Source organism: Coregonus clupeaformis, chromosome 15 (assembly GCF_020615455.1).
Source record: "Coregonus clupeaformis isolate EN_2021a chromosome 15, ASM2061545v1, whole genome shotgun sequence".
NCBI classification, from domain to species: Eukaryota; Metazoa; Chordata; class Actinopteri; order Salmoniformes; family Salmonidae; genus Coregonus; species Coregonus clupeaformis.
In genome coordinates, this window is record NC_059206.1 from 11,086,060 (window position 1) to 11,230,238 (window position 144,179).

At 40.9% G+C, this 144,179-nt stretch overlaps 2 protein-coding genes and 1 pseudogene across 2 annotated transcripts; 2 read left to right on the top strand and 1 right to left on the bottom strand.

Moving 5' to 3' along the window:
- Positions 1–10,030: 10,030 nt before the first annotated feature.
- il11ra (interleukin 11 receptor, alpha) lies at positions 10,031–76,717 on the top strand. The gene is made up of 6 exons (XM_045225350.1): positions 10,031–10,042; positions 59,004–59,148; positions 59,398–59,481; positions 73,800–73,899; positions 74,023–74,101; positions 75,132–76,717. The coding sequence occupies exons 1-6, from the start codon at positions 10,031–10,033 to the stop codon at positions 75,330–75,332; spliced, it is 621 nt and encodes a 206-aa protein (XP_045081285.1). The 3' UTR covers positions 75,333–76,717.
- Positions 76,718–107,746: 31,029 nt separating this feature from the next.
- LOC121583144 lies at positions 107,747–108,997 on the bottom strand (annotated as a pseudogene).
- Positions 108,998–129,282: 20,285 nt separating this feature from the next.
- On the top strand, positions 129,283–134,866 carry si:busm1-57f23.1 (uncharacterized protein LOC368621 homolog). Its single transcript, XM_041899348.2, has 5 exons — positions 129,283–129,398; positions 129,666–129,803; positions 133,149–133,300; positions 133,588–133,692; positions 134,539–134,866. Exons 2-5 carry the CDS (start codon positions 129,701–129,703, stop codon positions 134,617–134,619), a joined length of 441 nt encoding a protein of 146 aa, XP_041755282.1. The 5' UTR covers positions 129,283–129,398; positions 129,666–129,700; the 3' UTR covers positions 134,620–134,866.
- The last annotated feature ends 9,313 nt before the right edge of the window (positions 134,867–144,179 follow it).

Below are 144,179 nucleotides of genomic sequence, written 5' to 3' on the forward strand. Positions count from 1 at the left end.
ATTATATTATATTAGTCAGTTCCTACACTATCCTACCCACTAATTATATTATATTATATTAGTCAGTTCCTACACTGTCCTACCCACTAATTATATTATATTAGTCAGTTCCTATGCTATCCTACCCACTAATTATATTATATTATATTAGTCAGTTCCTACACTATCCTACCCACGAATTATATTATATTAGTCAGTTCCTACACTATCCTACCCACTAATTATATTATAGTAGTCTGTTCCTACACTATGCTACCCACTAATTATATTATATTAGTCAGTTCCTACACTATCCTACCCACTAATAATATTATATTAGTCAGTCTCCTACACTGTCCTACTCACTAATTATATTATATTAGTCGGTTCATACTATCTTACCCACTAATTATATTATATTAGTCAGTTCCTACACTGTCCTACCCACTAATTATATTATATTAGTCGGTTCTACACTATCTACCCACTAATTATATTATATTAGTCAGTTCTATACTATCCTACCCACTAATTATTTATTATATTATATTAGTCAGTTCTACACTATCCTACCCACTAATTATATTATATTAGTCAGTTCCTACACTATCCTACCCACTAATTATATTATATTAGTCAGTTCCTACACTATCCTGCCCACTAATTATATTATATTATATTAGTCAGTTCCTAACTATCCTACCCACTAATTATATTATAGTAGTCTGTTTTCTACACTATCCTACCCACTAATTACAGTGGGGAAAAAAAGTATTTAGTCAGCCACCATTGTGCAAGTTCTCTCATTTAAAAAGATGAGAGAGGCCTGTAATTCTCATCATAGGTACACGTCAACTATGACAGACAAATTGAGAAAAAAAATCCAGAAAATCCCATTGTAGGATTTTAATGAATTTATTTGCAAATTGTAATGGTGGAAAATAAGTATTTGGTCACCTACAAACAAAGCAAGATTTCTGGCTCTCACAGACCTGTAACTTCTTCTTTAAGAGGCTACTCTGTCCTCCATCGTTACCTGTATTAATGGCACCTGTTTGAACTTGTTATCAGTATAAAAGACACCTGTCCACAACCTCAAACAGTCACACTCCAAACTCCACAATGGCCAAGACCAAAGAGCTGTCAAAGGACACCAAAAACAAAATTGTAGACCTGCACCAGGCTGGGAAGACTGAATCTGCAATAGGTGGCAGCTTGGTTTGAAGAAATCAACTGTAGGAGCAATTATTAGGAAATGGAAGACATACAAGACCACTGATAATCTCCTCTCGATCTGGGGCTCCACGCAAGATCTCACCCCGTGGGGTCAAAATGATCACAAGAACGGTGAGCAAAATCCCAGAACCACACGGGGGACCTAGTGAATGACCTGCAGAGAGCTGGGACCAAAGTAACAAAGCCTACCATCAGTAACACACTACGCCGCCAGGGACTCAAATCCTGCAGTGAGAGACGTGTCCCCCTGCTTAAGCCAGTACATGTCCAGGCCCGTCTGAAGTGCATTTGGATGATCCAGAAGAGGATTGGGAGAATGTCATATGGTCAGATGAAACCAAAATATAACTTTTTGGTAAAAACTCAACTCGTCATGTTTGGAGGACAAAGAATGCTGAGTTGCATCCAAAGAACACCATACCTACTGTGAAGCATGGGGTTGGAAACATCATGCTTTGGGGCTGTTTTTTCTGCAAAGGGACCAGGATGACTGATCCGTGTAAAGGAAAGAATGAATGGGGCCATGTATCGTGAGATTTTGAGTGAAAACCCTCCTTCCATCAGCAAGGGCATTGAAGATGAAACGTGGCTGGGTCTTTCAGCATGACAATGATCCCAAACACACCGCCCGGGCAATGAAGGAGTGGCTTCGGAAGAAGCATTTCAAGGTCCTGGATGTGGCTCTAGCCAGTCTCCAGATCTCAACCCCATAGAAAATCTTTGGAGGGAGTTGAAAGTCTGTGTTGCCCAGCGACAGCCCCGAAACATCACTGCTCTAGAGGAGATCTGCATGGAGGAATGGGCCAAAATACCAGCAACAATGTGTGAAAACCTTGTGAAGACTTACAGAAAACGTTTGACCTGTGTCATTGCCAACAAAGGGTATATAACAAAGTATTGAGAAACTTTTGTTATTGACCAAATACTTATTTTCCACCATCATATGCCAATAAATTCATAAAAAATCCTACAATGTGATTTTCTGGAATTTTTTTTCTCATTTTGTCTGTCATAGTTGACGTGTACCTATGATGAAAATTACAGGCCTCTCTCATCTTTTTAAGTGGGAGAACTTGCACAATTGGTGGCTGACTAAATACTTTTTTTCCCCACTGTATATTATATTAGTCAGTTCCTACACTATCCTACCCACTAATAATATTATATTAGTCAGTTCCTACACTATCCTACCCACTAATTATATTATATTATATTAGTCAGTTCCTATACTATCCTACCCACTAATTTTATTATATTAGTCGTTCTACACTATCCTACCCACTAATTATATTACATGAGTCAGTTTCTACACTATCCTACCCACTAATTATATTATATTAGTATGTTTCTATACTATCCTACCCACTAATTATATTATATTAGTCAGTTCCTACACTGTCCTACTCACTAATTATATTATATTAGTCAGTTCCTACACTATCCTACCCACTAATTATATTATATTATATTAGTCAGTTCCTATACTATCCTACCCACTAATTATATTATATTATATTAGTCGTTCCTACACTATCCTACCCACTAATTATATTATATTATATGTCGTTCCTACACTATCCTACCCACTAATTATATTATATTATATTAGTCGGTTCTATACTATCCTACCCACTAATTATATTATATTAGTCAGTTCCTACACTATCCTACCCACTAATTATAATACATTAGTCGGTTCTATACTATCCTACCACTAATTATGTTATATTATATTAGTCAGTTCCTATACTATCCTACCCACTAATTATATTATATTATATTAGTCAGTTCCTACACTATCCTACCCACTAATTATATTACATTAGTCAGTTCCTATACTATCCTACCCACTAATTATATTATATTAGTCAGTTCTACACTGTCCTACTCCTAATTATATTATATTAGTCAGTTCTACACTATCCTACCACTAATTATATTATATTAGTCGGTTCCTACACTATCCTTACCCACTAATTTATATTATATTAGTCAGTTTCTACACTATCCTACCCACTAATTATATTATATTATATTATATTAGTCAGTTCCTACACTATCCTACCCACTAATTATATTATATTATATTATATTAGTCGGTTCCTACACTATCCTACCACTAATTATAGTTATATTATATTAGTCAGTTCCTACACTATCCTACCACTAATTATATTATATTATATTAGTCAGTTCCTATACTATCCTACCCACTAATTATATTATATTAGTCAGTATCCTACACTATCCTACCACTAATTATATTACATTAGTCGGTTCCTATACTATCCTACCACTAATTATATTATATTATATTAGTCGGTTCTATACTATCCTACCCACTAATTATATTATATTATATTAGTCAGTTCTACACTATCCTACCTATACATTAGTCGGTTCTATACTAGCCCACTAATTATATTATATTAGTCGGTTCTACACTGTCCTACTCACTATTATATTATATTAGTCAGTTCCTACACTATCCTACCCACTAATTATATTATATTAGTCGGTTCCTACACTATCCTACCCACTAATTATATTATATTAGTCAGTTCTACACTATCCTACCCACTAATTATATTATATTATATTAGTCAGTTCCTACACTATCCTACCCACTAATTATATTATATTATTTATATTAGTCAGTTCACACTATCCTACCCCTAATTATATTATATTAGTCGGTTCCTATACTATCCTACCCACTAATTATATTATATTAGTCAGTTCTACACTATCCTACCCACTAATTATATTATATTAGTCAGTTCCTCCACTATCCTACCCACTAATTATATTATATTAGTCAGTTCCTACACTATCCTACCCACTAAGTTATATTATATTAGTCGGTTCCTACACTATCCTACCCACTAATTATATTATATTAGTCAGTTCCTACACTGTCCTACCCACTAATTATATTATATTAGTCAGTTCCATACTATCCTACCACTAATTATATTATATTATATTAGTCAGTTCCTACACTATCCTACCACTAATTATATTATATTAGTCAGTTCCTACACTATCCTACCCACTAATTTATATTATATTAGTCAGTTCTACACTATCCTCCCCACTAATTTATTATATTAGTCGGTTCCTATACTATCCTACCACTAATTATATTATATTATATTAGTCAGTTCCTACACTATCCTACCCACTAATTATATTATATTAGTCAGTTCTACACTATCCTACCCACTAATTATATTATATTATATTAGTCAGTTCCTACACTATCCTACCCACTAATTATATTATATTAGTCAGTTCCCACACTATCCTACCCACTAATTATAATATATTAGTCAGTTCCTACACTGTCTTACCCACTAATTATAGTATTATATTAGTCAGTTCCTACACTATCCTCCACTAATTTATATTATATTAGTCAGTTCTACACTATCCTACCACTAATTATATTATATTAGTCAGTTCCTACACTATCCTACCCACTAATTATATTATATTATATTGAGTCAGTTCTGCACTATCCCTACCCACTAATTATATTATCTTATATTAGTCAGTTCCTACACTATCCTACCCACTAATTATATTATATTAGTCAGTTCCTACACTATCCTACCCACTAATTATATTATATTAGTCAGTTCCTACACTATCCTACCCACCTAATTATAGTTATATTATATTAGTCAGTTCCCTAAACTATCCTACCCACTAATTATATTATATTATATTAGTCAGTTCTACACTATCCTGCCCACTAATTATATTATATTAGTCGGTTCCTACACTATCCTACCCACTAATTATTTATATTATATTAGTCAGTTCCTACACTTTATCCTACCCACTAATTATATTATATTAGTCGGTTCCTACACTATCCTACCCACTAATTATATTATATTATATTAGTCAGTTCTCACTGTCTTACCCACTAATTCTGTTATATTAGTCGGTTCCTACACTATCCTACCCTAATTTATATTATATTAGTGTCGGTTCTACACTATCCCACCCACTAATTATATTATATTAGTCAGTTTCTACACTATCCACCCACTAATTATATTATATTATATTAGTCGGTTCTACACTATCCACCCACTATTAATTATATTATATTAGTCAGTTGCCCTACACTATCCTACCACTAATTATATTTATTAGTCAGTTCCTACACTTAACTACCCCACTAATTATATTATATTAATCGGTTCTACACTATCCTACCCACTAATTATATTATATTATATTAGTCGGTTCACACTATCCTACCCACTAATTATATTATATTATATTAGTCGGTTCCTCACTATCCTACCCACTTTATATTATATTAGTCGGTCTTACACTACTCCTACCCACTAATTATATTATATTATATTAGTCAGTTCTACACTATCCTACCCACTAATTATATTATATTAGTCAGTTCCTACACTATCCTACCCACTAATTATATTATATTATATTAGTCAGTTCCTACACTATCCTACCCACTAATTATATTATATTAGTCGGTTCCTGCACTGTCCCCTCCACTAATTATATTATATTAGTCAGTTCCTCACTATCTACCACTAATTATATTATATTAGTCAGTTCCTACACTGTCCTACCCACTAATTATATTATATTATATTAGTCGGTTCCTACACTATCCTACCCACTGATTATATTATAGTAGTCTTCCTACACTATCCTACCCACTAATAATATTATATTAGTCAGTTCCTATTTATCCTACCCACTAATTATATTATATTATATTAGTCGGTTCTATACTATCCTACCCACTAATTATATTATATTATATTAGTCAGTTCCTACACTGTCCTACCCACTAATTATATTATATTAGTCAGTTCCTACACTATCCTACCCACTAATTATATTATATTATATTAGTCGGTTCTATACTATCCTACCCACTAATAATATTATATTAATCGGTTCTATGCTATCCTACCCACTAATTATATTATATTATATTAGTCAGTTCCTACACTGTCCTACCACTAATTATATTATATTATATTAGTCAGTTCCTATACTATCCTACCCACTAATTATGTTATATTATATTAGTCGGTTCTACACTGTCCTACCACTAATTATATTATATTATATTAGTCAGTTCCTATACTATCCTACCCACTAATTATATTATATTAGTGTTCTTATACTATCCTACCCACTAATAATATTATATTAGTCAGTTCCTATACTATCCTACCCACTAATTATATTATATTATATTAGTCAGTTCCTACACTGTCCTACCCACTAATTATATTATATTATATTAGTCAGTTCCTATACTATCCTACCCACTAATTATATTATATTAGTCTGTTCCTATACTATCCTACCCACTAATTATATTATATTAGTCAGTTCCTACACTATCCTACCCACTAATTATATTATATTAAGTAGTCTGTTCCTACACTATCCTACCCACTAATTATATTATATTAGTCGTTCTACACTATCCTACCCACTAATTATATTATATTAGTCAGTTCCTACACTGTCCTACCCACTGATTATATTATAGTAGTCAGTTCCTACACTATCCTACCCACTAATTATATTATATTATATTAGTCAGTTCCTATACTATCCTACCCACTATAATATTATATTAGTCAGTTCTATGCTATCCTACCCACTAATTATATTATATTATATTAGTCAGTTCCTACACTGTCCTACCCACTAATTATATTATATTATATTAGTCAGTTCCTATACTATCCTACCACTAATTATATTATATTATATTAGTCAGTTCCTACACTGTCCTACCCACTAATTATATTATATTATATTAGTCAGTTCCTACACTGTCCTACCCACTAATTATATTATATTATATTAGTCAGTTCCTATACTATCCTACCCACTAATTATATTATATTAGTCAGTTCCTATACTATCCTACCCACTAATAATATTATATTAGTCAGTTCCTATACTATCCTACCCACTAATTATATTATATTATATTAGTCAGTTCCTACACTGTCCTACCCACTAATTATATTATATTATATTAGTCAGTTCCTATACTATCCTACCCACTAATTATATTATATTAGTCAGTTCCTATACTATCCTACCCACTAATTATATTATATTAGTCAGTTCCTACACTATCCTACCCACTAATTATATTATATTAAGTAGTCTGTTTCTACACTATCCTACCCACTAATTATATTATATTAGTCAGTTCCTACATTAGAGTTCCTACACTGTCCTACCCACTGATTATATTATAGTAGTCAGTTCCTACACTGTCCTACCCACTAATTATATTATATTATATTAGTCAGTTCCTACACTATCCTACCCACTAATTATATTATATTATATTAGTCAGTTCCTACACTATCCTACCCACTAATTATATTATATTAGTCAGTTCCTACACTGTCCTACCCACTAATTATATTATATTATATTAGTCAGTTCTACACTATCCTACCCACTAATTATATTATATTAGTCAGTTCCTACACTATCCTACCCACTAATTATATTATATTAGTCAGTTCTATACTATCCTACCCACTAATTATATTACATTAGTCAGTTCTACACTATCCTACCCACTAATTATATTATATTAGTCGGTTCCTACACTATCCTACCACTAATTATATTATATTAGTCAGTTCTACACTATCCTACCCACTAATTATATTATATTAGTCAGTTCCTACACTATCCTACCCACTAATTATATTATATTAGTCGGTTCCTACACTGTCCTACCCACTAATTATAATACATTAGTCCGTTCCTACACTATCCTACCACTAATTATGTTATATTATATTATATTATATTATATTATATTAGTCAGATCCTACACTATCCTACCCACTAATTATATTATATTATATTAGTTGTTCCTATGCTATCCTACCCACTAATTATATTATATTATATTAGTCAGTTCCTACACTATCCTACCCACTAATTATATTATATTAGTCAGTTCCTACACTGTCCTACCCACTAATTATAATACATTAGTCAGTTCCTACACTATCCTACCCACTAATTATATTATATTATATTATATTATATTATATTATATTATATTATATTATATTATATTAGTCAGTTCCTACACTATCCTACCCACTAATTATATTATATTATATTAGTCAGTTCCTACACTGTCCTACCCACTAATTATATTATATTAGTCAGTTCCTATGCTATCCTACCCACTAATTATATTTTATATTATATTAGTCAGTTCCTACACTATCCTACCCACAGATTATATTATATTAGTCAGTTCCTACACTATCCTACCCACTAAATTATATTATAGTAGTCTGTTCCTACACTATGCTACCCACTAATTATATTATATTAGTCAGTTCCTACACTATCCTACCCACTAATAATATTATATTAGTCAGTTCCTACACTGTCCTACTCACTAATTATATTATATTAGTCAGTTCTATACTATCTTACCCACTAATTATATTATATTAGTCAGTTCCTACACTGTCCTAACCACTAATTATATTATATTAGTCAGTTTCTACACTATCCTACCCACTAATTATATTATATTAGTCGGTTCCTATACTATCCTACCACTAATTATATTATATTATATTAGTCAGTTCCTACACTATCCTACCCACTAATTATATTATATTAGTCAGTTCTACACTATCCTACCCACTAATTATATTATATTAGTCAGTTCCTACACTATCCTACCCACTAATTATATTATATTATATTAGTCAGTTCCTACACTATCCTACCCACTAATTATATTATAGTAGTCTGTTCCTACACTATCCTACCCACTAATTACAGTGGGGAAAAAAGTATTTAGTCAGCCACCAATTGTGCAAGTTCTCTCATTTAAAAAGATGAGAGGCCTGTAATTCTCATCATAGGTACACGTCAACTATGACAGACAAATTGAGAAAAAAATCCAGAAAATCCCATTGTAGGATTTTTAATGAATTTATTTGCAAATTATGGTGGAAAATAAGTATTTGGTCACCTACAAACAAGCAAGATTTCTGGCTCTCACAGACCTGTAACTTCTTCTTTAAGAGGCTACTCTGTCCTCCACTCGTTACCTGTATTAATGGCACCTGTTTGAACTTGTTATCAGTATAAAGACACCTGTCCACAACCTCAAACAGTCACACTCCAAAACTCCACAATGGCCAAGACCAAAGAGCTGTCAAAGGACACCAAAAACAAAATTGTAGACCTGCCAGGCTGGGAAGACTGAATCTGCAATAGGTAAGCAGCTTGGTTTGAAGAAATCAACTGTGGGAGCAATTATTAGGAAATGGAAGACATACAAGACCACTGATAATCTCCCTCGATCTGGGGCTCACGCAAGATCTCACCCCGTGGGAGTCAAAATGATCACAAGAACGGTGAGCAAAATCCCCAGAACCACGGGGACCTAGTGAATGACCTGCAGAGAGCTGGGACCAAAGTAACAAAGCCTACCATCAGTAACACACTACGCCGCCAGGGACTCAAATCCTGCAGTGAGAGACGTGTCCCTCCTGCTTAAGCCAGTACATGTCCAGGCCCGTCTGAAGTGCATTTGGATGATCCAGAAGAGGATTGGGAGAATGTCATATGGTCAGATGAAACCAAAATATAACTTTTTTGGTAAAAACTCAACTCGTCATGTTTGGAGGACAAAGAATGCTGAGTTGCATCCAAAGAACACCATACCTACTGTGAAGCATGGGGTTGGAAACATCATGCTTTGGGGCTGTTTTTCTGCAAAGGGACCAGGATGATGATCCGTGTAAGGGAAAGAATGAATGGGGCCATGTATCGTGAGATTTTTGAGTGAAACCCTCCTTCCATCAGCAAGGGCATTGAAGATGAAACGTGGCTGGGTCTTTCAGCATGACAATGATCCCAAACACACCGCCCGGGCAATGAAGGAGTGGCTTCGTAAGAAGCATTTCAAGGTCCTGGAGTGGCCTAGCCAGTCTCCAGATCTCAACCCCATAGAAAATCTTTGGAGGGAGTTGAAAGTCTGTGTTGCCCAGCGACAGCCCCAAAACATCACTGCTCTAGAGGAGATCTGCATGGAGGAATGGGCCAAAATACCAGCAACAATGTGTGAAAACCTTGTGAAGACTTACAGAAAACGTTTGACCTGTGTCATTGCCAACAAAGGGTATATAACAAAGTATTGAGAAACTTTTGTTATTGACCAAATACTTATTTTCCACCATCATATGCCAATAAATTCATTAAAAATCCTACAATGTGATTTTCTGGAATTTTTTTTCTCATTTTGTCTGTCATAGTTGACGTGTACCTATGATGAAAATTACAGGCCTCTCTCATCTTTTTTAAGTGGGAGAACTTGCACAATTGGTGGCTGACTAAATACTTTTCCCCACTGTATATTATATTAGTCAGTTCCTACACTGTCCTACCCACAATAATATTATATTAGTCAGTTCCTACACTATCCACCACTAATAATATTATATTAGTCAGTTCCTACACTATCCTACCCACTAATTATATTATATTATATTAGTCAGTTCCTACACTATCCTGCCCACTAATAATATTATATTAGTCGGTTCCTACACTATCCTACCCACTAATAATATTACATTAGTCAGTTCTACACTATCCTACCCACTAATTATATTATATTAGTGGTTCCTATACTATCCTACCCACTAATATTACATTAGTCGGTTCTACACTATCCTACCCACTAATTATATTATATTAGTCAGTTCCTACACTATCCTACCCACTAATTATATTATATTATATTAGTCAGTTCCTATACTATCCTACCCACTAATTATATTATAGTAGTCAGTTCCTACACTGTCCTACCCACTAATTATATTATATTATAGTAGTCAGTTCTATACTATCCTACCCACTAATTATATTATATTAAGTAGTCTGTTCCTACACTATCCTACCCACTAATTATATTATATTAGTCGGTTCTATACTATCCTACCCACTAATTATATTATATTAAGTAGTCTGTTCCTACACTGTCCTACCCACTAATTATATTATATTAATCAGTTCCTATACTATCCTACCCACTAATTATATTATATTAGTCAGTTCCTATACTATCCTACCCACTAATTATATTATATTAATCAGTTCCTATACTATCCTACCCACTAATTATATTATATTAGTCAGTTCCTATACTATCCTACCCACTAATTATATTATATTAAGTAGTCTGTTCCTACACTGTCCTACCCACTAATTATATTATATTAATCAGTTCCTACACTATCCTACCCACTAATTATATTATATTAGTCAGTTCCTATACTATCCTACCCACTAATTATATTATATTAATCAGTTCCTATACTATCCTACCCACTAATTATATTATAGTAGTCTGTTCCTACACTATCCTACCCACTAATTACAGTGGGGGAAAAAAGTATTTAGTCAGCCACCAATTGTGCAAGTTCTCTCATTTAAAAAGATGAGAGAGGCCTGTAATTCTCATCATAGGTACACGTCAACTATGACAGACAAATTGAGAAAAAAAAATCCAGAAAATCCCATTGTAGGATTTTTAATGAATTTATTTGCAAATTATGGTGGAAAATAAGTATTTGGTCACCTACAAACAAGCAAGATTTCTGGCTCTCACAGACCTGTAACTTCTTCTTTAAGAGGCTACTCTGTCCTCCACTGTTACCTGTATTAATGGCACCTGTTTGAACTTGTTATCAGTATAAAAGACACCTGTCCACAACCTCAAACAGTCACACTCCAAACTCCACAATGGCCAAGACCAAAGAGCTGTCAAAGGACACCAAAAACAAAATTGTGAGACCTGCACCAGGCTGGGAAGACTGAATCTGCAATAGGGTAAGCAGCTTGGTTTGAAGAAATCAACTGTGGGAGCAATTATTAGGAAATGGAAGACATACAAGACCACTGATAATCTCCCTCGATCTGGGGCTCCACGCAAGATCTCACCCCGTGGGGTCAAAATGATCACAAGAACGGTGAGCAAAAATCCCAGAACCACACGGGGGACCTAGTGAATGACCTGCAGAGAGCTGGGACCAAAGTAACAAAGCCTACCATCAGTAACACACTACGCCGCTAGGGACTCAAATCCTGCAGTGAGAGACGTGTCCCCCTGCTTAAGCCAGTACATGTCCAGGCCCGTCTGAAGTGCATTTGGATGATCCAGAAGAGGATTGGGAGAATGTCATATGGTCAGATGAAACCAAAATATAACTTTTTGGTAAAAACTCAACTCGTCATGTTTGGAGGACAAAGAATGCTGAGTTGCATCCAAAGAACACCATACCTACTGTGAAGCATGGGGTTGGAAACATCATGCTTTGGGGCTGTTTTTTCTGCAAAGGGACCAGGATGACTGATCCGTGTAAAGGAAAGAATGAATGGGGCCATGTATCGTGAGATTTTGAGTGAAACCCTCCTTCCATCAGCAAGGGCATTGAAGATGAAACGTGGCTGGGTCTTTTCAGCATGACAATGATCCCAAACACACCGCCCGGGCAATGAAGGAGTGGCTTCGTAGAAGCATTTCAAGGTCCTGGAGTGGCCTAGCCAGTCTCCAGATCTCAACCCCATAGAAAATCTTTGGAGGGAGTTGAAAGTCTGTGTTGCCCAGCGACAGCCCCAAAACATCACTGCTCTAGAGGAGATCTGCATGGAGGAATGGGCCAAAATACCAGCAACAATGTGTGAAAACCTTGTGAAGACTTACAGAAAACGTTTGACCTGTGTCATTGCCAACAAATGGTATATAACAAAGTATTGAGAAACTTTTGTTATTGACCAAATACTTATTTTCCACCATCATATGCCAATAAATTCATAAAAATCCTACAATGTGATTTTCTGGAATTTTTTTCTCATTTGTCTGTCATAGTTGACGTGTACCTATGATGAAAATTACAGGCCTCTCTCATCTTTTTAAAGTGGGAGAACTTGCACAATTGGTGGCTGACTAAATACTTTTTTTCCCACTGTATATTATATTAGTCAGTTCCTACACTGTCCTACCCACTAATAATATTATATTAGTCAGTTCCTACACTATCCTACCCACTAATAATATTATATTAGTCAGTTCCTACACTATCCTACCCACTAATTATATTATATTATATTAGTCAGTTCCTACACTATCCTACCCACTAATAATATTATATTAGTCAGTTCCTACACTATCCTACCCACTAATAATATTACATTAGTCAGTTCCTACACTATCCTACCCACTAATTATATTATATTAGTCAGTTCCTATACTATCCTACCCACTAATAATATTACATTAGTCAGTTCCTACACTATCCTACCCACTAATTATATTATATTAGTCAGTTCCTACACTATCCTACCCACTAATTATATTATATTATATTAGTCAGTTCCTATACTATCCTACCCACTAATTATATTATAGTAGTCAGTTCTACACTGTCCTACCCACTAATTATATTATATTATAGTAGTCAGTTCCTATACTATCCTACCCACTAATTGTATTATATTAAGTAGTCTGTTCCTACACTATCCTACCCACTAATTATATTATATTAGTCAGTTCCTATACTATCCTACCCACTAATTATATTATATTAAGTAGTCTGTTCCTACACTGTCCTACCCACACTAATTATATTATATTAATCAGTTCCTATACTATCCTACCCACTAATTTATATTATATTAGTCAGTTCCTATACTATCCTACCCACTAATTATATTATATTAATCAGTTCCTATACTATCCTACCCACTAATTATATTATATTAGTCAGTTCCTATACTATCCTACCCACTAATTATATTATATTAAGTAGTCTGTTCCTACACTGTCCTACCCACTAATTATATTATATTAATCAGTTCCTACACTATCCTACCCACTAATTATATTATATTAGTCAGTTCCTATACTATCCTACCCACTAATTATATTATATTAATCAGTTCCTATACTATCCTACCCACTAATTATATTATATTAAGTAGTCTGTTCCTACACTGTCCTACCCACTAATTATATTATATTAATCAGTTCCTATACTATCCTACCCACTAATTATATTATATTATATTATATTAGTCAGTTCCTACACTATCCTACCCACTAATTATATTATATTAGTCAGTTCCTACACTATCCTACCCACTAATTATATTATATTAATCAGTTCCTACACTGTCCTACCCACTAATTATATTATATTAATCAGTTCCTATACTATCCTACCCACTAATTATATTATATTATATTATATTAGTCAGTTCCTACACTATCCTACCCACTAATTATATTACATTAGTCAGTTCCTACACTATCCTACCCACTAATTATATTATATTATATTAGTCAGTTCCTACACTATCCTACCCACTAATTATATTATATTAGTCAGTTCCTACACTGTCCTACCCACTAATTATATTATATTAATCAGTTCCTATACTATCCTACCCACTAATTATATTATATTAGTCAGTTCCTACACTGTCCTACCCACTAATAATATTATATTATATTATATTAGTCAGTTCCTACACTATCCTACCCACTAATTATATTATATTAGTCAGTTCCTACACTATCCTACCCACTAATTATATTATATTATATTAGTCAGTTCCTACACTATCCTACCCATTAATTATATTATATTAGTCAGTTCCTACACTATCCTACCCACTAATTATATTATATTAGTCAGTTCCTACACTATCCTACCCACTAATTATATTATATTAGTCAGTTCCTACACTGTCCTACCCACTAATTATATTATATTAGTCAGTTCCTACACTATCCTACCCACTAATTATATTATATTATATTAGTCAGTTCCTATACTATCCTACCCACTAATTATATTATAGTAGTCAGTTCCTACACTATCCTACCCACTAATTATATTATATTATATTAGTCAGTTCCTACACTATCCTACCCACTAATAATATTATATTAGTCAGTTCCTATACTATCCTACCCACTAATTATATTATAGTAGTCTGTTCCTACACTATCCTACCCACTAATTATATTATATTAGTCAGTTCCTACACTATCCTACCCACTAATTATATTATAGTAGTCTGTTCCTACACTGTCCTACCACTAATTATATTATATTATATTAGTCAGTTCCTACACTATCCTACCCACTAATTATATTATATTATATTAGTCAGTTCCTACACTATCCTACCCACTAATTAAATTATAGTAGTCAGTTCCTATACTATCCTACCCACTAATAATATTATATTAGTCAGTTCCTATACTATCCTACCCACTAATTATATTATATTAGTCAGTTCCTATACTATTCTACCCACTGATTATATTATAGTAGTCAGTTCCTATACTGTCCTACCCACTAATTATATTATATTAGTCAGTTCCTACACTATCCTACCCACTAATAATATTATATTAGTCAGTTCCTATACTATTCTACCCACTGATTATATTATAGTAGTCAGTTCCTATACTGTCCTACCCACTAATTATATTATATTAGTCAGTTCCTACACTATCCTACCCACTAATAATATTATATTAGTCAGTTCCTACACTATCCTACCCACTAATTATATTATATTATATTAGTCAGTTCCTACACTATCCTACCCACTAATTATATTATATTATATTAGTCAGTTCCTACACTATCCTACCCACTAATTATATTATATTATATTAGTCAGTTCCTACACTGTCCTACCCACTAATAATATTATATTAGTCAGTTCCTACACTGTCCTACCCACTAATTATATTACATTAGTCAGTTCCTATACTATCCTACCCACTAATTATATTATATTAGTCAGTTCCTATACTATTCTACCCACTGATTATATTATAGTAGTCAGTTCCTACACTATCCTACCCACTAATTATATTATATTATATTAGTCAGTTCCTACACTATCCTACCCACTAATTATATTATATTAGTCAGTTCCTACACTATTCTACCCACTGATTATATTATAGTAGTCAGTTCCTACACTATCCTACCCACTAATTATATTATATTATATTAGTCAGTTCCTACACTATCCTACCCACTAATTATATTATATTAGTCAGTTCCTACACTATCCTACCCACTAATTATATTATATTAGTCAGTTCCTACACTGTCCTACCCACTAATAATATTATATTATATTATATTAGTCAGTTCCTACACTATCCTACCCACTAATTATATTATATTAGTCGTTCCTACACTATCCTACCGCACTAATAATATTATATTATATTATATTAGTCAGTTTCTATACTATCCTACCCACTAATTATATTATAGTAGTCAGTTCTACACTATCCTACCCACTAATTATATTATATTAGTCAGTTCCTACACTATCCTACCCACTAATAATATTATATTAGTCAGTTCCTATACTATCCTACCCACTAATTATATTATAGTAGTCTGATCCTACACTATCCTACCCACTAATTATATTATATTAGTCAGTTCCTACACTATCCTACCCACTAATTATATTATAGTAGTCTGTTCCTACACTGTCCTACCCACTAATTATATTATAGTAGTCAGTTCCTACACTGTCCTACCCACTAATTATATTATATTAGTCGGTTCCTACACTATCCTACCCACTAATTATATTATATTATATTAGTCGGTTCCTACACTATCCTACCCACTAATAATATTATATTAGTCGGTTCCTATACTATCCTACCCACTAATTATATTATAGTAGTCAGTTCCTACACTATCCTACCCACTAATTATATTATATTAGTCAGTTCTACACTATCCTCCCACTAATTAAATTATAGTAGTCAGTTCCTATACTATCCTACCCACTAATTATATTATAGTAGTCAGTTCCTACACTATCCTACCCACTAATTATATTATATTAGTCAGTTCCTACTATCCTACCCACTAATTAAATTATAGTAGTCAGTTCCTATACTATCCTACCCACTAATTATATTATAGTAGTCTAGTTCTACACTGTCCTACCCACTAATTATATTATAGTAGTCGTTCCTACACTGTCCTACCCACTAATTATATTATATTAGTCAGTTCCTACACTATCCTACCCACTAATTATATTATAGTAGTCAGTTCCTATACTATCCTACCCACTAATTATATTATAGTAGTCAGTTCCTACACTATCCTACCCACTAATTATATTATATTAGTCAGTTCCTACACTATCCTACCCACTAATTAAATTATAGTAGTCAGTTCCTACACTGTCCTACCCACTGATTATATTATATTATATTAGTCAATTCCTACACTATCCTACCCACTAATTATATTATATTATATTAGTCAGTTCCTACACTGTCCTACCCACTAATTATATTATATTAGTCAGTTCCTACACTATCCTACCCACTAATAATATTATTTTAGTCAGTTTTACACTATCCTACCCACTAATTATATTATATTATATTAGTCAGTTCCTACACTATCCTACCCACTAATTATATTATATTATATTAGTCAGTTCCTACACTATCCTACCCACTAATTATATTATATTAGTCAGTTCCTACACTATCCTACCCACTAATAATATTATATTAGTCAGTTCCTACACTGTCCTACCCACTAATTATATTATATTAGTCAGTTCCTATACTATCCTACCCACTAATAATATTATATTAGTCAGTTCCTACACTGTCCTACCCACTAATTATATTATATTAGTCAGTTCCTATACTATCCTACCCACTAATTATATTATATTAGTCAGTTCCTACACTATCCTACCCACTAATTATATTATATTATAGTAGTCTGTTCCTACACTGTCCTACCCACTAATTATATTATATTAGTCAGTTCCTACACTATCCTACCCACTAATTATATTACATTAGTCAGTTCCTACACTGTCCTACCCACTAATTATATTATATTAGTCGGTTCCACACTATCCTACCCACTAATAATATTATATTAGTCGGTTCCTACACTATCCTACCCACTAATTATATTATATTAGTCAGTTCCTATACTATCCTACCCACTAATTATATTATATTATATTATATTATATTATATTATATTAGTCAGTTCCTACACTATCCTACCCACTAATTATATTATATTAGTCGGTTCTATACTATCCTACCCACTAATTATATTATATTATATTATATTAGTCAGTTCCTACACTATCCTACCCACTAATTATATTATATTATATTATATTATATTATATTAGTCAGTTCCTACACTATCCTACCCACTAATTATATTATATTAGTCAGTTCCTATACTATCCTACCCACTAATTATATTATATTATATTATATTATATTAGTCAGTTCCTATACTATCCTACCCACTAATTATATTATATTATATTATATTATATTATATTATATTATATTAGTCAGTTCCTACACTATCCTACCCACTAATTATATTATATTAGTCAGTTCCTATACTATCCTACCCACTAATTATATTATATTATATTATATTATATTATATTAGTCAGTTCCTACACTATCCTACCCACTAATAATATTATATTAGTCAGTTCCTATACTATCCTACCCACTAATAATATTATATTAGTCAGTTCCTATGCTATCCTACCCACTAATTATATTATATTATATTAGTCAGTTCCTACACTGTCCTACCCACTAATTATATTATATTATATTAGTCAGTTCCTATACTATCCTACCCACTAATTATATTATATTATATTAGTCAGTTCCTACACTGTCCTACCCACTAATTATATTATATTATATTAGTCAGTTCCTACACTGTCCTACCCACTAATTATATTATATTATATTAGTCAGTTCCTATACTATCCTACCCACTAATTATATTATATTAGTCAGTTCCTATACTATCCTACCCACTAATAATATTATATTAGTCAGTTCCTATACTATCCTACCCACTAATTATATTATATTATATTAGTCAGTTCTACACTGTCCTACCCACTAATTATATTATATTATATTAGTCGTTCTATACTATCCTACCCACTAATTATATTATATTAGTCAGTTCCTATACTATCCTACCCACTAATTATATTATATTAGTCAGTTCCTACACTATCCTACCCACTAATTATATTATATTAAGTAGTCTGTTCCTACACTATCCTACCCACTAATTATATTATATTAGTCAGTTCCTACACTATCCTACCCACTAATTATATTATATTAGTCAGTTCCTACACTGTCCTACCCACTGATTATATTATAGTAGTCAGTTCCTACACTGTCCTACCCACTAATTATATTATATTATATTAGTCAGTTCCTACACTATCCTACCCACTAATTATATTATATTATATTAGTCAGTTCCTACACTATCCTACCCACTAATTATATTATATTAGTCAGTTCCTACACTGTCCTACCCACTAATTATATTATATTATATTAGTCAGTTCCTACACTATCCTACCCACTAATTATATTATATTAGTCAGTTCCTACACTATCCTACCCACTAATTATATTATATTAGTCAGTTCCTATACTATCCTACCCACTAATTATATTACATTAGTCAGTTCCTACACTATCCTACCCACTAATTATATTATATTAGTCAGTTCCTACACTATCCTACCCACTAATTATATTATATTAGTCAGTTCCTACACTATCCTACCCACTAATTATATTATATTAGTCAGTTCCTACACTATCCTACCCACTAATTATATTATATTAGTCAGTTCCTACACTGTCCTACCCACTAATTATAATACATTAGTCCGTTCCTACACTATCCTACCCACTAATTATATTATATTATATTATATTATATTATATTATATTAGTCAGATCCTACACTATCCTACCCACTAATTATATTATATTATATTAGTCAGTTCCTATGCTATCCTACCCACTAATTATATTATATTATATTAGTCAGTTCCTACACTATCCTACCCACTAATTATATTATATTAGTCAGTTCCTACACTGTCCTACCCACTAATTATAATACATTAGTCAGTTCCTACACTATCCTACCCACTAATTATATTATATTATATTATATTATATTATATTATATTATATTATATTAGTCAGTTCTACACTATCCTACCACTAATTATATTATATTATATTAGTCGGTTCTACACTGTCCTACCCACTAATTATATTATATTAGTCGGTTCCTATGCTATCCTACCCACTAATTATATTATATTATATTAGTCAGTTCCTACACTATCCTACCCACGAATTATATTATATTAGTCAGTTCCTACACTATCCTACCCACTAATTATATTATAGTAGTCTGTTCCTACACTATGCTACCCACTAATTATATTATATTAGTCAGTTCCTACACTATCCTACCCACTAATAATATTATATTAGTCAGTTCCTACACTGTCCTACTCACTAATTATATTATATTAGTCAGTTCCTATACTATCCTACCCACTAATTATATTATATTAGTCAGTTCCTACACTGTCCTACCCACTAATTATATTATATTAGTCAGTTCCTACACTATCCTACCCACTAATTATATTATATTAGTCAGTTCCTATACTATCCTACCCACTAATTATATTATATTATATTAGTCAGTTCCTACACTATCCTACCCACTAATTATATTATATTAGTCAGTTCCTACACTATCCTACCCACTAATTATATTATATTAGTCAGTTCCTACACTATCCTACCCACTAATTATATTATATTATATTAGTCAGTTCCTACACTATCCTACCCACTAATTATATTATAGTAGTCTGTTCCTACACTATCCTACCCACTAATTACAGTGGGGGAAAAAAGTATTTAGTCAGCCACCAATTGTGCAAGTTCTCTCATTTAAAAAGATGAGAGGCCTGTAATCATCATAGGTACACGTCAACTATGACAGACAAATTGAGAAAAAAATCCAGAAAATCCCATTGTAGGATTTTTAATGAATTTATTTGCAAATTATGGTGGAAAATAAGTATTTGGTCACCTACAAACAAGCAAGATTTCTGGCTCTCACAGACCTGTAACTTCTTCTTTAAGAGGCTACTCTGTCCTCCACTCGTTACCAGTATTAATGGCACCTGTTTGAACTTGTTATCAGTATAAAAGACACCTGTCCACAACCTCAAACAGTCACACTCCAAACTCCACAATGGCCAAGACCAAAGAGCTGTCAAAGGACACCAAAAACAAAATTGTAGACCTGCACCAGGCTGGGAAGACTGAATCTGCAATAGGTAAGCAGCTTGGTTTGAAGAAATCAACTGTGGGAGCAATTATTAGGAAATGGAAGACATACAAGACCACTGATAATCTCCCCTCGATCTGGGGCTCCACGCAAGATCTCACCCCGTGGGGTCAAAATGATCACAAGAACGGTGAGCAAAAATCCCAGAACCACACGGGGGACCTAGTGAATGACCTGCAGAGAGCTGGGACCAAAGTAACAAAGCCTACCATCAGTAACACACTACGCCGCCAGGGACTCAAATCCTGCAGTGAGACGTGTCCCCCTGCTTAAGCCAGTACATGTCCAGGCCCGTCTGAAGTGCATTTGGATGATCCAGAGAGGATTGGGAGAATGTCATATGGTCAGATGAAACCAAAATATAACTTTTTGGTAAAAACTCAACTCGTCATGTTTGGAGGACAAAGAATGCTGAGTTGCATCCAAAGAACACCATACCTACTGTGAAGCATGGGGTTGGAAACATCATGCTTTGGGGCTGTTTTTTCTGCAAAGGGACCAGGATGACTGATCCGTGTAAAAGGAAAGAATGAATGGGGCCATGTATCGTGAGATTTTGAGTGAAACCCTCCTTCCATCAGCAAGGGCATTGAAGATCAAACGTGGCTGGGTCTTTCAGCATGACAATGATCCCAAACACACCGCCCGGGCAATGAAGGAGTGGCTTCGTAAGAAGCATTTCAAGGTCCTGGAGTGGCCTAGCCAGTCTCCAGATCTCAACCCCATAGAAAATCTTTGGAGGGAGTTGAAAGTCTGTGTTGCCCAGCGACAGCCCCAAAACATCACTGCTCTAGAGGAGATCTGCATGGAGGAATGGGCCAAAATACCAGCAACAATGTGTGAAAACCTTGTGAAGACTTACAGAAAACGTTTGACCTGTGTCATTGCCAACAAAGGGTATATAACAAAGTATTGAGAAACTTTTGTTATTGACCAAATACTTATTTTCCACCATCATATGCCAATAAATTATAAAATCCTACAATGTGATTTTCTGGATTTTCTTCTCATTTTGTCTGTCATAGTTGACGTGTACCTATGATGAAAATTACAGGCCTCTCTCATCTTTTTAAGTGGGAGAACTTGCACAATTGGTGGCTGACTAAATACTTTTTTCCCCACTGTATATTATATTAGTCAGTTCCTACACTGTCCTACCCACTAATAATATTATATTAGTCAGTTCCTACACTATCCTACCCACTAATAATATTATATTAGTCAGTTCCTACACTATCCTACCCACTAATTATATTATATTATATTAGTCAGTTCCTACACTATCCTACCCACTAATAATATTATATTAGTCAGTTCCTACACTATCCTACCCACTAATAATATTACATTAGTCAGTTCCTACACTATCCTACCCACTAATTATATTATATTAGTCAGTTCATACTATCCTACCCACTAATAATATTACATTAGTCAGTTCCTACACTATCCTACCCACTAATTATATTATATTAGTCAGTTCCTACACTATCCTACCCACTAATTATATTATATTATATTAGTCAGTTCCTATACTATCCTACCCACTAATTATATTATAGTAGTCAGTTCCTACACTGTCCTACCCACTAATTATATTATATTATAGTAGTCAGTTCCTATACTATCCTACCCACTAATTATATTATATTAAGTAGTCTGTTCCTACACTATCCTACCCACTAATTATATTATATTAGTCAGTTCCTATACTATCCTACCCACTAATTATATTATATTAAGTAGTCTGTTCCTACACTGTCCTACCCACTAATTATATTATATTAATCAGTTCCTATACTATCCTACCCACTAATTATATTATATTAGTCAGTTCCTATACTATCCTACCCACTAATTATATTATATTAATCAGTTCCTATACTATCCTACCCACTAATTATATTATATTAGTCAGTTCCTATACTATCCTACCCACTAATTATATTATATTAAGTAGTCTGTTCCTACACTGTCCTACCCACTAATTATATTATATTAATCAGTTCCTACACTATCCTACCCACTAATTATATTATATTAGTCGGTTCTATACTATCCTACCCACTAATTATATTATATTAATCAGTTCCTATACTATCCTACCCACTAATTATATTATAGTAGTCTGTTCCTACACTATCCTACCCACTAATTACAGTGGGGGAAAAAAGTATTTAGTCAGCCACCAATTGTGCAAGTTCTCTCATTTAAAAAAGATGAGAGAGGCCTGTAATTCTCATCATAGGTACACGTCAACTATGACAGACAAATTGAGAAAAAAAATCCAGAAAATCCCATTGTAGGATTTTTAATGAATTTATTTGCAAATTATGGTGGAAAATAAGTATTTGGTCACCTACAAACAAGCAAGATTTCTGGCTCTCACAGACCTGTAACTTCTTCTTTAAGAGGCTACTCTGTCCTCCACTCGTTACCTGTATTAATGGCACCTGTTTGAACTTGTTATCAGTATAAAAGACACCTGTCCACAACCTCAAACAGTCACACTCCAAACTCCACAATGGCCAAGACCAAAGAGCTGTCAAAGGACACCAAAAAAACAAAATTGTAGACCTGCACCAGGCTGGGAAGACTGAATCTGCAATAGGTAAGCAGCTTGGTTTGAAGAAATCAACTGTGGGAGCAATTATTAGGAAATGGAAGACATACAAGACCACTGATAATCTCCCTCGATCTGGGGCTCCACGCAAGATCTCACCCCGTGGGGTCAAAATGATCACAAGAACGTGTGAGCAAAAATCCCAGAACCACACGGGGGACCTAGTGAATGACCTGCAGAGAGCTGGGACCAAAGTAACAAAGCCTACCATCAGTAACACATACGCCGCTAGGGACTCAAATCCTGCAGTGAGAGACGTGTCCCCCTGCTTAAGCCAGTACATGTCCAGGCCCGTCTGAAGTGCATTTGGATGATCCAGAAGAGGATTGGGAGAATGTCATATGGTCAGATGAAACCAAAATATAACTTTTTGGTAAAAACTCAACTCGTCATGTTTGGAGGACAAAGAATGCTGAGTTGCATCCAAAGAACACCATACCTACTGTGAAGCATGGGGTTGGAAACATCATGCTTTGGGGCTGTTTTTCTGCAAAGGGACCAGGATGACTGATCCGTGTAAAGGAAAGAATGAATGGGGCCATGTATCGTGAGATTTTGAGTGAAACCCTCCTTCCATCAGCAAGGGCATTGAAGATGAAACGTGGCTGGGTCTTTCAGCATGACAATGATCCCAAACACACCGCCCGGGCAATGAAGGAGTGGCTTCGTAAGAAGCATTTCAAGGTCCTGGAGTGGCCTAGCCAGTCTCCAGATCTCAACCCCATAGAAAATCTTTTGGAGGGAGTTGAAAGTCTGTGTTGCCCAGCGACAGCCCCAAAACATCACTGCTCTAGGAGGAGATCTGCATGGAGGAATGGGCCAAAATACCAGCAACAATGTGTGAAAACCTTGTGAAGACTTACAGAAAACGTTTGACCTGTGTCATAACAAAGGGTATATAACAAAGTATTGAGAAACTTTTTGTTATTGACCAAATACTTATTTTCCACCATCATATGCCAATAAATTCATAAAAATCCTACAATGTGATTTTCTGGAATTTTTTTCTCATTTGTCTGTCATAGTTGACGTGTACCTATGATGAAAATTACAGGCCTCTCTCATCTTTTTAAGTGGGAGAACTTGCACAATTGGTGGCTGACTAAATACTTTTTTTCCCCACTGTATATTATATTAGTCAGTTCCTACACTGTCCTACCCACTAATAATATTATATTAGTCAGTTCCTACACTATCCTACCCACTAATAATATTATATTAGTCAGTTCCTACACTATCCTACCCACTAATTATATTATATTATATTAGTCAGTTCCTACACTATCCTACCCACTAATAATATTATATTAGTCAGTTCCTACACTATCCTACCCACTAATAATATTACATTAGTCAGTTCCTACACTATCCTACCCACTAATTATATTATATTAGTCAGTTCCTATACTATCCTACCCACTAATAATATTACATTAGTCAGTTCCTACACTATCCTACCCACTAATTATATTATATTAGTCAGTTCCTACACTATCCTACCCACTAATTATATTATATTATATTAGTCAGTTCCTATACTATCCTACCCACTAATTATATTATAGTAGTCAGTTCCTACACTGTCCTACCCACTAATTATATTATATTATAGTAGTCAGTTTCTATACTATCCTACCCACTAATTATATTATATTAAGTAGTCTGTTCCTACACTATCCTACCCACTAATTATATTATATTAGTCAGTTCCTATACTATCCTACCCACTAATTATATTATATTAAGTAGTCTGTTCCTACACTGTCCTACCCACTAATTATATTATATTAATCAGTTCCTATACTATCCTACCCACTAATTATATTATATTAGTCAGTTCCTATACTATCCTACCCACTAATTATATTATATTAATCGGTTCCTATACTATCCTACCCACTAATTATATTATGTTAGTCAGTTTCTATACTATCCTACCCACTAATTATATTATATTGAGTAGTCTGTTCCTACACTGTCCTACCCACTAATTATATTATATTAATCAGTTCCTACACTATCCTACCCACTAATTATATTATATTAGTCAGTTCCTATACTATCCTACCCACTAATTATATTATATTAATCAGTTCTATACTATCCTACCCACTAATTATATTATATTAAGTAGTCTGTTCCTACACTGTCCTACCCACTAATTATATTATATTAATCAGTTCCTATACTATCCTACCCACTAATTATATTATATTATATTATATTAGTCAGTTCTACACTATCCTACCCACTAATTATATTATATTAGTCAGTTCCTACACTATCCTACCCACTAATTATATTATATTAATCAGTTCCTACACTGTCCTACCCACTAATTATATTATATTAATCAGTTCCTATACTATCCTACCCACTAATTATATTATATTATATTATATTAGTCAGTTCCTACACTATCCTACCCACTAATTATATTACATTAGTCAGTTCCTACACTATCCTACCCACTAATTATATTATATTATATTAGTCAGTTCCTACACTATCCTACCCACTAATTATATTATATTAGTCAGTTCCTACACTGTCCTACCCACTAATTATATTATATTAATCAGTTCCTATACTATCCTACCACTAATTATATTATATTAGTCAGTTCCTACACTGTCCTACCCACTAATTATATTATATTATATTATATTAGTCAGTTCCTACACTATCCTACCCACTAATTATATTATATTAGTCAGTTCCTACACTGTCCTACCCACTAATTATATTATATTATATTAGTCAGTTCCTACACTATCCTACCCATTAATTATATTATATTAGTCAGTTCCTACACTATCCTACCCACTAATTATATTATATTAGTCAGTTCCTACACTATCCTACCCACTAATTATATTATATTAGTCAGTTCCTACACTGTCCTACCCACTAATTATATTATATTAGTCAGTTCCTACACTATCCTACCCACTAATTATATTATATTATATTAGTCAGTTCCTATACTATCCTACCCACTAATTATATTATAGTAGTCAGTTCCTACACTATCCTACCCACTAATTATATTATATTATATTAGTCAGTTCCTACACTATCCTACCCACTAATAATATTATATTAGTCAGTTCCTATACTATCCTACCCACTAATTATATTATAGTAGTCTGTTCCTACACTATCCTACCCACTAATTATATTATATTAGTCAGTTCCTACACTATCCTACCCACTAATTATATTATAGTAGTCTGTTCCTACACTGTCCTACCCACTAATTATATTATATTATATTAGTCAGTTCCTACACTATCCTACCCACTAATTATATTATATTATATTAGTCAGTTCCTACACTATCCTACCCACTAATTAAATTATAGTAGTCAGTTCCTATACTATCCTACCCACTAATAATATTATATTAGTCAGTTCCTATACTATCCTACCCACTAATTATATTATATTAGTCAGTTCCTATACTATTCTACCCACTGATTATATTATAGTAGTCGGTTCCCTATACTGTCCTACCCACTAATTATATTATATTAGTCAGTTCCTACACTATCCTACCCCACTAATAATATTATATTAGTCAGTTCCTATACTATTCTACCCACTGATTATATTATAGTAGTCAGTTCCTATACTGTCCTACCCACTAATTATATTATATTAGTCAGTTCTACACTATCCTACCCACTAATAATATTATATTAGTCAGTTCCTACACTATCCTACCCACTAATTATATTATATTATATTAGTCAGTTCCTACACTGTCCTACCCACTAATTATATTATATTATATTATATTAGTCAGTTCCTACACTATCCTACCCACTAATTATATTATATTATATTAGTCAGTTCCTACACTGTCCTACCCACTAATATTATTCTATTAGTTAGTTCCTACACTGTCCTACTCACTAATTATATTATAGTAGTCAGTTCCTATACTATCCTACCCACTAATTATATTATATTAGTCAGTTCCTATACTATTCTACCCACTGATTATATTATAGTAGTCAGTTCCTACACTATCCTACCCACTAATTATATTATATTATATTAGTCAGTTCCTACACTATCCTACCCACTAATTATATTATATTAGTCGGTTCCTACACTATTCTACCCACTGATTATATTATAGTAGTCAGTTCCTACACTATCCTACCCACTAATTATATTATATTATATTAGTCAGTTCCTACACTATCCTACCCACTAATTTATATTATATTAGTCAGTTCCTACACTATCCTACCCACTAATTATATTATATTAGTCAGTTCCTACACTGTCCTACCCACTAATAATATTATATTATATTATATTAGTCAGTTCCTACACTATCCTACCCACTAATTATATTATATTAGTCAGTTCCTACACTATCCTACCCACTAATAATATTATATTATATTATATTAGTCAGTTCCTATACTATCCTACCCACTAATTATATTATAGTAGTCAGTTCCTACACTATCCTACCCACTAATTATATTATATTAGTCAGTTCCTACACTATCCTACCCACTAATAATATTATATTAGTCAGTTCCTATACTATCCTACCCACTAATTATATTATAGTAGTCTGATCCTACACTATCCTACCCACTAATTATATTATATTAGTCAGTTCCTACACTATCCTACCCACTAATTATATTATAGTAGTCTGTTCCTACACTGTCCTACCCACTAATTATATTATAGTAGTCAGTTCCTACACTGTCCTACCCACTAATTATATTATATTAGTCAGTTCCTACACTATCCTACCCACTAATTATATTATATTATATTAGTCAGTTCCTACACTATCCTACCCACTAATAATATTATATTAGTCAGTTCCTATACTATCCTACCCACTAATTATATTATAGTAGTCAGTTCCTACACTATCCTACCCACTAATTATATTATATTAGTCAGTTCCTACACTATCCTACCCACTAATTAAATTATAGTAGTCAGTTCCTATACTATCCTACCCACTAATTATATTATAGTAGTCAGTTCCTACACTATCCTACCCACTAATTATATTATATTAGTCAGTTCCTACACTATCCTACCCACTAATTAAATTATAGTAGTCAGTTCCTATACTATCCTACCCACTAATTATATTATAGTAGTCTGTTCCTACACTGTCCTACCCACTAATTATATTATAGTAGTCAGTTCCTACACTGTCCTACCCACTAATTATATTATATTAGTCAGTTCCTACACTATCCTACCCACTAATTATATTATAGTAGTCAGTTCCTATACTATCCTACCCACTAATTATATTATAGTAGTCAGTTCCTACACTATCCTACCCACTAATTATATTATATTAGTCAGTTCCTACACTATCCTACCCACTAATTAAATTATAGTAGTCAGTTCCTACACTGTCCTACCCACTGATTATATTATATTATATTAGTCAGTTCCTACACTATCCTACCCACTAATTATATTATATTATATTAGTCAGTTCCTACACTGTCCTACCCACTAATTATATTATATTAGTCAGTTCCTACACTATCCTACCCACTAATAATATTATTTTAGTCAGTTCTTACACTATCCTACCCACTAATTATATTATATTATATTAGTCAGTTCCTACACTATCCTACCCACTAATTATATTATATTATATTAGTCAGTTCCTACACTATCCTACCCACTAATTATATTATATTAGTCAGTTCCTACACTGTCCTACCCACTAATAATATTATATTAGTCAGTTCCTACACTGTCCTACCCACTAATTATATTATATTAGTCAGTTCTATACTATCCTACCCACTAATATATTATATTAGTCAGTTCCTACACTGTCCTACCCACTAATTATATTATATTAGTCAGTTCCTATACTATCCTACCCACTAATTATATTATATTAGTCGGTTCTACACTATCCTACCCACTAATTATATTATATTATAGTAGTCTGTTCCTACACTGTCCTACCCACTAATTATATTATATTAGTCAGTTCCTACACTATCCTACCCACTAATTATATTACATTAGTCAGTTCCTACACTGTCCTACCCACTAATTATATTATATTAGTCAGTTCCTACACTATCCTACCCACTAATAATATTATATTAGTCAGTTCCTACACTATCCTACCCACTAATTATATTATATTAGTCAGTTCCTATACTATCCTACCCACTAATTATTAGATTATTTTATTTATTATATTATATTATGTTAGTTCCTAACTATCCTACCCACTAATTATATTATATTACAGGTTCCTATACTATCCTACCACTAATTAAATTATATTATATTATATTAGTCAGTTCCTACACTATCCTACCCACTAATTATATTATATTATATTATATTATATTATATTAGTCAGTTCCTACACTATCCTACCCACTAATTATATTATATTAGTCAGTTCTATACTATCCTACCCACTAATTATATTATATTATATTATATTATAGAGTTCCTATACTATCCTACCCACTAATTATATTATATTATATTATATTATATATATTATATTATATTATATTAGTCAGTTCCTACACTATCCTACCCACTAATTATATTATATTAGTCAGTTCCTATACTATCCTACCCACTAATTATATTATATTATATTATATTATATTATATTAGTCAGTTCCTACACTATCCTACCCACTAATAATATTATATTAGTCAGTTCCTACACTATCCTACCCACTAATATTATATTATATTAGTCAGTTCCTATACTATCCTACCCACTAATTATATTATATTATATTATATTATATTATATTATATTATATTAGTCAGTTCCTACACTATCCTACCCACTAATTATATTATATTAGTCAGTTCCTACACTATCCTACCCACTAATTATATTATATTATATTAGTCAGTTCCTACACTATCCTACCCACTAATAATATTATATTAGTCAGTTCCTACACTATCCTACCCACTAATTATATTATATTAGTCAGTTCCTATACTATCCTACCCACTAATTATATTATATTATATTATATTATATTATATTAGTCAGTTCCTACACTATCCTACCCACTAATTATATTATATTATATTATATTATATTATATTATATTAGTCAGTTCCTATACTATCCTACCCACTAATTATATTATATTATATTATATTATATTAGTCTGTTCCTACACTATCCTACCCACTAATTATATTACATTAGTCAGTTCCTATACTATCCTACCCACTAATTATATTACATTAGTCAGTTCCTACACTGTCCTACCCACTAATTATATTATATTAGTCTGTTCCTATACTATCCTACCCACTAATTATATTATATTATATTAGTCAGTTCCTACACTGTCCTACCCACTAATTATATTATATTAGTCAGTTCCTACACTATCCTACCCACTAATTATATTATATTATATTAGTCAGTTCCTACACTGTCCTACCCACTAATTATATTATATTAGTCAGTTCCTACACTATCCTACCCACTAATTATATTATATTATATTAGTCAGTTCCTATACTATCCTACCCACTAATTATATTACATTAGTCAGTTCCTACACTATCCTACCCACTAATTATATTATATTAGTCTGTTCCTATACTATCCTACCCACTAATTATATTACATTAGTCAGTTCCTACACTATCCTACCCACTAATTATATTATATTAGTCTGTTCCTATACTATCCTACCCACTAATTATATTATATTATATTAGTCAGTTCCTACACTGTCCTACCCACTAATTATATTATATTAGTCAGTTCCTACACTATCCTACCCACTAATTATATTATATTAGTCAGTTCCTACACTATCCTACCCACTAATTATATTATATTATATTAGTCAGTTCCTATACTATCCTACCCACTAATAATATTATATTAGTCAGTTCCTACACTATCCTACCCACTAATTATATTATATTATATTAGTCAGTTCCTACACTGTCCTACCCAGTAATTATATTATATTAGTCAGTTCCTACACTATCCTACCCACTAATTATATTACATTAGTCAGTTCCTACACTATCCTACCCACTAATAATATTATATTAGTCAGTTCCTACACTATCCTACCCACTAATTATATTATATTAGTCAGTTCCTATACTATCCTACCCACTAATTATATTATATTATATTATATTATATTAGTCAGTTCCTACACTATCCTACCCACTAATTATATTATATTAGTCAGTTCCTATACTATCCTACCCACTAATTATATTATATTATATTATATTATATTAGTCAGTTCCTACACTATCCTACCCACTAATTATATTATATTATATTAGTCAGTTCCTACACTATCCTACCCACTAATTATATTATATTAGTCAGTTCCTATACTATCCTACCCACTAATTATATTATATTATATTATATTATATTAGTCAGTTCCTACACTATCCTACCCACTGATTATATTATAGTAGTCAGTTCCTACACTATCCTACCCACTAATTATATTATATTATATTAGTCAGTTCCTACACTATCCTACCCACTAATAATATTATATTAGTCAGTTCCTACACTGTCCTACCCACTGATTATATTATAGTAGTCAGTTCCTACACTATCCTACCCACTAATTATATTATATTATATTAGTCAGTTCCTATAATATCCTACCCACTAATTATATTATATTAGTCAGTTCCTATACTATCCTACCCACTAATTATATTATATTATATTAGTCAGTTCCTATGCTATCCTACCCACTAATTATATTATATTATATTAGTCAGTTCCTATACTATCCTACCCACTAATTATATTATATTAGTCAGTTCCTATGCTATCCTACCCACTAATTATATTATATTATATTAGTCAGTTCCTATACTATCCTACCCACTAATTATATTATATTAGTCAGTTCCTATGCTATCCTACCCACTAATTATATTATATTAGTCAGTTCCTATACTATCCTACCCACTAATTATATTATATTAGTCAGTTCCTATGCTATCCTACCCACTAATTATATTATATTATATTAGTCAGTTCCTACACTGTCCTACTCACTAATTATATTATATTAGTCAGTTCCTACACTGTCCTACCCACTAATTATATTATATTATATTAGTCAGTTCCTATACTATCCTACCCACTAATTATATTATATTAGTCAGTTCCTACACTATCCTACCCACTAATTATATTATATTAGTCAGTTCCTACACTATCCTACCCACTAATTATATTATATTAGTCAGTTCCTATACTATCCTACCCACTAATTATATTATATTAGTCAGTTCTATACTATCCTACCCACTAATTATATTATATTAGTCAGTTCCTACACTATCCTACCCACTAATTATATTATATTAGTCAGTTCCTATACTATCCTACCCACTAATTATATTATATTAGTCAGTTCCTATACTATCCTACCCACTAATTATATTATATTAGTCGGTTCCTATACTATCCTACCCACTAATTATATTATATTATATTAGTCGGTTCCTACACTGTCCTACTCACTAATTATATTATATTAGTCAGTTCCTACACTATCCTACCCACTAATTATATTATATTATATTAGTCAGTTCCTATACTATCCTACCCACTAATTATATTATATTAGTCAGTTCCTATGCTATCCTACCCACTAATTATATTATATTAGTCAGTTCCTATACTATCCTACCCACTAATTATATTATATTAGTCAGTTCCTATGCTATCCTACCCACTAATTATATTATATTATATTAGTCAGTTCCTACACTGTCCTACTCACTAATTATATTATATTAGTCAGTTCCTACACTATCCTACCCACTAATTATATTATATTATATTAGTCAGTTCCTACACTGTCCTACTCACTAATTATATTATATTAGTCAGTTCCTACACTGTCCTACCCACTAATTATATTATATTATATTAGTCAGTTCCTATACTATCCTACCCACTAATTATATTATATTAGTCAGTTCCTATACTATCCTACCCACTAATTATATTACATTAGTCAGTTCCTACACTGTCCTACCCACTAATTATATTATATTAGTCAGTTCCTACACTATCCTACCCACTAATATTATTATATTAGTCAGTTCCTACACTGTCCTGAGTTAGCTCCTGAGTGGCGCAGTGGTCTAAGGCACTGCATCGCAGTGCTAACTGTGCCACTAGAGATCCTGGTTCGAATCCAGGCTCTGTCGCAGCCGGCCGCGACCGGGGAGCTCATGGGCGCGCCTAATTGGCCCATCGTTGTCCAGGGTAGGGGAGGGAATGGCCGGCAGGGATGTAGCTCAGTTGATAGAGCATGGCGTTTGCAACGCCAGGGTTGTCGGTTCGATTCCCACGGGGGGCCAGTGTAAAAAAATATGTATTCACTAACTGTAAGTCGCTCTGGATAAGAGCGTCTGCTAAATGACTAAAATGTAAATGTAAAATGTCCTATCCACTAATTCTATTATTTTAGTCAGTTCCTACACTATCCTACCCACTAATTATATTATATTAGTCAGTTCCTATACTATCCTACCCACTAATTATATTATATTAGTCAGTTCCTACACTATCCTATCCACTAATTATATTATTTTAGTCAGTTCCTACACATTTACATTTGACATTTAAGTCATTTAGCAGACGCTCTTATCCAGAGCGACTTACAGGAGCAATTAGGGTTAAGTGCCTTGCTCAAGGGCACATTTACGTCATTTAGCAGACGCTCTAGTCAGAGCGACTCACAAATTGATGCATTCACCCTAGTAGCCAGTGGGATAACCACTTTACATTTTTTTTTGGTGGGGGTAGAAGGATTACTTATCCTATCCCAGGTATTCCTTAAAGAGGTGGGGTTTCAAATGTCTCCGGAAGGTGGTGAGCGACTCCGCTGTGTGTGTGGGGGGGTAGAAGGATTGCTTTATCCTATCCCAGGTATTCCTTAAAGAGGTGGGGTTTCAAATGTCTCCGGAAGGTGGTGAGCGACTCCGCTGTGTGTGTGTGGGGGTAGAAGGATTACTTTATCCTATCCCAGGTATTCCTTAAAGAGGTGGGGTTTCAAATGTCTCCGGAAGGTGGTGAGCGACTCGCTGTGTGTGTGGGGGGGGTAGGAAGGATTGCTTTATCCTATCCCAGGTATTCCTTAAAGAGGTGGGGTTTCAAATGTCTCCGGAAGGTGGTGAGTGACTCCGCTGTCCTGGCGTCGTGAGGGAGCTTGTTTCCACCATTGGGGTGCCAGAGCAGCGAACAGTTTTGACTGGGCTGAGCGGGAACTATGCTTCCGCAGAGGAAGGGAGCCAGCAGGCCAGAGGTGGATGAACGCAATGCCCTCGTTTTGGGTGTAGGGACTGATCAGAGCCCGAAGGTACAGAGGTGCCGTTCCCCTCGCTGCTCCAAAGGCAAGCACCATGGTCTTGTAACGGATGCGAGCTTCGACTGGAAGCCAGTGGAGTGTGCGGAGGAGGGGGTGACGTGAGAGAACTTGGGAAGGTTGAACACCAGACGGGCTGCGGCATTCTGGATGAGTTGTAGGGGTTTAATGGCACATGCAGGAGGCCAGCCAACAGCGAGTTGCAGTAATCCAGACGGGAGATGACAAGTGCCTGGATTAGGACCTGTGCCGCTTCCTGTGTGAGGCAGGGTCGTACTCTCCGAATGTTGTAGAGCATGAACCTGCAGGAGCGGGTCACCGCCTTGATGTTAGCGGAGAACGACAGGGTGTTGTCCAGGGTCACGCCAAGGCTCTTCGCACTCTGGGAGGAGGACACAACGGAGTTGTCAACCGTGATGGCGAGATCATGGAACGGGCAGTCCTTCCCGGGAGGAAGAGCAGCTCCGTCTTGCCAGGGTTCAGCTTGAGGTGGTGATCCGTCATCCATACTGATATGTCTGCCAGACATGCAGAGATGCGATTCGCCACCTGGTTATCCGGAAGGGGGAAAGGAGAAGATTAGTGTGTGTATCGTCAGCGTAGCAATGATAGGAGAGGCCGTGTGAGGATATGACAGAGCCAAGTGACTTGGTGTATAGGGAGAAAAGGAGAGGGCCTAGAACTGAGCCCTGGGGGACACCAGTGGTGAGAGCACGTGGTGCGGAGACAGCTTCTCGCCACGCCACTTGGTAGGAGCGACCGGTCAGGTAGGACGCAATCCAGGAGTGAGCCGCCGGAGATGCCCAGCTCGGAGAGGGTGGAGAGGAGGATCTGATGGTTCACAGTATCAAAGGCAGCAGACAGGTCTAGAAGGACAAGAGCAGAGGAGAGAGAGTTAGCTTTTAGCAGTGCGGAGAGCCTCCGTGACACAGAGAAGAGCAGTCTCAGTTGAATGACCAGTCCTGAAACCTGATTGGTTTGGATCAAGAAGGTCATTCTGAGAGAGATAGCAAGAGAGTTGGCTAAAGACGGCACGCTCAATAGTTTTGGAAAGAAAAGAAAGAAGGGATACTGGTCTGTAGTTGTTGACATCCAGTGGGGGTCAGTGTTGGTTTTTTTGAGAAGGGGAGCAACTCTCGCTCTCTTGAAGACGGAAGGGACATGGCCAGCGGTCAAGGATGAGTTGATCAGCGAGGTGAGGTAGGGGAGAAGGTCACGGAGATTGTCTGGAGAAGAGAGGAGGGGATGGGGTCAAGCGGGCAGGTTGTTGGGCGGCCTGCAGTCACAAGTCGCAGGATTTTATCTGGAGAGAGAGGGGAGAAAGAAGTCAAAGCATAGGGTAGGGCAGTGTGAGCAGGACCAGCAGTGTCATTAGACTTAACAAACGAGGATCGGATGTCGTCAACCTTCTTTTTCAAAGTGGTTGGAAGTCATCCACAGAGAGGAGGGGGGGGAGGGATTCAGGAGGGAGGAAAATGTGGCAAAGAGCTTCCTAGGGTTAGAGGCAGATGCTTGGAATTTAGAGTGGTAGAAGGTGGCCTTAGCAGCAGAAACAGATGAAGAAAATGTAGAGAGGAGGGAGTGAAAGATGCCAGGTCGGCAGGGAGTTTAGTTTTCTTCCATTTCCGCTCCGCTGCCCGGAGCTCTGTTCTGTGAGCTCGCAATGAGTCATCAAGCCACGGAGCTGGAGGGGAGGACCGAGCCGGCCGGGAGGATAGGGGACACAGAGAGTCAAAGGATGCAGAAAGGGGAGGAGAGGAGGGTTGAGGAGGCAGAATCAGGAGATTGGAGGGAGAAGGATTGAGCAGAGGGAAGAGATGATAGGGTGGAAGAGGAGAGAGTAGTGGGAGAGAGAGAGTGAAGGTTGCGGCGGCGCATTACCATCTGTGTAGGGGCAGAGTGAGTAGTGTGGGAGGAGAGCGAGAGAGAAAAGGAAACAAAGTAGTGGTTGGAGACATGGAGGGGGGGAGTTGCAGTGAGTTAGTAGAGGAGCAGCATCTAGTGAAGATGAGGTCAAGCGTATTGCCTGCCTTGTGAGTAGGGGGGACGGTGAGAGGGTGAGGTCAAAAGAGGAGAGGAGTGGAAAGAAGGAGGCAGAGAGAAATGAGTCAAATGTGGACATAGGGAGGTTGAAATCCCCAAAACTGTGAGGGGGTGAGCCATCCTCAGGAAAGGAACTTATCAAGGCGTCAAGCTCATTGATGAACTCTCCAAGGGAACCTGGAGGGCGATAGATGACAAGGATATTAAGCTTAAATGGGCTAGTGACTGTGACAGCATGGAATTCAAATGAGGAGATAGACAGATGGGTTAGGGGAACAATTGAGAATGTCCACTTGGGAGAGATGAGGATTCCTGTACCACCACCCCTCTGACCAGATGCTCTCGGGGTATGCGAGAACACATGGTCAGAGGAGGAGAGAGCAGTAGGAGTAGCAGTGTTTTCAGTGGTAATCCATGTTTCCGTCAGCGCCAGGAAGTCGAGGGACTGGAGGTTGGCATAGGCTGGGATGAAGTCAGCTTTGTTGGCAGCAGAATGGCAGTTCCAGAGGCTGCCTGAGACCTGGAACTCCAGGTGTGGGGTGCGTGCAGGGACCACCAGGTTAGAGAGGCAGCAGCCACGCGGTGTGGTGCGTTTGTGTAGCCTGTGCAGAGAGGAGAGAACAGGGATAGGCAGAGGCATAGTTGACAGGCTGTAGCAAATGGCTACAAAAATGCAGAGGAGATCGGAATGAAATGAGCTAAGCATCTGGGAGAGGAGAGAGCAGGGCCTCCCTCACCAAAACTTCTACCTCAGAAACTAAAATTGTTTCACTGAACCACCCGAACAAAAACTCTCCCAACTTCCACCTTTAGAAATCAGAATTGTTGTGAACCACAGCGGTTCAATGTTTAAAGGAATAGACTCAACCCACTTTATTCAGCTAGCTAACTATGACACCATAGCTAACTAGCATGATAGCATCCAATAACAATAACACACAGTTTAGCACCAACACTTGGTCACAACAAACCACCAATAGTGTGTTAACTAGCTAACTAGCATGCCAGCATCCAGTAACACACAGTTTAGCACCAACACTTGGTCACATCAAACCACCAATAGTGAGTTAACACACTAAACAGATCATTCGTGGTCTGTGTCAAGTTCCTTTCATGACGCAGCAATGATTAAACGTTGGCTAGCTAGGACAAGTATATTGTATTTAGCTACTACAGTACAGTTAGCTGGTCGTTGGGTAGCTAGCAATGGCCACTGTGTTGACTTTGTTTGGAGAACGGCTAGCTAGCTAGCTTCGTGCTACACCCGGCACACAATGGCTACTGTGTTGACTCTGACTCTGTTCGAAAACGGCTAGTTAGCTCGCTTCGTGCGCTACAGCCGGCACGGCCGAAGACACTGCCAACCTACAGTAACTACCCACAACAACCCACGATGCCTAGCTATGACGCCATAGCTAACTAGCATGCTAGCATCCATTAACACAGTTTAGCACCAATACTTGGTTACAACAAACTGCCAAGAGTGTGTTAACACACTAAACAGATAATTCATGTCCGTGTCTAGTTCCTTTCATAACGCATAACGCAGCAAAAATTAAACGTTGGCTAGCAGCACATTAACATTGGAAACAGCTCTCACCGTTGCTAAAGCGTTACCAGTAGCTACCCGCTGGCTAGCTAGCCTCGTGCTTCGATACTAACCTACAATAATTACCTACGGAAACCTACAATAACAACAATACTAACCTACAATAACTACAATACCTAACTACAACTAACTACCTACCTACGATCTAATACATGGTTTAAGCTTTACTCAACACCATATGAGAAGCTTACCTCCTGCTAGAGAAAAACACAACCTCTCCCGATGGCTCTCTCTGTTATATTATATTAGTCAGTTCCTACACTGTCCTACCCACTAATTATATTATATTAGTCAGTTCCTATACTATCCTACCCACTAATTATATTATATTAGTCAGTTCCTATACTGTCCTACCCACTAATTATATTATATTAGTCAGTTCCTACACTATCCTACCCACTAATTATATTTTATTTTATTAGTCAGTTCCTACACTATCCTACCCACTAATTATATTATATTAGTCAGTTCCTACACTATCCTACCCACTAATTATATTATATTAGTCAGTTCCTATACTGTCCTACCCACTAATTATATTATATTAGTCAGTTCCTACACTATCCTACCCACTAATTATATTTTATTTTATTAGTCAGTTCTAACACTATCCTACCCACTAATTATATTACATTAGTCAGTTCCTTAACTATCCTACCCACTAATTATATTACATTAGTCAGTTCCTACACTATCCTACCCACTAATTATATTATATTAGTCAGTTCCTACACTATCCTACCCACTAATTATATTATATTAGTCAGTTCCTACACTATCCTACCCACTGATTATATTACATTAGTCAGTTCCTATACTATCCTACCCACTAATTATATTATATTATATTAGTCAGTTCCTATACTATCCTACCCACTAATTATATTATATTAGTCAGTTCCTACACTGTCCTACCCACTGATTATATTATATTAGTCAGTTCCTATACTATCCTACCCACTGATTATATTACATTAGTCAGTTCCTATACTATCCTACCCACTAATTATATTATATTATATTAGTCGGTTCTATACTATCCTACCCACTAATTATAGTTATATAAGTCGGTTCCTACACTGTCCTATCCACTTAATTATATTATATTAGTCAGTTCTACACTATCCTACCCACTAATTATATTATATTAGTCAGTTCCTACACTATCCTACCCACTAATTATATTATATTAGTCAGTTCCTACACTATCCTACCCACTAATTATGTTATATAAGTCAGTTCCTACACTGTCCTATCCACTAATTATATTATATTAGTCAGTTCCTATACTATCCTACCCACTAATTATATTATATTAGTCAGTTCCTGCACTATCCTACCCACTAATTATATTATATTATATTAGTCAGTTCCTACACTGTCCTACCCACAAATTATATTATATTAGTCAGTTCCTACACTGTCCTACCCACTAATTATATTATATTAGTCAGTTCCTACACTATCCTACCCACTAATTATATTATATTAGTCAGTTCCTATACTATCCTACCCACTAATTATATTATATTATATTATATTATATTATATTATATTATATTAGTCAGTTCCTACACTATCCTACCCACTAATTATATTATATTAGTCAGTTCCTATACTATCCTACCCACTAATTATATTATATTATATTATGTATTTATATTATATTATATTATACTATATTATATTATATTATATTAGTCGTTCCTACACTATCCTAACCACTAATTAATATTATATTATATTAGTCAGTTCCTACACTATCCTACCCACTAATTATGTTATATAAGTCAGTTCCTACACTGTCCTATCCACTAATTATATTATATTAGTCAGTTCCTATACTATCCTACCCACTAATTATATTATATTAGTCAGTTCCTGCACTATCCTACCCACTAATTATATTATATTATATTAGTCAGTTCCTACACTGTCCTACCCACAAATTATATTATATTAGTCAGTTCCTATACTATCCTACCCACTAATTATATTATATTAGTCAGTTCCTGCACTATCCTACCCACTAATTATATTATATTATATTAGTCAGTTCCTACACTGTCCTACCCACTAATTATATTACATTAGTCAGTTCCTACACTGTCCTACCCACTAATTATATTATATTATATTAGTCAGTTCCTACACTATCCTACCCACTAATTATATTATATTAGTCAGTTCCTATACTATCCTACCCACTAATTATATTATATTAGTCAGTTCCTACACTATCCTACCCACTAATTATATTATATTAGTCAGTTCCTATACTATCCTACCCACTAATTATATTATATTAGTCAGTTCCTACACTATCCTACCCACTAATTATATCATATTATATTAGTCAGTTCCTACACTATCCTACCCACTAATTATATTATATTAGTCAGTTCCTACACTATCCTACCCACTAATTATATTATATTAGTCAGTTCCTATACTATCCTACCCACTAATTATATTATATTAGTCAGTTCCTACACTATCCTACCCACTAATTATATTATATTATATTAGTCAGTTCCTACACTATCCTACCCACTAATTATATTATATTAGTCAGTTCCTATACTATCCTACCCACTAATTATATTATATTAGTCAGTTCCTACACTATCCTACCCACTAATTATATTATATTAGTCAGTTCCTATACTATCCTACCCACTAATTATATTATATTAGTCTGTTCCTACACTATCCTACCCACTAATTATATCATATTATATTAGTCAGTTCCTACACTATCCTACTCCACTAATTATATTATATTAGTCAGTTCTATACTATCCTACCCACTAATTATATTATATTAGTCAGTTCCTACACTATCCTACCCACTAATTATATCATATTATATTAGTCAGTTCCTACACTATCCTACCCACTAATAATATTATATTAGTCAGTTCCTACACTATCCTACCACTAAATTATATTACATTAGTCGGTTCTACACTGTCCTACCCACTAATTACATTATATTATATTAGCTGTTCCTACACTATCCTACCCACTAATTATATTATATTAGTCGGTTCCTACACTATCCTACCCACTAATTATATTATATTATATTAGTCAGTTCCTACACTATCCTACCCACTAATTATATTATATTATATTAGTCAGTTCCTACACTGTCCTACCCACTAATTATATTATATTAGTCTGTTCCTACACTATCCTACCCACTAATTATATTATATTATATTAGTCAGTTCCTACACTATCCTACCCACTAATTATATTATATTATATTAGTCAGTTCCTACACTATCCTACCCACTAATTATATTACATTATATTAGTCAGTTCCTACACTATCCTACCCACTAATTATATTATATTAGTCAGTTTCCTACACTGTCCTACCCACTAATTATATTATATTAGTCAGTTCCTACACTATCCTACCCACTAATTATATTATATTAGTCGGTTCCTATACTATCCTACCCACTAATTATATTTATATTAGTCGGTTCTACACTATCCTACCCACTAATTATATTATATTAGTCAGTTCCTATACTATCCTACCCACTAATTATATTATATTAGTCAGTTCCTACACTATCCTACCCACTAATTATATCATTATTATATTAGTCAGTTCCTACACTATCCTGCACCACTAATTATATTATATTAGTCAGTTCCTATACTATCCTACCCACTAATTATATTATATTAGTCAGTTCCTACACTATCCTACCCACTAATTATATTATATTAGTCAGTTCTATACTATCCTACCCACTAATTATATTATATTAGTCAGTTCCTACACTATCCTACCCACTAATTATATTCATATTATATTAGTCAGTTCTACACTATCCTACCCACTAATTATATTATAAGTCAGTCTATACTATCCTACCCACTAATTATATTATATTAGTCAGTTCCTACACTATCCTACCCACTAATTATATCATATTATATTAGTCAGTTCCTACACTATCCTACCCACTAATTATATCATATTATATTAGTCAGTTCCTACACTATCCTACCCACTAATTATATTATATTACATTAGTCAGTTCCTACACTGTCCTACCCACTAATTATATTATATTATATTAGTCAGTTCCTACACTATCCTACCCACTAATTATATTATATTAGTCAGTTCCTACACTATCCTACCCACTAATTATATTATATTATATTAGTCAGTTCCTACACTATCCTACCCACTAATTATATTATAATATATTATATTAGTCAGTTCCTATACTATCCTACCCACTAATTATATTATATTAGTCTGTTCCTACACTATCCTACCCACTAATTATATTATATTAGTCGGTTCCTACACTATCAACCCACTAATTATATTATATTAGTCTGTTCCTACACTATCCTACCCACTAATTATATTATATTAGTCTGTTCCTACACTATCCTACCCACTAATTATATTATATTAGTCTGTTCCTACACTATCCTACCCACTAATTATATTATATTAGTCAGTTCCTACACTATCCTACCCACTAATTATATTATATTAATCTGTTCCTACACTATCCTACCCACTAATTATATTATATTAGTCTGTTCCTACACTGTCCTACCCACTAATTATATTATATTAGTCTGTTCCTATACTATCCTACCCACTAATTATATTATATTATATTAGTCAGTTCCTACACTGTCCTACCCACTAATTATATTATATTATATTAGTCAGTTCCTATGCTATCCTACCCACTAATAATATTATATTAGTCAGTTCCTACACTGTCCTACCCACTAATTATATTATATTAGTCTGTTCCTACACTATCCTACCCACTAATAATATTATATTAGTCAGTTCCTACACTGTCCTACCCACTAATTATATTATATTATATTAGTCAGTTCCTACACTGTCCTACCCACTAATTATATTATATTATATTAGTCAGTTCCTATACTATCCTACCCACTAATTATATTATATTAGTCAGTTCCTACACTGTCCTACTCACTAATTATATTACATTAGTCAGTTCCTATACTATCCTACCCACTAATTATATTATATTATATTAGTCAGTTCCTACACTATCCTACCCACTAATTATATTATATTATATTAGTCAGTTCCTACACTGTCCTACCCACTAATTATATTATATTAGTCAGTTCCTACACTATCCTACCCACTAATTATATTATATTAGTCAGTTCCTACACTATCCTACCCACTAATTATATTATATTAGTCAGTTTCCTACACTGTCCTACCCACTAATTATATTATATTATATTAGTCGTTTCCTATACTATCCTACCCACTAATTATATTATATTAGTCAGTTCCTACACTATCCTACCCACTAATTATATTATATTAGTCCGTTCTATACTATCCCTACCCACTAATTATTATATTATATTAGTCGTTCCTACACTATCCTACCCACTAATTATATTATATTAGTCAGTTCTACACTGTCCTACCCACTAATTATATTATATTATATTAGTCAGTTCTCCACTATCCACCCACTAATTATATTATATTATATTAGTCAGTTCCTACACTATCCTACCCACTAATTATATTATATTATATTAGTCTGTTCCTACACTATCCTACCCACTAATTATATTATATTAGTCAGTTCCTATACTATCCTACCCACTATATTATATTATATTATATTAGTCAGTTCCTATACTATCCTACCACTAAATTATATTATATTAGTCAGTTTCTACACTATCCTACCACTAATTATATTATATTATATTAGTCGGTTCCTACACTGTCCTACCCACTAATTATATTATATTATATTAGTCAGTTCTACACTATCCTCCTCCACTAATTATATTATATTATATTAGTCAGTTCTACACTATCTACCACTAATTATATTATATTAGTCGGTTCTATACTATCTACCCACTAATTATATTATATTAGTCAGTTCCTACACTATCCTACCCACTAATTATAGTTATATATATTAGTCAGTTCTACACTGTCCCTACCACTAATTATATTATATTAGTCAGTTCCTACACTATCCTACCCACTAATTATATTATATTATATTAGTTGTTCCTACACTATCCTACCCACTAATTATATTATATTATTTGTCAGTTCCTACACTATCCTACCCACTAATTATATTATATTAGTCGGTTCTACACTATCCTACCACTAATTATATTATATTAGTCGGTTCCTACTATCCTACCCACTAATTATATTATATTAGTCAGTTCCTACACTGTCCTACCCACTAATTATATTATATTATATTAGTCAGTTCCTATACTATCCTACCCACTAATTATATTATATTATATTAGTCAGTTCCTACACTATCCTACCCACTAATTATATTATATTAGTCAGTTCCTACACTGTCCTACCCACTAATTATATTATATTATATTAGTCAGTTCCTACACTGTCCTACCCACTAATTATATTATATTATATTAGTCAGTTCCTACACTATCCTACCCACTAATTATATTATATTAGTCGGTTCCTACACTGTCCTACCCACTAATTATATTATATTAATCAGTTCCTACACTATCCTACCACTAATTATATTATATTAGCGTTCTCTATCCTCCTACTAATTATATTATATTAGTCAGTTCCTACACTATCCTACCACTAATTATATTATATTAGTCAGTTCTACACTGTCCTACCACTATTATATTATATTATATTAGTCAGTTCTACACTATCCTACCACTAATTATATTATATTAGTCAGTTCTACACTATCCTACCCACTAATTATATTATATTAGTCGGTTCCTACACTATCCTACCCACTAACATTATATTATATTAGTCAGTTCCTACACTGTCCTACCCACTAATTATATTATATTAGTCAGTTCCTACACTGTCCTACCCACTAATTATATTATATTATATTATATTAGTCAGTTCCTACACTATCCTACCCACTAATTATATTATATTAGTCAGTTCCTATACTATCCTACCCACTAATTATATTATATTATATTAGTCAGTTCCTACACTGTCCTACCCACTAATTATATTATATTAGTCAGTTCCTACACTATCCTACCCACTAATTATATTATATTAGTCAGTTCCTACACTATCCTACCCACTAATATTATTATATTATATTAGTCAGTTCCTACACTATCCTACCCACTAATTATATTATATTAGTCAGTTCCTACACTATCCTACCCACTAATTATATTATATTAGTCAGTTCCTACACTATCCTACCCACTAATTATATTATATTAGTCGGTTCTACACTATCCTACCCACTAATTATATTATATTAGTCAGTTCCTACACTATCCTACCCACTAATATTATTATATTATATTAGTCAGTTCCTACACTGTCCTACCCACTAATTATATTATATTATATTAGTCTGTTCCTACACTGTCCTACCCACTAATTTATTATATTATATTATATTAGTCGGTTCCTACACTATCCTACCCACTAATTATATTATATTAGTCGGTCCTATACTATCCTACCCACTAATTATATTATATTATATTAGTCAGTTCCTACACTGTCCTACCCACTAATTATATTATATTAGTCAGTTCCTACACTATCCTACCCACTAATTATATTATATTAGTCAGTTTCCTACACTATCCCTACCCACTAATATTATTATATTATATTAGTCGGTTCCTACACTATCCTACCCACTAATTTATATTATATTAGTCGGTTCCTACACTATCCTAACCACTAATTATATTATATTAGTCGGTTCCTACACTATCCTACCCACTAATTATATTATATTAGTCAGTTCACTTCACTATCCTACTTATATATTATATTAGTCTTCCTACTATCCTACCACTAATTATATTATATTAGTCAGTTCTATACTATCCTACCCACTAATTATATTATATTAGTCAGTTCCTACACTATCCTACCCACTAATTATATTATATTATATTAGTCAGTTCCTATACTATCCTACCCACTAATTATATTATATTAGTCGGTTCTACACTATCCTACCCACTAAATTATATTATATTATATTATATTAGTCAGTTCCTACACTATCCTACCCACTAATTATATTATATTATAGTCAGTTCCTATACTATCCTACCCACTAATTATATTATATTATATTAGTCGGTTCCTACACTGTCCTACCACTAATTATATTATATTAGTCGGTTCCTACACTATCCTACCCCACTAATTATATTATATTGGTCAGTTCTACACTATCCTACCCACTAATATTATTATATTATATTAGTCAGTTTCTACACTATCCTACCCCTAATTATATTATATTAGTCGGTTCCTACACTATCCTGCCACTAATTTATATTATATTAGTCGGTTCTCCACTATCCTACCCACTAATTATATTATATTAGTCGGTTACACTATCCTACCCACTAATTATATTATATTAGTCGGTTCTACACTATCCTACCACTAATATATATTATATTAGTCAGTTCCTACACTGTCCTACCCACTAATTATTATATTATATTATATTAGTCAGTTCCTACACTGTCCTACCACTATTATATTATATTATATTAGTCAGTTCCTACACTATCCTACCCACTATTATTATATTATATTAGTCAGTTCCTACACTATCCTACCCACTAATTATATTATATTATATTAGTCGGTTCCTACACTGTCCTACCCACTAATTATATTATATTAGTCAGTTCCTACACTATCCTACCCACTAATTATATTATATTAGTCGGTTCCTACACTATCCTACCCACTAATTTTATATTATATTAGTCAGTTCCTCACTATCCTACCCACTAATATTATATTATATTAGTCGGTTCCTACACTATCCTACCCACTAATTATATTATATTAGTCGGTTCCTACACTATCCTACCCACTAATTATATTATATTAGTCAGTTCCTACACTATCCTACCCACTAATTATATTATATTAGTCAGTTCCTACACTATCCTACCCACTAATTATATTATATTAGTCAGTTCCTACACTGTCCTACCCACTAAATTATATTATATTAGTCAGTTCTACACTATCCTACCCACTAATTATATTATATTAGTCAGTTCCTACACTATCCTACCCACTAAATTATATTATATTAGTCAGTTCCTACACTGTCCTACCCACTAATTATATTATATTAGGTCGGTTCCTACACTATCCTACCCACTAATTATATTATATTGAGTCAGTTCCTACACTATCCTACCCACTGTTATTATTATATTATATTAGTCAGTTCCTATACTATCCTACCCACTAATTATATTATATTAGTCGGTTCTACACTATCTCTACCCACTATATTATATTATATTAGTCAGTTCCTACACTATCCTACCCACTAATTTTATATTATATTAGTCGGTTCCTACACTATCCTAACCACTAATATTATATTATATTAGTCAGTTCCTACACTATCCTACCCACTAATTATATTATATTATATTAGTCAGTTCCTACACTATCCTACCCACTAATTATATTATATTATATTAGTCAGTTCCTACACTGTCCTACCCACTAATTATATTATATTATATTAGTCAGTTCCTACACTATCCTACCCACTAATTATATTATATTAGTCAGTTCCTACACTATCCTACCCACTAATTATATTATATTAGTCAGTTCCTACACTGTCCTACCCACTAATTATATTATATTAGTCAGTTCCTACACTGTCCTACCCACTAATTATATTATATTAGTCAGTTCCTACACTATCCTACCCACTAATTATATTATATTATATTAGTCAGTTCCTATACTATCCTACCCACTAATTATATTATATTATATTAGTCAGTTCCTACACTGTCCTACCCACTAATTATATTATATTAGTCAGTTCCTACACTATCCTACCCACTAATTATATTATATTATATTAGTCAGTTCCTATACTATCCTACCCACTAATTATATTATATTATATTAGTCAGTTCCTACACTGTCCTACCCACTAATTATATTATATTATATTAGTCAGTTCCTACACTATCCTACCCACTAATTATATTATATTAGTCAGTTCCTACACTATCCTACCCACTAATTATATTATATTAGTCAGTTCCTACACTGTCCTACCCACTAATTATATTATATTAGTCAGTTCCTATACTATCCTACCACTAATTATATTATATTATATTAGTCGGTTCTACACTATCCTACCACTAATTATATTATATTAGTCAGTTCCTACACTGTCCTACCCACTAATTATTTATATTATATTAGTCGGTTCCTACACTATCCTACCCACTAATTTATATTATATTAGTCAGTTCCTACACTATCCTACCCACTAATTATATTATATTAGTCAGTTCTACACTATCCTACCCACTAATTATATTATATTAGTCAGTTCCTACACTATCCTACCCACTAATTATATTATATTATATTAGTCAGTTCCTACACTATCCTACCCACTAATTATATTATATTAGTCAGTTCCTACACTATCCTACCCACTAATTATATTATATTATGTTGTCAGTTCCTACACTATCCTACCCACTATATTATATTATATTAGTCAGTTCCTACACTATCCTACCCACTAATTATATTATATTATATTAGTCAGTTCCTACACTATCCTACCCACTAATTATATTATATTAGTCAGTTCCTACACTATCCTACCACTGATTATATTATATTATATTAGTCAGTTCCTATACTATCCTACCCACTAATTATATTATATTATATTAGTCAGTTCCTACACTATCCTACCCACTAATAATATTACATTAGTCAGTTCCTATACTATCCTACCCACTAATTATATTATAATATATTATATTAGTCAGTTCCTATACTATCCTACCCACTAATTATATTATATTAGTCTGTTCCTACACTATCCTACCCACTAATTATATTATATTATATTAGTCAGTTCCTACACTATCCTACCCACTAATTATATTATATTAGTCGGTTCCTACACTATCCTACCCACTAATTATATTATATTATATTAGTCAGTTCCTACACTATCCTACCCACTAATTATATTATATTATATTAGTCAGTTCCTACACTATCCTACCCACTAATTATATTATATTAGTCAGTTCTACACTATCCTACCCACTAATTACTATTATATTAGTCAGTTCCTACACTATCCTACCCACTAATTATATTATATTAGTCAGTTCTAACACTATCCTACCCACTAATTATATTATAGTATAGTCAGTTCTACACTATCCTACCCACTAATTATATTATATTAGTCGGTTCCTATACTATCCTACCCACTAATTATATTACATTAGTCAGTTCCTACACTGTCCTACCCACTAATTATATTATATTAGTCAGTTCCTACACTATCCTGCCCACTAATTATATTATATTAGTCAGTTCCTACACTATCCTAACCACTAATTATATTATATTATATTAGTCAGTTCTACACTATCCTACCACTAAATTTATATTATATTAGTCGGTTCCTACACTATCCTACCCACTAATTATATTATATTGGTCGGTTCCTACACTATCCTACCCACTAATTATATTATATTATATTAGTCAGTTCCTACACTATCCTACCCACTAATTATATTATATTAGTCGGTTCTACACTATCCTACCCACTAATTATATTATATTATATTAGTCGTTCCTACACTATCCTACCCACTAATTATATTATATTAGTCAGTTCCTACACTATCCTACCCACTAATTATATTATATTAGTCGGTTCCTACACTGTCCTACCCACTAATTATATTATATTAGTCAGTTCCATACTATTCTACCCACTAATTATATTATATTAGTCGGTTCCTACACTATCCTACCCACTAATTATATTATATTAGTCGGTTCTACACTATCCTACCCACTAATTATTTATATTATATTAGTCAGTTCTACACTATCCTACCCACTAATTATATTATATTATATTAGTCAGTTCCTACATTATCCTAACCACTAATTATATTATATTAGTCAGTTCCTACACTATCCTACCCACTAATTATATTACATTAGTCAGTTCCTGCACTATCCTACCCACTAATTTATATTATATTAGTCAGTTCCTACACTATCCTACCCACTAATTATATTATATTATATTAGTCGGTTCCTACGCTGTCTTACCACTAATTATATTATATTAGTCAGTTCTACACTATCCTACCCACTAATTATATTATATTAGTCAGTTCCTACACTATCCTACCACTAATTATATTATATTAGTCAGTTCTATGCTATCCTACCCACTAATTTATATTATATTAGTCGGTTCCTACACTATCCTACCCACTAATTATATTACATTAGTCGGTTCCTACACTATCCTACCCACTAATTATATTATATTAGTCGGTTCCTACACTATCCTACCCACTAATTATATTATATTAGTCAGTTCCTATACTATCCCTGCCACTAATTATATTATATTATATTAGTCAGTTCCTTCCACTGTCCTACCCACTAATTATATTACATTAGTCAGTTCCTACACTATCCTACCCACTAAATTATATTATATTAGTCGGTTCCTACACTATCCTACCCACTAATTATATTATATTATATTAGTCAGTTCCTACACTGTCCTACCCACTAATTATATTATATTAGTCGGTTCCTACACTATCCTACCCACTAATTATATTATATTATATTAGTCGGTTCCTACACTGTCCTACCCACTAATTATATTATATTAGTCGGTTCCTATACTGTCCTACCCACTAATAATATTATATTAGTCAGTTCCTACACTATCCTACCCACTAATTATATTATATTAGTCAGTTCTACACTGTCCTACCCACTAATTATATTATATTAGTCGGTTCCTACACTATCCTACCACTAATTTATATTAGTCAGTTCACACTATCCTCCCACTAATTATATTATATTAGTCGGTTCCTACACTATCCTACCCACTAATTATATTATATTAGTCAGTTCTACACTATCCTACCACTAATTATATTATATTAGTCGTTCCTACACTATCCTACTCCACTAATTATATTATATTAGTCAGTTCATTCACTATCCTACCCACTAATTATGTTATATTAGTCGGTTCTTTACTATCCTACCCACTATATATTATATTATATTAGTCAGTTCTACACTATCCTACCACTAATTATATTATATTATATTAGTCGGTTCCTACACTGTCCTACCCACTAATTATATTATATTAGTCAGTTCCTACACTATCCTACCCACTAATTATATTATATTAGTCAGTTCCTACACTGTCCTACCCACTAATTATATTATATTAGTCAGTTCCTACACTATCCTACCCACTAATAATATTATATTAGTCAGATCCTACACTATCCTACCCACTAATTATATTATATTATATTAGTCAGTTCCTACACTATCCTACCCACTAATTATATTACATTAGTCAGTTCCTACACTGTCCTACCCACTAATTATATTATATTAGTCAGTTCCTATACTATCCTGCCCACTAATATTATATTATATTATATTAGTCAGTTCCTACACTATCCTACCCACTAATTATATTATATTATAGTATGTCAGTTCCTACACTATCCTACCCACTAATTATACTATATTAGTCAGTTCCTACACTGTCCTACCCACTAATTATACTATATTATATTAGTCAGTTCCTACACTATCCTACCCACTAATTATCTATATTATATTAGTCAGTTCCTACACTATCCTACCCACTAATTATATTATATTATATTAGTCAGTTCCTACACTATCCTACCCACTAATTATATTATATTAGTCAGTTCCTACACTATCCTACCCACTAATTATATTATATTATATTAGTCAGTTCCTACACTATCCTACCCACTAATTATATTATATTAGTCAGTTCCTACACTATCCTACCCACTAATTATATTATATTAGTCAGTTCCTACACTGTCCTACCCACTAATTATATTATATTAGTCAGTTCCTATACTATCCTACCCACTAATTATATTATATTAGTCAGTTCCTATACTATCCTACCCACTAATTATATTATATTAGTCAGTTCCTACACTGTCCTACCCACTAATTATATTATATTATATTAGTCAGTTCCTACACTGTCTTACCCACTAATTATATCATATTATATTAGTCGGTTCCTACATTATCCTACCCACTAATTATATTATATTAGTCAGTTCCTACACTATCCTACCACTAATTATATTACATTAGTCGGTTCTACACTATCCTACCCACTAATTATATTATATTAGTCAGTTCCTACACTATCCTACCCACTAATTATATTATATTATATTAGTCAGTTCCTACACTGTCTTACCCACTAATTATACATATTATATTAGTCAGTTCCTACACTATCCTACCCACTAATTATATTATATTAGTCAGTTCCTACACTATCCTACCCACTAATTATATTATATTAGTCAGTTCCTATGCTATCCTACCCACTAATTATATTATATTAGTCAGTTCCTACACTATCCTACCCACTAATTATATTATATTAGTCAGTTCCTACACTATCCTACCCACTAATTATATTATATTAGTCAGTTCCTACACTATCCTACCCACTAATTATATTATATTATATTAGTCGGTTCCTATACTATCCTACCCACTAATTATATTATATTATATTAGTCAGTTCCTACACTGTCCTACCCACTAATTATATTACATTAGTCAGTTCCTACACTATCCTACCCACTAATTATATTATATTAGTCGGTTCCTACACTATCCTACCCACTAATTATATTATATTATATTAGTCAGTTCCTACACTGTCCTACCCACTAATTATATTACATTAGTCAGTTCCTACACTATCCTACCCACTAATTATATTATATTATATTAGTCAGTTCCTACACTGTCCTACCCACTAATTATATTATATTAGTCAGTTCCTATACTGTCCTACCCACTAATAATATTATATTAGTCAGTTCCTACACTATCCTACCCACTAATTATATTATATTAGTCAGTTCCTACACTGTCCTACCCACTAATTATATTATATTAGTCAGTTCCTACACTATCCTACCCACTAATTATATTATATTAGTCAGTTCCTACACTATCCTACCCACTAATTATATTATATTAGTCAGTTCCTACACTATCCTACCCACTAATTATATTATATTAGTCGGTTCCTACACTATCCTACCCACTAATTATATTATATTAGTCAGTTCCTACACTATCCTACCCACTAATTATATTATATTAGTCAGTTCTTACACTATCCTACCCACTAATTATATTATATTAGTCAGTTCTTACACTATCCTACCCACTAATTATATTATATTATATTAGTCAGTTCCTACACTATCCTACCCACTAATTATATTATATTATATTAATCAGTTCCTACACTGTCCTACCCACTAATTATATTATATTAGTCAGTTCCTATACTATCCTACCCACTAATTATATTATATTAGTCAGTTCCTACACTATCCTACCCACTAATTATATTATATTAGTCAGTTCTACACTATCCTACCCACTAATTATATTATATTAGTCGGTTCCTACACTATCCTACCCACTAATTATATTATATTATATTAGTCAGTTCCTACACTATCCTACCCACTAATTATATTACATTAGTCAGTTCCTACACTATCCTACCCACTAATTATATTACATTAGTCAGTTCCTATACTATCCTACCCACTAAATTATATTATATTATATTAGTCAGTTCTTACACTATCCTACCCACTAATTATATTATATTATAGTATGTCAGTTCCTACACTATCCTACCCACTAATTATACTATATTATATTAGTCAGTTCCTACACTGTCCTACCCACTAATTATACTATATTATATTAGTCAGTTCCTACACTATCCTACTCACTAATTATACTATATTATATTAGTCAGTTCCTACACTATCCTACTCACTAATTATATTATATTAGTCAGTTCCTACACTATCCTACCCACTAATTATACTATATTATATTAGTCAGTTCCTACACTATCCTACTCACTAATTATATTATATTAGTCAGTTCCTACACTATCCTACCCACTAATTATATTATATTATATTAGTCAGTTCCTACACTATCCTACCCACTAATTATATTATATTAGTCAGTTCCTACACTATCCTACCCACTAATTATATTATTTTAGTCAGTTCCTACACTGTCCTACCCACTAATTATATTATATTAGTCAGTTGCTATACTATTCTACCCACTAATTATATTATATTAGTCAGTTCCTATACTATCCTACCCACTAATTATATTATATTAGTCAGTTCCTACACTATCCTACCCACTAATTATATTATATTATATTAGTCAGTTCCTACACTGTCTTACCCACTAATTATATCATATTATATTAGTCAGTTCCTACATTATCCTACCCACTAATTATATTATATTAGTCAGTTCCTACACTATCCTACCCACTAATTATATTACATTAGTCAGTTCCTACACTATCCTACCCACTAATTATATTATATTAGTCAGTTCCTACACTATCCTACCCACTAATTATATTATATTATATTAGTCAGTTCCTACACTGTCTTACCCACTAATTATATCATATTATATTAGTCAGTTCCTACACTATCCTACCCACTAATTATATTATATTAGTCAGTTCCTACACTATCCTACCCACTAATTATATTATATTAGTCAGTTCCTATGCTATCCTACCCACTAATTATATTATATTAGTCAGTTCCTACACTATCCTACCCACTAATTATATTATATTAGTCAGTTCCTACACTATCCTACCCACTAATTATATTATATTAGTCAGTTCCTACACTATCCTACCCACTAATTATATTATATTATATTAGTCAGTTCCTATACTATCCTACCCACTAATTATATTATATTATATTAGTCAGTTCCTACACTGTCCTACCCACTAATTATATTACATTAGTCAGTTCCTACACTATCCTACCCACTAATTATATTATATTAGTCAGTTCCTACACTATCCTACCCACTAATTATATTATATTATATTAGTCAGTTCCTACACTGTCCTACCCACTAATTATATTACATTAGTCAGTTCCTACACTATCCTACCCACTAATTATATTATATTATATTAGTCAGTTCCTACACTGTCTTACCCACTAATTATATTATATTAGTCAGTTCCTATACTGTCCTACCCACTAATAATATTATATTAATCAGTTCCTACACTATCCTACCCACTAATTATATTATATTAGTCAGTTCCTACACTGTCCTACCCACTAATTATATTATATTAGTCAGTTCCTACACTATCCTACCCACTAATTATATTATATTAGTCAGTTCCTACACTATCCTACCCACTAATTATATTATATTAGTCAGTTCCTACACTATCCTACCCACTAATTATATTATATTAGTCGGTTCCTACACTATCCTACCCACTAATTATATTATATTAGTCAGTTCCTATACTATCCTACCCACTAATTATATTATATTAGTCGGTTCTTACACTATCCTACCCACTAATTATATTATATTAGTCAGTTCATACACTATCCTACCCACTAATTATATTATATTATATTAGTCAGTTCCTACACTATCCTACCCACTAATTATATTATATTATATTAGTCAGTTCCTACACTGTCCTACCCACTAATTATATTATATTAGTCAGTTCCTATACTATCCTACCCACTAATTATATTATATTAGTCAGTTCCTACACTATCCTACCCACTAATTATATTATATTAGTCAGTTCCTATACTATCCTACCCACTAATTATATTATATTAGTCAGTTCCTACACTATCCTACCCACTAATTATATTATATTATATTAGTCAGTTCCTACACTATCCTACCCACTAATTATATTACATTAGTCAGTTCCTACACTATCCTACCCACTAATTATATTACATTAGTCAGTTCCTATACTATCCTACCCACTAATTATATTATATTATATTATATTAGTCAGTTCTTACACTATCCTACCCACTAATTATATTATATTATAGTATGTCAGTTCCTACACTATCCTACCCACTAATTATACTATATTATATTAGTCAGTTCCTACACTGTCCTACCCACTAATTATACTATATTATATTAGTCAGTTCCTACACTATCCTACTCACTAATTATACTATATTATATTAGTCGGTTCCTACACTATCCTACTCACTAATTATATTATATTAGTCAGTTCCTACACTATCCTACCCACTAATTATAATATATTATATTAGTCAGTTCCTACACTATCCTACTCACTAATTATATTATATTAGTCAGTTCCTACACTATCCTACCCACTAATTATATTATATTATATTAGTCAGTTCCTACACTATCCTACCCACTAATTATATTACATTAGTCGGTTCCTACACTATCCTACCCACTAATTATATTACATTAGTCAGTTCTATACTATCCTACCCACTAATTATATTATATTATATTATATTAGTCAGTTCTTACACTATCCTACCCACTAATTATATTATATTATAGTATGTCAGTTCCTACACTATCCTACCCACTAATTATACTATATTATATTAGTCTGTTCCTACACTATCCTACCCACTAATTATACTATATTATATTAGTCAGTTCCTACACTATCCTACCCACTAATTATATTATATTAGTCAGTTCCTACACTATCCTACCCACTAATTATATTATATTATATTAGTCAGTTCCTACACTATCCTACCCACTAATTATATTACATTAGTCAGTTCCTACACTATCCTACCCACTAATTATATTACATTAGTCAGTTCCTATACTATCCTACCCACTAATTATATTATAATATATTATATTAGTCAGTTCTTATACTATCCTACCCACTAATTATATTATATTAGTCAGTTCCTACACTATCCTACCCACTAATTATATTATATTATATTATATTATATTAGTCAGTTCCTACACTGTCCTACCCACTAATTATATTATATTAGTCAGTTCCTATACTATCCTACCCACTAATTATATTATATTATATTATATTATATTAGTCAGTTCCTATACTATCCTACCCACTAATTATATTATATTAGTCAGTTCCTACACTATCCTACCCACTAATTATATTATATTAGTCAGTTCCTATACTATTCTACCCACTAATTATATTATATTATATTATATTAGTCAGTTCCTATGCTATCCTACCCACTAATTATATTATATTAGTCAGTTCCTATACTATCCTACCCACTAATTATATTATATTAGTCAGTTCCTACACTATCCTACCCACTAATTATATTATATTATATTATATTAGTCAGTTCCTATGCTATCCTACCCACTAATTATACTATATTAGTCAGTTCCTACACTATCCTACCCACTAATTATATTATATTATATTAGTCAGTTCCTACACTATCCTACCCTATGCTCTCTCTCTCCCTCTCTCTCTCTCTCTCTCTCTCTCTCTCTCTCACACTTTATCTCTCTCTCTCTCTCTCTCTCTCTCTCTCTCTCTCTCTCTCTCTCTCTGTATCTCTCTCTCTCTCTCCATCCCCCTCTCTCATCCCTCTCTCGCTTTATCTATCTTCATCCCTCTCTTCCCCCACACACCTAGGTGGAGTCTAAGGCCAGCGCCCTGCAAATAACCGACGCCCTAGCAGGCCACGCCCACCAGCTGCAGGTGAGAGCCCGGGACGAGATCAACCCAGACAGCCAGTGGAGTGACTGGAGTCCCCTGCTGCAGAGCTGGCCATGGAGTGGTAAGAATACTACTGCATACTACACACTAGTACATAAAACTGTGTTCCAAATGTCACCCTGTTCCCTATACACTGCACTACTTTGTACCAGGACTCTGCCACATGGAGGGTACATTTTGAACTGTCTACAACTGGACCTTTATTAGACCCAGCACAGTGTTTGAATTACTTTCTCAGTATTGTTACACAGTTACTTGGTCAGCGGTGTTATCTGTGTAAGACAGCATCATTATGTGGTGAATTCCCCAGGTTGCACAGCAGAGCCAACTGAACAAACCTTCTCTGTCGACTACAAAGACAAAGACCCGTCTACAGCCAACACCAAGTCAGACAGTAAGTAGCCTTGTCCAAGCCAGAATGGCCCATATCTCCTGTTTCTATAGTGACAGCTTGATGTACAGTACACCCCCTGGACAGGACACTAGTCTATCTCCTGTTTCTATAGTGAGACAGCTTGATGTACCAGTACACCCCCTGGACAGGACACTAGTCTATCTCCTGTTTCTGTAGTGAGGCAGCTTGATGTACCAGTACACCCCCTGGACAGGACACTAGTCTATCTCCTGGTTCTATAGTGAGACAGCTTGATGTACAGTACACCCCCTGGACAGGACACTAGTCTATCTCCTGTTTCTGTAGTGAGACAGCTTGATGTACAGTACACCCCCTGGACAGGACACTAGTCTATCTCCTGTTTCTGTAGTGAGACAGCTTGATGTACAGTACACCCCCTGGACAGGACACTAGTCTATCTCCTGTTTCTGTAGTGAGACAGCTTGATGTACCAGTACACCCCCCTGGACAGGACACTAGTCTATCTCCTGTTTCTATAGTGAGACAGCTTGATGTACCAGTACACCCCCTGGACAGGACACTAGTCTATCTCCTGTTTCTATAGTGAGACAGCTTGATGTACCAGTACACCCCTGGACAGGACACTAGTCTATCTCCTGTTTCTATAGTGAGACAGCTTGATGTACCAGTACACCCCCTGGACAGGACACTAGTCTATCTCCTGTTTCTGTAGTGAGACAGCTTGATGTACAGGACACCCCCTGGACAGGACACTAGTCTATCTCCTGTTTCTGTAGTGAGACAGCTTGATGTACCAGTACACCCCCTGGCCAGGACACTAGTCTATCTCCTGTTTCTGTAGTGAGACAGCTTGATGTACAGTACACCCCCTGGACAGGACACTAGTCTATCTCCTGTTTCTGTAGTGAGACAGCTTGATGTACAGTACACCCCCTGGACAGGACACTAGTCTATCTCCTGTTTCTGTAGTGAGACAGCTTGATGTACAGTACACCCCCTGGACAGGACACTAGTCTATCTCCTGTTTCTGTAGTGAGACAGCTTGATGTACAGTACACCCCCTGGACAGGACACTAGTCTATCTCCTGTTTCTGTAGTGAGACAGCTTGATGTACAGTACACCCCCTGGACAGGACACTAGTCTATCTCCTGTTTCTGTAGTGAGACAGCTTGATGTACAGTACACCCCCTGGACAGGACACTAGTCTATCTCCTGTTTCTATAGTGAGACAGCTTGATGTACAGTACACCCCCTGGACAGGACACTAGTCTATCTCCTGTTTCTGTAGTGAGACAGCTTGATGTACCAGTACACCCCCTGGACAGGACACTAGTCTATCTCCTGTTTCTGTAGTGAGACAGCTTGATGTACAGTACACCCCCTGGACAGGACACTAGTCTATCTCCTGTTTCTATAGTGAGACAGCTTGATGTACAGTACACCCCCTGGACAGGACACTAGTCTATCTCCTGTTTCTATAGTGAGACAGCTTGATGTACCAGTACACCCCCTGGACAGGACACTAGTCTATCTCCTGTTTCTGTAGTGAGGCAGCTTGATGTACCAGTACACCCCCTGGACAGGACACTAGTCTATCTCCTGGTTCTATAGTGAGACAGCTTGATGTACAGTACACCCCCTGGACAGGACACTAGTCTATCTCCTGTTTCTGTAGTGAGACAGCTTGATGTACAGTACACCCCCTGGACAGGACACTAGTCTATCTCCTGTTTCTGTAGTGAGACAGCTTGATGTACAGTACACCCCCTGGACAGGACACTAGTCTATCTCCTGTTTCTGTAGTGAGACAGCTTGATGTACAGTACACCCCCTGGACAGGACAATAGTCTATCTCCTGTTTCTGTAGTGAGACAGCTTGATGTACAGTACACCCCTGGACAGGACACTAGTCTATCTCCTGTTTCTATAGTGAGACAGCTTGATGTACAGTACACCCCCTGGACAGGACACTAGTCTATCTCCTGTTTCTGTAGTGAGACAGCTTGATGTACCAGTACACCCCCTGGACAGGACACTAGTCTATCTCCTGTTTCTGTAGTGAGACAGCTTGATGTACAGTACACCCCCTGGACAGGACACTAGTCTATCTCCTGTTTCTATAGTGAGACAGCTTGATGTACAGTACACCCCTGGACAGGACACTAGTCTATCTCCTGTTTCTATAGTGAGACAGCTTGATGTACAGTACACCCCCTGGACAGGACACTAGTCTATCTCCTGTTTCTGTAGTGAGACAGCTTGATGTACAGTACACCCCCTGGACAGGACACTAGTCTATCTCCTGTTTCTATAGTGAGACAGCTTGATGTACAGTACACCCCCTGGACAGGACACTAGTCTATCTCCTGTTTCTATAGTGAGACAGCTTGATGTACAGTACACCCCCTGGACAGGACACTAGTCTATCTCCTGTTTCTATAGTGAGACAGCTTGATGTACAGTACACCCCCTGGACAGGACACTAGTCTATCTCCTGTTTCTATAGTGAGACAGCTTGATGTACAGTACACCCCCTGGACAGGACACTAGTCTATCTCCTGTTTCTATAGTGAGACAGCTTGATGTACAGTACACCCCCTGGACAGGACACTAGTCTATCTCCTGTTTCTATAGTGAGACAGCTTGATGTACCAGTACACCCCCTGGACAGGACACTAGTCTATCTCCTGTTTCTGTAGTGAGACAGCTTGATGTACCAGTACACCCCCTGGACAGGACACTAGTCTATCTCCTGTTTCTATAGTGAGACAGCTTGATGTACCAGTACACCCCCTGGACAGGACACTAGTCTATCTCCTGTTTCTGTAGTGAGACAGCTTGATGTACCAGTACACCCCCTGGACAGGACACTAGTCTATCTCCTGTTTCTATAGTGAGACAGCTTGATGTACCAGTACACCCCTGGACAGGACACTAGTCTATCTCCTGTTTCTGTAGTGAGACAGCTTGATGTACCAGTACACCCCCTGGACAGGACACTAGTCTATCTCCTGTTTCTATAGTGAGACAGCTTGATGTACCAGTACACCCCCTGGACAGGACACTAGTCTATCTCCTGTTTCTGTAGTGAGACAGCTTGATGTACAGTACACCCCCTGGACAGGACACTAGTCTATCTCCTGTTTCTATAGTGAGACAGCTTGATGTACAGTACACCCCCTGGACAGGACACTAGTCTATCTCCTGTTTCTATAGTGAGACAGCTTGATGTACAGTACACCCCCTGGACAGGACACTAGTCTATCTCCTGTTTCTATAGTGAGACAGCTTGATGTACCAGTACACCCCCTGGACAGGACACTAGTCTATCTCCTGTTTCTATAGTGAGACAGCTTGATGTACCAGTACACCCCCTGGACAGGACACTAGTCTATCTCCTGTTTCTATAGTGAGACAGCTTGATGTACAGTACACCCCCTGGACAGGACACTAGTCTATCTCCTGGTTCTGTAGTGAGACAGCTTGATGTACCAGTACACCCCCTGGACAGGACACTAGTCTATCTCCTGTTTCTATAGTGAGACAGCTTGATGTACCAGTACACCCCCTGGACAGGACACTAGTCTATCTCCTGTTTCTATAGTGAGACAGCTTGATGTACAGTACACCCCCTGGACAGGACACTAGTCTATCTCCTGTTTATATAGTGAGACAGCTTGATGTACCAGTACACCCCCTGGACAGGACACTAGTCTATCTCCTGGTTCTGTAGTGAGACAGCTTGATGTACAGTACACCCCCTGGACAGGACACTAGTCTATCTCCTGTTTCTATAGTGAGACAGCTTGATGTACCAGTACACCCCCTGGACAGGACACTAGTCTATCTCCTGTTTCTGTAGTGAGACAGCTTGATGTACCAGTACACCCCTGGACAGGACACTAGTCTATCTCCTGTTTCTATAGTGAGACAGCTTGATGTACCAGTACACCCCCTGGACAGGACACTAGTCTATCTCCTGTTTCTGTAGTGAGACAGCTTGATGTACCAGTACACCCCCTGGACAGGACACTAGTCTATCTCCTGTTTCTATAGTGAGACAGCTTGATGTACCAGTACACCCCCTGGACAGGACACTAGTCTATCTCCTGTTTCTGTAGTGAGACAGCTTGATGTACCAGTACACCCCCTGGACAGGACACTAGTCTATCTCCTGTTTCTATAGTGAGACAGCTTGATGTACCAGTACACCCCCTGGACAGGACACTAGTCTATCTCCTGTTTCTGTAGTGAGACAGCTTGATGTACAGTACACCCCCTGGACAGGACACTAGTCTATCTCCTGTTTCTATAGTGAGACAGCTTGATGTACAGTACACCCCCTGGACAGGACACTAGTCTATCTCCTGTTTCTATAGTGAGACAGCTTGATGTACAGTACACCCCCTGGACAGGACACTAGTCTATCTCCCTGTTTCTATAGTGAGACAGCTTGATGTACCAGTACACCCCCTGGACAGGACACTAGTCTATCTCCTGTTTCTATAGTGAGACAGCTTGATGTACCAGTACACCCCCTGGACAGGACACTAGTCTATCTCCCTGTTTCTATAGTGAGACAGCTTGATGTACAGTACACCCCCTGGACAGGACACTAGTCTATCTCCTGGTTCTGTAGTGAGACAGCTTGATGTACCAGTACACCCCCTGGACAGGACACTAGTCTATCTCCTGTTTCTATAGTGAGACAGCTTGATGTACCAGTACACCCCCTGGACAGGACACTAGTCTATCTCCTGTTTCTATAGTGAGACAGCTTGATGTACAGTACACCCCCTGGACAGGACACTAGTCTATCTCCTGTTTCTATAGTGAGACAGCTTGATGTACCAGTACACCCCCTGGACAGGACACTAGTCTATCTCCTGGTTCTGTAGTGAGACAGCTTGATGTACAGTACACCCCCTGGACAGGACACTAGTCTATCTCCTGTTTCTGTAGTGAGACAGCTTGATGTACAGTACACCCCCTGGACAGGACACTAGTCTATCTCCTGTTTCTGTAGTGAGACAGCTTGATGTACCAGTACACCCCCTGGCCAGGACACTAGTCTATCTCCTGTTTCTGTAGTGAGACAGCTTGATGTACAGTACACCCCCTGGACAGGACACTAGTCTATCTCCTGTTTCTGTAGTGAGACAGCTTGATGTACAGTACACCCCCTGGACAGGACACTAGTCTATCTCCTGTTTCTGTAGTGAGACAGCTTGATGTACAGTACACCCCCTGGACAGGACACTAGTCTATCTCCTGTTTCTGTAGTGAGACAGCTTGATGTACAGTACACCCCCTGGACAGGACACTAGTCTATCTCCTGTTTCTGTAGTGAGACAGCTTGATGTACAGTACACCCCCTGGACAGGACACTAGTCTATCTCCTGTTTCTGTAGTGAGACAGCTTGATGTACAGTACACCCCCTGGACAGGACACTAGTCTATCTCCTGTTTCTGTAGTGAGACAGCCTGATGTACCAGTACACCCCCTGGACAGGACACTAGTCTATCTCCTGTTTCTGTAGTGAGACAGCTTGATGTACAGTACACCCCCTGGACAGGACACTAGTCTATCTCCTGTTTCTGTAGTGAGACAGCTTGATGTGCAGGACACCCCCTGGACAGGACACTAGTCTAAAGAACATGGACAACCATCAGTAACCTTCAACTCAAATGAAATACCCGTTTCAATGCTGGAGGATGTTAGTTATTTTTGATACCGAATGAAAAAGGCTATTGAAAGTTACTCCTGCCAGGAGAGAGAGAGAGAGCTCTTTTTGAGCCAGGAGGTTTTCTTTCTGCTGTTGCCAGATGTCCTCCTCATTCATAGACACTGATGATGTGTGTCTCCCCACAGAGCTTTCAGTAAGATTCATGTGTGATTAATGCTCTAATTGGCTTCAAATGGCTTTAAATCTCTCCATTAAAACTGAACGAGGAGAAAAACAACAACTCATCTAATTAACAGGATGCTTCAGTCTCTATATGCTTCAGTCTCTATGTACTTCAGTCTCTATGTACTTCAGTCTCTATATGCATCAGTCTCTATATGCTTCAGTCTCTATATCAATCAATTCAATCAATTTTATTTTATATAGCCCTTCTTACATCAGCTAATATCTCGAAGTGCTGTACAGAAACCCAGCCTAAAATATGCTTCAGTCTCTATATACTTCAGTCTCTATATGCTTCAGTCTCTATGTACTTCAGTCTCGATGTACTTCAGTCTCTATATGCATCAGTCTCTATATGCTTCAGTCTCTATATGCTTCAGTCTCTATATACTTCAGTCTCTATATGCTTCAGTCTCTATGTACTTCAGTCTCTATGTACTTCAGTCTCTATATGCATCAGTCTCTATATGCTTCAGTCTCTATATACTTCAGTCTCTATATGCTTCAGTCTCTATATGCTTCAGTCTCTATATGCTTCAGTCTCTATATGCTTCAGTCTCTATATGCTTCAGTCTCTATATACTTCAGTCTCTATATGCATCAGTCTCTATATGCTTCAGTCTCTATATACTTCAGTCTCTATATGCTTCAGTCTCTATGTACTTCAGTCTCTATGTACTTCAGTCTCTATATGCTTCAGTCTCTATATGCTTCAGTCTCTATATGCTTCAGTCTCTATATGCTTGTCTCTATATGCTTCAGTCTCTATATGCTTCAGTCTCTATATACTTCAGTCTCTATATGCTTCAGTCTCTATATGCTTCAGTCTCTATATGCTTCAGTCTCTATATACTTCAGTCTCTATATGCTTCAGTCTCTATATGCTTCAGTCTCTATATACTTCAGTCTCTATATACTTCAGTCTCTATGTACTTCAGTCTCTATATACTTCAGTCTCTATATGCTTCAGTCTCTATATACTTCAGTCTCTATATGCTTCCGTCTCTATGTACTTCAGTCTCTATGTACTTCAGTCTCTATGTACTTCAGTCTCTATGTACTTCAGTCTCTATATGCATCAGTCTCTATATGCTTCAGTCTCTATATACTTCAGTCTCTATATGCTTCAGTCTCTATATGCTTCAGTCTCTATATGCTTCAGTCTCTATATGCTTCAGTCTCTATATACTTCAGTCTCTATATGTTTCAGTCTCTATATGCTTCAGTCTCTATATACTTCAGTCTCTATATGCTTCAGTCTCTATATACTTCAGTCTCTATATACTTCAGTCTCTATATGCTTCAGTCTCTATATGTTTCAGTCTCTATATTCTTCAGTCTCTATATACTTCAGTCTCTATATTCTTCAGTCTCTATGTACTTCAGTCTCTATATGCATCAGTCTCTATATGCTTCAGTCTCTATATACTTCAGTCTCTATATGCTTCAGTCTCTATGTACTTCAGTCTCTATATGCATCAGTCTCTATATGCTTCAGTCTCTATATACTTCAGTCTCTATATGCTTCAGTCTCTATGTACTTCAGTCTCTATATGCATCAGTCTCTATATGCTTCAGTCTCTATATACTTCAGTCTCTATGTACTTCAGTCTCTATGTACTTCAGTCTCTATATGCATCAGTCTCTATATGCTTCAGTCTCTATGTACTTCAGTCTCTATATGCATCAGTCTCTATATGCTTCAGTCTCTATATACTTCAGTCTCTATATGCTTCAGTCTCTATTTACTTCAGTCTCTATATGCATCAGTCTCTATATGCTTCAATCTCTATGTACTTCAGTCTCTATGTACTTCAGTCTCTATATCAGGGGTGTCAAACTCATTTTGGTTCAGGGGCCACATACAGCGCAATCTGATCTCAAGTGGGCCGGGCCAGTAAAATAATAGCAAAATAACCTATAAATAACGTCAACTCCAAATCTTTACCTTTGTTTTTTCAATATTATGCCTTAATTTATCATTTAGCCTACATATGTGCATTATAACTCACAGATCACAGTGGATCTACAAAGGCACAAAACATTTATTCACAGATAGGCCTGAAAAAAATTGCATTTCACTATGATTAAAACAACTTGTTTTATTAACTTATTAACTTAACTTATTTTAATGGACAGTATACATTCTGACCACCTGAACTGACCCACCACACTATGCACAAACTAAAGTGGGAGCTATGAAGAACGTTATCACAATGTTCATGGTCTTTAAATATTACATTACCACAGTAAATGTTATTTTTTCACAGAACTGTATTCTTCAGAGTGCAAAACGTCTCTTAAAGAGCATTACAAGTCTTACAATTAGACTTGACCTACTCCGCTGTTTAACCCCTCCCTCTCTTTCTCTCACTGCGGCCTACCGGCTGCTCCTGAAACTTGGCATCTTTTAGCCTTCACGATTGCATCAATATCAGGTGTCAAATCCTGAGTAGCAGCCAATTTCATAATGTCATTTAAGTGCTTGTGTGTTAGCCTTGAGCGCAGCTTTGTTTTATTGATGTTCATTACAGAGAAAACCTGTTCACAAAGATAGGTAGTCCCAAACATGCATAAAACCTTTGCAGCCAGGGCTGTTAATTTGGGGCACCCTGGCAAGAGATACTGATCAAATGTGTCCAAGCCCACAGAGGCAAATTTGTCCTTCATACCTGAATCACACAGCAAGTCAATTATTTCGAGTTGGATGTCAGCGGGCAGATCAGAAGCCTTGACTGTGAATGGCGAGCAAAAAACGGCAAATTCTGTCTCAAGTTCACCGAAGACCTGAAACCGTCGCTCAAACTCCCGCAGCAATCCTGTAATCTTGTCTTTGTATTGAGTCATGTCAGCATTAAGTCCGGTCGCACGCACATCTCTTAGACAAGGGAAATGAGCGGTGTCACCGCTAGATAGTTGTGTCTCCCAGAGTGACAGTTTCAACTTGAATGCGCGTATGCTGTCATAATACTGAGTGACAACTTTTTTGCGGCCCTGCAACATTTTGTTAAGATTATTCAGGTGCTCTGTAATATCCACCAGAAAGGCAAGATCCTGCACCCATTCTGGGCATTTAAGTTCCTTCACTGGTTTGCCTTTTTTCTCCATGAACTGTTCAATTTGCTCTCGTAGCTCAAAGAAACGCTTCAGCACGGCACCTCGGCTTAACCACCGTACTTCAGTGTGGTATGGCAAGCCATGCGTAATGTCTTTATCACTGAGAAGACTGTCAAACTGACGGTGATTCAAACCTCTTGCTCGGATGAAATTAACAGTGCGGACAACCACCTCCATGACATGATCCATTTTTTATGATTTGCAACACAATGCTTCCTGGTGCAAAATAAAGTGAAATGTCCAAAACTCTTGTCCTCCATTTGCGGCCTGTACTTTATCTCTGAATTTTGTCACAACGCCTGCTTTTCTCCCAATCATTGATGGCGCACCATCTGTAGCCAGGCTGACGGCACGGGACCAGTCCACTCCGACTCTGTCCAGCGCTCCAACGAGAGAGCTCATAATGTCATCCGCTGTTGTAGTATCCGTCATAGGTACCAACCCAAGGAACTCCTCGGTGACTGTCAAAGTCGCATCAACACCACGAATGAATATGGCCAGTTGAGCAACATCTGTAATGTCAGTGCTCCCATCAATTGCAACCGAAAATGCAACAAATGACTTGACTTTGTGATTCATTTGGCTCTCCAAGTCTGCCGAGAGATCTGAAATTCTATCTGCGACAGTGTTTCTCGTTAGGCTAATGTTGGCAAAGGCCTGTCGCTTTTCAGGGCACACGATTTCTGCAGCCTTCAGCATGCATGTTTTCACGAACTCACCCTCAGAAAATGGCTTGGATCCTAACGCTATCTGATTAGCAATAAGGTAGCTAGCTTTCACCGCTGCATCACTGACCTCTCGGCTACGGGTAAAAACAGACTGCTGTTTCTACAGACCCACTAACAATTCATTTATCTTCTCTATTCTCAGTTGTCCTCGCAAATGGTTGTATTTTTCACCATGATGAGTCTCATAGTGGCGCCGAATATTATATTCCTTGAGCACTGAAACTTGCTGATTACACACCAAGCACACAGATTTCCCATTCACTTCTGTGAATAAATATGAATCAGTCCATTTTTCTTGGAAAACTGTGCACTCTGTGTCAACTTTTCTCCTTTTTGACAAAGACATTTTGGTAATGTGGGTGCAACAGTGGGTAATTTTGACAACAAGAGCTTAATAACGATAAGGCAAGCTCGGCAGATGGCGCATTCTGGGCGCGTTGCTGTCACGTGCTGTTTATTTCAGGATCTCTCGTTATTTCAGTGCGACCTCTGCTGGACAAATTTGGAATATCTGTTCCTTTAAAAAAAAAAAAAGTGGACGTCGTCTCGCGGGCCGGATTGAACCATCTGGCGGGCCGGTTCTGGCCCGCGGGCCGTATGATTGACATCCCTGCTCTATATGCTTCAGTCTCTATGTACTTCAGTCTCTATATGCTTCAGTCTCTATATACTTCATTCTCTATGTACTTCATTCTCTATGTACTTCAGTCTCTATATGCTTCAGTCTCTATATACTTCATTCTCTATGTACTTCATTCTCTATGTACTTCATTCTCTATGTACTTCATTATCTATGTACTTTACTCTCTATGTACATCAGTCTCTATATACTTCAGTCTATGTACTTCAGTCTCTATATACTTCAGTCTCTATGTACTTCAGTCTCTATATATATCATTATCTATATATATACAGTGAGGGAAAAAAGTATTTGATCCCCATACTTATTTCATTAATCAATCAATTTATAAGAATATTTGTTTATTCTTGATAAACTACATTAAAATGATAGACTGATATGTAGGGAACATACAAAATCAGGGGGATCAAATACTTTTTTCCCTCACTGTATATATATATATCAGTCTTTATATACATCAGTCTCTATGTACATCAGTCTATAAATACATCAATCTCTATATACAGTACCAGTCAAAAGTTTGAACACACATACTCATTCAAGGGTTTTTCTTAATTTTTTACTATTTTCTACATTGTAGAATAATAGTGAAGACATCAACACTATGAAATAACACATATGGAATCATGTAGTAACCAAAAAAGTGTTAAACACATCAAAATATATTTTACATTTGAGATTCTTCAAAGTAGCCACCCTTTGCCTTGATGACAGCTTTGCACACTCTTGGCATTCTCTCAACCAGCTTTACCTGGAATGCTTTTCCAACAGTCTTGAAGGAGTTCCCACAAATGCTGAGCATTTGTTGGCTGTTTTTCCTTCACTCTGTGGTCCAACTCATCCCAAACCATCTCAATTGGGTTCAGGTCGGGTGATTGTGGAGGCCAGGTCATCTGATGCAGCACTCCATCACTCTCCTTCTTGGTCAAATAGCCCTTACACAGCCCGGAGGTGAGTTTTGGGTCATTGTCCTGTTGAAAAACAAATGATAGTCCCACTAAGCGAAAACCAGATGGGATGGCGTATCGCTGCAGAATGCTGTGGTAGCCATGCTGGTTAAGTGTGCCTTGAATTCTAAATAAATCACAGACAGTGTCACCAGCAAAGCACCCCCACACCATCACATCTCCTCCTCCATGCTTCATGGTGGGAACCACACATGCGGAGATCATCCGTTCACCTACTCTGCGTCTCACAAAGACATGGCGTTTGGCACCAAAAGGACAGATTTCCACTCGTCTAATGTCCATTGATCATGTTTCTTGGTCCAAGCATGTCTCTTCTTATTATTGTTGTCCTTTAGTAGTGGTTTCTTTGCAGTAATTCGACCATGAAGGCCTGATTCACGCAGTCTCCTTGATGTTGAGATGTGTCTGTTACTTGAACTCTGTGAAGCATTTATTTGGGCTGCAATCTGAGGTGCAGTTAACTCTAATGAACTTATCCTCTGCAGCAGAGGTAACTCTGGGTCTTCCTTTCCTGTGATGGTCCTCATGAGAGCCAGTTTCATCATAGCGCTTGATGGTTTTTGCAACTGCACTTGAAGAAACTTTCAAAGTTCTTGAAATGTTCCGTATTGACTGACCTTCATGTCTTAAAGTAATGATGGACTGTCGTTTCTCTTTGCTTATTTGAGCTGTTCTTGCCATAATATGGACTTGGTCTTTTACCAAATAAGGCTATCTTCTGTATACCCCCCCTACCTTGACACAACACAACTGATTGGCTCAAACGCATTAAGAAGGAAAGAAATTCCACAAATTAACTTTTAACAAGGCACACCTGTTAATTGAAATGCATTCCAGGTGACTACCTCATGAAGCTGGTTGAAAGAATGCCAAGAGTGTGCAAAGCTGTCATCAAGGCAAAGGGTGGCTATTTGAAGAATCTCAAATATAAAATATATTTTGATTTGTTTAACAATTTTTTGGTTATTACATGATTCCATATGTGTTATTTCATAGTATTGATGTATTCACTATTATGCTACAGTGTAGAAAATAGTACAAATAAAGAAAAACCCTTGAATGAGTAGGTGTGTCCAAACTTTTGACTGGTAGTGTATACTTCTGCTCTCTCTCTCTTCTGTTCACTCTCTCTTCTGTTCTCTCTCTCTTCTGTTCTCTCTCTCTCTTCTGTTCTCTCTCTCTTCTGTTCTCTCTCTCTCTTCTGTTCTCTCTCTCGTCTGTTCTCTCTTCTGTTCTCTCTCTCTTCTGTTCTCTCTCTTCTGTTCTCTCTCTTCTGTTCTCTCTTCTGTTCTCTCTCTCTTCTGTTCTATCTCTCTTCTGTTCTCTCTCTCTTCTGTTCTCTCTCTCTTCTGTTCTCTCTCTCTTCTGTTCTCTCTCTCTTCTGTTCTCTCTCTCTTCTGTTCTCTCTCTCTTCTGTCCTCTCTCTCTCTCTTCTGTTCTCTCTCTCTCTCTTCTGTTCTCTCTCTCTCTCTTCTGTTCTCTCTCTCTCTCTTCTGTTCTCTCTCTCTCTCTTCTGTTCTCTCTCTCTCTCTTCTGTTCTCTCTCTCTCTTCTGTTCTCTCTCTCTCTCTTCTGTTCTCTCTCTCTCTTCTGTTTTCTCTCTCTTCTGTTTTCTCTCTCTTCTGTTTTCTCTCTCTTCTGTTCTCTCTCTCTTCTGTTCTCTCTCTCTTCTGTTCTCTCTCTCTTCTGTTCTCTCTCTCTTCTGTTCTCTCTCTCTTCTGTTCTCTCTCTCTTCTGTTCTCTCTCTCTCTTCTGTTCTCCCTCTCTCTTCTGTTCTCTCTCTCTCTTCTGTTCTCTCTCTCTCTTCTGTTCTCTCTCTCTCTTCTGTTCTCTCTCTCTCTTCTGTTCTCTCTCTCTCTTCTGTTCTCTCTCTCTTCTGTTCTCTCTCTTCTGTTCTCTCTCTCTCTTCTGTTCTCTCTCTCTCTTCTGTTCTCTCTCCTGTTCTCTCTCTTCTGTTCTCTCTCTCTCTTCTATTCTCTCTCTCTATTCTGTTCTCTCTCTCTTCTGTTTTCTCTCTCTTCTGTTCTCTCTCTCTTCTGTTCTCTCTCTCTTCTGTTCTCTCTCTCTCTCTTCTGTTCTCTCTCTCTCTTCTATTCTCTCTCTCTATTCTGTTCTCTCTCTCTCTTCTATTCTCTCTCTCTATTCTGTTCTCTCTCTCTTCTGTTTTCTCTCTCTTCTGTTCTCTCTCTCTTCTGTTCTCTCTCTCTTCTGTTCTCTCTCTCTTCTGTTCTCTCTCTCTTCTGTTCACTCTCTTCTGTTCACTCTCTTCTGTTCACTCTCTTCTGTTTTCTCTCTCTTCTGTTTTCTCTCTCTTCTGTTCTCTCTCTCTCTTCTGTTCTCTCTCTCTTCTGTTCTCTCTCTCTTCTGTTCTCTCTCTCTTCTGTTCTCTCTCTTCTGTTCTCTCTCTTCTGTTCTCTCTCTCTTCTGTTCTCTCTCTCTTCTGTTCTCTCTCTCTTCTGTTCTCTCTCTCTTCTGTTCTCTCTCTCTTCTGTTCTCTCTCTCTTCTGTTCTCTCTCTCTTCTGTTCTCTCTCTCTTCTGTTCTCTCTCTCTTTTGTTCTCTCTCTCTTCTGTTCTCTCTCTCTTCTGTTCACTCTCTCTTCTGTTCTCTCTCTCTTCTGTCCTCTCTCTCTCTTCTGTTCTCTCTCTCTCTCTTCTGTTCTCTCTCTCTCTTCTGTTCTCTCTCTCTCTTCTGTTCTCTCTCTCTTCTGTTCGCTCTCTCTATTCTGTTCGCTCTCTCTTCTGTTTTCTCTCTCTTCTGTTTTCTCTCTCTTCTGTTCTCTCTCTCTTCTGTTCTCTCTCTCTTCTGTTCTCTCTCTCTTCTGTTCTCTCTCTCTTCTGTTCACTCTCTTCTGTTCACTCTCTTCTGTTCACTCTCTTCTGTGTTCACTCTCTTCTGTTCTCTCTCTCTTCTGTTCTCTCTCTCTTCTGTTCTCTCTCTCTTCTGTTCTCTCTCTTCTGTTCTTTCTCCTCTAGATTTGGAGGTTGATGGTGGTAGTCTGGGAGTGGTGATATTACTGGCCCTGTTTGCTGTCATCATCCTAGCCTTGGTGTCCTCTCTATTTGCCCTCATGTGGTGAGATATATCGTTCGGCATACTCCTCTCTGTAGCAAGCATGTCTAAATCAGTTTGGTATGTTCTCTATCAAGTGAACTTAACAATACCTTCATATTGAAATATCTTATGTTTGTTGTCTAGGGTGAGGCAATGGAGGAGGGACAACGTGACAAGACAGGAACTGACCTCAATGTTGAAGATGAAGTCCTGCCAATCTGGCGTGAGTCAGACCCCTATCACTGTCACTACATGTTGTTACAGACCCGTTCTACTCTGCAGCTGTTGTGACTCAGAGCCCTGCTGGGGTGTAATAGGACTCTGTACTGAAGTGATATTCTACAACGGAGGTACTCTGCTTGCAGGACAGGTTTATTAGCCTGAATAATGCTGCATAATATCTAGGGTGTTCTATGGCAGCACATTATCTGGGGCTCGGTGGGGTGGTTGGGAATATTAGGGTTAGGTGGGGTGATGTTGTTTCTGGCTGAAATAGTGAAACAGTAGAAGTTGAGTTTTCCTTTGCAGTAGGGAAGGGTGTCCTGCTCTAATATGCTGCACGGTAATACTGAACCAGCACTGAGTGGCCTACAGCAGGGATTTGATGATCTGTAGGCCATGTTTCATGTGCTGAAATAAAAGATCCCAGAAATGTTCCATACGCACAAAAAGCTTATTTCTCTCAAATGTTGTGCACAAATTTGTTTACATCCCTGTTAGTGAGATAATCCATCCACCTGACAGGTGTGGCATATCAAGAAGCTGATTAAACAGAATGATCATTACACAGGTGCACCTTGTGCTGGGGACAATAAAAGGCCACTCTAAAATGTGCAGTTTTGTTACACAACACAATGCCACAGATGTCTCAAGTTTTGAAGGAGCATGATATTGGCATGCTGACTGCAGGAATGTCCACCAGACCTGTTACTATAAACCAGTAACTCTGTAGTATATATTTTACTATAACCCTGAGCAGCCATTGTTTTGACTATAACCTTAACTATGTCTGTCTGTCTATATGGTTTTGACTATAACCTTAACTATGTCTGTCTGTCTATGGTTTAACTCTTTATTAGATGATTTATGTGTTGTTCCTCTCCTCTCCTCTCCTCTCCTCTCCTCTCCTCTCCTCTCCTCTCCTCTCCTCTCCTCTCCTCTCCCTCTTCCTCTCCTTTCCTCTCCACTCTCCTCCTCTCCACTCTCCTCCTCCCTTCTCTCCTCCTCTCCTCCCTTCTCTCCCCTCTCCTCAGCCTAGGTTGGCCAATCCTCTCAGCCCTTACAGGGCCCCTACTCTCCACCAGGCCATACCTCCACCAGCTGTCTGCTGCGTCCAAAACACACTACCCACAACCTACCAGGAGACTCACCACACTGCCAACAACACATCTGTTGTGAGTGCTTGGCCTGGTCGCTGCCTGCCGATGGACAGACATGGTGGACCGACTGACTGACTCCTCCCACTGGAATTGAACCTCTTTGTGGTTGTGGGCCTCAGTGACAGTACAGTATGAAGCACCACTAAACAACATTAAGACAAAGGAAGGAGAGATGAGTATCTGTGTCTGTCCTCCTCCCCTGACCCTGACTGACTGAACAACGTTCACATTGTATTGCTGATGATGGTCCTTTATTCATTTCACTCATATTGTGACTATTGGAATGCTTTGAAGAAGAAGAAGAAGAAGAAGAAGAAGAAGAAGAAGAAGAAGAAGAAGAGTTTGCTAAAGGCAAAAAGCATTACCGATATATAGACCGGTTGGCAATATAGACTGGTTATAAAGAGGTTATAGACAGGTTATTGAGAAGTTATAGACAAGTTGGCAATATAGACGGGTTATAAAGAGGTTATAGACAGGTTATTGAGAAGTTATAGACTGATTGGCAATATAGACGGATTATACAGAGGTTATAGACAGGTTATTGAGAAGTTATAGACAAGTTGGCAATATAGACGGGTTATAAAGAGGTTATAGACAGGTTATTGAGAAGTTATAGACTGATTGGCAATATAGACGGGTTATAAAAAGAGGTTATAGACAGGTTGGCATTCTCTTGACTTCAGCAGAAGAAGAGAAGGAACACTCTGCGAGGCTGCTGCTATTGGTCATTGGATGAGAAAGAGGAAACACGGTCCTGTCATTTCCATGCTGGCCAGTCACAGACAAGTGTCAGGATGATGTCATAACTTCATCTGTGTGTGGGTGCGTCGCATGAGGTTAGATTGGTCTGGGAACAGTTATCCTCTCCCCCCTTCGACCCCCACCAGAAGTGATGTGGGCCCACCTGGGCAAGAAGACCTGATGTAGTGACTGTTAATGTCATCATCACCCGTTATGAGAGGTCTCTATTTAGCACTTCAGATACAACCAGCATGACATCAGTTCTCGTCCCTCCCATTTCACGACATCACACAGCATTATTCTGCTCTGATGACAGTGAATGGTGATGTTATTTTCTGTGGTTCTTTACAGCGCCGTGTTGTCGTGTAAAGGTGCCTTTACTCCGAGTTAAAGCCTCGCTGGGTGTCTTCGAGGACTGTCACGTTCTCTCAAGCTAGTACCTATGCATGGATCCTATTGAAGCTTGTTCTATGTTATATTCTACCTTAACCAACAAAATGAAATGTAGTTGATATATATTCTGTTATTTTTTTTGAGGTTGTGCTACTGTTGTGTGCACCATTCCCCAGTCAATGAGATGAAGGTCTAATACAGTAGATTATTCTACGACCCACATGACACACTGTTCCCTACATACAGTCAGCTCCAAAAGTATTGGGACAGTGACATTTTTTGTTGGATCAATTTGCTGTTTGTTTTGGTTGTGTTTTAGATAATTTGCCCAATACAAATGAATAATGTATTGTGTCATTTTGGAGTCACTTTTATTATAAATAAGGATTATGTTTCTAAACACTTCTACATGAATGTGGATACTATCATGATTACAGATAGTCCTGAATTAATCGTGAATAACAATGAGTTAGAAAGTTACAGACACAATATCATACCTCCCCTTTTTTTATTTATTTATGGTGAGAGCATGTCTATCCAATATGTTCTGTAGTCCAACATACTGAAGTCTACATGTTCTCAGAGGTAGTCCACAGTTTCCATAACATACTGAAGTCTACATGTTCTCAGAGATAGTCCACAGTTTCCATAACATACTGAAGTCTACATGTTCTCAGAGGCAGTCCACAGTTTCCATAACATACTGAGGTCTACATGTTCTCAGAGGCAGTCCACAGTTTCCATAACATACTGAAGTCTACATGTTCTCAGAGGCAGTCCACAGTTTCCATAACATACTGAAGTCTACATGTTCTCAGAGGCAGTCCACAGTTTCCATAACATACTGAAGTCTACATGTTCTCAGAGGCAGTCCACAGTTTCCATAACATACTGAGGTCTACATGTTCTCAGAGATAGTCCACAGTTTCCATAACATACTGAGGTCTACATGTTCTCAGAGGCAGTCCACAGTTTCCATAACATACTGAGGTCTACATGTTCTCAGAGGTAGTCCACAGTTTCCATAACATACTGAGGTCTACATGTTCTCAGAGGTAGTCCACAGTTTCCATAACATACTGAGGTCTACATGTTCTCAGAGATAGTCCACAGTTTCCATAACATACTGAAGTCTACATGTTCTCAGAGGTAGTCCACAGTTTCCATAACATACTGAGGTCTACATGTTCTCAGAGATAGTCCACAGTTTCCATAACATACTGAGGTCTACATGTTCTCAGAGGTAGTCCACAGTTTCCATAACATACTGAAGTCTACATGTTCTCAGAGGTAGTCCACAGTTTCCATAACATACTGAAGTCTACATGTTCTCAGAGGCAGTCCACAGTTTCCATAACATACTGAGGTCTACATGTTCTCAGAGGTAGTCCACAGTTTCCATAACATACTGAAGTCTACAACTGTCACACTTCAAGTGCAGTCAAGCTGTAGAAAGTATACACAAGATATCCCATCAGGCTATAGTAGCATTGAGCCTTTCTAGATATCCCATCAGGCTATAGTAGCATTGAGCCTTTCTAGATATCCCATCAGGCTATAGTAGCATTGAGCGTTTCTAGATATCCCATCAGGCTATAGTAGCATTGAGCCTTTCTAGATATCCCATCAGGCTATAGTAGCATTGAGCCTTTCTAGATATCCCATCAGGCTATAGTAGCATTGAGCCTTTCTAGATATCCCATCAGGCTATAGTAGCATTGAGCCTTTCTAGATATCCCATCAGGCTATAGTAGCATTGAGACTTTCTAAATAGCCCATCAGGCTATAGTAGCATTGAGCCTTTCTAGATATCCCATCAGGCTATAGTAGCATTGAGCGTTTCTAGATATCCCATCAGGCTATAGTAGCATTGAGCCTTTCTAGATATCCCATCAGGCTATAGTAGCATTGAGCCTTTCTAGATATCCCATCAGGCTATAGTAGCATTGAGCCTTTCTAGATATCCCATCAGGCTATAGTAGCATTGAGCCTTTCTAGATATCCCATCAGGCTATAGTAGCATTGAGCCTTTCTAGATATCCCATCAGGCTATAGTAGCATTGAGCCTTTCTAGATATCCCATCAGGCTATAGTAGCATTGAGCGTTTCTCAGATTTGATTTTCAGTGACAGGTCACACAGCCTACTATGCTCCTGGTTGTCTTTAATCTTCAGGTCATTCAATAGAAACGTCAGCCATGTTGTCTCTTCCGCCATGCAGAGCAGCAGGGAAGCACCTCTCTCTGGATCAGTCTCAACCCAGTGAATACTGAGATGTTGTTTTAATATGATATGATGTTTAACATTAGATGCTCAGAGAAGACATTCAATAGACACTGACGACGGCCATGTTGTCTCTTCCACCAGAACAGTATTGATCACATCTCTCTGCATGGCTGTCTTAGATATTCTCTCATACTGAGATTCTAACACACGGTTGCCTTGACAATGGTGTTTTTACCTGACATGTGCATCTGTAGTGTGAATAACAACAAGTGCCTTTGATTAATTCTGGTGCTTCAATAATATACTCAAAGTCTGCTTGTTTTAAGGCAGCAGGAAGTATGGAGTTGACTACAGTACTGTAGGGACCAGGTTGACTACATCACACACCCTACTATGCTCCTGGTTGTTGTGATGGTTAGGGTTAAGGTTGTTGTGATGGTTAGGGTTAAGGTTGTTGTGATGGCTAAGGTTGTTGTAATGGTTACGGTTAAGGTTGTTGTGAAGGTTAGGGTTGCTGTGATGGTAAGTGTTAGGGTTGTTGTGATGGTTAAGATTGTTGTGAGGGTAAGGGTTAGGGTTGCTGTGATGGTAAGGGTTAAGGTTGTTGTGAGGGTAAGGGTTAAGGTTGTTGTGATGGTTAGGGTTAGTCCCGTGTAGCTCAGTTGGTAGAGCATGGCATTTGCAACGCCAGGGTTGTGGGTTCGTTTCCCACGGGGAGCCAGTATGAAAATGTATGCACTCACTAAAAAACTGTAAGTCGCTCTGGATAAGAGCGTCTGCTAAATGACAAAAATGTAAAAAAAAAAAATGTAAATGTTAGGGTTGTTGTGATGGTGGGGGGGCCTGGTCTACCGTTGTGGTCCACATGGTCCTGTGGTTACTGTCATGTGGTGGTGTGGTCAGTGGATTCTGGTTGGATAATTAGGTTTGTATCCCAAATAGCACTCTATCCCTACATAATGCCCTATGGGTCTTGGTGAAAAGTAATGCACTATATAGGAAATAGGGTTCCATTTGGAATGCACCCTAGGCTTAATCATCCCTGCCTCAGCAGCATGACTGTAATGGTAGAGGTAAGATGTTGATGGTTGAGTTTGTTTGTAGAGAAACTTCAAGTCTGTTTCACCATAGCTCTGGTCCAGGTTGTTGCGTGTTTTTAAGGTGTTTCACCATAGCTCTGGTCCAGGTTGTTACGTGTGGTTAAGGCTCCCTTTAGGAAGGTTCACCATCAGCAAACCACAGGACTGACTGACTGCAGGAATGTCCACCAGAGCTGTTGCCAGAGAATTTAATGTTAATTTCTCTACCATAAGCAGCCTTCAATGTCGTTTTAGAGAATTTGGCAGTACGTACCACTGGCCTCACAACCGCAGACCACGTGTAACCACATCAGCCTTGGACCTCCACATCCGGCTTCTTCACCTGCGGGATCGTCTGTGACCAGCCACCCAGACAGATGATGAAGCTGTGGGTTTGCACAACCGAAGAACTTCAGAAACCGTCTCAGGGAAACTCATCTGCGTGCTCGTTGTCCTCACCAGCCATTGAGCATGTTTGGAATGCTCTGGATCGACGTGTACGACAGCGTGTTCCAGTTCCCGCCAATATCCAGCTACTTTGCACAGCCATTGAAGAGGAGGGGGACAACATTCCACAGGCCACAATCAACAGCCTGATCAACTCTATGCGAAAGAGCTGTGTAGCGCTGCATGAGGAAAATGGTGGTCACACCAGATACTGACTGGTTTTCTGATCCACGCCCCTACTTTTTTTTTTTAGGTATCTGTGACCAACAGATGCATATCTGTATTCCCAGTCATGTGAAATCCATAAATTAGGGCCTAATGAATTTACACTGCTCAAAAAAATAAAGGGAACACTTAAACAACACAATGTAACTCCAAGTCAATCACACTTCTGTGAAATCAAACTGTCCACTTAGGAAGCAACATTGATTGACAATAAATTTCACATGCTGTTGTGCAAATGGGATAGACAACAGGTGGAAATTATAGGCAATTAGCAAGACACCCCCAATAAAGGACTGGTTTTGCAGGTGGTGACCACAGACCACTTCTCAGTTCCTATGCTTCCCAGCAGCAGGACTGCTACCTCCGCCTCTGTGCAAGGAGGAGCAGGAGGAGCACTGCCAGAGCCCTGCAAAATGACCTCCAGCAGGCCACAAATGTGCATGTGTCTGCTCAAACGGTCAGAAACAGACTCCATGAGGGTGGTATGAGGGCCCGACGTCCACAGGTGGGGGTTGTGCTTACAGCCCAACACCGTGCAGGACGTTTGGCATTTGCCAGAGAACACCAAGATTGGCAAATTCGCCACTGGCGCCCTGTGCTCTTCAAAGATGAAATCAGGTTAACACTGAGCACGTGACAGAGTCTGGAGACGCCGTGGAGAATGTTCTGCTGCCTGCAACATCCTCCAGCATGACCGGTTTGGCGGTGGGTCAGTCATGGTGTGGGGTGGCATATCTTTGGGGGGCCGCACAGCCCTCCATGTGCTCGCCAGAGGTAGCCTGACTGCCATTAGGTACCAAGATGAGCTCCTCAGACCCCTTGTGAGACCATATGCTGGTGCGGTTGGCCCTGGGTTCCTCCTAATGCAAGACAATGCTAGACCTCATGTGGCTGGAGTGTGTCAGCAGTTCCTGCAAGAGGAAGGCATTGATGCTGGCCCGCCCGTTCCCCAGACCTGAATCCAATTGAGCACATCTGGGACATCATGTCTCGCTCCATCCACCTACGCCACGTTGCACCACAGACTGTCCAGGAGTTGGCGGATGCTTTAGTCCAGGTCTGGGAGGAGATCCCTCAGGAGACCATCCGCCACCTCATCAGGAGCATGCCCAGGCGTTGTAGGGAGGTCATACAGGCACGTGGAGGCCACACACACTACTGAGCCTCATTTTTACTTGTTTTAAGGACATTACATCAAAGTTGGATCAGCTTGTAGTGTGGTTTTCCACTTTAATTTTGAGGGTGACTCCAAATCCAGACCTCCATGGGTTGATAAATTTGATTTCCATTGATAATTTTTGTGTGATTTTGTTGTCAGCACATTCAACTATGTAAAGAAAAAAGTTATTTCATTCATTCAGATCTAGGATGTGTTATTTTAGTGTTCCCTTTATTTCTTTGAGCAGTGTATTTCTGTTGATTGATGTCCTTATATGAACTGTCACTCAGTAAAATCTTTGAAATTGTTGCATGTTGCATTTATATTTTTGTTCAGTGTAGCATTCGTAGGAAGCAGAGGACCAACACCCCATGATCTCCAGTGTGGATGCCAAGACAGATAGAGAAGCCATTGAAGCAGCGCCGATGACAAATGAATGGGCTGCGTATATCCCACAGCGGTGGCAGATGAGACGGAGCCGTGATGAAAACCAGTATCTAGTCATTGGTTTGCCAGCATCAGTGATGAAAACCAGTATCTAGTCATTGGTTTGCCAGCATCAGTGATGAAAACCAGTATCTAGTCATTGGTTTGCCAGCATCAGTGATGAAAACCAGTATCTAATCATTGGTTTGCCAGCATCAGTGATGTAAACCAGTATCTAGTCATTGGTTTGCCAGCATCAGTGATGAAAACCAGTATCTAGTCATTGGTTTGCCAGCATCAGTGATGAAAACCAGTATCTAGTCATTGGTTTGCCAGCATCAGTAATGAAAACCAGTATCTAGTCATTGGTTTGCCAGCATCAGTGATGAAAACCAGTATCTAGTCATTGGTTTGCCAGCATCAGTGATGTAAACCAGTATCTAGTCATTGGTTTGCCAGCATCAGTGATGAAAACCAGTATCTAGTCAATGGTTTACCAGCATCAGTGATAAATAATGGATCGCCCAGCGTGGCCAGTGGTCAACATTGCAGGTATCGTAACATGGAAGAGATGACAGAAAGCAGTGTTAGTTTGAGCAGTGATACCTGGCATACCTTCACCCTTCCTATTAGTTTGAGCAGTGATACCTGGAATACCTTCACCCTTCCTATTAGTTTGAGCAGTGATACCTGGAGTACCTTCACCCTTCCTATTAGTTTGGGAATGCTTAACCAATACGGTGAACATGTGTGTCCATAATTAAATCAGAAAATCGTGAGATCATGCAATGATTAAAGAGAAATTTATACGAAGTGTATCCCCCAACCGTAAAAACCAGTAGAAAGCTATAAGATGGCTGCCGAACACCCTTTCCACCCTTTCCTTAACGTGAATCCATGTGTGTATAGAGTGAGGGTGATAGGTAACCTTTGTCATTGCCTGAAGATTGTTATTTTGAAGCCCATGAGGCAGATGCAACATAGCTACTGAACCACTGGCTGACAGAATCATGATCATATAGCTCAGTACTGCAGGAACTCAGGTAGGCTTCACCATCTCAGAGTAAATCAATTGTAACCATGGTAGCAGCAGAGGACCAGAGTGAAGCCAGGATCGATTGAGAAGCAGTAGCAGTGCCGATAGCTCAGAGCCCTCAGCGCTGGCGAAGGAACCAGAGCCGTGTTGAGTTCCAGTATCCTGTCATTGGTTACCAGCATCAATGTTGAACAGAGGTTCTCCAGGTGCTACCCCTGCTCAGCATACAGGCAGAATAACATGAGAGGACATAGCCGTGTTAGTTCTGGTGATGAACTATGATGCAAACAGAACTTTAAGAGATCATCAAAATGAAAGGGAAGGAACATTTAGTGTATACAGACTGAAGAACCCCTAAAGCCATGATACGGACCCCTAAAGCCATGATACGGACCCCTAAAGCCATGATACGGACCCCTAAAGCCATCATACGGACCCCTAAAGCCATCATACGGACCCCTAAAGCCATGATACGGACCCCTAAAGCCATGATACGGACCCCTAAAGCCATCATACGGACCCCTAAAGCCATCATACGGACCCCTAAAGCCATCATACGGACCCCTAAAGCCATCATATGGACCGCCTCTGGAAAAGCGTAATGTAACCCAACACTGTTGCCTAAACGTGTGCTACTGAGAGAGGAGAGATACTCTTTGATATGCCTGAATTTGGAATAGAAAAGGCATAAGTGGTTATATAACAGAATACATTTGACAGAGAGAAGACCATACAGTACACTACTGCAGAGCAGCACAGCTCAGCCATGACATACCATCACATAACATAAAACATACAGTATTACTAACAAACCCCCCAAACCACAACTAACGTTAGCTACGTACCCACCTGATCTAAATAACCTAATGTCCTACTGAAACGGCTCAGCAGTAGCTGATGCATCTGTAACATGCAGTGAGAGAGACCTGATAATCAAAACCTACACACAGTCTAGCTGAGCTGAAGGATAATGTCTAACGGTATATGCTGGTAAGCCATGAGAGAAGAGCTGAAGGATAATGTCTAACGGTATATGCTGGTAAGCCATGAGAGAAGAGCTGAAGGATAATGCTGGTAAGCCATGAGAGAAGAGCTGAAGGATAATGTCTAACGGCATATGCTGGTAAGCCATGAGAGAAGAGATGAAGGATAATGTCTAACGGTATATGCTGGTAAGCCATGAGAGAAGAGCTGAAGGATAATGTCTAACGGTATATGCTGGTAAGCCATGAGAGAAGAGCTGAAGGATAATGTCTAACGGTATATGCTGGTAAGCCATGAGAGAAGAGCTGAAGGATAATGTCTAACGGTATATGCTGGTAAACCATGAGAGAAGAGCTGAAGGATAATGTCTAACGGTGTATGCTGGTAAGCCATGAGAGAAGAGCTGAAGGATAATGTCTAACGGTATATGCTGGTAAGCCATGAGAGAAGAGCTGAAGGATAATGTCTAACGGTATATGCTGGTAAGCCATGAGAGAAGAGCTGAAGGATAATGCCTAACGGTATATGCTGGTAAGCCATGAGAGAAATAGACCCCATAGATTACTAGATCAAACTGATAGAGAAATAGACATTTACATTTGACATTTAAGTCATTTAGCAGACGCTCTTATCCAGAGCGACTTACAAATTGATGCATTCAACTTATGATAGCCAGTGGGACAACCACTTTTTTTTTTAATTGGGGGTGGAGGAAGAAGGATTACTTTATACTATTCCAGGTATTCCTTAAAGAAGTATGGTTTCAAGTGTCTCCGGAAGGTGGTGAGTGACTCCGCTGTCGTGGCGTCGTGGGGGAGCTTGTTCCACCAATGGGGTGCCAGAGCAGCGAATAGCTTTGACTGGGCTGAGCGGGAACTATGCTTCCGCAGAGGAAGGGGAGCTAGCAGGCCAGAGGTGGATGAACGTAGTGCCCTCGTTTGGGTGTAGGGTCTGATCAGAGCCCATAGGTTAGTAGAATAAGCCTGCATATCAGACTTTCTGAAATAAACTCGAACAGACCTTCCAATTAGAGGCAATGAATGCTTGATCGCCAACACTGATCGCCATCTGGGTGTTTAGCAAACCCAACACATGCTAACATCAACAGCCTGTCCAACAAGCCTTGATTAGACAACAAAAAGCTATACGGGTCAGCTTCCCACTAAGGTCCAGGGTGATAACTTAAAATCTGAAGAAAGGTTAGGGTTAGGCAGAAGTATCAATTTAAAATGAGGCTGTTCTTCAGTGACTATATGCTAGTGATGAAAGCCCAGGTAATGTTAAGCCGACGACAGACTAATGCATTTACATTTACATTTTAGTCATTTAGCAGACGCTCTTATCCAGAGCGACTTACAGGAGCAATTAGGGTTAAGTGCCTTGCTCAAGGGCACATTTACGTCATTTAGCAGACGCTCTTATCCAGAGCGACTACGAATTGGTGCATTCACCCTATAGCCAGTGGGATAACCACTTTACAATTATACTTTTTTTTTGGGGGGGTAGAAGGATTACTTTATCCTATCCCAGGTGTTCCTTAAAGAGGTGGGGTTTCAAATGTCTCCGGAAGGTGGTGAGTGACTCCGCTGTCCTGGCGTCGTGAGGGAGCTTGTTCCACCATTGGGGTGCCAGAGCAGCGAACAGCTTTGACTGGGCTCAGCGGGAACTATGCTTCCGCAGAGGAAGGGGAGCCAGCAGGCCAGAGGAGTAGCACAAGATATCACGTTGCTCAACAGTTCATGTTTGGGCCAAGTTGGTAGATATGAGTCACGGTCAGTAGCTGCATCAGGGTATAAGATGCCTCCATGTGCACTTTTGGATGGTCTACATAATTCAAAATGTCTGGACTGAATGGAACTTTACAGTGCTGTGAAAAAGGATTTGCCCCCTTTCTGATTTTTTATCTATTTTTGCATATTTTTTATACTGAATGTGATCAGATCTTCAACAAAAACGTAATATTAGATCAATGGAACCTGAGTTTACAAATAAAGACATTATTTTTTATTTTTTTATTAACAAAGTTATGCAACACCCAATTCCCCTGTGTGAAAAAGTAATTTCCCCCTTACACTCAATAACTGGTTGTGCCACCTTTAGCTGCAATGACTCCAACCACATGCTTCCTGTAGTTGTTGATCAGTCTCTCATGTCGCTGTGGAGGAATTTTGGCCCACTCTTGCATGCTGAACTGCTTTAACTCAGTGACGTGGGTTTTCAAGCATTAACTGCTCGTTTCAAGTCCTTGGGATTAGGTCTGGACTTTGACTAGGCCATTCCAAAACGTCAAATGTGTCGCTTTTTAACCATTTTCATGTAGATTTGATTGGGTGTTTTTGATCATTGTCTTGCTTCAGCTTCAGCTTCAGCTCACAGATGGATGGTCTGACATTCTCCTGTAGAATTATCTGATACAGAGCAGAATTCATGGTTCCTTCTATTAAGGCAAGTCATCCAGGTCCTGAGGCAGCAAAGCATCCCCAAACCATCACACTACCACCACCATGCTTGACCGTTGGTATGAGGTTCTGAGGTATGCAGTGTTTGGTTTTCGCTGGACATAATGGGATGCATCTCATCCAAAAAGTTGACTCAAATTTGCCAAAAAGCAACTGGAAAAACCTGGACGATCATCAAGACTCGTGGAAGAATGTTCTATGGACAGATCAGTCAAAAGTATAACTTTTTTAATCCCCAGGCTTAGACTGTTAAGGATTGACATCCATTACAAATGTATCATAGTGTACTTCTTTGCTTTGGTGTACAACAACATGATAAGCTGTTTTCTTACTTTATATGTTTGTACTTCTGTGAAATCAATATTTTATCACATGCTTGTGCTAAATTTATTTACTTTTTGATAGATTGCTACTAGTATAGGTGCACAATTCTGGCAACATTCCTAAAATTCACAGGTTTTTCAGAAATCCTGGTTGAAGGAGTCCTGGATTTCCTGCTTATCCCTCCATTACCACAGATATCACATCAATTAAGGGCTCTATTCAATCTGGATCACTGAAGCGTTACAGATTGTGCGATAGAAATGTAAAGGTCATTTCCGATTGAGCCGGGTTTACTGTGAATGCAGTCTCTGCTAACACGTCAACATTGCCTTTAAAACATTTCAATCACTCTAATGCTGATATTCTGTGATACGGATTGAATAGTATATACATATATATATATATATACACAGTGGTGTGAAAAAGTGTTTGCCCCGTTCCTGATTTCTTATTTGTTTGTATGTTTGTCACACTTAAATGTTTCAGATCATCAAACAAATTTAAATATTAGTCAAAGATAACACAAGTAAACACAAAATGAAGTTTTGAAATGAAGGTTGTTATTATTAAGGGAAAACAAAATCCAAACCCACATGGCCCTGTGTGAAAAAGTGTTTGCCCCCTACAACCTAATAACTGGTTGGGCCACCCTTAGCAGCAACAACTGCAATCAAGCGTTTGCGATAATTTGCAATGAGTCTTTTACAGCACTCATCTTTGCAGAATTGTTGTAATTCAGCCACATTGGAGGGTTTGAGCATGAACTGCCTTTTTAAGGTCATGCCACAGCATCTCAATATGACATGCTTTTGGATCATTGTCCTGCTGCAGAACCCAAGTTCGCTTCAGCTTGAGGTCACGAACAGATGGCCGGACATTCTCCTTCAGGATGTTTTGGTAGACAGCAGAATTCATGGTTCCATTTATCACAGCAAGTCTTCCAGGTCCTGAAGCAGCAAAACAGTTCCAGACCATCACACTACCACCACCATATTTTACTGTTGGTATGATGTTCTTTTTCTGAAATGCGGTGTTACTTTTACGCCAGATGTAATGGGACACACACTTTCCAAAAAGTTCAACTTTTGTCTCATCAGTCTACAGAGTATTTTCCCAATGGTCTTGGGGATCATCAAGATGTTTTCTGGCAAAAATGAGACGAGCCTTAATGTACTTTTTGCTCAGCAGTGGTTTTTCGTCTTGGAACTCTGCCACGCAGACCATTTTTGCCCAGTCACTTTCTTGTGGTGGAGTCATGAACACTGACCTTAACTGAGGCAAGTGAGGCCTGCAGCTCTTTGGATGTTGTTTTTTGGGGTATTTTGTGACCTCTTGGATGAGTCGTCGCTGCGCTCTTGGGGTAATTTTGGTTGGCCGGCCACTCCTGGGAACGTTCACCACTGTTCCATGTTTTCGCCATTTGTGGATAATGGCTCTCACTGCGGTTCGCTGGAGTCCCAAAGCTTTAGAAATGGCTTTATAACCTTTTCCAGACTGATGGATCTCAATTACTTTCTTTCTCAATTGTTCCTGAATTTCTTTGGATGTCGGCATGATGTTTAGCTTTTGAGGATATTTTGGTCTACTTCACTTTGTCAGGCAGGTCCTAGTTAAGTGATTCCTTGATTGAGAACAGGTGTGGCAGTAACCAGGCCTGGGTGTGGCTAGAGGAATTGAACTCAGGTGTGATAAACCACAGTTGAGTTGTGCTATAACGGGGGGGGGGGGGCAAACACTTTTTCACACAGGGCCATGTGGGTTTGGATTTAGTTTTCCCTTAATAATAACAACCTTCATTTCTAAACTGCATTTTGTGTTTACTTGTGTTATCTTTGACTAATATTTAAATTTGTTTGATGATCTGAAACATTTAAGTGTGACAAACATGCAAACAAATAACAAATCAGGAAGGGGCAAACACTTTTTCACACCACCATACACACATACATACATACATAGTGCCTTCGGAAAGTATTCAGACCCATTGACTTTTTCCACATTTTGTTACATTACAGCCTTATTCTAAAATTGATTAAATTGTTTTCCCCCCCTCAATCTACACACAATACCCCATAAAGACAAAGCAAAAACAGGTTTTTAGAAATGTTTGCTAATTTATTAAAAATGATAAACAGAAATATCATATTTACATAAGTATTCAGACCCTTTACTCAGTACTTTGTTGAAGCACCTTTGGCAGCGATTACAGCCTCAAGTCTTCTTTGGTATGACGCTTGGCACACCTGTATTTTGGGAGTTTCTCCCATTCTTCTCTGTAGATCCTTTCAAGCTCTTTCAGGTTGGATGGGGAGCGTTGCTGTACAGCTATTTCCAGGTCTCTCCAGAGATGTTCGATCGGGTTCAAGTCCGGGCTCTGGCTGGGCCACTCAAGGACATTCAGAGACTTGTCCCGAAGCCACTCCTGTGTTGTCTTGGCTGTGTGCTTAGGGTCATTGTCCTGTTGGAAGGTGAACCTTTGGTTTTAATCAAGGATCTAGCTTTGCTCCGTTCATCTTTGCCCCGATCCTGATTAGTCTCCCTGCCGCTGAAAAACACCCCCACAGCATGATGCTGCCACCACCATGCTTCACCGTAGGGATGGTGCCAGGTTTCCTTCAGATATGACACTTGGCATTCAGGCCAAAGAGTTCAATCTTGGTTTCATCAGACCAGAGAATCTTGTTTCTCATGGTCTGAGAGTCTTTTAGGTGCCTTTTGGCAAACTCCAAGCAGGCTGTCATGTGCCTTTTACTGAGGAGTGGCTTCTGTCTGGCCACTCTACCATAAAGGCCTGATTGGTGGAGTGCTGCAGAGATGGTTGTCCTTCTGGAAGTTACTCCCATCTCCACAGAGGAACTCTTAAGCTCTGTCAGAGTGACCATCGGGTTCTTGGTCACCTCCCTGACCAAGGCCCTTCTCCCCGATTGCTCAGTTTGGCCGGGCGGCCTGCTCTAGGAAGAGTCTTGGTAGTTCCAAACTTCTTCCATTTAAGAATGATGGAGGCCACTGTGATCTTGGGGACCTTCAATGATGCAGACATTTTTGGTACCCTTCCCCAGATCTGTGCCTCAACATAATCCTGTCTCGGAGCTCTATGGACAATTCCTTCGACCTCATGCTTGGTTTTTGCTCTGACATGCACTCTCAAATGTGGGACCTTATATAGACAGGTGTGTGTCTTTCCAAATAATGTCCAATCAATTGAAATTACCACAGGTGGACTCCAATCAAGTTGTAGAAACATCAAGGATGATCAATGGAAACAGGATGCACCTGAGCTCAATTTCGAGTCTCATAGCAAAGGGTCTGAATACTTATGTAAATAACGTATTTCAGTTTTTCTAAAAACCTGTTTTCGCTTTGTCATTATGAGGTATTGTGTGTAGATTGCTGAGGATTTTTTATTTATTTTGTCCATTTTAGAACAAGGCTGTAACGTAACAAAATGTGGGGAAAGGGTCTGAATACTTTCATGAAGGCAAAGGGTGGCTACTTCTATATTTTGATTTTTTAAAAAATTGGTTACTACATGATTCCATATGTGTTTTTCATAGTTTTGATGTCTTCACTATTATTCTACAATGTAGAAAATAGTAAAAATAAAGAAAAACCCTGGAATTAGTATGTGTGTCCAAACTTTTGACTGGTACTGTATATTTGGTATGGGTGTAGATCTAAACAGTTTATGGTGAAGAGTTTTTAGTAAACTATTGAATAACCAAAGTTAAATCACAGACGTGACAAATATATAGTCAGGATTCTCTGTTGCTAGGCAAGAACTTGAATGGTCCCTTTCACTGGGCTTGTGTATGTGTGAAATGGGGATCTGACCTAGGGTCGAATTGCTCGCTCTTACCTAATGACAAATGTGAGCATGTTTTTATGAACATTCTGTCACTGGTAGGCAGAATTCCTGATATTAACATGAAAATGTAACAGAGTTCAACAGTAAGAGTCATAATACCCATAAAACCTAGCAGTAAAGTCGTTTTTTCACCATTTACGTTTTGCGTCAGGGATTTTAGAACTACTTCATATAAGGTCTGTGTTTCGTGTAGGCTTCCCCTGGCGTGACGTTTTGATTACCGCGCAAATCTCTCTCGGACTTTGTAATTTTGATCAATATATTTGCCTGTAATTACCCCCAAGGAAGGTATATTTAGTTAGTTAACGTTAACTCACCGTTCGCGTAGTCCGACTTGTTAGTTAGCGTTACCCCACCAGGGAAGGGATATTTAGTTAGTTAATGTTAACTTACTGTTCGTGTAGTCAGACTTGTTAGCTACCGTTAGGCTGGTATCATGGCAAGGATAACGTTAGTTGGTTAGTTAGCATGTCACCACTTAGAAAAGTCTGACTACACAAACGGTGAACTAATGTTAACTAGCTATTGCCTGGTGGGCTAGCTAGTTGGGCACCTTGGTTGGCTAGTTTGCTACATTAGCTAAAGTTGACTAGCTCACAAATAACCTGTGGGCTCAATGTTTTCCCCTGTACAAAACACAGAAACGGTTTTGGTCCACGAGTGCATCTGTTGTACATGACTAATCAAAGGACTTGTGAAGTCAGTTAGAAATGTCAGCAAGTATGGAAATTAAGCTAGCCTGAGGCTAATACTTTTCAGACTGGGCTAGTAGACAAGCCAAACTAGCCTGACACAGCAGTGACATTTTACCTTTACAAACATTGCATGCCAAAGATTTAGGACCTGAATGTAGAAATCGTGGTCTGCTGGCCAGTTCCATCCCTGCATGTCAGTCCCTTTCAGACGATCCCTCTATCCCTGTTGGTCCTCATGTCAGTCCCTTTCAGACGATCCCTCTATCCCTGTTGGTCCTCATGTCAGTCCCTTTCAGACGATCCCCCTATCCCTGTTGGTCCTCATGGCAGTCCCTTTCAGACGATCCCTCTATCCCTGTTGGTCCTCATGTCAGTCCCTTTCAGATGATCCCCCTATCCCTGTTGGTCCTCATGTCAGTCCCTTTCAGACGATCCCCCTATCCCTGTTGGTCCTCATGGCAGTCCCTTTCAGACGATCCCTCTATCCCTGTTGGTCCTCATGTCAGTCCCTTTCAGACGATCCCCCTATCCCTGTTGGTCCTCATGGCAGTCCCTTTCAGACGATCCCTCTATCCCTGTTGGTCCTCATGTCAGTCCCTTTCAGACGATCCCCCTATCCCTGTTGGTCCTCATGTCAGTCCCTTTCAGACGATCCCTCTATCCCTGTTGGTCCTCATGTCAGTCCCTTTCAGACGATCCCCCTATCCCTGTTGGTCCTCATGGCAGTCCCTTTCAGACGATCCCCCTATCCTTGTTGTCCTCATGTCAGTCCCTTTCAGACGATCCCTCTATCCCTGTTGGTCCTCATGTCAGTCCCTTTCAGACGATCCCCCTATCCCTGTTGGTCCTCATGTCAGTCCCTTTCAGACGATCCCTCTATCCCTGTTGGTCCTCATGTCAGTCCCTTTCAGACGATCCCCCTATCCCTGTTGGTCCTCATGGCAGTCCCTTTCAGACGATCCCTCTATCCCTGTTGGTCCTCATGTCAGTCCCTTTCAGACGATCCCTCTATCCCTGTTGGTCCTCATGTCAGTCCCTTTCAGACGATCCCTCTATCCCTGTTGGTCCTCATGTCAGTCCCTTTCAGACGATCCCTCTATCCCTGTTGGTCCTCATGGCAGTCCCTTTCAGACGATCCCTCTATCACTGTTGGTCCTCATGGCAGTCCCTTTCAGACGATCCCTCTATCCCTGTTGGTCCTCATGGCAGTCCCTTTCAGACGATCCCCCTATCCCTGTTGGTCCTCATGTCAGTCCCTTTCAGACGATCCCCCTATCCCTGTTGGTCCTCATGTCAGTCCCTTTCAGACGATCCCCCTATCCCTGTTGGTCCTCATGTCAGTCCCTTTCAGACGATCCCCCTATCCCTGTTGGTCCTCATGTCAGTCCCTTTCAGACGATCCCTCTATCCCTGTTGGTCCTCATGTCAGTCCCTTTCAGACGATCCCCCTATCCCTGTTGGTCCTCATGGCAGTCCCTTTCAGACGATCCCTCTATCCCTGTTGGTCCTCATGTCAGTCCCTTTCAGACGATCCCCCTATCCCTGTTGGTCCTCATGGCAGTCCCTTTCAGACGATCCCTCTATCCCTGTTGGTCCTCATGTCAGTCCCTTTCAGACGATCCCCCTATCCCTGTTGGTCCTCATGTCAGTCCCTTTCAGACGATCCCCCTATCCCTGTTGGTCCTCATGGCAGTCCCCTTTCAGACGATCCCTCTATCCCTGTTGGTCCTCATGTCAGTCCCTTTCAGACGATCCCCCTATCCCTGTTGGTCCTCATGTCAGTCCCTTTCAGACGATCCCCCTATCCCTGTTGGTCCTCATGGCAGTCCCTTTCAGACGATCCCTCTATCCCTGTTGGTCCTCATGTCAGTCCCTTTCAGACGATCCCCCCTATCCCTGTTGGTCCTCATGGCAGTCCCTTTCAGACGATCCCTCTATCCCTGTTGGTCCTCATGTCAGTCCCTTTCAGACGATCCCCCTATCCCTGTTGGTCCTCATGTCAGTCCCTTTCAGACGATCCCTCTATCCCTGTTGGTCCTCGTGTCCAGTCCCTTTCAGACGATCCCCCTATCCCTGTTGGTCCTCATGGCAGTCCCTTTCAGACGATCCCCCTATCCCTGTTGGTCCTCATGTCAGTCCCTTTCAGACGATCCCCCTATCCCTGTTGGTCCTCATGTCAGTCCCTTTCAGACGATCCCCCTATCCCTGTTGGTCCTCATGTCAGTCCCTTTCAGACGATCCCCTATCCCTGTTGGTCCTCATGTCAGTCCCTTTCAGACGATCCCTCTATCCCTGTTGGTCCTCATGTCAGTCCCTTTCAGACGATCCCCCTATCCCTGTTGGTCCTCATGGCAGTCCCTTTCAGACGATCCCTCTATCCCTGTTGGTCCTCATGTCAGTCCCTTTCAGACGATCCCCCTATCCCTGTTGGTCCTCATGGCAGTCCCTTTCAGACGATCCCTCTATCCCTGTTGGTCCTCATGGCAGTCCCTTTAAGACGATCCCCCTATCCCTGTTGGTCCTCATGTCAGTCCCTTTCAGACGATCCCCCTATCCCTGTTGGTCCTCATGGCAGTCCCTTTAAGACGATCCCCCTATCCCTGTTGGTCCTCATGGCAGTCCCTTTCAGACGATCCCCCTATCCCTGTTGGTCCTCATGGCAGTCCCTTTCAGACGATCCCCCTATCCCTGTTGGTCCTCATGGCAGTCCCTTTCAGACGATCCCCCTATCCCTGTTGGTCCTCATGGCAGTCCCTTTCAGACGATCCCCCTATCCCTGTTGGTCCTCATGTCAGTCCCTTTCAGACGATCCCCCTATCCCTGTTGGTCCTCATGGCAGTCCCTTTCAGACGATCCCTCTATCCCTGTTGGTCCTCATGTCAGTCCCTTTCAGACGATCCCCCTATCCCTGTTGGTCCTCATGTCAGTCCCTTTCAGACGATCCCTCTATCCCTGTTGGTCCTCATGTCAGTCCCTTTCAGACGATCCCCCTATCCCTGTTGGTCCTCATGTCAGTCCCTTTCAGACGATCCCCCTATCCCTGTTGGTCCTCATGTCAGTCCCTTTCAGACGATCCCCCTATCCCTGTTGGTCCTCATGTCAGTCCCTTTCAGACGATCCCCCTATCCCTGTTGGTCCTCATGTCAGTCCCTTTCAGACGATCCCCCTATCCCTGTTGGTCCTCATGTCAGTCCCTTTCAGACGATCCCCCTATCCCCTGTTGGTCCTCATGTCAGTCCCTTTCAGACGATCCCTCTATCCCTGTTGGTCCTCATGTCAGTCCCTTTCAGACGATCCCCCTATCCCTGTTGGTCCTCATGGCAGTCCCTTTCAGACGATCCCCCTATCCCTGTTGGTCCTCATGGCAGTCCCTTTCAGACGATCCCTCTATCCCTGTTGGTCCTCATGGCAGTCCCTTTCAGACGATCCCCCTATCCCTGTTGGTCCTCATGTCAGTCCCTTTCAGACGATCCCCCTATCCCTGTTGGTCCTCATGGCAGTCCCTTTCAGACGATCCCTCTATCCCTGTTGGTCCTCATGTCAGTCCCTTTCAGACGATCCCTCTATCCCTGTTGGTCCTCATGGCAGTCCCTTTCAGACGATCCCTCTATCACTGTTGGTCCTCATGTCAGTCCCTTTCAGACGATCCCTCTATCCCTGTTGGTCCTCATGGCAGTCCCTTTCAGACGATCCCCCTATCCCTGTTGGTCCTCATGTCAGTCCCTTTCAGACGATCCCCCTATCCCTGTTGGTCCTCATGTCAGTCCCTTTCAGACGATCCCTCTATCCCTGTTGGTCCTCATGTCAGTCCCTTTCAGACGATCCCCCTATCCCTGTTGGTCCTCATGGCAGTCCCTTTCAGACGATCCCCCTATCCCTGTTGGTCCTCATGTCAGTCCCTTTCAGACGATCCCCCTATCCCTGTTGGTCCTCATGGCAGTCCCTTTCAGACGATCCCCCTATCCCTGTTGGTCCTCATGGCAGTCCCTTTCAGACGATCCCTCTATCCCTGTTGGTCCTCATGTCAGTCCCTTTCAGACGATCCCCCTATCACTGTTGGTCCTCATATCAGTCCCTTTCAGACGATCCCCCTATCCCTGTTGGTCCTCATGTCAGTCCCTTTCAGACGATCCCCCTATCCCTGTTGGTCCTCATGTCAGTCCCTTTCAGACGATCCCTCTATCACTGTTGGTCCTCATGTCAGTCCCTTTCAGACGATCCCTCTATCCCTGTTGGTCCTCATGTCAGTCCCTTTCAGACGATCCCTCTATCCCTGTTGGTCCTCATGTCAGTCCCTTTCAGACGATCCCCCTATCCCTGTTGGTCCTCATGTCAGTCCCTTTCAGACGATCCCCCTATCCCTGTTGGTCCTCATGTCAGTCCCTTTCAGACGATCCCTCTATCCCTGTTGGTCCTCATGGCAGTCCCTTTCAGACGATCCCTCTATCCCTGTTGGTCCTCATGTCAGTCCCTTTCAGACGATCCCTCTATCCCTGTTGGTCCTCATGGCAGTCCCTTTCAGACGATCCCTGTTGGTCCTCCTCAGTGACCTCACGGCTGAGAGTTTTAACTTTCCTCTTGAGAATTAGAATCAGAAGTACAGTTGTATAGATCATCGCAATACATTTACATTTTAGTCATTTATCAGACGCTCTTATCCAGAGCGACTTACAGGAGCAATTAGGGTTAAGTGCCTTGCTTAAGGGCACATCGACAGATTGTTCACCTAGTCGGCTCGGGGATTAGAACCAGCGACCTTTCGGTTATTGGCACAACGCTCTTACCCACTAAGCTACCTGCCTGTTCAGGCAAATAGTACCCTAGACTGTCCTGATCATCTAGTTGAGCATTCCAGATAATTCCTCCATCCCAGCAGAAATTTCCCATCCACATAGTAGTCTGTGGCTTATGGTATATTAATATAGATATTATAATTTTAGTAATCAACTTAGCTAGTAAAAGTACTGTATATATTTTATTGTGTCTTTTCAGATGGGGCAAAACGGAAACCCAGTGACAACACTCGGGTCTGTAGCTGCCATTTTCCGATGGGAAAGAGAAATGTCTCTGTATTTACCAGGAAAGGTAGCTCATCCACCATGGCAGGAAGATCCATCCACCATGGCAGGAAGATCCATCCACCATGGCAGGGAGATCCATCCACCATGGCAGGAAGATCCATCCACCATGGCAGGAAGATCCATCCACCATGGCAGGAAGATCCATCCACCATGGCAGGGAGATCCATCCACCATGGCAGGAAGATCCATCCACCGTGGCAGGAAGATCCATCCACCATGGCAGGAAGATCCATCCACCATGGCAGGAAGATCCATCCACCATGGCAGGAAGATCCATCCACCAAGGCAGGAAGATACATCCACCATGGCAGGAAGATCCATCCACCATGGCAGGAAGATCCATCCACCATGGCAGGAAGATCCATCCACCATGGCAGGAAGATCCATCCACCATGGCAGGAAGATCCATCCACCATGGCAGGAAGATCCATCCACCATGGCAGGGAGATCCATCCACCATGGCAGGAAGATCCATCCACCATGGCAGGAAGATCCATCCACCATGGCAGGAAGATCCATCCACCATGGCAGGAAGATCCATCCACCATGGCAGGGAGATCCATCCACCGTGGCAGGAAGATCCATCCACCATGGCAGGAAGATCCATCCACCATGGCAGGGAGATCCATCCACCATGGCAGGAAGATCCATCCACCATGGCAGGAAGATCCATCCACCATGGCAGGAAGATCCATCCACCATGGCAGGGAGATCCATCCACCATGGCAGGAAGATCCATCCACCATGGCAGGAAGATCCATCCACCATGGCAGGAAGATCCATCCACCATGGCAGGAAGATCCATCCACCATGGCAGGAAGATCCATCCACCATGGCAGGAAGATCCATCCACCATGGCAGGAAGATACATCCACCATGGCAGGAAGATCCATCCACCATGGCAGGAAGATCCATCCACCATGGCAGGGAGATCCATCCACCATGGCAGGAGAGGAAGATCCAGACTGTTGATTGGGAAACCAGAACAAACAGTGAGGCATGAGGATTGGGTGCTGAGGGACCACTTGTCACATTGTCCAAGGTGGGTTTGTGTTATTACATTGACGTCATTTAGCAGACGCTCTTATCCAGAGCGACTTACAGGTGCAATTAGGGTTAAGTGCCTTGCTCAAGGGCACATCGACAGATTTTTTCACCTAGTCGGCTCGGGGATTAGAACCATTGTTATGATAAACAATGCATTTTCTGTCCCGATAAAGACGTTGATACGGCATTGAAAAAGACCCATCACTGTCTCTCTGTTTTCCAGTCCAACAGCAGATCGAGCCTATGGACGGACAGGTCAGTAACTCATCAAATATGGTACAATATTGTGTAAAACATTGAATTTGTAGATGCATCAACATTTTGACTTCATGTCCCCTTTTCCCAGTGCTTTAGACATGAGGCGTGACATGCGGAACATCAGGCTCACCCCACGAGAAGCAGTGCAAGATCAACGTCACCCTCAGCAAGGAGATCTGCTGGAAGTGAGGTACTCTCACTCTGGGGTTAAGACCTAATTTAAACATCACAGATATACATTCCCACTGTGCCCATGATAAAATGCAATGTGAATTGTGTTGTACTACTAAATGAAACTGAGGAGATGCACTCAGACCAGCCTTTGTGATTGAACTTGCGTTAACTACATTACTTTAGTTTGCTGCTTTGAGTGAAACTTGAATGTAATATAACCTATTCTGGGAGCCTAGTGTGTGTGTGTGTGTTATATTTGGACCATTGGCTTCCCTGAAAACAGGTACTGACAGGAGGAGCAATATGAGTCGGTCAGAGGTCGTCACGCTGATGGGGATTGTGTTGGAGGCTTTGGTGGTCCACACAACGAAGAAGCAGGTGTCCCTTCCTGTGATGTGTAGCTGACCCTGGACATGGTACCAGTAAGGATGGTCTTCACGGAGGCTGTTAGACCATCCCTCCTTGATATAGAAATCCTTTGACTTCACTGCCTCTTCAATGGTAAGGTCCCTTGCACCATAGGGACACTTGACCTCCACCACTGCTGTGATGCCACCAGACCATCCAGTGAGGCACCCAGGATCCCAGACCCTGTGACCCAAAGCCCTGACTCCTGCACCCAGGATCCCAGACCCTGTGACCCAAAGCCCTGACTCCTGCACCCAGGATCCCAGACCCCGTGACCCAAAGCCCTGACTCCTGCACCCAGGATCCCAGACCCAGTGACCCAAAGCCCTGACTCCTGCACCCAGGATCCCAGACCCTGTGACCCAAAGCCCTGACTCCTGCACCCAGGATCCCAGACCCAGTGACCCAAAGCCCTGACTCCTGCACCCAGGATCCCAGAGCAGCGACGGAGTAACGCGCTGGGCCCTAACCACTGCAGCGACGGAGTAACGCGCTTGGCCCTGACCACTGCTCCATAATTGCAGCGACGGAGTAACGCACTTGGCCCTGACCACTGCTCCATAATTGCAGCGACGGAGTAACCCACTTGGCCCTGACCACTGCTCCATAATTGCAGCGACGGAGTAACACGCTTGGCCCTGACCACTGCTCCATAATTGCTGTCCGTCAACCTCCCTCTCCTCATGGTGTGCCAGTTGGGGTTGGTGCGCTGTCCAACTGTTGCCTGCTGCTGCTCCACCGACAGCGCCACGCCAGCCAGGATATCTGCCTGCCCCAGGTGCCCTTGCTTTTTAACAAAGTCCGATACTGACAGGGATGACAGGGAGGGTAGTGGTTGTTATGGCTCAGGTTCAAGGAGCCATGCCATTCCACTGAACATGAAGATCCTCCTCTGTGGACTCTCTGGGCAGAGGGTTGTAGTCTTCGGCCGGGTACAGGTCCTCCTCTGTGGGCTCTCGGGACAGAGGGTTGTAGTCTTCGGCCGGGTACAGGTCCTCCACTGTGGACTCTCTGGGCAGAGGGTTGTAGTCTTCGGCCGGGTACAGGTCCTCCTCTGTGGACTCTCTGGGCAGAGGGTTGTAGTTTTCGGCCGGGTACAGGTCCTCCTCTGTGGGCTCTCTGGGCAGAGGGTTGTAGTCTTCGGCCGGGTACAGGTCCACTGACTGCACCTGGTTGGGCCATGGCTGGCTTCCCTCCACTCTCATTCCACATCCGTACGGCCGATATTGTGAACCGCCAAAATAGGCTGCATGGCTACACTGATGAGCTCCATGGAGGCATTCACATGTGGTAGAGAGAATCCCCTGGACACCTATAGAGACCTGCCGAGAGAAAGCATGTTAAGTGCCACATGCCTTTCAATGCATTTGTTGTAAGAAATGTGCTATGTAAATAAAGTTTGATTTGATTGATGACATTACAGCTGTAGAATGTTTAATAAACTGTAATTTTCACATGAGGACAAGTGCAGTTTTTCCATAAATTGATAATTTGGGATTTTATCACTTGACATATCAATCATATAGTGGGAAGAATCCTATGAATCGAGACTGTGTGAATGCATGTACCACTCCGAATAAATAAATACTGTGCCTTTGAAGATTTGTCTCTGGTCATAAAACTACAATACAGGCTGGATGTCTAAATGAAGTCAATTCTGAACGTCAATAGATTTTTAGATTCATTCTCATCAATGACCACATTCTAGAACTGAGTTATCACTCATAGATAGATGTCTGGTATCCGGGGTGATCTGGTTAATGATTTATATCATTGATTAAGTGGCTATTTCCTTGTAGAATGTTGACAGCTACAGAACACATTGAATTGCTAAGATGCTCAAACTTAACTTAATACTCACCGACATACGGATAAACTGTATCCCTCACGCTGGTCCTGACCAAACCGGTAAGTTGTCCCTCACTACAGCGGCACGTCTCCACATGGTCAGACTTAACATTGGGCTTCTCCCCTTTAAATGCTCTGATGTTCATTCTTGAAAAATGCCATAATGTCTGAACTAGACACCAAAGTCAACATACGGTACAAACAATTATCTAGGCTAAGTAAAACTAAATGTTTTTTGATCTACTGCTCTGCTAACTAGCTAGCTAAAGTGTAGTCAGTGGCTAGCTAAAACAGAGAAATGGGACATACATTCATGGACTGGGCACAAAGGTGTGATCTCACTGGTGAATGGTAGCTGACTGTCGCTAGAGATGACGAGCAAGAGCTTCCTGCAGGAATCTGTAGTCTTACTGAGGTCTTCTTTATTGCTAATTAGCATTTAGCATTTTTTAAGTAAATTGAGGCGAATATATTGATAAACTAACCTTGTCCGAGAGAGAATTATGTAGCTATCAAAACGTCACGTCAGGATACCTACATGAAACACAGACCTTATATGAAGTAGTTCTAAAATCTCCGATACAAAAACGATTGGAACCATTACCGGGTTTTCCAGCTAGGGTTTCTGGGTAATATGACGCGTCCACTGTGCCGGACTATACGGACTGTTCTGTTGTAATGAGAACTGTCCTGGACTGTAACTGTTGTATCCTCAGAGACCCCAAAAACCTTGCTATGCGGTAGACTCATTAATAACGTGCATTTGCCTGTGTATCCAGAGCAACAACACCCACATGGTCCTCCAGCTCCAAGGTCCACAGAGACACATTACCTAACACCCCCAGTGGTCCACAGAGACACATTACCTAACACCCCCAGTGGTCCACAGAGACACATTACCTAACACCCCCAGTGGTCCACAGAGACACATTACCTAACACCCCAGTGGTCCACAGAGACACATTACCTAACACCCCCAGTGGTCCACAGAGACACATTACCTAACACTCCCAGTGGTCCACAGAGACACATTACCTAACACCCCCAGTGGTCCACAGAGACACATTACCTAACACCCCCAGTGGTCCACAGAGACACATTACCTAACACCCCCAGTGGTCCACAGAGACACATTACCTAACACCCCCAGTGGTCCACAGAGACACATTACCTAAACCCCAGTGGTCCACAGAGACACATTACCTAACACCCCAGTGGTCCACAGAGACACATTACCTAACACCCCCAGTGGTCCACAGAGACACATTACCTAACACCCCAGTGGTCCACAGAGACACATTACCTAACACCCCCAGTGGTCCACAGAGACACATTACCTAACACCCCCAGTGGTCCACAGAGACACATTACCTAACACCCCCAGTGGTCCAGGGCATTTTTAATCCAGTCTCTTTACAAGAAGATAGCAATATGAAAATAAATGATTTAAAACACAACAGTTGCTGATTCAATAAATAATATTTTAACAAATCTAATGCTAAAATAAATATTGCATTACTACACTTTGTAAATAATTTCAGTTGATGCAGAATGACAATGGACATCATAAATGTTTTACCACTGAGCTCTCCTCCAAGACAAATTCCAATGTACAGTGTGTGTAGGCCTGCTTGTCCTTACAAATGGAAAATACATTCCACCTGCTTGTCCTTACAAATGGAAAATACATTCCACCTGCTTGTCCTTACAAATGGAAAATACATTCCACCTGCTTGTCCTTACAAATGGCAAATACATTCAACCTGCTTGTACTTACAAATGGCAAATACATTCAACCTGCTTGTCCTTACAAATGGCAAATACATTCAACATGCTTGTCCTTACAAATGGCAAATACATTCAACCTGCTTGTCCTTACAAATGGCAAATATATTCAACCTGCTTGTACTTACAAATGGAAAATAAATTCAACTTGACTCATTGATGCCCCCTGCAGGTCAGTGCTGCAGCACTTCCCTCGCTCATCAACACCATATTATGTGAAAGACAGAAACTAACAGAATTTAAATATCATGATCACAAACTATGAACCTATTAAAGGAATGTTTAAAAAATGTTGCTCTAAATGTAATCTTCCCTGGACTATATGGATAAAAAAAGATCTTAACACAACAATAGCCTAACAGGCCCCCTCGTACACCTGGGCTTCCCCACACCTCAGCCTGGCCCCCTCGTACACCTGGGCTTCCCCACACCTCAGCCTGGCCCCCTCGTACACCTGGGCTTCCCCACACCTCAGCCTGGCCCCCTCGTACACCTGGGCTTCCCCACACCTCAGCCTGGCCCCTCGTACACCTGGGCTTCCCCACACCTCAGCCTGGCCCCCTCGCACACCTGGGCTTCCCCACACCTCAGCCTGGCCCCCCTCGTACACCTGGGCTTCCCCACACCTCAGCCTGGCCCCCTCGTACACCTGGGCTTCCCCACACCTCAGCCTGGCCCCCTCGTACACCTGGGCTTCCCCACACCTCAGCCTTTCAGAAAAACATATCATGTTAATACATCATGGCCTAACGTGCACTGCATCATCACATAATATCAGACAGCAACAGGAGGATCCACCAATAAGAAACACATAGAAGAATGTACTGCTCTGTTCCCTAAGACCTTCAGCTTCATTGAGAATGTACTGCTCTGTTCCCTAAGACCTTCAGCTACATACAGAATGTACTGCTCTGTTCCCTAAGACCTTCAGCTACATACAGAATGTACTGCTCTGTTCCCTAATACTTTCAGCTACATACAGAATGTACTGCTCTGTTCCCTAAGACCTTCAGCTACATACAGAATGTACTGCTCTGTTCCCTAAGACCTTCAGCTACATACAGAATGTACTGCTCTGTTCCCTAAGACATTCAGCTACATACAGAATGTACTGCTCTGTTCCCTAAGACATTCAGCTTCATACAGAATGTACTGCTCTGTTCCCTAAGACCTTCAGCTACATACAGAATGTACTGCTCTGTTCCCTAAGACCTTCAGCTACATACAGAATGTACTGCTCTGTTCCCTAAGACCTTCAGCTATATACAGAATATACTGCTCTGTTCCCTAAGACATTCAGCTTCATACAGAATGTACTGCTCTGTTCCCTAAGACATTCAGCTTCATACAGAATGTACTGCTCTGTTCCCTAAGACCTTCAGCTTCATACAGAATGTACTGCTCTGTTCCCTAAGACATTCAGCTTCATACAGAATGTACTGCTCTGTTCCCTAAGACCTTCAGCTTCATACAGAATGTACTGCTCTGTTCCCTAAGACATTCAGCTTCATACAGAATGTACTGCTCTGTTCCCTAAGACATTCAGCTACATACAGAATGTACTGCTCTGTTCCCTAAGACCTTCAGCTACATACAGAATGTACTGCTCTGTTCACTAAGATCTTCAGCTACATACAGAATGTACTGCTCTGTTCCCTAAGATCTTCAGCTACATACAGAATGTACTGCTCTGTTCCCTAAGACCTTCAGCTACATACAGAATGTACTGCTCTGTTCCCTAAGACCTTCAGCTTCATACATAATGTACTGCTCTGTTCCCTAAGGCCTTCAGCTTCATACATAATGTACTGTACTGCAGGTTGAATGTATTTGCCATTTGTAAGTACAAGCAGGTTGAATGTATTTGCCATTTGTAAGTACAAGCAGGTTGAATGTATTTGCCATTTGTAAGTACAAGCAGGTTGAAAGCACACATTATTTTATGTGTGGTTTTTAAAAGCATTGGATTGGTGCAAGCATGGCTGGATGGATTTTCCACCATATCATCACACCAATCCCTTCCTTTTAAATCCATGTCAGCCTTCAGGAGAAGGGGTAGGCAATCAGAACATAGCCGTTTCCTTTCAGTTGATCTGTCAGCAAGGTCCCATCCATATACAGAAACATTACAGCTCACCCTGATCATCATCCAGCAAACACTTCAACACACACTACAGTACTGTACTGACAGTCACACAGGACACAGACTGACACACGACAGTACTGTACTGACAGTCACACAGGACACAGACTGACACACTACAGGACTGTACTGACAGTCACACAGGACACAGACTGACACACGACAGGACTGTACTGACAGTCACACAGGACACAGACTGACACACTACAGGACTGTACTGACAGTCACACAGGACACAGACTGACACACTACAGGACTGTACTGACAGTCACACAGGACACAGACTGACACACTACAGGACTGTACTGACAGTCACACAGGACACAGACTGACACACTACAGGACTGTACTGACAGTCACACAGGACACAGACTGACACACTACAGGACTGTACTGACAGTCACACAGGACACAGACTGACACACTACAGGACTGTACTGACAGTCACACAGGACACAGACTGACACACTGCAGTACTGTACTGACAGTCACACAGGACACAGACTGACACACTACAGGACTGTACTGACAGTCACACAGGACACAGACTGACACACTACAGGACTGTACTGACAGTCACACAGGACACAGACTGACACACTACAGGACTGTACTGACAGTCACACAGGACACAGACTGACACACTAAGGACTGTACTGACAGTCACACAGGACACAGACTGACACACTGCAGTACTGTACTGACAGTCACACAGGACACAGACTGACACACTACAGGACTGTACTGACAGTCACACAGGACACAGACTGACACACTACAGGACTGTACTGACAGTCACACAGGACACAGACTGACACACTACAGGACTGTACTGACAGTCACACAGGACACAGACTGACACACTACAGGACTGTACTGACAGTCACACAGGACACAGACTGACACACTACAGGACTGTACTGACAGTCACACAGGACACAGACTGACACACTGCAGTACTGTACTGACAGTCACACAGGACACAGACTGACACACTGCAGTACTGTACTGACAGTCACACAGGACACAGACTGACACACTACAGGACTGTACTGACAGTCACACAGGACACAGACTGACACACTACAGGACTGTACTGACAGTCACACAGGACACAGACAGACACACTACAGTACTGTACTGACAGTCACACAGGACACAGACTGACACACTACAGGACTGTACTGACAGTCACACAGGACACAGACTGACACACTACAGGACTGTACTGACAGTCACACAGGACACAGACTGACACACTACAGGACTGTACTGACAGTCACACAGGACACAGACTGACACACTACATGACTGTACTGACAGTCACACAGGACACAGACTGACACACTACAGGACTGTACTGACAGTCACACAGGACACAGACTGACACACTGCAGTACTGTACTGACAGTCACACAGGACACAGACTGACACACTGCAGTACTGTACTGACAGTCACACAGGACACAGACTGACACACTACAGGACTGTACTGACAGTCACACAGGACACAGACTGACACACTACAGGACTGTACTGACAGTCACACAGGACACAGACTGACACACTACAGTACTGTACTGACAGTCACACAGGACACAGACTGACACACTACAGGACTGTACTGACAGTCACACATGACACAGACTGACACACTACAGGACTGTACTGACAGTGATCACTCCCATGGTGTGAAGGAGATGAGTGAGGCTGAGGCATTGTGGGATGGAAAAGTCTAAAGGGATCCTTGGGAAGTCCAGACTCTGACGTCACCCCATTGAAGTTGAAATTTAAAACGGGTTAGGTTATGGTTATGGTTAGGTTAAGGTTAGGTTATGGTTAGGGTAAGGAGTTATGGTTAGGTTAGGTTATGGTTAGGTTATGGTTATGGTTAGGAGTTATGGTTATGGTTAGGTTAAGGTTAGGGTTTAGTGTAGGGACGTCCCAAGGATTCTGGATAGCACTAAGCGTTGTGGGATTGTCAACGTCCCAAATGACACCCTATTCCTTACATAGTGAAGTCTGTGGGTCCCAAATGACACCCTATTCCCTACATAGTGAAGTCTATGGGTCCTTAATGACAACCAGAACCAGCTCTAATTACCAAGTACATTTACACACACCAGGAACCTGATCTGGTGACGTGGCGCTGACGTTGTCTCACAAACAGAATATCCTGGTCTAAAGTAGTGCACTACAAAGGGAATAGGGTACTATTAAGGACTCATCAATAGCACAGGAGGTAGGTGACACCTTCATTCGGGAGGATGGGCTCGTGATAATGGCTGGAGCGTTATCAGTGGAACGGTATCATTCGGGAGGATGGGCTCGTGATAATGGCTGGAGCGTTATCAGTGGAATGGTATCATTCGGGAGGATGGGCTCGTGATAATGGCTGGAGCGTTATCAGTGGAATGGTATCATTCGGGAGGATGGGCTCGTGATAATGGCTGGAGCGTTATCAGTGGAACGGTATCATTCGGGAGGATGGGCTCGTGATAATGGCTGGAGCGTTATCAGTGGAATGGTATCATTCGGGAGGATGGGCTCGTGATAATGGCTGGAGCGTTATCAGTGGAACGGTATCAAACACATCCAACACGGCAGGGTGGGCTCGTGATAATGGCTGGAGCGTTATCAGTGGAATGGTATCATTCGGGAGGATGGGCTCGTGATAATGGCTGGAGCGTTATCAGTGGAACGGTATCAAACACATCCAACCACGGCAGGGTGGGCTCGTGATAATGGCTGGAGCGTTATCAGTGGAATGGTATCATTCGAGGATGGGCTCGTGATAATGGCTGGAGCGTTATCAGTGGAACGGTATCAAAACATCCACACGGGAGGATGGGCTCGTGATAATGGCTGAGCGATTATCAGTGGAATGGTATCATTCGGGAGGATGGGCTCGTGATAATGGCTGGAGCGTTATCAGTGGAATGGTATCATTCGGGAGGATGGGCTCGTGGTAATGGCTGGAGCGTTATCAGTGGAATGGTATCATTCGGGAGGATGGGCTCGTGGTAATGGCTGGAGCGTTATCAGTGGAATGGTATCATTCGGGAGGATGGGCTCGTGATAATGGCTGGAGCGTTATCAGTGGAACGGTATCAAACACATCCAACACGGCAGGGTGGGCTCGTGATAATGGCTGGAGCGTTATCAGTGGAATGGTATCATTCGGGAGGATGGGCTCGTGATAATGGCTGGAGCGTTATCAGTGGAACGGTATCATTCGGGAGGATGGGCTCGTGATAATGGCTGGAGCGTTATCAGTGGAACGGTATCAAACACATCCAACACGGCAGGGTGGGCTCGTGATAATGGCTGGAGCGTTATCAGTGGAATGGTATCATTCGGGAGGATGGGCTCGTGATAATGGCTGGAGCGTTATCAGTGGAATGGTATCATTCGGGAGGATGGGCTCGTGGTAATGGCTGGAGCGTTATCAGTGGAATGGTATCATTCGGGAGGATGGGCTCGTGGTAATGGCTGGAGCGTTATCAGTGGAATGGTATCATTCGGGAGGATGGGCTCGTGGTAATGGCTGGAGCGTTTTCAGTGGAATGGTATCAAACACATCCAACATGGTTTTCATTCCATTCACTCCGTTCCAGCCATTATTACGAGCCGTCCTCCTCTCAGCAGCCTGCACTGCTCAACAGTGTTGGCACTTCCTGTCCCTCAGACGTCGATGCCGTGCTTGGTGGACATCATGTCTCTAGTTCCTGTCAGGTACATGAGCACAGAGCACAGGTGTGGCAGGGTGGCTGTGATGCTCACATACAGCCAATAGGAGATGGGGGCCGTGTTGCCGAACGGACACACCCACAGGCCACGGCGGACCCCGTCTCTGATGTGGTGTGAGGCCAGGGAGATAAAGACCAGCCAGGGTAGAGAGCACCATGAGTCCTTTAGCCTGCCCAGCCACAGCACCAGCCTCAGAGAGAGGCAGAGGACAGGGACTACAGAGGAGCAGTGGAGGGGGGGGCGGTGGGGCAGGCTGGAGGCTGCCTGGAGGAGGAGGAGGAGTAGTAGGAGGAGGAGGAGGAGGAGGAAGAGGAGCAGGAGGAGGAGATGGAGGAGGAGATGGAGGAGCAGGAGGAGGAGGAGGAGATGGACGAGGAGGAGGGGCAGGAGGAGAAGGAGGAGGAGGGGGAGGGGGAGGAGGAGAGGAAACAGATTAGACAATAGACGTGCCAATAGCAGAAAATATAAAAGGTTGTTGATTGAAGATCTCAGATATGAAACTTGTCTGTCTGTCTATGATAAAAGGCTATTGATGGAAGATATAAGAGACATTAAACTTGTTTGTCTGTGATGAAAGGTTCTTGATTGCAGATATCAGAGACATGAAACTTGTCTGTCTATAATAAAAGGCTATTGATGGAAGCTCTGTAGCTCAGCTGGTAGAGCACGGCGCTTGTAACGCCAGGGTAGTGGGTTCAATCCCCGGGACCACCCATACACAAAAATGTATGCACGCATGACTGTAAGTCGCTTTGGATAAAAGCGTCTGCTAAATGGCATATTATTATTATTTATTATTATCTATGCTTAATTAACACTTCCTTACTTTGAGAGACAGAAAGCCAGCCATATAGAAGTGGTCCAGCTCCAGAAGAGAGGCCAGTATCCCTGCTAATATTATTTCATAGAAGTCACTCTTCTTCCTGAGGCCTGTAACTATAGTCCAGGACCAGAGGCCTATCAGACCATGGACGGTGTTGTCGAGCGCTGCTGTTGGAGCAGGGTCAGCTGCATGACGTGGTCAGCCAGCACACAGAAGGCCCCCAGGGAGGCAGAGGAGAAGGTCTGGAGCAGGGCCCGGGCTCTCTCTGTCTCCACAGCCAGGCTCAGGAGCATGGAGCCGCCCGTACCCCCAGAACCCCTTGCAGAGGAGGACGAGTCCAGCTTGGAGTGAAACCCACGCATGGCACTGCTGCTGCTGGGTCCTCTTCCATAGGAAGTCAGCAACACCCACAGAATGATACTGTAAACATCATACAGAAGACTGATGGAAGAAGGACCCGAGCTAGACTGGAAAGTACATCGATGAGGACTTCGGCATGAAGTCACTTAGTCTTTTACCTTTGCTTCCTTTTGATTACCAAGACAACTGCTCCTTTAAGAAGTCACTGTGGATCATGGACCTGCCTACTGGAGCTGTAGAGATCTGATCATAATCATGCTCATAATAACCAGGGTTCTGTTCATTAGTGTACACCATGGGAAAACGTTTAGAAACAGAGTTCAGTCCCTCCCGTTCAGTCCGTTTTCTTTCGTTTGGAGCCTAGTGAACACAACCCAAGCAGACAGACAGGGCTGTCGACAGAGAAGCAGACAGACTGGGCTGTCGACAGAGAAGCAGACAGACAGGGCTGTCGACAGAGAAGCAGACAGACTGGGCTGTCGACAGAGAAGCAGACAGACAGGGCTGTCGACAGAGAAGCAGACAGACTGGGCTGTCGACAGAGAAGCAGACAGACTGGGCTGTTCACAGAGAAGCAGACAGACAGGGCTGTCGACAGAGAAGCAGACAGACCTCCTGTCGACAGAGAAGCAGACAGACAGGGCTGTTCACAGAGAAGCAGACAGACTGGGCTGTTCACAGAGAAGCAGACAGACAGGGCTGTCGACAGAGAAGCAGACAGACAGGGCTGTCGACAGAGAAGCAGACAGACTGGGCTGTTCACAGAGAAGCAGACAGACTGGGCTGTCGACAGAGAAGCAGACAGACTGGGCTGTTCACAGAGAAGCAGACAGACAGGGCTGTTCACAGAGAAGCAGACAGACAGGGCTGTCGACAGAGAAGCAGACAGACTGGGCTGTTCACAGAGAAGCAGACAGACTGGGCTGTTCACAGAGAAGCAGACAGACTGGGCTGTTCACAGAGAAGCAGACAGAGAAGCAGACAGACTGGGCTGTCGACAGAGAAGCAGACAGACTGGGCTGTTCACAGAGAAGCAGACAGACTGGGCTGTTCACAGAGAAGCAGACAGACAGGGCTGTTCACAGAGAAGCAGACAGACAGGGCTGTCGACAGAGAAGCAGACAGACTGGGCTGTTCACAGAGAAGCAGACAGACTGGGCTGTCGACAGAGAAGCAGACAGACAGGGCTGTCGACAGAGAAGCAGACAGACTGGGCTGTCGACAGAGAAGCAGACAGACAGGGCTGTCGACAGAGAAGCAGACAGACTGGGCTGTCGACAGAGAAGCAGACAGACTGGGCTGTTCACAGAGAAGCAGACAGACAGGGCTGTCGACAGAGAAGCAGACAGACCTCCTGTCGACAGAGAAGCAGACAGACAGGTCTGTTCACAGAGAAGCAGACAGACTGGGCTGTTCACAGAGAAGCAGACAGACAGTTCTGTCGACAGAGAAGCAGACAGACAGGGCTGTCGACAGAGAAGCAGACAGACTGGGCTGTTCACAGAGAAGCAGACAGACTGGGCTGTCGACAGAGAAGCAGACAGACTGGGCTGTTCACAGAGAAGCAGACAGACAAGGCTGTTCACAGAGAAGCAGACAGACAGGGCTGTCGACAGAGAAGCAGACAGACTGGGCTGTTCACAGAGAAGCAGACAGACTGGGCTGTTCACAGAGAAGCAGACAGACTGGGCTGTTCACAGAGAACCAGACAGAGAAGCAGACAGACTGGGCTGTCGACAGAGAAGCAGACAGACTGGGCTGTTCACAGAGAAGCAGACAGACTGGGCTGTTCACAGAGAAGCAGACAGACAGGGCTGTTCACAGAGAAGCAGACAGACAGGGCTGTCGACAGAGAAGCAGACAGACTGGGCTGTTCACAGAGAAGCAGACAGACTGGGCTGTTCACAGAGAAGCAGACAGACAGGGCTGTTCACAGAGAAGCAGACAGACAGGGCTGTCGACAGAGAAGCAGACAGACTGGGCTGTTCACAGAGAAGCAGACAGACAGGGCTGTTCACAGAGAAGCAGACAGACAGGGCTGTTCACAGAGAAGCAGACAGACTGGGCTGTTCACAGAGAAGCAGACAGACTGGGCTGTCGACAGAGAAGCAGACAGACTGGGCTGTTCACAGAGAAGCAGACAGACTGGGCTGTTCACAGAGAAGCAGACAGACTGGGCTGTTCACAGAGAAGCAGACAGACTGGGCTGTTCACAGAGAAGCAGACAGACTGGGCTGTTCACAGAGAAGCAGACAGACAGGGCTGTTCACAGAGAAGCAGACAGAGAAGCAGACAGACAGGGCTGTTCACAGAGAAGCAGACAGACTGGGCTGTCGACAGAGAAGCAGACAGACTGGGCTGTTCACAGAGAAGCAGACAGACAGGACTGTTCACAGAGAAGCAGACAGACAGGGCTGTCGACAGAGAAGCAGACAGACAGGGCTGTCGACAGAGAAGCAGACAGACTGGGCTGTCGACAGAGAAGCAGACAGACAGGGCTGTCGACAGAGAAGCAGACAGACAGGGCTGTTCACAGAGAAGCAGACAGACTGGGCTGTTCACAGAGAAGCAGACAGACAGGGCTGTCGACAGAGAAGCAGACAGACAGGGCTGTTCACAGAGAAGCAGACAGACCTCCTGTCGACAGAGAAGCAGACAGACTGGGCTGTTCACAGAGTGGTAAATTCAATCACTTTTGGACGTCATCCCTTTTGATTAAAACAAAACTTTCCACACGTTTGCCCATTAAATAAATGGTCAGCAAGTGAGGTACTCAAAGTTGACCCATTTTGCATACCCCACCATACCATGAGACATCCAAACGGTTGAGATTGATATAATTTAAAATCTTACAAATAGGGTTGTCAAACAATGTTATAATTTCTAGATTTTTTTTTTTTTTTTTACTACAAATTTAATATAAATATATAAATATAAATTGACATTTAACGTCAATTATCTAAAAACGCATGAACTCCGATTTGTTTAATATGCGTATATTTTGTAGCTTAGACCCTACTTTACATCAGTTGAGGTTTTTGTGTCGTGCCGCCATCGGTTGAGACACAGCATGCTCTTGAATACACGGTGGGTGTCATTTCAATCATAGAAATAGAATTCATAGAATGGACCTATCCCTTCAGACCATTGCAATTTAGCTGGTACACCATTGAAATTGAAATGTGTACTTCTAAATGACTACCACAAAGACGCCCGCCGGTCCACCCACCGTTGAATGTCAATTTAAATGGTAATGTCTATATTACTAAGATTTCAATAGGTTTCGTATGGAGGATAGATTTTTGGCAAGAAATTCCATTTTTGACAACACTGTTTGTAAGCTTTTAAATGATATCAATCTCAACCATTTATATTTTCCAGTGATGAAGACATGGATATCTAATGGTATATGGGTGGCTATGCAAAATAGGTCAACTATGAGCACTTTTATCTTTTGCATGCTTTTGCATTCAGTTCCACAAAGTCACTTTCTGAGCACTTCTACAATGGACAAATATACAATAGTGCGTTCGGAAAGTATTCAGACCCCTTGACTTTTTCCACATTGTTATGTTACAGCCTTATTCTAAAATAGATTCAATTGTTTTTTCCCCTTTTTTGCAAATTTATAAAAAATTAAAAACAGAAATATCACATTTACATAAGTATTCAGACCCTTTACTCAGTATTTGTTGAAGCACCTTTTGATTAAAATGTATTTAATCAATTTTAGAATAAGGCAGTAAGGTAACAAAATGTGGAAAAAGGCAAGGGGTCTGAATACTTTCCAAATGCACTGTATGTAATGTTTTGTTCAAAATCAAAGGGGGTGCTGTCAAAAAGCGATTGAATTCAAATGGATTTACCCTCTGACAGACAGGGCTGAATGATACAGAATGTTTGAGGCGGAATCTGAATGATGAGATGCCAAGGGAATGATCATATTTGGCTCTGATATGTTCCAAGACCTAGACATTTCTGGTTTGTTGTTTTGAAGCTACACATCTGTTCCATGTAAAGAATAAATAAATTCAAGGTTAGGCAGAATTCATGCATCTGGTTTCGCTAACTAACTGCTGTAGTAGCTGCGGAGGGGTGTACTACAAAGCAGAATCCAGTAATTAGCCAGTTAACATGCTTAAACATCCTGATTTTTTTATTAGATTTTTTAGATACGCTTGAAATGTGCTTGGTCTAATTGACTCAACAACCAAATACATATAAGTTTAGCTTTTTTTTATGAACCAGAAAATCAAGTACTTTCTTATGTTATAAAATACATTTTACCTAAACAAATATAATTCCCAACATATCATTAACATTATATCCAAAAAGTCGGATTTAGTAACCTCTATCTGAGCTGACAGCAAGGTGAGGCTTTCTCACCAAAACTTTTGAGAATTTTACATTTTGTGTTCATCTTCTTCGAAGTTGTTTCTTGCGGGTTGCAAATAGCAAATCTAGCATGACAGGGGCTGAATTAAATGGAAAAGGCTTTGGAAGAAAGAAAAAAAACTTGCGGTACATCCTATAAATATACTCCATGTCATGTCTCATCGTTATCTATCTTTCCTCTACATTGTTTTAGGTTCTGAATATGACGAGTTGAACGGTAAACCTGTCAGGTCGCATTCATTCTCACACAGCATCCAGCAAATGTTATTTTCCACATTTCTGACCACTTTTATCTCCGGCCTCTATTTGATTTACTGTATTCATTTTGAATGAATTTTCTAACACAATTACAGCAACATTATTTTACCCACTGATCAAAATATGCGTTTTTGCTTGGACACTATGTTTATCAAAGTGAATGTAGCTGGCTAACTCTTTGTCGTACACCCCTTGGCTCTGGTCTCTCCGTGTAGGCGATAAGCAGACTGAAGATAACGTTACCTAGTTACTGTAACTAGCTACTTTAGCTAGCTACTAAGAGATAGTCAGCTAGTTAAAATGTCAAAAAGTGGATAACGACGTTAACTACAGTACCGGCTCCCTTTGTGCAACATCGCTTGACAACATAGCTATCTAATGCGTTGATTTTGAATTGACCAAATTTACTTTTGTATTTCAAAATGGTTCATTTAACGTTAGCTAACTAACTAATGGATTACTAGCTAGCTAAGAAATCCCCTTTCTAGCTGTGAAACGGTTGGCTAACGTTAGACTACAAGTGCTTTTGATTTCCAAGATCTAGCATTGTGATGAGGCCAACGTTATTGAAATAAAATTACGCCATTGATGAAAATGATTAGCTACTACGCTTGTCTCTTATCCCATTGTCGCTAAATTTGTCCATCTACAGCAGGCTAGCTACAGTCTGTCCATCTATAGCAGGCTAGCTACAGTCTGTCCATCTACAGCAGGCTAGCTACAGTCTGTCCATCTACAGCAGGCTAGCTACAGTCTGTCCATCTACAGCAGGCTAGCTACAGTCTGTCCATCTACAGCAGACTAGCTACAGTCTGTCCATCTACAGCAGACTAGCTACAGTCTGTCCATCTACAGCAGGCTAGCTACAGTCTGTCCATCTACAGCAGACTAGCTACAGTCTGTCCATCTACAGCGGGCTAGCTACAGTCTGTCCATCTACAGCAGGCTAGCTACAGTCTGTCCATCTACAGCAGACTAGCTACAGTCTGTCCATCTACAGCAGGCTAGCTACAGTCTGTCCATCTACAGCAGGCTAGCTACAGTCTGTCCATCTACAGCAGACTAGCTACAGTCTGTCCATCTACAGCAGACTAGCTACAGTCTGTCCATCTACAGCAGGCTAGCTACAGTCTGTCCATCTACAGCAGGCTAGCTACAGTCTGTCCATCTACAGCAGGCTAGCTACAGTCTGTCCATCTACAGCAGGCTAGCTACAGTCTGTCCATCTACAGCAGGCTAGCTACAGTCTGTCCATCTACAGCAGACTAGCTACAGTCTGTCCATCTACAGCAGGCTAGCTACAGTCTGTCCATCTACAGCAGACTAGCTACAGTCTGTCCATCTACAGCAGGCTAGCTACAGTCTGTCCATCTACAGCAGACTAGCTAAAGTCTGTCCATCTACAGTAGGCTAGCTACAGTCTGTCCATCTACAGCAGGCTAGCTACAGTCTGTCCATCTACAGTAGGCTAGCTACAGTCTGTCCATCTACAGCAGGCTAGCTACAGTCTGTCCATCTACAGCAGGCTAGCTACAGTCTGTCCATCTACAGCAGACTAGCTACAGTCTGTCCATCTACAGTAGGCTAGCTACAGTCTGTCCATCTACAGCAGACTAGCTACAGTCTGTCCATCTACAGCAGGCTAGCTACAGTCTGTCCATCTACAGCAGGCTAGCTACAGTCTGTCCATCTACAGCAGGCTAGCTACAGTCTGTCCATCTACAGCAGGCTAGCTACAGTCTGTCCATCTACAGCAGACTAGCTACAGTCTGTCCATCTACAGTAGGCTAGCTACAGTCTGTCCATCTACAGCAGACTAGCTACAGTCTGTCCATCTACAGCAGGCTAGCTACAGTCTGTCCATCTACAGTAGGCTAGCTAATGTAGAAGAACATCCCCACCCCCTTCTTCTTCTTTAAGTTTTATTGGAAAATTGCAACCAACTTACAGGTGACACTGCCACTTACTGTACTGGAGTGTGTGGCCGGTGACGACCTATCTATACCGCTATATTCTCTTAACTAACCCTGACTTTCTGATTAAATGAAATAATTCCCTACGAAACTCACTACTAGAGAGGTAGAGAGGTCATCTTTTTTTAAATTCTGATTTTTCAGGGGGCGCTGCATCACCCTCAGCACCTCCACTTCCTGTGGCTATGGTTTATCAGGGGTCCCTCAGCACCTCTACTTCCTGAGGCTATGGTTTATCAGGGGTCCCTCAGCACCTCTACTTCCTGAGGCTATGGTTTATCAGGGGTCCCTCAGCACCTCTACTTCCTGAGGCTATGGTTTATCAGGGGTCCCTCAGCACCTCTACTTCCTGAGGCTATGGTTTATCAGGAGTCCCTCAGCACCTCTACTTCCTGAGGCTATGGTTTATCAGGGGTCCCTCAGCACCTCTACTTCCTGAGGCTATGGTTTATCAGGGGTCCCTCAGCACCTCTACTTCCTGAGGCTATGGTTTATCAGGGTCCCTCAGCACCTCTACTTCCTGAGGCTATGGTTTATCAGGGGTCCCTCAGCACCTCTACTTCCTGAGGCTATGGTTTATCAGGAGTCCCTCAGCACCTCTACTTCCTGAGGCTATGGTTTATCAGGGGTCCTCAGCACCTCTACTTCCTGAGGCTATGGTTTATCAGGGGTCCCTCAGCACCTCTACTTCCTGAGGCTATGGTTTATCAGGGGTCCCTCAGCACCTCTACTTCCTGAGGCTATGGTTTATCAGGGGTCCCTCAGCACCTCTACTTCCTGAGGCTATGGTTTATCAGGGGTCCCTCAGCACCTCTACTTCCTGAGGCTATGGTTTATCAGGAGTCCCTCAGCACCTCTACTTCCTGAGGCTATGGTTTATCAGGGGTCCCTCAGCACCTCTACTTCCTGAGGCTATGGTTTATCAGGGGTCCCTCAGCACCTCTACTTCCTGAGGCTATGGTTTATCAGGGGTCCCTCAGCACCTCTACTTCCTGAGGCTATGGTTTATCAGGGGTCCCTAAGCACCTCTACTTCCTGAGGCTATGGTTGCACCATTACATAAGATGTTTACATTATTCCAAACAAAGAATCAACTGATTCTCTTGGTTAGACCAGCTCCTCCATGATTGGACATTTGTTCTTCCGTAATAGCTAACTGACAGCTCTTTCCACCTATGAAATTAGGTGTACACCCTCTGTCAGGGGGCGGATATGGAGAGGTTGGACGGGAATGGAGAGTGGGTGGTATTATGGGTGGGGGTGATGAGGTGTAGCGGTAGAGAGGTAGAGAGGTATAGAGGTGTAGAGGGAGAGAGGTAGAGGTGTAGAGGGGTAGAGAGGGAGAGAGGTAGAGGGGTAGAGAGGGAGAGATGTAGAGAGGGAGAGAGGTAGAGAGGGAGAGAGGTAGAGAGGGAGAGAGGTAGAGGGGTAGAGGGGTAGAGAGGGAGAGAGGTAGAGAGGTAGAGAGGTAGAGAGGGAGAGAGGGAGAGAGGTAGAGAGGGAGAGAGGTAGAGAGGAGAGGGAGAGAGGTAGAGAGAGAGGGAGAGAGGTAGAGAGGGAGAGAGGTAGAGGGAGAGAGGTAGAGAGGGAGAGAGGTAGAGAGGTAGAGAGGGAGAGAGGTAGAGAGGGAGAGAGGTAGAGAGGGAGAGAGGTAGAGAGGTTGAGAGGTAGAGAGATAGAGAGGGAGAGAGGTAGAGAGGGAGAGAGGTAGAGAGGGAGAGAGGTAGAGAGGGAGAGAGGTAGAGGGAGAGAGGTAGAGGGAGAGAGGTAGAGAGGGAGAGAGGTAGAGAGGGAGAGAGGTAGAGAGGGAGAGAGGTAGAGAGGTAGAGGGGTAGAGGGGTAGAGAGGGAGAGAGGTAGAGAGGGAGAGAGGTAGAGAGGTAGAGAGGGAGAGAGGTAGAGGGAGAGAGGTAGAGGGAGAGAGGTAGAGAGGGAGAGAGGGAGAGAGGTAGAGAGGGAGAGAGGTAGAGAGGGAGAGAGGTAGAGAGGGAGAGAGGTGAGAGGGAGAGAGGTAGGGAGAGAGGGAGAGAGGTAGAGAGGGAGAGAGGTAGAGAGGTAGAGGGGTAGAGGGGTAGAGAGGGAGAGAGGGAGAGGGGTAGAGGGGTAGAGGGGTAGAGAGGGAGAGGGGTAGAGGGGTAGAGGGGTAGAGGGGTAGAGGGGGTAGAGAGGGAGAGGGGTAGAGGGGGTAGAGAGGGAGAGAGGGAGAGGGGTAGAGGGGTAGAGAGGGAGAGAGGGAGAGGGGTAGAGGGGTAGAGGGGGTAGAGGGGTAGAGGGGTAGAGAGGGGAGAGAGGGAGAGAGGGAGAGGGGTAGAGGGGTAGAGAGGTAGAGAGGTAGAGGGGTAGAGAGGGAGGGGGAGAGAGGTAGAGAGGGAGAGAGGTAGAGAGGAGAGAGGTAGAGAGGGAGAGAGGTAGAGAGGGAGAGAGGGAGAGAGGTAGAGAGGGAGAGAGGTAGAGAGGTAGAGAGGTAGAGAGGTAGAGGGGTAGAGAGGGAGAGGTAGAGGGGTAGAGAGGGAGAGAGGGAGAGGGGTAGAGGGGTAGAGAGGGAGAGAGGGAGAGGGGTAGAGGGGTAGAGGGGTAGAGGGGTAGAGAGGGAGAGAGATAGAGAGGTAGAGAGGTAGAGAGGGAGAGAGGTAGAGAGGTAGAGAGGGAGAGAGGTAGAGGGGTAGAGGGGTAGAGAGGGAGAGAGTGTGTGTTTGTGTGTCCCCTCACAGTCCCTGTCTGTTACGGTTCGGCACTGTTGTTCTTGTTCCCTCTTGTTTTCTGTTTCCCTTTTTCCCTGTGTGTGTGTTGTTTGTGTCTGTCTCCCCCTGCTGTGCAGCCCAGTCAGAGGATCTAGGTCAGGGGGCGTGGCCATTCACTCACAAGATCAGTTACATCCAGCTGCGGCTCATTGTCACCAATCTACAAGCAGTTATCTACCCGGGCTGGACACCTCTCCAGCGCCAGTTCGTTCCTTCACCACCTGTGATCCCGTCGATTCCTGCTGCCTGCCTGCCTGCCACTCCCACGCCGCAACCCCGCTCACCAGTTGTCTGTTATCCTCGGCATCCAGCTCTCGGTGCTTCTGGCTCTCCTCACCACGCAGCTCCTACCCCGGTCTGTAGCTGCTCCACCCTGCACTACTCCTCTCTGCCAAAACCCCTGAATAAACAACATCATATTCACCCTCGTTGTCCGTGTGTCCGTCTCTGCGCCTGAGTCCCCACCAAATCTAACAGAACGAACTGGCCATACATGGACTCAGCAGAGACGCCACATGAAACAACGGGTGATGGCGTACAACGCGCCCTCCATTCACAGGGAATGTTATTGGGACAACATGACCAACTCATCGGGTCTCTATTGGATAACAACCAGCGGTTGTTGGATCAAGTATCTCAGCTCACCTCTCAGGTAGCTAACCTGGTAACACTCACTACTCTTCCTCCCTCTGCTTCTCCTCCGCCTGTTCCTCCTACAGTTGCTCCAGGCTCGGGTTTTCGCTCCTGCCCTTCGGGAACCCCCCTACGACCTCACCCGAACCTTTTACCGGGGACCTGAACAAATGCCGTGGTTTCCTGCTTCAGTGCCGCTTGGTGTTCAAACAGAAGCCCTGTCGTTCTCCACGGAATCCTCAAAGGTACATTACGCTCTGGGGTTACTAAGGGGCAAAGCTTTGATTTGGGCAGAAGCGGCTTATTCTACTCAGCAGATTGCCAGCCTGTCGTTTGACGATTTTTCCTCTCAATTGGAGATTGTGTTTGATCACCCGGACCATGCCGGGACCGCCACAAAGAGACTATTGAAGCTACGACAGGGCATGGGTTGCGTGGCTGAATACGCCATTGATTTTTGGACCTTGGCAGCCGATTCCAAGTGGAATGACGACGCTCTTCAGGGAGCGTTTGTTAACGGTTTGAGTGACACAATTAAGGATGAACTAGCTGTTCGTGAGGAGCCTGCTAACCTTCATTCTCTCGTTTCTCTTGCTACCCGTATAGACAACAGGCTACGGGAGAGGAGACAGGAGAGGAGCGGTCGGGTCCGCACTGCAGGCGGGGGGCCCTCGCTTTCTGCAACCCGAGCAACACCACCACTCGGACACCGCCCATACACCTCAGCGGATCCCTCCACGGAACTGGACGAGCCCATGCAGCTGGGCCGTGCTCGTCTGTCCCCTGCCGAAAAGGAACGGGCGCATGCGGGCTGGTGAGTGCGTGTACTGTGGGGACCGCACTCATTTTCTGGTTAACTGTCCGGTTCGCCCCCAAGAGACAAAGCTTGCAGGTAAACGTGGGCGTACTTGCAAGTGTTACACCTGACTCCATGCCCACAGCACCCCGTCTAGTTATCCCAGCTACAGTCCAGTTCAGGAATCTGTCTCTCCCTTTAGCTGCTCTCATTGACTCTGGTGCTGAGGATAGTTTCCTGGACATTGACCTGGTTACTCAGGCTGAGATCCCTGTTAAGCCCCTGCCTAAGCCTATTACAGTAACCGCTATTGACGGTCATCAGTTTGCCAACATCACCCACCAAACTGTCCCCGTTTCTCTCATACTGTCAGGCAATCACAAAGAAACCATCCAGTTTAAAGTAGTCTCCTCCTCTGCCTCCCCTCTTATCCTCGGTTTCCCTTGGCTTAGCCTTCACAACCCCCATATTGACTGGCAAAACCACAAGATACACAGTTGGAGCACTCACTGCCATTATGCTTGCCTTGGGTCGGCTATTCCGCCCTCTGTAGGTTCCCCTGCATCCCCTGTCAAACCCCAGACCTCTCTTCAGTCCCTGACGAGTACCTGGACCTGGCCGAGGTATTCAGCAAGTCCAAAGCACTTTCACTACCACCTCATAGGCCATACGATTGCGCCATTGAGTTACTGCCTGGAGCCCCTTTGCCATCCAGTCGGCTTTTCAATCTGTCCCGTACTGAGAGAGAAGCTATGGAAACCTACATAGGCGACTCTCTAGCCTCTGGCCTCATTCGTCCCTCATCTTCCGCTGTTGGGGCGGGGTTCTTTTTGTTGAGAAGAAGGACAAAACATTACGCCCCTGCATTGACTACAGAGGACTTAATAACATCACAGTCAGAAATACGTACCCCCTGCCTCTCATCAACTCAGCTTTTGAACCCCTTCATGGAGCTACCGTGTTTACCAAACTCGACCTGCGTAACGCTTACCACCTCGTTAGGATCAAGCAGGGAGACGAATGGAAAACTGCGTTCAATACCCCTCTCGGACATTTTGAATACCTAGTCATGCCATTCGGTCTCACTAACGCCCCAGCAGTGTTTCAGGCCATGGTTAACGATGTGTTGAGGGATTTTCTACACCGTTTGTGTTTGTCTATTTGGATGACATTCTTATATTCTCTAAGTCACAGGATGAACACGTCTCCCACGTCCGTCTGGTTCTCCAACGCCTCATGGAAAATAAACTATATGTGAAGGCAGAAAAGTGTGAGTTCCACCGGCAGTCCGTCCCCTTTTTGGGTTTTATTATCGAGCGGGGACAAGTGTCACCAGACCCTGACAAGATCAGAGCAGTTGCGGAGTGGCCCACACCCACGTCCCGGAAGCAGCTACAACGCTTCCTGGGCTTCGCCAACTTCTACCGACGCTTCATCAGGGGTTTCAGCCAAGTGGTTGCCCCCTGACCAAGCTCACCTCCCCTAAGGTGCCATTCCTGTGGACACCGGAGGCCGAGTCAGCCGTGAGTACACTGAAGGAACTATTCACCACCTCACCTGTTCTTATTCATCCAGATGCTAGTTTGCAGTTTATTGTGGAAGTGGACGCCTCTGATTCGGGGGTGGGGGCTGTCCTGTCACAACGTTCCTCCACGGACCAGAAGATCCATCCTGTGGCCTTTTTCTCGAGGAGGTTGACCCCTGCGGAGAAGAACTACGACGTGGGTAACCGGGGAGTTGCTTGCTGTTAAGTTGGCATTGGAGGAGTGGAGGCACTGGCTGGACGGAGCAGAGCAACCCTTCATAGTCTGGACAGACCACAAGAACCTGGCTTACATCCAGTCATCCAAGAGGCTAAACTCCCGTCAGGCCAGATGGGCCCTGTTTTTCAGCAGGTTCAAGTTTACTTTAACATACCGTCCTGGCACACGCAATGTCAAGCCTGATGCTCTCTCTCGCCAGTTTACAGACAATGAAGACTCCAGCAATCCTGAACCTATTCTGCCCGCTTCCTGTTTGGTGGCGGCTGTTCACTGGGAAATCGAGTCCCTCGTCCGATCGGCTCAAGAGTCGGAACCTGGACCGGCCGATGGTCCCTCCGACCTTCTCTATGTTCCCGCAGCCGTGCGGCCGCAAGTGCTCAACTGGATCCACACCTCGAGCTTCTCCTGCCACCCTGGTATGAACCGTACACTGTCGCTATTGAAGAGGCACTTTTGGTGGCCATCTGTTGAGGCTGACGTCCGGGAGTACGTGGCGGCCTGTTCCATCTGTGCCCAAAATAAGGCCTCCCACCGGGCTCCTTCGGGCCTGCTGCGGCCTCTCCCAGTCCCGAGTCGCCTTGGTCTCACGTGGCCTTGGACTTCGTCACTGGACTTCCTATGTCGGAAGGTAATGACACCATACTCACCATCGTGGACAGATTCTCTAAATCTGCCCATTTTGTTGCATTACCAAAATTACCGTCTGCCAGCGAGACGGCCGACCTCTTGGTCCTACATGTATTCCGTCCCCATGGAATACCTGTGGACATAGTGTCCGATAGAGGTCCACAGTTCATTTCTCGGGTATGGAAGGAGTTTTGTTCTGCTCTGGGTGCCTCTGTCAGTCTCTCATCAGGTTTCCATCCCCAGTCCAATGGCCAGACTGAGAGGACCAATCAGGACCTGGAGGCTGCTCTACGCTGTGTGACATCCCAGAACCCGTCCACCTGGGCCAAACACCTCCCGTGGGTCGAATATGCCCACAATTCCCTCACCTCATCTGCCACTGGTCTCTCACCATTTGAGGCGGCTTTGGGATACCAACCGCCATTGTTCCCGTCTCAGGAAAAGGAGTTAGCCGTCCCATCAGTTCAGGATAACCTTCGTCGCTGCCGCAAGGTGTGGGTGGACACCCGTGAGGCCCTTCTACGGACAGCAGAGCGCAACAAGAGAGTGGCGGACAGACACCGGATAGTCGCTCCCCAGTTCCAGCCTGGTCAGCGAGTCTGGCTCTCCTCCAGCAACATCCCTCTACGCACGGACTCCCGTAAGCTGTCGCCCCGGTATTTGGGTCCTTTCGTGATCGACTCCATCATCAACCCTTCGGCTGTTCGGTTGAAGCTTCCCCAGGCCATGAGAGTCCATCCTACATTTCACGTGTCCCAGCTTAAACTGGTCTCCTCCAGCCCTTTGTGTCCGCCGGTGGATCCCCCTCCGCCACCGCGAGATATTGACGACCATCCAGCCTACACGGTGCGGAGACTGCTGGACGTCCGGAGGCGTGGTAGAGGTTTTCAGTACCTGGTGGACTGGGAGGGATATGGTCCCGAGGAGAGGTCCTGGATTCCCCGGGTTTATACTGGACCCGCAGCTGGTGGCTGACTTCCATAGGGACCACCCTGACAAGCCGGGGGCGCCGGGTGGCGCCCGTTGAGGGGGGGTACTGTTACGGTTCGGCACTGTTGTTCTTGTTCCCTCTTGTTTTCTGTTTCCCTTTTTCCCTGTGTGTGTGTTGTTTGTGTCTGTCTCCCCCTGCTGTGCAGCCCAGTCAGAGGATCTAGGTCAGGGGGCGTGGCCATTCACTCACAAGATCAGTTACATCCAGCTGCGGCTCATTGTCACCAATCTACAAGCAGTTATCTACCCGGGCTGGACACCTCTCCAGCGCCAGTTCGTTCCTTCACCACCTGTGATCCCGTCGATTCCTGCTGCCTGCCTGCCTGCCACTCCCACGCCGCAACCCGCTCACCAGTTGTCTGTTATCCTCGGCATCCAGCTCTCGGTGCTTCTGGCTCTCCTCACCACGCAGCTCCTACCCCGGTCTGTAGCTGCTCCACCCTGCACTACTCCTCTCTGCCAAAACCCCCTGAATAAACAACATCATATTCACCCTCGTTGTCCGTGTGTCCGTCTCTGCGCCTGAGTCCCCACCAAATCTAACACTGTCGTTCCATGAGTTGTTCTGTGTACAGTTCCATTAGTTGTTCTGTAATCCGTTTCTTAAAGGAAATGTTGCTGTTTACTTGAGTAATTAGAGATGGAAGGGAGTTTCATGATTTCATGGCTCTGTATAAAACTGTGCGTTGCCATGAATTCATTTTGGACTTGGGGACTGTGAAGAGACCCCTGGTGGCATGTCTTGTGGGGTATGTATGGGGGTCTGAGCTGAATGTTATTTGATCATGCATCAGAAATTTCCATACACAGAAAAAGCTTATTTCTCTAAAACTTTGTGCACAAATTTGTTTACATTCCTGCTAATGAGCATTTCTCCTTTGCCAAGATAATCCATCCACCTGACAGGTGTGGCACATACAACCGGCCTCACAACTGCAGACCACGTGTAACCACGCCAGCCCAGGACCTCCACATCCGGCTTCTTCACCTGCAGGATCATCTGAGACCGGCCACCCGGAGAACTGATGAAACTGTGGGTTTGCACAACCAAAGAATTTATCCACAAATTATCAGAAACTGTCTCAGGGAAGCTCATCTGCGTGCTCATCGTCCTCACCAGGGTCTTGACCTGACTGCAGTTCGGCGTCGTAACCGACTTCAGTGGGCAAATGCTCACCTTCGATGGCCACTGGCACGCTGAAGAAGTGTGCTCTTCTAATGAATCCCAGTTTCAACTGTACCGGGCAGATGGCAGACAGCGTGTTTGGTGTTGTGTGGGCGAGTGGTTTGCTGATGTCAACGTTGTGAACAGAGTGCCCCATGGTGGCGGTGGGGTTATGGTATGGACAGGCATAAGCTATGGACAACAAACACAATTGCATTTAATTGATGGCAATTTGAATGCATAGAGATACCGTGACTAGATCCTGAGGCCCATTGTCGTGCCATTCATCCGCCTCCATAACCTCATGTTTCAGCATGATAATGTATGGCCCCATGTTGCAAGGATCTGTACACAATTCCAGGAAGCTGAAAATGTCCCAGTTCTTCAAAGGCCTGCATACTCACCAGACATGTCACCCATTGAGCATGTTTGGGATTTACATTTACATTTTAGTCATTTAGCAGATGCTCTTATCCAGAGCGACGTACAGTTAGTGAGTGCATATATTATTATTTATAATTTGTTTCATACTGGCCCCCCGTGGGAATCAAACCCACAACCCTGGCGTTGCAAACACCATGCTCTACCAACTGAGCTACATCCCTGCCGGCCATTCCCTCCCCTACCCTGGACAACGCTGGGCCAATTGTGCGCCGCCACATGGGTCTCCCAGTCGCACTGGATCTACGTGTATGACAGCGTGTTCCAGTTCCCACCAATATCCAGCTACTTTGCACAGCCATTGAAGAGGAGTGGGACAACATTCCACAGGCCACAATCAACAGCCTGATCAACTCTATGTGAAGGAGATGTGTTGCGCTGCATGAGGCAAATGGTGGTCACACCAGATACTGACTGGATTTCAGATCCATGCCCCTACCTTTTCTTTTAAGGTATCTGTGACCAACAGATGCATATCTGTATTCACAGTCATGTGAAATCCATAGATTAGGGCCTAATAAATTTATTTCAATTGACTGATTTCCTTATATGGGGGATTAGTAGTGACAGTCAATATGCTAGTAATGGGGATTAGTAGTGACAGTCAATATGCTAGTAATGGGGATTAGTACTGACAGTCAATATGCTAGTAATGGGGATTAGTAGTGACAGTCAATATGCTAGTAATGGGGATTAGTACTGACAGTCAATATGCTAGTAATGGGGATTAGTACTGACAGTCAATATGCTAGTAATGGGGATTAGTAGTGACAGTCAATATGCTAGTAATGGGGATTAGTACTGACAGTCAATATGCTAGTAATGGGGATTAGTACTGACAGTCAATATGCTAGTAATGGGGATTAGTACTGACAGTCAATATGCTAGTAATGGGGATTAGTACTGACAGTCAATATGCTAGTAATGGGGATTAGTACTGACAGTCAATATGCTAGTAATGGGGATTAGTAGTGACAGTCAATATGCTAGTAATGGGGATTAGTACTGACAGTCAATATGCTAGTAATGGGGATTAGTACTGACAGTCAATATGCTAGTAATGGGGATTAGTAGTGACAGTCAATATGCTAGTAATGGGGATTAGTACTGACAGTCAATATGCTAGTAATGGGGATTAGTACTGACAGTCAATATGCTAGTAATGGGGATTAGTAGTGACAGTCAATATGCTAGTAATGGGGATTAGTACTGACAGTCAATATGCTAGTAATGGGGATTAGTAGTGACAGTCAATATGCTAGTAATGGGGATTAGTACTGACAGTCAATATGCTAGTAATGGGGATTAGTAGTAACAGTCATTATGCTAGTAATGGGGATTAGTACTGACAGTCAATATGCTAGTAATGGGGATTAGTAGTGACAGTCAATATGCTAGTAATGGGGATTAGTAGTGACAGTCATTATGCTAGTAATGGGGATTAGTACTGACAGTCAATATGCTAGTAATGGGGATTAGTAGTGACAGTCATTATGCTAGCAATGGTGATTAGTAGTGACAGTCAATATGCTAGTAATGGGGATTAGTACTGACAGTCAATATGCTAGTAATGGGGATTAGTACTGACAGTCAATATGCTAGTAATGGGGATTAGTACTGACAGTCAATATGCTAGTAATGGGGATTAGTAGTGACAGTCAATATGCTAGTAATGGTGATTAGTAGTGACAGTCAATATGCTAGTAATGGGGATTAGTACTGACAGTCAATATGCTAGTAATGGGGATTAGTACTGACAGTCAATATGCTAGTAATGGGGATTAGTACTGACAGTCAATATGCTAGTAATGGGGATTAGTACTGACAGTCAATATGCTAGTAATGGGGATTAGTAGTTACAGTCAATATGCTAGTAATGGGGATTAGTAGTGACAGTCAATATGCTAGTAATGGGGATTAGTACTGACAGTCAATATGCTAGTAATGGGGATTAGTAGTGACAGTCATTATGCTAGTAATGGGGATTAGTACTGACAGTCAATATGCTAGTAATGGGGATTAGTACTGACAGTCAATATGCTAGTAATGGGGATTAGTACTGACAGTCAATATGCTAGTAATGGGGATTAGTACTGACAGTCAATATGCTAGTAATGGGGATTAGTAGTGACAGTCAATATGCTAGTAATGGGGATTAGTACTGACAGTCAATATGCTAGTAATGGGGATTAGTAGTTACAGTCAATATGCTAGTAATGGGGATTAGTACTGACAGTCATTATGCTAGTAATGGGGATTAGTAGTGACAGTCGTTATGCTAGTAATGGGGATTAGTACTGACAGTCAATATGCTAGTAATGGGGATTAGTAGTGACAGTCAATATGCTAGTAATGGGGATTAGTACTGACAGTCAATATGCTAGTAATGGGGATTAGTACTGACAGTCAATATGCTAGTAATGGGGATTAGTACTGACAGTCAATATGCTAGTAATGGGGATTAGTAGTTACAGTCATTATGCTAGTAATGGGGATTAGTACTGACAGTCAATATGCTAGTAATGGGGATTAGTACTGACAGTCAATATGCTAGTAATGGGGATTAGTAGTTACAGTCAATATGCTAGTAATGGGGATTAGTAGTGACAGTCAATATGCTAGTAATGGGGATTAGTAGTGACAGTCAATATGCGTCCCAAATGGCCCCCTATACCCTATTTAGTGCACTACTTTTGACCAGGGCCCATAGAGAATAGGGTGCCATTTGGGACACATATCTGCGTTTTGGGGGGATGCTTCTCTTCCCTGCCGCTTGACTCACTGTCTGTATTCAGCCTGTACTGGCTGGTTTTGAGTCACAGCAGGTTTACCCTGCATTCATGTACAGATCTACCTCAGTGGCGGCCGCTGATTGGCTGAATACCCGGGGCGTGAGATGGTTAGAGTTGTCAGCAAAGCAGCATGACAGAGAGTTGTCAGCAAAGCAGCATGACAGAAATATGATGCCAATTTTTCAAACTACCGTAGTTTATTTTGAGAAGGTATATAAAGTGATCTGTGCATTTGAACAACAGCATAAATACATCTATTTCACTTTTGCATGGCAAAAAATGAATGACCACTGCCGCACATGCTGCCACTGTTTTGAACAGATTAGATGATACTAACGAGCAGCCAGCTCACGTCATGAACAAACGAGTGCATCAGGGAGAACGGTTGTCACTAGTGGCTGTGGTAACTAGTGGAAACCAGGGAGAACGGTTGTCACTAGTGGCTGTGGTAACTAGTGGAAACCAGGGAGAACGGTTGTCACTAGTGGCTGTGGTAACTAGTGGAAACCAGGGAGAACGGTTGTCACTAGTGGCTGTGGTAACTAGTGGAAACCAGGGAGAACGGTTGTCCCTAGTGGCTGTGGTAACTAGTGGAAACCAGGGAGAACGGTTGTCACTAGTGGCTGTGGTAACTAGTGGAAACCAGGGAGAACGGTTGTCACTAGTGGCTGTGGTAACTAGTGGAAACCAGGGAGAACGGTTGTCACTAGTGGCTGTGGTAACTAGTGGAAACCAGGGAGAACGGTTGTCACTAGTGGCTGTGGTAACTAGTGGAAACCAGGGAGAACGGTTGTCCCTAGTGGCTGTGGTAACTAGTGGAAACCAGGGAGAACGGTTGTCACTAGTGGCTGTGGTAACTAGTGGAAACCAGGGAGAACGGTTGTCACTAGTGGCTGTGGTAACTAGTGGAAACCAGGGAGAACGGTTGTCACTAGTGGCTGTGGTAACTAGTGGAAACCAGGGAGAACGGTTGTCACTAGTGGCTGTGGTAACTAGTGGAAACCAGGGAGAACGGTTGTCCCTAGTGGCTGTGGTAACTAGTGGAAACCAGGAAGAACGCAACAAGCATACAGATGCAGTAAGTGAAAACACATTATCTAACTTGGGATAGCTAGCTAACATAATGTTAGCCAGTTAACTTTCATTCTGAAATAACTTCAGATTTCTGAGTTAGTCAGACATTAGTTTAGAAAGACTTGAAATTGGCACGGGAGCTAACTAGCTAGCAAGCTACCAGCTAGCTGCTTATCAAAGGTAGATAACTGGTTAATTTGACGCAAAAAAAATCGCTCAAACAATTTCTCTATGTTTCTCAATTACTGGAGCTGGCTAATTAATGTTATGCTTTGTGATACACCTGGTTTTATGCTGTTTTAGCCTACACAACATGTTATCCTGTCACCTGCAGTACAGCCTGATGACCAACAGGGGGGGAATGTGGGGATGTGTTACTATTTCTTTATTTCTTATATGTATATTTTGACTCTGCATCGTTGGGAAGGGCTCGTCATTCAGTGCGTCATAGGATAGTCTGTTGTGTTCGATGCATGTGACAAATACAATGTGATTTAGGTTCACATAGAAACATCCACACCTTTCAAAACACACACACACACATCCCTACGCACACACACAATACACACACCCACATAATACCCAATGCCCAGTGCTCAGTCATCTATATGAAAGTCCTGCTGACTGACTGCTGTTACTGCCAGGAAGAGGGTGTGGACTTAACTGGCTGGTTAAACATTCCAGTGCTTAAATACAGAACCCTTCCTTTCTCTCATTCAACAGCAGACTGACCCGGACCACAGAGGACAGCTAACGGTAATCTGTCTCTCTCTGTCTCTCTCTGTCTCTCTCTGTCTCTCTCTCTCTGTCTCTCTCTCTCTGTCTCCCTCTGTCTCTCTCTGTCTCTCTCTCTCTCTCTCTCTCTCTCTCTCTCTCTCTCTCTCTCTCTCTCTCTCTCTCTCTCTCTCTCTCTCTCTCTCTCTCTCTCTCTCTCTCTCTCTCTCTGTCTCTGTCTCTGTCTCTGTCTCTGTCTCTCGCTCTCTATCTCTCTCGGAGAGCTAACAGCTTCATCTAACTCCACAGGATAGTATTCTAACTCCAGAGGAAACCATAAGACCATGGCTCCCCAGTTGTTGATGTTGTCTCTGGTCTCAGCTCTCTACCTGGTGGCTCAGGGACAGGAGCAGCCTCAACCCATAGAGGAGGAACTCATCACAGCCAGTAAGTACTGTGGACTAGCCTACCTTACCTTACGCTAACCTTGCCTTACCTTACACTAATCTTACCTTATCCTAACCTTTCCTTACTGTACCTTACACTAACATTACCTTAGTGTACCTTACCCTAACATTACCTTAGTGTACCTATCCCTAACCTTCCCTTACTGTACCTTACCCTAACATTACCTTAGTGTACCTTACCCTAACATTACCTTAGTGTACCTATCCCTAACCTTACCTTAGTGTACCTTACCCTAACATTACCTTAGTGTACCTATCCCTAACCTTACCTTAGTGTACCTTACCCTAACCTTACCTTAGTGTACCTTACCCTAACCTTACCTTAGTGTACCTTACCCTAACATTACCTTAGTGTACCTATCCCTAACCTTACCTTAGTGTACCTTACCCTAACATTACCTTAGTGTACCTATCCCTAACCTTACCTTAGTGTACCTTACCCTAACATTACCTTAGTGTACCTATCCCTAACCAGCCAGTAGTACTGTTGTGATATGATACTAGCTGAATCTAAACACAGCAATACACTGAGCTGATTCTGATGAGCTAAACTTGATCTGTTTATTCAATTAATGCCTGTTCACTGACTGGTCCACTGACTGGTCCACTGACTGGTCCACTGACTGGTCCACTGACTGGTCCACTGACTGGTCCACTGACTGGTCTACTGACTGGTCCACTGACTGGTCCACTGACTGGACCACTGACTGGTCCACTGACTGGTCCACTGACTGGTCCACTGACTGGTCTACTGACTGGTCCACTGACTGGTCCACTGACTGGTCCACTGACTGGTCCACTGACTGGTCCACTGACTGGTCCACTGACTGGTCCACTGACTGGTCTACTGACTGGTCTACTGACTGGTCCACTGACTGGTCCACTGACTGGTCCACTGACTGGTCTACTGACTGGTCCACTGACTGGTCCACTGACTGGTCTACTGACTGGTCCACTGACTGGTCTACTGTGGACTAGATTCAATCTTCAGGTGATTCATGAAATGGTTCAATACCTTAATCCAAACCCCGCTCATTTGAAGATTAATTAAAATGTTTGATGTCAACAGGAGGGGAACTAGCAAGACATAGAGGGTTAAAAGTCTGGTTGCTCTGGTGGCAGTGAAACATTTAAAGGGGCAATCCGGGATTGGTGCCATTTTGGACTTTACATTTTTCTTAAACCATCCAAACAATTGGTATATATATTTTTGGCCTCCTTAACTTTTTTTGAATCCCCAAATGCCATTTTAAGGTTGTTTGAAAACCCCTGTCTGTTGTCCAGACATAAATGAGTCTCGGAAATGCCAGAGCAGTTGATGTCATATGTTGAGCTGGGCAGAAGAACACGGGAGAGAACTTTTTTTGGGCAGACTTTTTTTTTTTTACCACAATATTGACGCCATCCTGCCCACTCAGCTCTCTGGTTCCTATGAGTCAGAAGAGCTGGACTGTGTTGCTGTTCTGTTTTTCCTGACTGCTCCTCCTGCTGGGTAAGCCTTTAGTATAGGAGTTAGCTTCATAACCTCACAGTGGACCAGCCTCAAATGTCTCCAATCCCGCTTTCCAACCGCTACCTTTTCTTTAGTGTAATTGACTAAGACGAGGTCAAGCGGGCGGTCACATGTGTTTGCGAGACAGAAGATCCTTGGTTCGAGCCCAGTAAGGGACATGGGAAAAAAAGCAATACCATAGCCTTGGGAAGTAGGGGTGCTGAGGGTGCAGAATTAAAAATAACAAGTAGTGTACTGGGCCTTTACTAGTCCTGTATTAATGTAGTGTACTGGGCCTTTACTAATCCTGTATTAATGTAGTGTACTGGGCCTTTACTAGTCCTGTATTAATGTAGTGTACTGGGCCTTTACTAGTCCTGTATTAATGTAGTGTACTGGGCCTTTACTAGTCCTGTATTAATGTAGTGTACTGGGCCTTTACTAGTCCTGTATTAATGTAGTGTACTGGGCCTTTACTAGTCCTGTATTAATGTAGTGTACTGGTCCTTTACTAGTCCTGTATTAATGTAGTGTACTGGGCCTTTACTAGTCCTGTATTAATGTAGTGTACTGGGCCTTTACTAGTCCTGTATTAATGTAGTGTACTGGGCCTTTACTAGTCCTGTATTAATGTAGTGTACTGGGCCTTTACTAGTCCTGTATTAATGTAGTGTACTGGGCCTTTACTAGTCCTGTATTAATGTAGTGTACTGGGCCTTTACTAGTCCTGTATTAATGTAGTGTACTGGGCCTTTACTAGTCCTGTATTAATGTAGTGTACTGGGCCTTTACTAGTCCTGTATTAATGTAGTGTACTGGGCCTTTACTAGTCCTGTATTAATGTAGTGTACTGGTCCTTTACTAGTCCTGTATTAATGTAGTGTACTGGGCCTTTACTAGTCCTGTATTAATGTAGTGTACTGGGCCTTTACTAGTCCTGTATTAATGTAGTGTACTGGGCCTTTACTAGTCCTGTATTAATGTAGTGTACTGGTCCTTTACTAGTCCTGTATTAATGTAGTGTACTGGTCCTTTACTAGTCCTGTATTAATGTAGTGTACTGGGCCTTTACTAGTCCTGTATTAATGTAGTGTACTGGGCCTTTACTAGTCCTGTATTAATGTAGTGTACTGGTCCTTTACTAGTCCTGTATTAATGTAGTGTACTGGGCCTTTACTAGTCCTGTATTAATGTAGTGTACTGGTCCTTTACTAGTCCTGTATTAATGTAGTGTACTGGTCCTTTACTAGTCCTGTATTAATGTAGTGTACTGGGCCTTTACTAGTCCTGTATTAATGTAGTGTACTGGGCCTTTACTAGTCCTGTATTAATGTAGTGTACTGGTCCTTTACTAGTCCTGTATTAATGTAGTGTACTGGTCCTTTACTAGTCCTGTATTAATGTAGTGTACTGGTCCTTTACTAGTCCTGTATTAATGTAGTGTACTGGGCATTTACTAGTCCTGTATTAATGTAGTGTACTGGTCCTTTACTAGTCCTGTATTAATGTAGTGTACTGGTCCTTTACTAGTCCTGTATTAATGTAGTGTACTGGGCCTTTACTAGTCCTGTATTAATGTAGTGTACTGGGCCTTTACTAGTCCTGTATTAATGTAGTGTACTGGGCCTTTACTAGTCCTGTAGTGATTATAGCCGTCTGTATATCGGCCCCCCCCCGACAAACATCTTCCCACCACAATGAACAATACTGTTAAGCAAGCGCAGCGACGCTGTTCCACTTGCTACTAAACATGTAGGTGGTCTCAGTCTCAACGCGTTCCTCTCTTCTGTTCAGCTCCATCTAACTGAGTCTGTGTGTTTGTTGTGGTTGTAGAGAACATCCAGCCTCTGGGTGGCTGGTTCAACAGAGACCCAGAGAGCCCAGAGATACAGACTGCTGCTAAAGCTGCCGTGGAGGCGTTTAACAGCCAGTCTAATGCCAGGAAATACTTCAGACTCATCAACGTCATCTCTGCTGAGACACAGGTGACATCATAATTATACTCTACTCCCTGTATAGTGCACTACTTTTCCCATTTTGGACACATTCCTATCCTTCTTGCTACCTCCCTTTACATGATACAGTCCTTTACACACCTTCTGCTAGTAATGGAAGGATTGGATAACATTCATTTTATATAGTTGTACATCACTGTACTTTTCATGAAAAAAAACATCTCTCATTATTAGTTAATTTAGTCAACTAAAAAGCTGATGTCAATAGGGTTGTTAGGTTGTTTTTCCTAAGGCTCTCCTTTATATGACCAACACAGGTGACTAACATGATCAACTATAAGATTGAGGCGACCATCGGGAAGACCAAGTGCCTCAAAACCGAGCACAACTCTGATGTGGAGTCCTGTGTTCTGGGGAAAAGGGTGACTTTTCTAAATATTTACATTTACAGCTTTGTCGTTACGGGCGGCAGGTAGCTTAGTGGTTAAGAGCGTTGTGCCAGTAACCGAAAGGTCGCTGGTTCTAATCCCCAAGCCGACTAGGTGAAAAATCTGTCGATGTGCCCTTGAGCAAGGCACTTAACCTTAATTGCTCATGTAAGTCGCTCTGGATAAGAGCGTCTGCTAAATGACTAAAATGTAAATGTAAAAATTTAGCAGATGCTCTTATCCAGAGCGACTTACAGTTAGTGAGTGCATTTTTTTTATTAATTTTTTTTCATAAATACTACATAAATAAATACTACATGTATTTTCTGATGCTCATAAATTTACAGACCAAGGAATACAGATATACTGTATGGAACTTAAAAACGGTATTTGTGTTCCAAATGGCACCCTGTTCTCTATATAGTGCACTACTTTTGACCAGAGTAGTGCACTATATAGGGACTAGGGTGCCATTTGGGACACTGAGTTACCTATGTGTAATTATTACATAAGTGCCTCTGCATTGGGAAAGCTCCAGATTTAGCAGCTTTTTCCTTTTAATGGAGAGATTTTTAGCACTTAATGCAGATACTGAGCTGGGTATTAGAACCGTATACTTATGTAAGTAAAAAACTAAAATGTTATAGCTTGCAGTACATATACAGTACTTGCCTGGGGGTACCAGACTGGTTTGTGTTATCAGACATGTTGGTAACAATAGCACAAACAGGTCTGGTACTTGGCCTATACAGACAGTACACCATGTAATATTGACCTCATAGATCACAGCGTATGTACAGTATATTGACATTAATGTGACATCGTTTGTTTGTTTTACAGCGTCTGACATGTACGTTTGAGGTGTGGTTTAACCCTCGTAATGACAAGCACGAGCTCTCCGCCTCCTCCTGCCAGAAGTAAGACTGACTCCAGATCAGTTTCAACCAACAACTACATGATCTGTCCTCTTCCTCGTCCTCTTCCTCCTGCAATAAGTAACACTGACTCCAGACCAGCCATCAGCGTCTACTGACTACCTGAACACAACAATGACTATCTACAGAGTTACGCTACAACGGCATGCTTAGTCGTTGAATGACTCAACTTTTTAAAACTGCACAGATTTATTTTGCTGTGATTCTGTTTCTAATAAAATTGCTTAAACTGACATTATTTAAGGATCTATTTTTTTGTGTGGTTTAATCATATGATTTTGGGTGAAACGTTATCAGTGGATGACCAGAGAAATTCATTTTGCTCTAGGACAGAGATGACAGAGTTCCCTATTAGGACAGAGATGACAGAGTTCCCTATTAGGACAGAGATGACAGAGTTCCCTATTAGGACAGAGATGACAGAGTTACCTGCTGGGACAGAGATGACAGAGTTCCCTGCTGGGGCAGAGATGACAGAGTTCCCTGCTGGGGCAGAGATGACAGAGTTCCCTGCTGGGACAGAGATGACAGAGTTCCCTGCTGGGACAGAGATGACAGAGTTCCCTATTAGGACAGAGATGACAGAGTTCCCTATTAGGACAGAGATGACAGAGTTCCCTATTAGGACAGAGATGACAGAGTTACCTGCTGGGACAGAGATGACAGAGTTCCCTGCTGGGGCAGAGATGACAGAGTTCCCTGCTGGGGCAGAGATGACAGAGTTCCCTATTGGGACAGAGATGACAGAGTTCCCTATTAGGACAGAGATGACAGAGTTCCCTATTGGGACAGAGATGACAGAGTTCCCTATTGGGACAGAGATGACAGAGATCCCTATTAGGACAGAGATGACAGAGTTCCCTGCTGGGACAGAGATGACAGAGTTCCCTATTAGGACAGAGATGACAGAGTTCCCTATTAGGACAGAGATGACAGAGTTCCCTATTAGGACAGAGATGACAGAGTTCCCTATTAGGACAGAGATGACAGAGTTACCTGCTGGGACAGAGATGACAGAGTTCCCTGCTGGGACAGAGATGACAGAGTTCCCTATTGGGACAGAGATGACAGAGTTCCCTATTAGGACAGAGATGACAGAGTTCCCTATTAGGACAGAGATGACAGAGTTCCCTGCTGGGACAGAGATGACAGAGTTCCCTATTAGGACAGAGATGACAGAGTTCCCTACTGGGACAGAGATGACAGAGTTCCCTGCTGGGACAGAGATGACAGAGTTCCCTGCTGGGACAGAGATGACAGAGTTCCCTACTGGGACAGAGATGACAGAGTTCCCTACTGGGACAGAGATGACAGAGTTCCCTACTGGGACAGAGATGACAGAGTTCCCTACTGGGACAGAGATGACAGAGTTCCCTACTGGGACAGAGATGACAGAGTTCCCTATTAGGACAGAGATGACAGAGTTCCCTATTGGGACAGAGATGACAGAGTTCCCTACTGGGACAGAGATGACAGAGTTCCCTATTAGGACAGAGATGACAGAGTTCCCTACTGGGACAGAGATGACAGAGTTCCCTGCTGGGACAGAGATGACAGAGTTCCCTGCTGGGACAGAGATGACAGAGTTCCCTACTGGGACAGAGATGACAGAGTTCCCTGCTGGGACAGAGATGACAGAGTTCCCTACTGGGACAGAGATGACAGAGTTTCCTACTGGGACAGAGATGACAGAGTTCCCTATTAGGACAGAGATGACAGAGTTCCCTACTGGGACAGAGATGACAGAGTTCCCTGCTGGGACAGAGATGACAGAGTTCCCTGCTGGGACAGAGATGACAGAGTTCCCTACTGGGACAGATATGACAGAGTTCCCTATTAGGACAGAGATGACAGAGTTCCCTGCTGGGACAGAGATGTGCAGGGAGGCTCTTACTGCTGCTGCTTTAAGGAGTGGGATATCCACTCCCACTGGCGTAGCAGTGTGGTCGTGAACTCTGTAGTGTGTCCGTGTAAATAGCCTGTTTTTTGTTTTTTGTCTCTTTCATATATACACTGCTCAAAAAAATAAAGGGAACACTTAAACAACACAATGTAACTCCAAGTCAATCACACTTCTGTGAAATCAAACTGTCCACTTAGGAAGCAACACTGATTGACAATAAATTCCACATGCTGTTGTGCAAATGGGATAGACAACAGGTGGAAATTATAGGCAATTAGCAAGACACCCCCAATAAAGGACTGGTTTTGCAAGTGGTGACCACAGACCACTTCTCAGTTCCTATGCTTCCTGGCTGATGTTTTGGTCACTTTTGAATGCTGGTGGTGCTTTCACTCTAGTGGTAGCATGAGACGGAGTCTACAACCCACACAAGTGGCTCAGGTAGTGCAGCTCATCCAGGATGGCACATCAATGCGAGCTGTGGCAAGAAGGTTTGCTGTGTCTGTCAGCGTAGTGTCCAGAGCATGGAGGCGCTACCAGGAGACAGGCCAGTACATCAGAAGACGTGGAGGAGGCCGTAGGAGGGCAACAACCCAGCAGCAGGACTGCTACCTCCGCCTTTGTGCAAGGAGGAGCAGGAGGAGCACTGCCAGAGCCCTGCAAAATGACCTCCAGCAGGCCACAAATCTGCATGTGTCTGCTCAAACGGTCAGAAACAGACTCCATGAGGGTGGTATGAGGGCCCGACGTCCACAGGTGGGGGTTGTGCTTACAGCCCAACACCGTGCAGGACGTTTGGCATTTGCCAGAGAACACCAAGATTGGCAAATTCGCCACTGGCGCCCTGTGCTCTTCACAAATGAAAGCAGGTTCACACTGAGCACATGTGACAGACGTGACAGAGTCTGGAGACGCTGTGGAGAACGTTCTGCTGCCTGCAACATCCTCCAGCATGACCGGTTTGGCGGTGGGTCAGTCATGGTGTGGGGTGGCATTTCTTTGGGGGGGCCGCACAGCCCTCCATGTGCTCGCCAGAGGATGCCTGACTGCCATTAGGTACCGAGATGAGATCCTCAGACCCCTTGTGAGACCATATGCTGGTGCGGTTGGCCCTGGGTTCCTCCTAATGAAAGACAATGCTTGACCTCATGTGGCTGGAGTGTGTCAGCAGTTCCTGCAAGAGGAAGGCATTGATGCTATGGACTGGCCCGCCCGTTCCCCAGACCTGAATCCAATTGAGCACATCTGGGACATCATGTCTCGCTCCATCCACCAACGCCACGTTGCACCACAGACTGTCCAGGAGTTGGCGGATGCTTTAGTCCAGGTCTGGGAGGAGATCCCTCAGGAGACCATCCGCCACCTCATCAGGAGCATGCCCAGGCGTTGTAGGGAGGTCATACAGGCACGTGGAGGCCACACACACTACTGAGCCTCATTTTTACTTGTTTTAAGGACATTACATCAAAGTTGGATCAGCCTGTAGTGTGGATTTCCACTTTAATTTTGAGGGTGACTCCAAATCCAGACCTCCATGGGTTGATAAATTTGATTTCCATTGATAATTTTTGTGTGATTTTGTTGTCAGCACATTCAACTATGTAAAGAAAAAAGTATTTAATAAGATTATTTCATTCATTCAGATCTAGGATGTGTTATTTTAGTGTTCCCTTTATTTTATTGAGCAGTGTATTTCTCAATCACACTTTTCATTCTCCAACTAAATATACTTTCCTGCAACCCGCCTCACCCAATGTGGAACGGATTCTATTATTTATTTTACCATTTTATCCAGAACCTCCGGTTGAAACTAGCCAGCTAGCCAGCTAACTAGCTAACTAGCTACTTGCTATTAGCCACCGTTAGCAGTTTTCACCATTGTCCATGGCCTGCACTACCTACCAGCCAGCTCTAGCCTGGAATATTATCGGCCAGTCTGCACTCTCTGCACAGCGCGCTATCGACCAAGAACATATCGGATTTTCTGCTGGAATCACTGAATCACTGGACCTTAACACCGGATCATCGCAACTAGCTAGCTGCAACCGAATGGCTGTTGTTGGCTAATAAACACTTCCCGACGTACCAGTTAGCCTTGAGCTAGCCTCGAGCCAGGCCCATCTCCCGGCTATCTACCTCTCTGTCAACCGGACGGGACCTCCTAGTGTCGACACGGAGCCCCGCCGATCCATCACGACCGGTCTGCCGACGTAATCGTCTGATGTGGTTTCAACAGGCTTCCCATTGCGACGACCACGAAGATCCATCTGCTAGCCCCGGCCCGCTAGTACTCCCATGTCAATATGCCTTGCCTATTGCTGTTTGGGTTAGTTCTTATTATACAATTTCACTGTAGAGCCCCGTGTCCCGCTCAACCAGCCTCAGAGAGCTCCTTTGGGAGGGGGTCAACCGTGCCCCTAATTGATTTAGGCTTATCCATAATGGTTTATTTGGGGTATCAGGTTGATTGTGGAGGTCTGCACACTGCGAAATGTATAGTAATTTAGACTAAGAATGCATTGAGATACCAATCTGTCATTACCACAAGTGATGAGTAAACTTAATGCTAGAAAAACAAGATGAAAATACTGTATGTAAATGTACATTCTGCCAGTATCGGTGTGTGCTAAGTTGAGGGTCTTAAATTAAAGTGATAGGACCAACGTGAAGCCCTAAGGACTGTCATTCTAAATTTGGGTTGGATAATTTATCAATAGTTATAATTATGATTTGTAAAGGCGAGGCTTCTAGAGACAGAGCAATGCCCCTAAACTGTGAGGAGAGACACTAGATTATTGTAATGAATACTCAGGGAGAAAAAGGTGTAGATTCATTCGTAGAGCGCGGCAGGTGTTTATTTCGCCTTTGCAGAAGGCAGGAATCGTGGTCACAGGCAGGCAATGGTCATACACAGGTAGGCAAACAGGCAGGAGAATCAAAAACTACAACTGAAGGCTATAACTGGTTCTCACAAACGAGCTAGGAAAAGGCTTAGTAGAGTCAAAACGAACAATACCTCACAAGGCACAAACAGAAAGAGCTGATGAGACCAGGTGAGTAACTAACACAGGTGAAATCAATGAACAAAAATGAAAGACAGGGCTACGTTCAAGAACACAAAGAAACAGGGCTACGTTCAAGAACACAAAGAGACAGGGCTACGTTCAAGAACACAAAGAAACAGGGCTACGTTCAAGAACACAAAGAAACAGGGCTACGTTCAAGAACACAAAGAAACAGGGCTACGTTCAAGAACACAAAGAAACAGGGCTACGTTCAAGAACACAAAGAGACAGGGCTACGTTCAAGAACACAAAGAGACAGGGCTACGTTCAAGAACACAAAGAGTCAGGGCTACGTTCAAGAACACAAAGAGACAGGGCTACGTTCAAGAACACAAAGAGACAGGGCTACGTTCAAGAACACAAAGAGACAGGGCTACGTTCAAGAACACAAAGAGACAGGGCTACGTTCAAGAACACAAAGAGACAGGGCTATGTTCAAGAACACAAAGAAACAGGGCTACGTTGAAGAACACAAAGAAACAGGGCTACGTTCAAGAACACAAAGAAACAGGGCTACGTTGAAGAACACAAAGAAACAGGGCTACGTTGAAGAACACAAAGAAACAGGGCTACGTTGAAGAACACAAAGAAACAGGGCTACGTTGAAGAACACAAAGAAACAGGGCTACGTTCAAGAACACAAAGAAACAGGGCTACGTTCAAGAACACAAAGAAACAGGGCTACGTTCAAGAACACAAAGAAACAGGGCTACGTTCAAGAACACAAAGAAACAGGGCTACGTTGAAGAACACAAAGAAACAGGGCTACGTTGAAGAACACAAAGAAACAGGGCTACGTTGAAGAACACAAAGAAACAGGGCTACGTTGAAGAACACAAAGAAACAGGGCTACGTTCAAGAACACAAAGAGACAGGGCTACGTTCAAGAACACAAAGAGACAGGGCTACGTTCAAGAACAAAAAGAGACAGGGCTACGTTCAAGAACACAAAGAAACAGGGCTACATTCAAGAACAAAAAGAAACAGGGCTACGTTCAAGAACACAAAGAAACAGGGCTATGTTCAAGAACACAAAGAAACAGGGCTACGTTCAAGAACACAAAGAAACAGGGCTACGTTCAAGAACACAAAGAAACAGGGCTACGTTGAAGAACACAAAGAAACAGGGCTACGTTGAAGAACACAAAGAAACAGGGCTACGTTCAAGAACACAAAGAAACAGGGCTACGTTCAAGAACACAAAGAAACAGGGCTACGTTCAAGAACACAAAGAAACAGGGCTACGTTCAAGAACACAAAGAAACAGGGCTACGTTCAAGAACACAAAGAAACAGGGCTACGTTCAAGAACACAAGGTGGACTGAGAAAATAAATACAGAACCTTACAATTATAGCTTGGGCTAACATTGCCACAATCTCATTCTTATTAAGGTTGGTATGAAACTGTTATAACGTGTGTTCTCTCTCTTCCCTGTGAAAGTCAATATGCATGTGCCCTAAACCAAATTCAGGAAATCTCTAGAGACATAGAGGAAATTGGAAATGCTAAAATAATTGCATAAATTGGCTCTGCAAAACAGAGAGGCTCTTGATTATCTTTTGGCAGGTCAAGGGGGCACTTGTGCAATCATTGGCGATGAATGTTGTACTTTTGTCCCAGATCACACTTCTAATGTGACTGATCTCGCAGAATACATTGCCACTGTTGCTAAGAATAATTCCCCAAAACAAGAGTGGACGCCTGCAACTTGGTTGGAATCCCTGTTTGGAAGTTGGGGATCCCAAATTGCCAAATGGGCTGCAGCATGTGTTTTTTTCTTAGTTTGTCTAAATTGGGTTATTAACATGCTGTGTATGTGTGTGTATTTTGGATAAATTCACTCCCGTTAATATAAGCATAACCTTTATTATGATGATAGTATCACCATACTAATTAGGTTGTATAAACCAGAATGAAGGGTTTGAAATGATGAAGTGTCAGGTTTCTTTTTTATGTTGATTTGCCTTTAATAGGAGTATAGAATATTTTGATATAGAAGCTAAAATGTAAATGCTTACATTAAAATGTAATGATTATTATCACACAAGTGCTAAGAGGATGGAATGTAATGGACATTTTTATGTTTGTGCTTTTCTAGTAACCAATTTCTGTGTTCTGTTTGTGCTTTTCTATAAACCAATTGGTCGTCACATGAATGAAGCAAACATTAATTATGAATGATGAATAAGCTAAATCATGCAAATATACCTTGTCAGTATATAAGGAATCAACGGGACTGCCCCATTAGAGCTCCTGTTTGTTGGAACCTCTCCAGCACGCTGATAATGAACAATGATTCATTTATGATTGACTTTGAGTGTCCCTGTGTACGAATTTCCACGACAGAAGGTTTTGGGGAAAGTATTGTCAACCCACAAGACGGTTATCACATCAACTGATTGGCTACACAGAGAGACAGACCATTCCTGATACACACAGGAAACTGTTGAGCGTGAAAAACCCAGCAGCGTTGCAGTTCTTGACACACTCAAAACGGTGCGCCTGGCACTTACTACCCCCTTAGAGTTGTTTATTAACCATTATTTTACCAGGTATATTGATAGAAAACAGTGCACTGCTTTCTCTTGTACACTAAGGATCCTGGGAAGAGTTGCAGGGGAGAGGAGAAGAGAAGAATGTGCAAATTTGAAAGCTAGAAAAAAATGGAGTAGCTCGCAACATGTTATTTTTTAAAAAGTATCTCTCATGATAGAAACCCCTTCTGTAAACACTCCAGCCAGCTGGTCTGCGCATGCTCTGAGGACGTGGCTAGGGATGCTGTCTGGGCGGGTAGCCTTGAGAGGGTTAACACGCTTAAATGTCTTACTCACGTCGGCCATGGAGAACGAGAGCTAACGGTCCTTGCGGTGGCCCGCGTCAGCGGCTCTGTGTTTTCATCAAAGCGGGAAGTGATTAGCTTGTCCGGGAGAGAAGAGTTGGTGTCCGCGACGTGGCTGGCTTTCCCTTTATAGTCAGTGATTGTCTGGAGTCCCTGCCACATACGTCTCGTGTCTGAGCCGTTGAATTGCGACTCCACTTTGTCTCTATACTGATGTTTTGCCAGTTTAATTGCCTTGTGGAGTGAGTAGCTACACTGTTTGTATTCTGCCATATTCCCAGTCACCTTGCCATGGTTAAATGCGGTGGTTTGCGCTTTCAGTTTTACACGAATGCTGCCGTCTATCCACGGTTTCTGGTTAGGGTAGGTTTTAATAGTCACAGTGGGAACAACATCCCCTATACACTTCCTGATGAACTCAGTCACCGAGTGCATACGTCGATACTGTTCTCAGAGGCGTCTCGGAACATTCCCCAGTCTGATCAAAACAATCTTGAAGCATAGATTCCGATTGGTCAGACCAACGTTGAACAGTCCTTAAGTTTCTGCCTGTAGGAGGCGTGATTTGATTTGCTAAAGGGAGGGCGGTGGGGGGGGGGGGACCTTGTAGCCGACCCAGAAGGGGGAGTAACGATGGTCAAGAGTGCTCCATGAGCGAGTAGCACAGGAAATGTGTTGATAGAACTTCAGTAGCGTTTTCCTCAGATTTCCATTATTAAAGTCCCCAGCTAAAATAAATAAAGCCTCATGATATACAGTTTCCAGTGTAGTTCATTGAGAGCCGTCGCAGTGTTGGCTTGGGGGGGAATATACATTTACATTTACATTTACGTCATTTAGCAGACGCTCTTATCCAGAGTGACTTACAAATAGGTGCATTCACCTTATAGCCAGTAGTACAACCACTTTACAAATGTTTTTTTTTTTTTTTTTTTTTTTATTATATATTTTTTTTTAGGGGGGGGGGGGGTTGGGGGTAAGGGGGGTAGAAGGATTACTTTATCCTATCCCAGGTATTCCTTAAAGAGGTGGGGTTTCAAATGTCTCCGGAAGGTGGTGAGTGACTCCGCTGTCCTGGCGTCGTGAGGGAGCTTGTTCCACCATTGGGGTGCCAGAGAAGCGAACAGTTTTGACTGGGCTGAGCGGGAACTATGCTTCCGCAGAGGAAGGGGAGCCAGCAGGCCAGAGGTGGATGAACGCAATGCCCTCGTTTGGGTGTAGGGACTGATCAGAGCCTGAAGGTACGGAGGTGCCGTTCCCCTCACAGCTCCATAGGCAAGCACCATGGTCTTGTAACAGATGCGAGCTTCAACTGGAAGCCAGTGGAGTGTGCGGAGGAGCGGGGTGACGTGAGAGAACTTGGGAAGGTTGAACACCAGGCGGGCTGCGGCATTCTGGATGAGTTGTAGGGGTTTAATGGCACAGGCAGGGAGCCCAGCCAACAGCGAGTTGCAGTAATCCAGACGGGAGATGACAAGTGCCTGGATTAGGACCTGTGCCGCTTCCTGTGTAAGGCAGGGTCGTACTCTCCGAATGTTGTAGAGCATGAACCTACAGGATCGGGCCACCGCCTTGATGTTAGCAGAGAACGACAGGGTGTTGTCCAGGGTCACGCCAAGGCTCTTCGCACTCTGGGAGGAGGACACAACGGAGTTGTCAACCGTGATGGCGAGATCATGGAAGGGGCAGTCCTTCCCCGGGAGGAAGAGCAGCTCCGTCTTGCCAAGGTTCAGCTTGA

Bases quoted from the DNA above. Each gene is read 5' to 3' on its own strand.
- il11ra (XM_045225350.1), top strand. The intron at 59,149-59,397 runs GTAAGAATACTA...TGAATTCCCCAG, and splicing joins GCAGAGCTGGCCATGGAGTG to GTTGCACAGCAGAGCCAACT. The intron at 59,482-73,799 runs GTAAGTAGCCTT...TTTCTCCTCTAG, and splicing joins AGCCAACACCAAGTCAGACA to ATTTGGAGGTTGATGGTGGT.
- si:busm1-57f23.1 (XM_041899348.2), top strand. From the start codon at position 129,701: ATGGCTCCCCAGTTGTTGATGTTGTCTCTGGTCTCAGCTCTCTACCTG. The intron at 129,804-133,148 runs GTAAGTACTGTG...TTGTGGTTGTAG, and splicing joins GGAGGAACTCATCACAGCCA to AGAACATCCAGCCTCTGGGT. The intron at 133,301-133,587 runs GTGACATCATAA...TGACCAACACAG, and splicing joins TCATCTCTGCTGAGACACAG to GTGACTAACATGATCAACTA.